This window comes from Perissodus microlepis, chromosome 15, assembly GCF_051167445.1.
Source record: "Perissodus microlepis isolate ML-2025 ecotype Zambia chromosome 15, ASM5116744v1, whole genome shotgun sequence".
Taxonomy (NCBI): Eukaryota; Metazoa; Chordata; class Actinopteri; order Cichliformes; family Cichlidae; genus Perissodus; species Perissodus microlepis.
In genome coordinates, this window is record NC_140475.1 from 24,050,433 (window position 1) to 24,194,611 (window position 144,179).

The 144,179-nt window shown below is 40.9% G+C and overlaps 3 protein-coding genes and 1 pseudogene across 3 annotated transcripts; 1 reads left to right on the top strand and 3 right to left on the bottom strand.

Annotated features, from left to right (window-relative positions):
- Window positions 1–8,892: 8,892 nt before the first annotated feature.
- On the bottom strand, window positions 8,893–14,041 carry LOC146372216 (5-hydroxytryptamine receptor 1B-like). The gene has a single exon (XM_084953132.1). It carries the CDS (start codon window positions 13,659–13,661, stop codon window positions 12,510–12,512), a length of 1,152 nt encoding a protein of 383 aa, XP_084809258.1. The 5' UTR covers window positions 13,662–14,041; the 3' UTR covers window positions 8,893–12,509.
- An 11,937-nt stretch (window positions 14,042–25,978) lies between these two features.
- mei4 (meiosis-specific, MEI4 homolog (S. cerevisiae)) lies at window positions 25,979–107,584 on the top strand. Its single transcript, XM_084953248.1, has 5 exons — window positions 25,979–26,138; window positions 27,157–27,402; window positions 29,249–29,766; window positions 48,435–48,566; window positions 102,961–107,584. Exons 1-5 carry the CDS (start codon window positions 26,111–26,113, stop codon window positions 103,204–103,206), a joined length of 1,170 nt encoding a protein of 389 aa, XP_084809374.1. The 5' UTR covers window positions 25,979–26,110; the 3' UTR covers window positions 103,207–107,584.
- Window positions 55,027–59,359, bottom strand: LOC146372218 (uncharacterized). The gene is made up of 4 exons (XM_084953297.1): window positions 58,792–59,359; window positions 58,513–58,683; window positions 56,358–56,521; window positions 55,027–55,113 (listed from the first exon to the last, which is right to left on the bottom strand). Exons 1-4 carry the CDS (start codon window positions 59,357–59,359, stop codon window positions 55,027–55,029), a joined length of 990 nt encoding a protein of 329 aa, XP_084809423.1.
- LOC146372219 (histone-lysine N-methyltransferase set-1-like) lies at window positions 59,888–62,398 on the bottom strand (annotated as a pseudogene).
- Window positions 107,585–144,179: the final 36,595 nt, after the last annotated feature.

Genomic DNA, 144,179 nt, shown 5'->3' on the forward strand with positions numbered 1-144,179 from the left:
CGACAGTCTCGATCGTTGTGTCCTTGGGCAAGACACTTGACCCGTTACCTACTGGTGGTGGTCAGAGGGCCCGGTGGCGCCAGTGTCCGGCAGCCTCGCCTCTGTCAGTGCGCCCCAGGGTAGCTGTGGCTACAATGTAGCTTGCCATCACCGGTGGGTGACTGGATGTGTGAAGCGCTTTGGGGTCCTTAGGGACTAGTAAAGCTCTATACAAATACAGACCATTTACCATTTTAGTAGATGCACCTAAAGCATAAATTTAAAATTCTTACGTTGCCTTTTTTTAAGTTATTGAGTTCACAAGATTTTCAGAAAACCTGACCTCTGACCTTGATCTTCAAACTCCTCTAAGATTTTTAGTAGATGCATCTATGCTATTAATTTGAAAATCTCAAGTTGCTTCGTTCTCAAGTTATCATGTTCAAAAACTTGGGGTCCCGTGCCCTCTGACGTCCGTCCACCCAGCAAGGTGACGACCAGAGGTGGAAAGAGTACTAAAATAATTTACTCAAGTAAAAGTACTATTACTTTGCTGAAATTTTACTCAAGTACAAGTAAAATTACCTGTCTAAAATGTACTCAAGTAAAAGTAAAAAGTAGCTCATTTAAAATGTACTCAGAGTAAAAGTTACATAGTTACTTTTCTGTCAGCAGGAGGACAGCCGCTTCTGAGTAGTGCAAAAAAAGACAGTGGGATATAAATCTCAAAGTAGTTCTTTTTTAGTGAAAAGAAAAACTTTACAAATTAAAGTGCAGTGGCAGTTAAACTGCAAGTCTATACATGAAAATGGATAATGGTCACCAAACCAATCAACCAAACTGTCAGGTATCACAGTGTTTTCAATACAAAACCATATCATTCTTTCACATGAGAATGTGTTCTAAACTGTCAATAAGAGAACAAGTACTGAACTGAACGGCAGCTGCTTTAAAAATGTTTTTTAATTTTTTAAACTTGGCCCTGCCCTACTGTACCTCTAGATTAAAGTTCCTGTATCCATCCTAGAGTGTTAATCTCTGAACCTCCTGTTAATTTTGAGGAGCAGTTGATTTTCAAAGTTAGTAGAGTTCATCCTTGCTCACTTTGCAGTGAACAGTAGTCCAGCACAGCTAAAGAGACGCTCGAAGGCAGCTGAGGCAGGCAGGCCAGTGTTAAGTTTGAGAGAAAGTTTTTTGACGTCCCTAATAAGACATCAATGCATTACATAGCTACCGCTGGTAAATTATACCAATATACCTCGTGTTTTTTTTTTTTATTGGACAGTAACAGGCTAGTTAACGGGAGGTTGCAAGTGCTAATTAACAAGTAACAGAAGTCAGCTGTCTTTGACTAATCTAAGGTAAGTGAGCGCTCTGTTATTCTTTTGCCTGCAGTGTGAACATATGTGGGTTAAGTAAGAAAGTAGCCGCTTCTGTCTTTAATTTAACTATTTTTTAAAATAAATTATTATTATTAACAAACAGTAAAAACGTAGGTAAACACATTTTCTTTTGGCAATTTACCAACCCAGTAAAAATAATGTAAGTTGCGTGAACAACAACGTGCCCGATTACAGCAAGTTGCTAGTACCAACCAACGTTATCTGTGTTCTTCACAGATGTCTTAACTTAATGTGATTAATTTGAACACAGCCTTTTTGCTACCATAACGGTACGAGTTGTATTTAACTTACCTCTACATGCTTGCGCAGGTTTGATGTGGAATTTTTAAAAGCTGCTAACTCGGTCTCTCTGGGCAAACACAGCTTACACTGCATAATAAAGCTGTTGCCTTTCTTGCACTTGAAGCCGAAATGGTCCCTTAAATACGGCCAGGGGTTCACATCCGTTTCTTCGAGTTCAGGGTCAGCAGAATTCGACGGGGCTTCTTTTTTCACTAGATCCGTAACACCGACGTCAGACTCCATCTTTAACGTGACCTTAGCGCCAATTTGTTCTACTACCCATCATTCCCTGCAGTATTTCCAAAGCGCAATGTTTTTTTGTTTTTTTTTTAATTTACTCAGTAACGGGTGTGATTGAAAACGTAGCGAACTACAATACTTTTTAAAAAATATACTTAAGTAAAAGTAAAATTACAGACTTGAAAAATGACTTTAAAAAGTACAAATACACAAAAAAACTACTCAATTACAGTAACGCAAGTAAATGTAATTCGTTACTTTCCACCTCTGGTGACGACAATCCCTTATCAGCCTTTCATGGCTGAGGGGTCAAAACGTGAGTGAGTGAACAAGGAGAATTTCACAGAACCATTCAAACAAATTCAGGTTGCAATCAAGTTTATAAGTAAACAGGAAAACTCCATTAAGTGGAAGTGTGTGTCTATTACAGGATGTCAAACCTTTAACCTGCGTAATTCCACGTTATCCTTCAGAAACATAGTTTTTAATTCCATGTTTAGTTTGGTTCAATGAGCTGATCAGCTGTGATACCGGCTGAGCAGAAAACACTGACCTTTCTCAACAAGAGCCACGCTCAATTTTTCAGTTAGTTCGGTATCCATACAGCAAACTATAAAGTGACGCAAAGATCATTTTAATCCGTATGAAATTAATTTAGAAATTGTTATTCCAAACTGGGAACTTCTTCTGGAATAATGAGGGATTTTAACAATTGTTTTCTTGTATAGCTGAGATATAATGTACTGAGTGAACTTTCTCAAAATGGCATTGTCTCTTATTTTATTTTTTATTATTTAAATAGAATTTTCGTAATACTAAGGTTCCACATTTCACTGTTGAAGTGGGGCTTTAATCAGTGGGACGCCGCTAGTAAACATGTTGCATGTGTGGGGGTTCCCAGCCAGAGTTGCATGGACTCCACAAACGTAAGGAAATTCTCTGTAGCTCATCTCCCTGTACTAAAAGTTTAAATTTAGTGTATTTTGCTTTACTAAGTATTAGTTCTTAGGGCTAAGGGTCGCCAAAGTTCTTTTGATTACTTTGAACGAGGAAAATAGTAATTAAAACTGCCTTTTATCCATTATACCAACCATTTGTGTACGTTTCACTTGTGCTAAACAGGGATGAAGCGAGGCCTGCTGCTGTGTGTCCACTGATTTTGCTGCTGCAGTTTGTCTTTTGGATCCACATGTTAATGGGTTGTTTTTGTAAAGCCAGTTTTTCAACCAGCCTGTTTGTCATCACAACGCAGTCTACCATTTGATATCTGCTACACTTGCCTTTGTTCATTCTCCCACTCTGTTATCCTGTCACACTTCACCTGTGTCTTATTATCTTCACTCAGCATTTATCACTGGTCTGGTCTTCCTCTTGTTCTTGTTCGATCCCTCCCTCATTTACCACATTTAGTGTTTTTCACCTGTGGTCTTCTGTCGGTATTTGGCTTCACTGTATGAATATTATTACCAGCGTCACAACATGCTCGGTTTGTTTGTTTGGTCCCTGGGTTGTCTCACTATCAGTAAAATGTTTCCAGTAGGAAAGTCATTTTGTGACACGCAAAATTCAGAGACCTTCAGGATGAGAATAATCTATTCACCCTCTTATGTTTATGGGTTGTTTTTGTAGATAAAACCCATAAATTCTGAAAATCCAGTACCAACAATACAAAAGGAAATCACAAAAAATAAAGTAAAACACAGAGGCTGAGTACTGTAAAAATCCAGCTCAATAACATGGATCATAACAAAATATTGAAATAAGTAATGTAGCTCAATAAAATGAAAGAATTCCCAAGAAAGAAAGAGAGTGCAAAGAAAAAATAAAGTCACAAAACACAATAAAACAGAACAAATGGCTCAATAAAATAAAATAAAATAAAATAAAATAACAAAACACCAAATAAACTGAATGTTCATGTGAACAGCGAGAGTGCACTGAAACAAGCTCACCTACAGATATGACTGATGAATATTTTCTGTTTAAATATCTGCCCTCACTGCTTCTGCAGTTTTGTGTGTAATAAATGCCAAAATGTACCTTAGAATACCAGAAAACACTCTGAATCCATTCTTCCATACAAACTGATCAAAGTAATAAAACTATGATTCATTCAAAAGCTGCAGAGCAGAGACTTTTAGACAGAGACAACTTAAAAATGTAGAAATTTGCAGGAAAATGCAACAACATCTGTTTAAATGATCCTTACATTCAGTGTCTGTGGGCGACAGATTGTGTGGTCAGAGCAGCTTCAGGCCCAGGTAAAGATCTGCTGCTGTGATCAGTGAGAGCTGATAAAGACACAGAGGCTGTGTCTAAGCACAGCCGGGTAAAGCTCAGTCACACCCTGAAGCTCAAACTGACCATCGTCTTTGTCCTGAAGATGGACGTTACAGCATCACACATGTGTGGCTCTGTCAGCACAAACAAATTAGTTCCAAATTAAACCTTCCGACAGTGTGAGAAGCAGGTACGGCGCTGTGACATCAGCTCTATGCCTTCATCTACATTCCAGTCGATGTGTTTATTTGGCTCCTGCAGCAGGACACACTTCCAGCAGGGCTCGCGTTGCCATGGTTTAGCCGAGCATCAGACCATGGAAACAGTGTTCAGCGGGCCACGGCGGACTGATCGATTTCAAAGGGAGCCGGCGATATTAATTTCTGACAAGAGGAAAGGATGACATTGGCTCTGGGTTTCTTGGCAGATACCACAAGCTTCTAAATTTGCGTTTTAAAGAGGAAGTGTGGCAACGGTTTATATTTTGTCGCATGTGCGGAGCCAAAACAACAGAGAACGTGTCTGCTAACAAGTACTGTGTGTGTGTATCTGTCAAAGCCTCCTATTCTTTGTGCCACAGAGCTCAATAGTTGTCCAAAAACTGATAATTATGAGGCACACTTGCTCTGGGTGACATGTTCTTCAGAGCTCAGATTCACACAAACAGGTGGAGATTTCAGGAGGACCAAGCAGTTGACATTAGGTGTCTGTTTTCTAGCAATGGGTGTATTTCTAAGAATAATACCTGATGAAAATGATGGTTTTCTATTCTGCTGGGTTGGGGAAACTCTTTAGGAGTCGCCACAGCTGATCTTCTGCCTCCATCTGACTTTAGCATCCTCCTCTGTCACCACATTCATGAACCTCCTCTGTGGTCTTCCTCTTCTCCTCCTGCATGGATGCTCCATCTTCATCATCCTCATTCATCATCATTTTGCCAAATATATCTACTCTCTCTCCTCTGCACATGTCCAAACTGCTTAACCTGAGCCCTCCCCCATTTCTGGTCCTGTCCATGCTGTTCACACTTCAGCTCGGTGACTTTTTGTCAGTGCCACCATCTCCAAACCAAACATGACAGCAGCTTTCACTACCATCTTGTAAATCTTTCCTTTCACCCTTGCTATTATCCTTTTGTCACAAATCAGCCCTGAAACTCGCCTCCACCCACTCCCTCCTTCCTGCACTCTCTTCTTCGCTTCTCTTGTGGACTGTCGTAGCTTTGGTTGACAGTTGAATAAGGACGTCATCAATAACGAAAGGGTGACTGAACCTCACAACATCGATCTGGAGCACACTCAGAGCTAACCAACAGCTAACCCGCTGGTTTTTTTTGCTGATGGCCTCTGACCAAGGAGGTGACATCAGGGTCTCAGACATGTAAAGCTGATCAGGTGGTAGCCTGTGCAGCCTGTTGCTGTACATCGAAAGCCTGTTCTATATCAACAAAGTTTGTGAATGAGTCTCAGTTCGCTTTCTCAGTGATTGATTGTTGTTGCTATGATGATGGTACTAACAAATACACCCACCCACACTCCACACCCTCACAGCGAGGCACAAGTCAACAAGCACGGAAGCACCGTCCAAGGGCGTCCGCAGAGGAAGCACCTCACATGTTGGACATTGCTGTATAGCTGACTGCTGGTCGCTGGTTCCAGGCTTCGGTTGCCTAGGCAACGCTCTAATGTATTTACATCATCCTCATATGTGAATCTGCAGTATCCTCTACGATCACTGGCAGTTGGCTCAATTGCCTGCTTCAAAGTTGAGAAAACATTGACTTATGGAAGTCACTAAATGTCTCTAGTTGTGTCCAAATTCATGGGCTGCATCCTGCTGAGGACCTGGCCTTCGCGGTCTACGTGGGCCAGGTCCTCAGAAGGTCGGGTAGGCCAGAAGTAAACGGCTGTGGAATTGGACAGTCTAGCCTTCTGATTAACGTCACCGCTGTCTCGGTGGAGTTTAATAAACTCAGCTGTCTGCTCCTTGCTATATAAAATATAACAGGACAATGGCGTAAATTCTCGACCATCTCACACTTCTGTTTAATCACTTTTCTGTTTGACGTTTATTCAGCTGTGTGAAAATCACCAGGGGGATTAAAAATGTTTTTTTTAATCTAATCTAATCTAATCTAATCTAATCTAATCTAATAATTTTAATCTCAGCCAAACCGATTTACTCACGAACAAATAAAACACTGAAAAAAGCCAAACAATAACATTGTTAAGTGACATATATATTATGTTTAACCTGAGTGGTGAAAGACCGCAGTGATCTGAAAATGATGTGCCGGGAGTTTGCCGTTCACGGTGGCTTCAATGACCCTCGAGCTCCTGGTTAGCTATCGACCTGGTGGATAACAGACGTCTCTGAAAACGTCGGAGCACTTTTGAAAATATGTGGTGTCTTGATAAACTGAGCAGATATTTGAAGTTTACACAGCTACATTCTCACCTGAAAATATGTTAAAAGTTTATTTTGTGAGCCAGAAAGAGTAATAAGGGTAATATTAAAAAACTTGGTAGCGGCCGCCATTGTTGGAAACTGGAGTTTGGCTGGGCCGCACTATGAATTCTGGGATATGGTGGGCCACGAAGGACACACCCAACCCATCCTTCAAATTTGGGGAAAAGGAGGACGCATTTGTCGGCTGCATTCGGAGGAGTCTACGAATTTGGACAGCCTTCGTCGCGTCACTGTGACGTAATCGGCCTACAAATCCGGCCTCAGGAGGATGCAGCCCATGAATTTGGACACCCCCTCTGACTTCTATTGGTCTCTATTGGTTGTCATGGATACTCTGAAGTATCGCAGAATCTTTTTCAGGAGTGATGGGAAGACAGAGTAGGAGATGGACCAGCAGATTGGTGCAAAAATTGCAGTTATGCGGATCTCCAGTTGGGTGAAGACACAGATGAGTTGCAAAGCGATGCTTTCCATTTACCAGTTAATCTTCATTCCAACCTTCATCCATGGTCATGAGATCTGGGCAGTGAGTGAAAGAGTGAGATACGAGCAATCAAAAGGAGTTTCCTCCATTGAGTTTCTGCACTTCGCCTTAGTGATCAAGGGGGGGATCTTGGAGAGTTGGAGGAGGCTCTGAGTTGAGATAATGGGCCTTAGCATCTAAAGGAGCCAGCTGGGGGGGCTCGGGCCTCCTGGGTAGCTGTTGAAAACAGTCCTGGCGGAAGTGTATGTCTAGCTGAGATGTTACGATTTACGTTTACATCCAAACTTGCTTTTGCGCTGTGTTTTCCAGATATGGCTTGAAAATAGTTCCTCTGTGAAACTGTTCACATTGACACATTGAGATTTTTCTCCTGAGTTGTTGGGTCACGTTTTCTGGAAACAAACACTGCTGCTGAAATTTTCAATATATGGTTTTAACAGGTCTGTCAGAATCAAAAACTTTAAATGATTTAAATTTGGTCATTGTCTCACTCAAGGCCATGTTCTCAGGCATGACTGGACGGCTTACACAGGGCTGCTACATTCAGACCTCTGTTTGGAAGTCGCTTTCTGACCACTTACAATCCTCACTCTGTGATTTCACCACCAACAAAACTCTGTCTTCTGTTTTAAACCAACCCAAATTTTATTTGAAGAATCTTCACAGGTAAGTAGAACCGGTCTTTAGCTCCAACTGAACATCGTCCAGCCGAAGAATAGTTTCTAAGCCTGAAGTTGGAACTGAAAGTGGGACGGACACCAGGAGTTTATGGTTGTTTAACACAGATCAGCTTGTGCACCATGAACTCATCCCCTGGACCGAGACCGTCAGCATCTTAGGGCATAATTCCCCAAAATGCTAATCAAGTTGAAGGAACGCCTTTTTTTCTACACTGGAGGAAATCCAGGGTCCATCACAGAGGCACAAAGTATAAAGTGACATAACAGGTCCTCCATCTAAAGATGACAACAGCACCGAAACAATCCAAAGGTACACAAAAAGATGACATTGAAGGGGAGTTCAGTCAAATTTAAATCAGGAAAGGCTTCTGGTTTTGTTCCTGGAAGTTTTTGACTGCACCTTGTATTCATGAAAAGCCGATATCGTAACTAAAAATGGGCAACTCGCACCAGAATCATCTCCACACACTAACAGGGTGACTTTGACCTTGCGGTGAATTGTTGGGTCATTTTTTACTGCAATATGAACTTAAATATGTTTCTAGTCACTCTGTGGTTTTAAAGTGCACATTTGGTGTTTGTGAGAATAACTGCTGACTTTTAAAACTCTGCACATTACTTAAAATGCAAAAACAGCAATAAACCTATACACTCGCAACACAACGGCCACCTAACTGCTGTTGCGTGACAAAGCCCTTATTATGCCGTATGTATGCTGAGCTGGGTGCATTAACATATAATCCCCACTCACGGTGGAGGATGCAGATTCAGATAAGAAGCATGGAAAAAACAAAAAAGAAGCAGGGCGTGCATTTCATTAGGCAGTCACAGCAGACATTTTCCTCACAGCTTCCACTTTCTTCCCCTGCTGATTAATTAAGTTACGAACTGTTAATGTCGTCACGCAGCACCTCTATCAGCTCACATCTGTCAAATGTTTTATCCTCTCAGAGCAAACTGAAACGCCAACAGATTCTGGCAGATAGAAGAAATGCCAGCGCTCTCTTTGACGCCTCTTTTTAAGGCTCAGAATCATTCAAATCGGAATAAATGAACACAAGTGAGCAAACGGTCATATCCTCATGATGCCATAGACCTTTTTTATTCATTTTTTAAGTTTTCACAACAGCAGCAGTGCTTTTTGTGCTCCATCCGGGCTGGATTTCATCCTGCAGAGCAGAGAGCAGTTACAGTGCATCGCCAATGTGCGCAGAAGCGTTGTACAGCAAAAAGCTAACCTGGATGAAATGCAACTTCCATTGGACTGACGGAGCCACCAGATGAATTTCACACTGAGCTGATCGATACTGTACACAAAGAGGCGACTCGTCACAGAGCTGGATTTGAGCACAATGGCTATCCTACGTCCAGATCGAATCCCAGAGTGGCCGCCGTTCAGTTACAGGAAGAGGTAGGATCTCTTCGAGAGAAACTGCACCGGGATTTTCTATCATTTAAAGTGGATAGACACTTTCACTGTTTCTATTGGGGAATCAAACTCATTAATTTCAGTGTTCATCGGGAACAGCTCAGTGAATTTTCCCTCGTTAAAGGAGACTGATCCTGCTCTTCCTTATCTTCGGAATATAGTCGTTAAATGTGCCGAAGTTTCAAATAACGCAGTAAAAAGTGAGTAAAAATAATCTCTGTCGGCCAAAAGCAACAATTTTAATCCCTCAATTCAATTCAATTCAATTTTATTTATATAGCGCCAAATCACAACAAAAGTCGCCTCAAGGCGCTTCATCAGCTGGCTTCTGCAAGCTAATCTGCCTTTTTTTGGTAGGTGGGTCTTAAAAAGACAAGAACGGGACTATTTAAGGGCCAGTATGAGCTTAATAAGGATTATTTTGAACCAGGATTTATCCAAAGTTACTCTCGTGGAGTCTCAAAATAAAAATATGGGGTTAGGCAGAAGCAGAATAGATCACCTTTATGAGGAGTAGCCATTTAATTTTGATGGAAAAGTTTAATATATATAATATATAGCTTTCTATCTGAGATATATCAATACCATTCTTTCTTTTGTATGTCAGCACTTGCTTAGCCTATCATAGCTTAGCTTAGCGCAAAAGCATAAACCAAGGAGAGAAAGCTAGCCCACGACCTTTCACCTTTAAAGCTTGCATACTCTCTCTAGATTTGAGTAAAAGAGATGTGATGCTAGCTGTTTCTCCTTTGATTTCAATATTTATGCTAAGTTAAGCTAATATTATCACCTCCTGACTTCACATCAAAGTCTGAAGATCTGCTAGATCTCTGTAGCTACAGGGGCGCATACGGACCATTGAGGGTAAGAAAAAAACTAAAAAAAGAGAAAATCTTCTTTTCAAAGACAGAAATGGCAGAATTGTAGATTATAAAGCCGCACATTTGTGAGGAAATTTTTCATTTTAAGTGAAAATTTAGATTTTTGTGAAATTTCTTGGTGAAATTTGTGAATTTTTACAAGGCTAGTACGATATTAGAAACTCACCTTCCTCTCCAAACTGTTTATTTATTTCTACGTGTTATTTCAGACTCTTTAGTGTTGCTGTAGCTGCTCCTGACCTGATAGGAGGGAAAAACTGTCTGACAGCATTGTATGAGTGTGACGATAAATATTTGGATGACTCGTCTTGAGAGTGGCCTTAACCTTTTCCTTTAATCCTAGGGCAGAAATCCAGTAATCATTAAACATTTTCCATAAATTACCTGGATGTGGTTCCAACCTGCTTTCTGGGATTATATATGTTCAGGGCATTGCTGGAAATTTTACAAACACAGGTCAAATTAAGAGTCAAATGCAACTCAGTAAATAATAATTTTAAAAAAAAGTTTTACATTTTATATATTTAATTTTTAAATTGTATTTGCTAATTTATAATAAATAATTTGTTAATTTCAAGTCTACAATATGGTAAAATACTGTAAATCACTTGAATGTCATATGTTGTTGGCCCAAACTGAACAGAATAAGCTTTAAAAACTAACCAGTGTGTAAACTGGGTATAACTGTACAAACAGAACTCCAAGAAATGACACCTAAGACTGTGCAGTTAAGTTCAATCTTAATTTCTTAGACAAGTTCAGCTTCCTGTTATGAAGCGTATATAATGAAGATAAAATAAATCAGATTCACAATCAATTTTCCTTTACTTTTACCCTGCAAAAAAGCCAAAGTTGCCATCACCCTGAACTGTAGTTATTTCAAAATCCACTGTCATTCCAGAGGATTTGAACCATCCTTTCAGCTGTTCCCTTGTTTGCTAATGAGTCACTACATGCTTGATTTGGATGCCCTTCCTGATTGATCCAGGCCTGAGACCATCAGGCAGGGTTTTTATCTCTCCTGCCGGCCTTAAATTAGGCGTTCTCTCCCGCGTTGGGTGAATAACTAGTACACCACACAGCCACAGTCGAGCAGCCCTAACAAAACCAAGCCCATCACCTCACTGCCTCTGCTATGGTCCTGCACATGTGTGGCTTTTTTTTTTTTATCCATAAAATGATTTTTTTACATTTTTTTAGAAGCTGCAAGCAAACAGATTTATTTTTTTAAAAGATGTTTTCCCTTGAAATGTTCTTTTAAGGGATCAGCAGCAGCAGCTACAGCCTGACATTTAACATGTGATTTTGATCAGAATATCGTGACATTTTCCAGCTTTTTAAAAATAAATAAATTTGCACAACTTTTGAGGTGTGGAAGACACAAATGCCAAGAGATGGGAGTCTGCATCAGCAGCCTTTAGAGTCAGATCTGAATTGTTTGAGTCTGATATGAGACGGCACATTAAAGCAAACATCAACACTTAGGAATGCATCTTTAGAGAGCTCTGGTAGATAGGTTGGATTTTACAGTACCGGCTCCTCCCTTTCTCTGAGATTAGCACTATTTTACAGTATGACCAAGCAAAATCCAGCCTCTTTTTTTGACAAATTAATGTAAAAATCACACTGATGCATACAGATTCATACAATTACACTCAGTTCTGAGCCATGGTTAAAGTTGAACATCAGCCACAGCAAGAAAAAGAAACAGAAATACACACACTGGCCACAAGAATAAACCAAATTTGGATCTTTTCCCACAAACTAAAATCATGCCTTTGCCCCCGTTAGGGCCAGGCACAACTGAAGAACTGAACTAAACATGTTGTAGGCACCGGTATTTCCCCTTATTGACAGGAAAATGAAACACAAATCTTATTTTTTGCCCTTCGGGCTCATGGTAGCTTAGTCTTAAGCTGTTTGTGCTTACGAGCCAACTGACGCTGGCTGTCAAACTCTTATGGCAAAGTGAGTCTGTATGCTGCAGCCAAGTGCAGCACATACAGGCGGGTGGTGGCCCCCTGCATGGGGAAGGGGGAGCTTTCTCTGAGTCTTTATAGCAACACAATCACCTGCAAACGAGTCACACGCCTTACACTCGCTGACACCTCTCATCTGCACCAACATCCTCAATAGCAGCACAGGCCGGGAGGCGGGTCCATGTCCACCACCTGCACCACCTATCAGGCAGACGCTCCTTCTGGAGCCACTGTACCATAAAGAAATCTGGCTTTGGGTGATGGCAACTTTAGGAGAAGGGGGGGGGGGGGGGGGTGTCAATGTCGGGTTTGACTGGTATTTTACAGATGGGAGCTTGAAGGAGGTCATGGTGTGTGTGTGTGTGTGTTGGGGGCGGGGTAAAATCATGGCTGGCATCGTCCTTCACGCCCTGAAGCATCTGAACCGTATCAGTTTGTGGAAGGCCTGCTTGAAGTCCTCGTTGGACATGGTGTAAATGATGGGGTTGATTAAGGAGTTGAGGTAACCGAGCCAGGTGAAAATGTCAAATAGCTCCGGGTGGAAGCAGGAATCGCACAGAGGCACTAAAAGAGTGTAAATGAAAAACGGCAGCCAGCAGATGATGTAGGCTCCGAGGATTATTCCCAAAGTTTTGGTCGCCTTCTTCTCCCTGGCGGCCGAGATGCGCTTCTTCTCCAGCAGCGCGTCGGACACAGTGACTTTGACTTGGCTCACGTTCGCGGACGAGGTAGTGTCACAGGAGGAGGAGTCGTTGGTCCCGTAGTTCAGGGACGTGGTGGACGCCACCGAGCCGGGGGAGTTGGTGATCAGGTGCGCAGAGGTGAGTCTCTTCCCCGGCTTGCTGTGCGCCTGCTTCAGGATGCGCTTCCGGGCTTCCACGTATATCCTCCCGTACAGGGCGATGAGCAGCAGCGTGGGGATGTAGAACGCGCCGAAAGTGGAGTAGATGGTGTAAAAAATGTGGTCGGTGTTCACGTTGCAGCTCGTCACCTCCTCCGCCTTCACCTGGCGCCAGAAGAACGGCGGCAGAGAGATGGAGATGGCGATCACCCAGGCGGTGGCGATCATCCCGGCTGCGCGCGCCGGCGTGCGCTTCTTGGAGTACTCCACCGCGTCCGTGATGGCCCAGTAGCGGTCCAGCGCAATTACGCACAGGTGCAGGATGGACGCGGTGCAGCACGTGATATCCGAGGACAGCCAGATGTCGCAGACCACCTGCCCCAGCGTCCACGTCTGGCTCACCGTGTACAGCGCGCTGATGGGCATCACCAGGATTGACACCAGTAGGTCCGTGACCGCCAGCGACGCGATCAGAAAGTTTGCCGGCGTGTGCAGTTTGCGGGACTGGTAAATGGTGGCGATGACGAACGCGTTTGAAAGCGTCGTGGCCAAAGTTATGAGCGCTAAGGTGACGGCCAGACCCGCCTGGAGAGCCACGTTACTGTCCTTGGGCTCCGCTTTCGCCGTGAAATTGGCATGGGTGTCGTTGGTCGAGATGTTTAGCAGCTCTCCGTAGATGGCAGGAGTCGGTTTAAGCTGACTGGCATTCTCCATCCCTCCACCTTCCCCGGTCAGACCCCGCTGTCATCGAGCGCAAAGGAGACCGCTCCGAAGCCCCTCAGATATTCATCCACCGCGCGCGTTTCTCGTCTCCATCTCCAGCACTTATCCGACACATTTCTGCCTCCTCCTCTTCATCCTGTTCGCGTCACCCGCGGCATGTTTAACATAAAAACTCTCTGATCAACTTAAATACCCAACAGCTGAGAATTAGAAGGCTCAGAGGGCGGCCTCTCCATCATTCTCCGGTCATTTTCTCTCATATTGGACTCTTTTTTTTCCAGTATAAAACAAGAAAGCGGGAGTTTCATCCGCGTTCAGCTCTCCTCACAAGTTCAGAGCTGCTCAAGTCTGACTCCAGGTTTTATACTGCCAACGCACCGTACGCCTATCTCTCTCTCTCTCTCCCTCCCCTTCTTTTTTTAAAATCTCAGATGGTTAAAGGACTCTTGCAAATATTTCCCCCCGAAAATGTTCTGTTCTTTTACATCTCAACCAAAGAGTCTGTGAGCAACGAAGACGCAAGAATCAATTTAAAGCATCACATATTTATAGGTTTGGGAGGTATTCAGTTCAACAACAGTTGCCTCAAGGTGCTATATACTTAACACCCTGCAATAATACAAAGTCTGTGCTGAGGACTCAGTTACTACCCAATCAGATACTTTCCTGATTTTTTTTTAAATGGGGGATCAGTATCTGAGTTTATCTGTATGTTACCTGTAAATGAACGAAAAAGCAGCCAATGTCCAAAGAAAACATTGAAAGACCACAAAGTTGAAGAACTGCTACTTATGACCACTTTTTTAAAAAATGACAAGAAAGTCTGGTTCCTTGGAAGCAAACTAAAGAAATGCAGATCCCAAAGAGTTGATTCTGTTCATCTGGACACTGTGTCCAAATGAACAGAATCAACTTTTTGGGCTTTACTTACCTGGATGATTGAGCATGCATCAAGACATAAAGAAATGCAGAGTAGTTGAACCCAAAATATATCTCTGAAGAAGCTGTCTGATTAGAGACTTCTTTTCATGTTGTATTCATGTTAGATGGGTTTTCTTTAGTTTAGGATTTGGTGTATTTGATATCCTCTGCTGTTGTTGTTCCTGCATCATCATTATCATAATAATTCTTCAGTTCAGAGCTGAGATCCAGAGATGACATTTTGGATCCACAGCCAGGAAACTCAGGTGATCTTAATCTAAATGAGTGTAGGCTGAAATAATATAAAGCTTTAAAGTTATATTGTGTGTCAAATCTCATCTCTAAATGTCAGTAGATTGCAGTTAGTCTCAGTTAGCTGCAGAGGTGGGTCAAGTATCCAAAAATTGTAGTAGCATTACTTTAAAATATTATTACTCAAGCAAAAGTGACAAGTAGTCGTCAAAAAAGTTACTCAAGTAAGAGTAAAAAAGTACTTGGCGAAAAGACTACTCAAGTAGTGAGTAACTGTTTGAAATGTCAGATTTATTTTATAAATAAATGCTATCAGACAAACAAAAATTAACAAATATACAAATGTTAGTATTTTCAAAAGGAATATATGTAAAAACATCAACAAAATAAGGCACAATTCTAATTTCCAGATTTCAGTTTTTCACAACATAAAGCTTTTTTCACCAATACCTACAGTAAATAATATAAATATATAAACAGTGCAAACAATTTCCAGTGACAAGACATGCTGTAAACTTTATATTCATTTTTGCTCCAAATGGCACAGCAGCCTCAGAGAAAACATTAGAACGAGGCATCTTCAACATATGTACATACAAGGCAGCTCAATTTACCATAAATTGTATGGGTGTGCATTTATTTCTGCATATTTAGCAAAAATGTGCCATTTCTTCACTCAGTGAGGTGATGGTTAAGCTTCAGCAGCAGTTTGCTCTCAAGGTTCTTTCTGTGAAGCTGTGACTGTTTAGTAGTGAACAGGAGTCCTGCATGACTAAGTAGTCCTTCACAAGCTCCAGATGCAGGAAGAGCAGTATTGATTTTGATCGACAGCTTCTTGATGTGAGGAAAGCCATGCAATAGATCCACACCTCCAGTGAATGGACATGAAAGGTACCTCTCCAGCTCCCCTGCCCCCATGGATCCATCATCTTAGATGGTTAGGCCACTGTTTGTGCTGGCCTCATCCAGCTCTGTGTCTAGGTGATGTCTGATGAAGTGGAGACCTGTGGAAAGATGTATGGTTTTCAAAAGAATTAGGTCTGGTCATTATACTGCTGTATACAATGCCAAGCTGCAGATGTTTGTTTGGAGCCAGCCTCCAAAAGCTGGCCATACACTGTGCGATTTTTGGCCCATTTTGAGCTGATTTTTCAGTCGCGCAACCATTTTGGGGATTGGCCCAAGTTTTGCCTTAATCGTGTGTCATGCATCGTGTAGTATACATGGGGTAACGAAAAGCAGTTAACACCTCACGACCAGCTCCCAATCATCAATCGTATGGTCGCAAGATAATCAAACCTGTTTGAAATCCTGTCGCCCCTCAACGCAGCCTCTCACACTGCGCACGCACAAACACAGAAATGAAAGTGAAAAGGTGCACACGCAGCACGGCAGTGCAGCGTGTGATCTGGACACAAGAGATGGAGGCACAACTTGTAGGATGAGGCAAGCTCATCTGAGTACGTAAGCGTAGAGCTGCCACCCAGGCAAAAGAAAAATAGAGTAATATATAATATCACGTTCATACAATATAAATATTATATTGTACGAACGTGATAATTATATTGTTCAAACGTGAAAGGTATATTGCACGAACATGAAAAGTATATTGTTATGACAATAAACTTTTCACGTTCTAACATGATATAGCTCTATTTTTCTTTTGCCTGGGTGGCAGCTCTACTCTTACGTATCCGAGGCTTTTCAATGTGGCCTCACAAAATTGTGACGACTACAACAACCTCAATTGCAGCTGCCTAGTCAATGTTTTTCATTAGTAATTTAGCAAAGTTGATGGTGGTGTGTCTGTGTGAGTGAGTGAGTGAAAGATACAAAGAGGGAGAGCGAGAGACAGATTTTGTATGATAAGCTTCATGTTATGAACGCACAGTTTGAGCACTCAGGTCGCAGCTAAAAAGATATTTACAGAAAACTTACCGTTTCCTCAGGTTACACGAGTTGAGTTGTTTCACGCTGAAAAGTTGGTTTGTTTTGGCTCTCACTGAAGACACCGATGCTGAAGACATAGCTGTTCTTTTGTACTGCTTTTAAGCAAAACATTCTTTGTATGTGAGGCCAAGGGTGTTCATCCTCTTCAGCTCTAGCGTAGACGACTGGCTCTGCCATGTTTTCATGTGTTTCTTCTTTCCGTGTGTCGCTACTTTGAAATGCTTGGGCCACTCTGCCCGCCACAGTTTCAAACTGGTCATGTGACTGCATGGCCACATCTGATTGGTAAAAAAGTTACCGGAAACTCCACTGGCGGCATGTTATCTAATGTGTTAAACTAATTTTTTTTTTTTAAGTAACGAGTCGAATTTTGCAAATGTACTCAAGTAAAAGTAAAAAGTATCGTGCAAAAAAGGTACTTTAAAAGTAAATTTTTTTCAGAAACTTACTCAAGTTAATGTAACGGAGTAAATATAACTCGTTACTACCCACCTCTGGTTAGCTGCTCTTAGCTTTTGTTAGCTGCTGTTAGGCTCTGCTAGCTGCTCTTAGCTGCTGTTAGCTTTGTTAGCTTCTGTTAGTTGCTGTTAGCTGGTGTTAGTTAAACTGTACTTTGAGTGGCTGTTACATTGTTGGACTTGATGCTTAGTGAATAAACTGTCCTATGATGTGAGAATCTAATCAAACTGTTAAAAGGAAAGTTTGACTTAGGACATTTAAGCCTAACATTCACTGGCGTAATGTTAGCTTATAATAGGATGTTGTTGTTTAGCCGTATCATGTATCTGCTTACAATAACTAATTGCAACAGTATCGGGACTAAATGAGCATGTTTATGCATGTTTGTGTGTTAGAGCTGACTTCAGTTCAGGAGAGGCTTGAGTTGAGGAAGAAAAGGATGACATTTTATAAAGCTCTCCTTCGAGTACAGTATTTTTTTCTGTGAAATAACCTCAAAAAACGACTGACTGCTTGCTCTTGATGAAGGCGGTCGCACTTTTCTCCTCTCCTCCTCCTCCTCTCCCTTAGCTTCCCTGCTTAGCCTCTTATGTCCTTGTCTAGTCTCATGTTTTTTGTATTACTTTTCCCTGGAACACTCTCTCATAGTCTGTTCTCTAAAACCTAAAAGAGGAATTATGGATTTGATCAACTGGTCCCTGAATGCAATTGACACCCTTTTCTCAACGAGAAGTCTGGGCTCGGGTGAGCCTGAGTGCTGAAGATATCTACCTATTCGGAACCATGATAACAGGGTTCTTGCTGATCGGAGCTGGCTTGGCCCTGACTTATCGAAGAATTAAGAAAGCGGAACCGGCTGTTCAAACCCCCACAAGGCTGCCCGCTGGGATTGAAACGATGGGACGAGGCGTGAGTTTCTCAAAATGGCTCATTGAGTGCAGCACGGATAAGATCTTGGAGAAGCTTACGGCTGCCGTGAACACTCAGAATAAGACCTCTGAGTGCAAACTGGATTACATCTTGGAGGGGCTCGCTCGGAATAACACCTCTGAGCGCAAATTGGATCACATCTTGGAGAAGCTCACTGCGGTCGTGAGTTCTCAGAATCGGCTCTTTGAGCACAAGAATGACAACATCACGGAGCGTAAGGTTGATAACATCATGGAGAAGCTCGCGGCTCTCCAACGGGAGATTGAGAGACCAGTGTCGCACTGTTAGAACAGCTTTGAAATTCATATGAGTTGTCGCACTAAAGTAAAAACCACCATCACTTCATGCGGATACCCTTTCGGCGCCAGCTGCGGTCTCAAGGCTGGAGCTGAACAACAACATCCTGATAACGACTGTGTTTAGACTGTTCTTCCCATCCTATGCAAGGCCACCTTAGCCTGGCAGGGCGAAGGACACTGTCTCAGCTGAACTCTGGACACATACACACACACACACACACACACAGACATATATACACATGCAGATGTACACTCATCTCCCCTCCCCCTCCAAACGCCTTCGACGCCTATTCCCCTCCGATGCTGACGGTGGATCAAGGAGACCAGCGCTTATGCTGCAGGCCCGGATGCACTGTCTACACTGGCTGTCTCTCACCCTTTACCCATCCCTGTTGCTTGTCACGTGTTGGTGTATTAAGAGTTTTTTCATGTGCTATGTGCAGAGGTGTTTTTTTTTTCTGTTCTCAAACTGATCTCCCTGTTGGAGCTCAGTCTGGGGGGAGTTATTTTTTTCTCCTTATCTTTCCTCATGTGGTGCATTTTCCATTGTTATACCTCTCTGACCTGTCTTCCCCATGTGATGTTTTTGTGTAATGTATGTATGGTCGGAGGGTAAGATAGCGCCGCCACCGCGTGCAATAGGTCGGCAGCCTTAACATGAAATTTCCCCTTGTGGGACTAATAAAGGTATCTTATCTTATGTGTTTCTTGCTGCTAGTTTTATCTGAAGTCTTCTTGGATGTCTCCACACAAATGTTTGTTTGTTTCATATCCCGGTGTGACCTTGTTAAGGAACATACTGTAAATGCTGCCAGCGCAGACGTCTGCTGTTACTCTCCTCGTCTGTTCTCCTTTCATGTCCATTTGAACACAGGATGGCTGGAGGCGGCAGTAGCAGGTGCTCGGCATCATTGCCGTGATGGATTGTGGTCACTGAGGTCACACGGTTTCGATGCTCTGCAGCCTTCAGGTCCTATCAAGATGAAAATGGAGAGACTCTCTGGCTTCATTCATCATAGAAGCCTAAACTAGCGTGGCAAATGTTTTCTTGGCAGGCCTTCAGTTTACTTCAGATAACAACTGTGTCTGAGTAACACACTGTTTCCAGGCCGCACTGATACTCACTAAGAATCAACTAAATAAACCCCATGCATGAGTGCAGCTAATTCAACATAACTCAGTGGTTTAAAAAAAACAAACAAACCAACCATTTTCACAAGTCATTTTCATCTTCATGGTCATCATATGTTAATTTGTGGTAATTCTGAGTGTTTTTATAACCAGTTTACATGTGTTTTGGGAATTTGGAGTATCTCTATGAATATTTAACATCAGTTTTTGGTACATTTGAGTATTTTTATGATCTTTAAGGCGTGTTTCTAATTATTTTATGTCAATATGTGGTCATTTTATCTATTGCATGAATAGTTTGAGTGTCTCTGTGGATGTTTTACAACAGTTTTTGCTTTAATTATGTTTATGGTGGCTTTAAATCTGTGTGCAGCTATTCTGAATGCCTTTCTGACTATTTTATGTAAATATGTGGTCATTTTCTCTTAATTTGTGAACATTTTGAGTAAATTTATTGGTATTTTACATCTGTTTGTGATTATTATGGGTGTCTTTCTGGTTATTTCAGGCCAATTTGTGGTGTTTTTGTTTGGTGTTTTACACTCACTTGGTGTTGGTTCACTCTGCGGTAGAGTATCATTTCCTGTTCCTCATTTAGCCAGCAGATCATCATTTAGCATGGAAAGTCAGTTTATTGCTCTATTTTAAAAAAGCCCTCTGTAAAGCTAGAACATCTTATTATTCATCACTGATCGAAGGAAATAAGAACAAGCCTAGGATTCTCTTCAAAACTGTAGCCAGACTGACAAAAAGCCAGAGCTCTGTTGAGGCAATCATTCTTTTAACATTAACTTGTAATGACTTCATGAAATTCTTTACAAATAAAATTTTTACCATTACAGAAAAAAAAATACTTGTAACCATCACACAGACATAGCATTATGTACAGCTACTTTCAATGGCATTGTTATTTATGTTGACTCTTTTCCTTCAGTTGATTACTTCCTTCAAATCACCGACATGACTTTAAGACTCCATTCCCACAAGATTGCTCAAAGAAGTCCCACCATTAATTAATGCTTCAGTCTTAAATATAATTAACTTATTTTTAACTCCTGAGCTGCAGTGGTTGGAATCATATCTATCTAATAGACTCCAATTTGTTCATGTAAATGGAGGGTCCTCTTCAGGTTAATTATGGAGTTCCACAGGGTTCAGTTCTAGGACCATTTCTGTTTGCATTATATATGCTTCCCTTAGGCAGTATCATCAGAAGGTAAAGGATACATTTTCACTGCTATGCAGATGACACCCAACTTTATCTATCTATGAAACCAGATTCACACACCAATTAGTTGCACTGCAGGAATGTCTTAAAGCCACAAAGACCTGGATTACCTGTAATTTTCTGCTTCTAAATTTAGATAAAACTGAGGTTATTTTACTTGGCCCTGAAAATGTTAAACCAGATTTTAACTCTGGATGGCATTACCTTGGCCTCCAGTAACACTGTGAGGAACCTTGGAGTTATTTTTGACCAGGATATGTCCTTCAATGCACATATTAAACAAATATGTAAGACTGCTTTCTTTCATTTGTGCAATAGCTCTAAAATTAGAAATATCCTGTCTCAGAGTGGCGTGAAGTGGCTCAGAGTATCTATGGCGACTTTATGTAGTTTTGTCATAATCTTGAGTGTAATGGTGATTTTATATTGTTCTTGCTTATTTTATTTTTTTGTGTTTTATTTTCTTGTTGTTGTTTTTACATCTGTGTGTATTTATTCTAATTGTCTTTGTGGATAATTTATGTCAGTATGTGGTCATTTTGAGTGTCTCTATCATTATTTTACATATCTTTTCGGTAGGTCATTATTAGCACTGTTGCCTGGGTTCGAATCGACCATCTGGCCCTGGTCTTTCTGTGTGGATGTTGCATGTTCTCCCTGTGTCTTCCTGGGAGCCAAGTAACTGTCTTCTAGCTTAAATTACAGGCTATTTTACAGTTTAATAAATGTTCGTATTCAATCAAGGTTTTCGGGTTTAAATGTGGATTTAGGCTGCAGTGTATGTGACAAGTTTTTAAAAACTGATGTTAAAGACGTGTTGCATGTGAATACTTCTAATAAAAAGCTGTAAAGGTCGAGAACGATGAGTTTTTTGGGGGCAAACAAGGAACAAAGGAGCTTCAGCAAACGCTTGGACAGGAAACAGGGTCGACATGTCAAGCAGCCGGTGTTATAAATAACGTCAAACCACCTTAGAGAGACATCAGTAAAAGTTTGCCTTAGTTTAGCTGAAGAATCCTGTGGACACTTCTTTCCCTTCAGCAAACGATGTTCAATTTTTAAGCTCTGAGCTTCCAGCAATATCAATCAGAGCAAGATTTTCAGCATAAATCATTCAGCACACTTCATCTATCTTTCTGTCCACGTCGCGTCCATACTGTGCAGCTCAGCCAGCTGAGTCAATGCAATGCTCCCCTTCCTCCACCCAAACTCCTGCCGACCTTCACCCGTACACCTGCACGTTGCAGACACTCAGAAATGAATTCTTCTGGAAAGGCCTCGGTCTCAGCGGGGGAATGAGGCGTTCAGTGAACCAAAAGGTCCTCTGTAACGAGCTGCTGCTTCTTCACAATGAAGAAAAGCTGGCTGGCTCATTTCAGCAGCAGCAAACATCCATCTCCATCCAGAGTGGAGGCGATTGTGGGATGTAGAGCTGGAGAAAAACAAACACGGCTAAAACTGCTAAGACAATAAAATGTTTCTAAGGACAAGAAACTAATTTCACTTTCTTCAGTTGGGTCCAGGAGAGAGGGCAGATACAGGGCTTGTTGTTGTTGTGTGTCTCTTTGTGGGTGTTGTACTTGATTTTGTAGCTGTTTTGCATGCATATTTTTTCTTCTTTGTGGTAATTTGTCAGTTATCATGACTGTGAATCTGCTGGGTTCACTTTGTGATTATTTTGAATCTGTTTGTGGTCATTTTGCCTCCAGTCGAGGTGGTTTGGGCATCTGATTAGGATGCCTGCTGGGTGTGGCATTTGGGTGTGTCCCATTGGGAGCACATGATGAACATGTGGCTCAGCTGGCTCCTCGGGCTGGAGGTGGTGGCTTGGGAGGACATGTCTGTTTAGACAGCTTGAACCAGGATAAGCGACAGAAAATGGAGAATGTAGGTGAATAATTATTTTTTTTTACATTTAGCATTAAGGTCAAAATAATTCTGCTTGGAGTCTGAAATGATTTCCACACTAATAAAAATGCTGTGACTGCACCTGAGACCGGTGCAGCTGTGTTTCTGCAGATGTGAAGGCAGTGTTTTTGCCATGCTTCTTCAAACTGACTGACATGCCGTTGAGTACACTTCAGCATTTCATTCAGCAAACTTTCAAAAGGTGAGCCATCACTGCATGGAAACGTTGGTAATTTCCAGTGAATTCTTAGCTGAACCAGGAGAAAAAATTACAAGCTGCTTTTTTCCTGCTGAAAACACCGTTTGTAGATTTGATGTTGAACGCAGGAAGCCAGGTTGTAATTGATCCTTAATATCATGCAGATCCAACATGTATATTTGAGTTTTTACCACTGTGGTAGCTTTGCAAGTGAAATACATATAAATATATTTGTGTATACATGACACTGTGCACTCAAAGGCCCAATAAAAATCTTTTAAAACGGGAACATTTTAAACTGTGTCTGTGTCTCTGGTTACCCTTTAGTCTTTTATATTTTTTATCTTTAGTTTTTTATTTAAAAAATATATGTCCCTCACTCCTGCATTTACAGTGTAAGCTTTACTGTGTGTAACTGCCACTGCATGTGAAGGTATAAAAACAAGGTGAATAAAAGTCCTTAAAAATGGTCAAGACAGGTGAAGCCAGAGGAAGACATGAGGAAAAAAGTAAAACAGAACTCTTCAGTTCAACCCGTTTTATCTGTATGCTACCTAAATAATAAATAATCAAAGCAAATTAATGTATGTGTCTAATGTATTTGAATGTTCCTTTACGATATTTTGATTTTTTACATCTTATATATGGGCGTGATCTTCAGCAGACCAAACATATATTAAAACATATATATATATATATTATATATTAATATATATTTTAAAAAATCACATTAAATTAGTATAGTTATTTATTTGGTTTATTCTTTTAACTACTTTTAAAAAACTACCATGGCACATTTTAGCACAAAGAGAAAAGTTTTATGGAGCAGTGTTGCATTAAAATATCTTGTTGATTAAGTTTTGCTTTAATGACCAGTACTTTAAGAAAAATAATAATCACACCTTAAACATCTGGTCTTGAAAGGAAAGAATAACACCTGATATGCAACATCCAAACAAGCTAATTATCCTCTGCAGTAGGTTATGCTTTTATTTTAAAATGTTTGCTTCTACTTTCCACTTTAAAACAGCTATAGATATTTTAAATAACCAGATTAAAAAAACATAAAATTAAAATTAAAAATAACATTTTTAATGCAGTAATTTAAATCTCATAACTTATCTTATATCCTTTTTTCTAATGGCTACCTCTGAGAAGCAGAATCTTCCCGGTAACAGATTTTTAGTGTACCATCTTCTAGTGATGGGATTTCCGGCTCTTTTTAGAGAACCGGCTCTTTCGGTTCGGCTCACTGAAAAGAGCCGGCTCGTTCGGCTCCGAACCGCTCTTCAGGTTGTTTTGTTGCTTTAATTAATTTATTATTAACAATAATATGAAATTATGCACAAAAGGAATTACTAATGTAAAAAAAAAAGTGGTTTCATTTATATATGTTTATACATAAATATATACAGTGGCCCATAGAGACAAAACACATACAAACCCCAAAAAGCATGTACAAACTCCGAAACACATTTCTAGCGTTAACTGAACTTCAAAACAGAGCTACCTAAATCACTTAAATTACACAATTGAAAGCATATGTGTATTGTTTGTGTATTTCTACACAAGCACTTATATATATTCAAATAATTAAAAAAAATGTTCATTTACCTGCTACTACCACACACCAAATCCGGTCGTTGGTACTTGCTGGCTTGTGTAGCCTCTAGGTAACAAAAGCTCAACACCGGGCCTAGCATCCTGGAGCACTTCTGTTGTGTTTTGTACGTGTTTTGGAGTTTTTACTCAGGGTTTGTGCGTGTTTTGAAGTTTGTACGTGCTTTGTCTCTAGGGGCCACCGTAAATATACTTTTATTTATTCACTCCACATAAAATGTAATAAATAAATCATATAATACAAATAGGGCTGTTCGATATAACGATATATATCGGATGACGATATAAAAACATCTATCGTTTCATTTTACGCTATCGTTTGTTTCGTGGTGTCGCAAAATAAACTGTTTACGGCAATATTTTTTCATTATTTTGATGGTCACTGTAGTGGCTTTATTAATTTCCTAAAGTTCTCTCTTTCTCTTATATTTAATATAACCACACTACAGACAGACAAGCGTTTGTTTTTATGCGTTGTCGTTAGCAACAAGGACGGTAAAACCACCGCGTGTCCGCTTGTTCCACATAAACCTTTCACAATAAAGCTCAAGATCCTGTTGAGACTTTTCAAAATAAACTGAATCACGTGAAAGGGTATGCAGAGTGTTTACGGATGAGAAGCAAAAAAGAGCTGTCAGGTGCTAAAAAATAAACCTTAGACTCAAACGTTAGAACAGGCTTTTCCCTGCAGCACGCTGTGTACTAAATACTCACAAAGAAAACGGTGGCTGTTACAACTTGTGTCTAAAAATGTATCGTTTCATGCATCAGTTAAAACACTCGACTCCAGGTACACAACGCCCAGCTGGAAACACTTCACGCAAGTTGAGCTGCCCGAGATTCACAGAATTTACAAAAAATGCTACATTTTTGTGATTTATATCGTTATCGGATGATAGATGTCTTAATATTGGGATATGAGATTTTGGTCATATCGCACAGCCCTAAATACAAAAACCAACTATTTACATTTCAACTTTTAACTATTTAAATTTTCAGCTTTTTCCTTTTAAACAAATTTAAAATGAAACAACACAAAACCTGAAAACCACAACACAATTAAATATAAATTACAATATGAAAACAAAAAGAAGATGCACATTCTCTGTCATATGGGCCTGCATGAATAAACTTTCTGAATCCTTTATCATCCACAGCTGAAAATAGTTGTGGATGATTACTATACCTTTCTAATGTGACGTTGTTGTCCCTGGCTCTCTTTCTCTGTCTCTCCCTCCCGCTCTGTTCCTGTGCTACTGCGAGTGTAACTACTGCCCCTCCCCCCTCTGCTCAGTGCAAAGCACAAGGCTCACATGCAGAGTGAAGCGGAAAAAAAGTGCGAGAGAGAGAGAGAGAGAGAGAGAGTGACAGAAAAAAACAAAAAAAAACCCCACGGCTTGCAATAAGGAGCCGGCTCCCGTCTTTCATGTCTGGCCAGGACACATCACTATCATCTTTCTAGCTGCTGAAGATAGGCTAGCTCTGAAAGTGAAGGACTTTCAGTTAAGTTTATTCGGAAGGTGAGGAGGACAGGCAGCGGCTAATGGAGAAAGAGGATGACTGCGTAACAGGTAAATAGTTATTTGTGTAGTTTGTATATCAGTTTGTTGAAGAGTGCAGAGAAAAATGGTGAACATTAGCAGGACTGTTAGCTGTGCAGCTAGCTAGGTCCATTAGATTTTGTAGTTTGTAGTTTTAACTTCACCTGAAGCAAAGTTTCACTCAGTTTTAGTTCTCCTCTCAGCTAAGCGTGTATGAAAATATAGAAAATAAAAACGGATGGATTCAGACTGGGTGAGCTGTAAAATAAAGTCATGGGTTTATTTCTCTCTAGCCTCTATTAGCTGCCTGTCCAAAAATAGATGCATAATATATTTGGATAAAATTGGGACAAAATGATCACCACCACCACATGCAGCATGAAGGACATAATTTCATTGTATCAGTGAATAAATGCGTTATATATTTTGTATTGTCCTGTGTACTGTCTATTATACTGTGGCTCATTGGATAAGCACTCAGTTAAAATGTGACAGAAGACACTCACTAAACTTAGTTTAGTTAACTTAAACTATAACAATTAAATAAATTAACACCTTCAAATGTGAAAACTAGACTATTAAGAACAGTAAAATTAGCGATAAACAATAAACAGAAAAAAGGAAAAATGTGTAATTTTAATATTTAAGTTCAGTCAGTAAAGAATTTTAATAAAATATAAGAAGTAAAAATACCCCCCCCCCCCCCCCCCCAAAAAAAAATGCATTAAAGGTAAACGGAAAAAAACTCCAATGAGCAAAAAATGTAAATAATATCCAATAAAATTAAACCTGAGAAGTAAAATTAATTAAAGGGAAGGAGAACAAAAGTTAAAGTTTCACTTTTTTATTTTAAGTTAAAACTGAAAGAAAATATAATTAAACCTATTTAAAATATAGATATTATTTAAAAAAAACCCACACATTAAATATGCTTAACCTAATAAAACTATGTTTCTAATAACATTTCTACATTCTACATTCATGCAGTTAGTCAGCCCATCAGTTTTTGGGATGTGGACTTCCTGAAATATTTGCCCCTATCTTTTAGGACTGAGTCGAGCCGAGTGGTTTTCCACGCAGGCTAAAGTGGCGGTGGCGGTGGCTTTGATAAGAAACCGCCCCCCGGGTATGAGCGGCAGGCAGTACGCCGAGGCTCTGGGCTGCAGGCTGAGGAGTCAGGATGAAGGCTGGAAGAAGAAAGCAGAGGAGCTGCAGCGGGAGGTGCTGAGGCTGCGGCAGGAAGCACTGATCGCCACAGCGACGTGCGCCTCAAAGAGCAGCACGCAGGTGGCAGGTAGGCCTTCCTCCAGAGTCAGCTCACTGAAGTCAGAGTGGCTTATTAGTATAATTAATAAAGAGTTTTCAATTTGAATTAAATCCTGTAGAAATGCTGCTTATTTACAGAGTCTACTTCTAAAATTCTATATGGCACATTTATATGCGCTCTCCTTCTTTCCACACTTACTGCCCATCATTCCTCTTTTATGTGGGAGACCTGTAGCTGCCTGCTGGTTCTCGCCAGGCACCATGACAGGTTTAAATGATGATATCATTCATTTCCCATACCTGAATGAATCCTGGTTCCCAGAAGAGGCTCCATCTTTTTGTCATTTAACAGACTGTTGCATAGAAAAACACACAGAGCTGTAAATAGAGCCACCTTTATGACACCTTTTGTTTCAAGGAAAACGTTTGTCCTCCTAAATCTAAACCTCAAGGGCCGTAGGGAGACATTTAGGGCTACCGAGGTGCATCTGCTGTCAGGGTTACGAGGTAAGACGGCTGTAATTCTGAGATCAGAAGCCCACTGATCTGTTTTTAGAGACCTTTAAAACAACAAAGCATCAGGGTTCATCTCAAGGTCAAAAATGAAGTTTTACCTCTGAGAAACTCTTAAACGTACATTTTAAGTAAATACATATTTATGCAAAATTAGACTATCAGTCTGGCCCCTAATGTTTCTTCATTAGATACTATAAACACCATTAACGATAATGTTCTAAAAGTATTTAAAACAGTTTCCCTCTTTAAAAAAAATGAGGTGTTTAGAGGTGTGAGCTCTCGATGTTTTTGAGTGTGAAGAAGAGCACAGGCTGAAACATAAACTCCAGTTTATGAGACGTCGGCACCTTGTAACTTCTAAGGTCGACAGTAAAATTCGGCTGAAGGCAGCTCGGTGACAGCTTGTCCTGATGACGGGGATCATATTGGAAATAAGTGACTGTGATTATCTTCTTCATGGCATAATTACATGATAATTATACTATTTATATTAAACCAAGCCATACATATGCTGCCAGTATTGCCCCACCCACAGGCCGCGATGGCCTCTTGCCCCAAAACCGCTTTATTGATGAGAGTCTCCTGACCTTCATTCGCCTTTTAACTTAAAGCCTCTGAACAGCTTTCTCATCATGTTTTCAGTAGAAGTCATCGAGACAGTTTTTGCAAGGGTTTGACTGTAGTGATATATCTTTTTACTTAATTATTAGTGACATCACAGATACTATGTGGTATCCATGCATCAGCTGCATCCTTTCCATAGATGTGAGATTGTGCTTTAATTTGTCTACACTCTTAATCTCTGTTTTAGTTCATGTTTTTAAACAATGTGTTCATCCATCCATCTTTTTAGCTGCTTTATCTGTGATGTCAGCTTGAATAGGGTTACCAGAGGGATCGAAGGGGCTGTTGTTTGACTTTAGTGTTCAGTGTGTGACTGATTCAGTAAAAGGACTAGACGATACAATCCATGAAAATGTACTGGTTCGAATGGAGAAAGTCTTGAGGGATGGCTGTTATGAGGAAAGGCAGCCCAGAAACTTTACCAGCGAGACACATTGTTGTGTGCCTCAACTTCACAGGGTGTTTTGGTCTTTTACCCAAGCTAATCTGCCATTTTTCTACCTTCCTTGGTTAGGTTTAGGGATTAGAGTTCTGATCTATATTATCATATTAAACTTTGGGACACATCGTCAGTAGTGGACCTTGGATTCATCGGGTGTTTCAGTCATTATCACTAGACAATCTCAGAATTCAAAATACCAAATTAACGCAAACACACACACAAACCCATTGAGGCAGCAGGAAACGAACATGCTGTGCGCTCGATTCATTCTTCTGTGTAATTCTTTTTGCAGACAGCAGCAGGATGGATGACCATTCCCAGGATTTGTTTGGTCCGGGAAGAGTGGAGTTCAGCGAAGAACATCAGCAAGACTGTGACTCAGAGACTCCCGAGCTCTTCCTGCATAAAGCCGAGCCTGCCGCTGCTTCCCCTCCACCGCTGGTTCCCTGCAGTCACCGTGATGAAGCCGCGCTGCATCCTCATGTGCAGTTCATGCAGTCACTGTGTGCCCTGCACCGAGTGGATGGGAACAGCAGAGGAGTGGAAGCTCTGTGGTTCGGGTGTGATGGAGACGTGGGGTCAGTACTCGCTGACACCGTGTGCCAGCTCCTTGACTCTGTGGCGGCCGCCTGCAGGGATTCTTCCACGCTGGAATCACACAACCTCCTCCTGAAGGCCTGCCAGATCGCTGCCCAAGCGATGGACCTCTACTGCTCCCAGCAGCTGCCGTCGGCTGAGCTCGTAAGACGTGTGGAAGAGCCACTGAGGGAGCTGAGCAGGATGCTGCTGCACAGTGATTGGCCCAACGGGGTGAGTACAGGAAAACCTTCCCCGAGGTTAGAGCTGTACAGTTACAGGTTTAAGCTTCTCAGTGCGGGCTGGAGAGGGTTTGCTCTGTTTGAGTCTCCATAATTTACACAGTCGCTTTGTTTACAGAAGCTTTGAGCTATTTTACAGTTTTTGTTTAGTCTGCAATGATCCGCAGATTCAAAGAGATTTTTTCTTTACATTCTTTTGCTTTTGCTCACCAAACCTTTCCCAACTTCCTGGATTTAGTTTTTGGGTGTGTTTGTTTTCATTAACTTGTTGCCTGAAAATGGACATGTCCTCATCGTTTTCTGTTTAGTTTCCGCCTCAGGACAGCCTGTGTGAATGTGTGTGTGAATGGGTGAATGTAGTGTAAAGCGCTTTGGGGTCCTTAGGGACTAAGTAAAGCGCTATACAAATACAGGCCATTTACCATTTGCAGGCCATTTACAACAAACGCTCCCAGTTTGTAGACCAGTTGGACTGTTGTGTGTTGAGCCATTGCTGGCTTTCAGTATGCCAGTCAGTTATGACTGGAGCCAGTCGTATCCTCTTTTCAGCGGCGGTAATCGTGGGTAGTTTGGCTTCAGCCCAGTGCTGTGAGTGTGTATCGTGGGGAGTTTCTTTGTTTCATGCAGCAGAGATCTGCAGAGTAACTGGCAGACAGAGAAGCACAGAAGAATGAATGATGGTGAAAGTCACAGAAAAAACCAGAGTGTCTTTGTTTGGAGACGTTCAAGGGCACCACTGATGTCCTAAACTAAAGTCAGCCTCACACTTCTTTTATGACAACATGGACAAAGTATGTGAAGATTTTCAGAGTTTGGACACCAACATGGAGAAAAGAATACAGCCCCCAAAATGTGCTTACTGTAATCATGTCTCATCAATGTGTTTTTGCACTGCAGTTTTTCTTTTGTGATCTTTTCTGTTTGGGTATTTTGTGTGAAACGTGCTCAAAAACAGGCTCATGCTAACGGTTTCATTCACACAGGGATCATCTCCTTTGTCTTTGTGTCATTTTCTGTCTTTAAACTAAAAGCGGTGCAGACTTTTTTTCTTCTGCACATTTACTTTTCAGGGCTGCACCTCCCTTCAGGTCATTTAGTTTTACACTAACATCACCCAAAAGCCAGCTTCCCAAGAGGCTATTATTATATTTAATTTTTGGGGGGTTTGTGTGAAAATATGTGTCGATTCAGCTGAATGTAGCAGCAGCGGAGAGCTCAGAGGCAAATGTAAAAAATGATCATTAGCCCAGTGAACCACCAACAACCACAGAGTGTGATTAGGGGTGAAAGAGACGCGTCGCTGGGGTGGATTTAAAAGCCGGCTCTGCAAACAGCACAACTGTTTTCAGTCTCTCCAGTTTTTCTTTTGATCAATCCCTCTGTAAAAAACAGAAAAAAGAAAGAAAAGACTCAGTTACAAAGATATAAAACAGAGGAGCAACTCTGAGGCTCTCAGAGAGGCTGCGAGTGGCTGTAGCAACGCAGATATTTGTTGTGCAGAGAGTTAACATGTTGCTGTCTTTGTTTTCATCCTCATGAAACTGGAGCTTTTTCTTTTTTCCACATGAATTCTGAACAGTGTTTGTTCGATGTTGCTCTGCCATAAGTGTACACAGTTCGACATAACCGGTGGCCCGATGTCCAGTTTACGGGACACTAAACCTGGATGCACTACAGTCGACATCAAAACCTTCACATGTAAAAAGATAATATTTCCTCCAACCAAGATGAAGAGAAACATCCAGCCACCACTGCTTTGTGTTATACAGCAAAGTAAATGAAAAGCTTAAGCTCTCTGTATGCAGATGAAGTTTTATTTCTCCAGTCTCTTAATTCCTCATATTTCTTGTAAACTTTGCTGCAGGCCAACAGCAGCTGTCCTCCTCCTTTCTAATAGAAGTGCCTGCAGCCAACAGGGGTGACTGAAAGCTGCAGTTGGTCAGTTATTTGCAGATGTTTATAGATTAATAATAGAAGACTGATAGGATGTGTAGTGGGGGTCACAGGTCAGGTGTATTTTCATTACTGAAAATCCTCGGCTTGGTTTGGATGAGGAACTATGAATTAAAGTGTGAGTAACACTGAAGTGCTGCCAATCAAATGCACTTGATTGATTTATAATCAGTAACTGTGAACCCATACTGTAAAACGGCTGCTGTATGTGCTTACAGCAGTTTGCTGATCTGCAGCATTCAGTTGCCACATCGGATTAGACATCCCAGCAGATTCACCCTGAGGTCAAGCTGTGCAAAACAGCAAAAGACCCAAGAGCTCCATCTGAGACTGTACCGGCCTCAGTCAGCCTGTGGGAGGTTAAAGTTCACGAAAAAGACTGAACAAGTACGGCCTGGTTGGAATGGCAGCCATATCTTTGCTCTAAGCTTCCTGGAGCCATTTAAAAGAAATGCAAATGAAGGGACAATAATATGAAAATAATAAAAACTGTTAATACATCAAACAGATGTAGAGAAAGAGAGAGCATTACAGCACATCTAACCAGCATGTCTGAAGATCCAGAGAAGTCATGTGATTGTAAATGATTTACATTTACAATTTTATTCTGCGCTTTATTTGCATGCCTACAACTTCACATCTCGGAAGCTTGTGTTTTGTTTGCTAACAAGATTTTCTGAGCATTAAAACTGTTAATGCAGTGTCCAGGATTTTCCTGCACTGAGGTTCACGCCAGGGCGCTGACAGGAGTTTGTTTTAGCTGAAACAACAAAAAGTCTTATTTGTACAAGTGTTTCCTGTCAGTACAATCCAGGCTACAATATATGTAGTGTTACCTCAGATGATTTCTTCATGCTGGAAACACATTTTATTTTGAAAGCATCATGTGTGAGCTTGAGCTGGCACTGAGTGTGTTTCCATTACAGTAACCTTGTATAGCAGTGTCGACATCATTACATTGAAACTTCTTTCAAAGCCGGCCGAGTCCATAATGGGGAACGCTGCTTTTAACACATGACACCGTCCTGGCAGGTCCTGGCTGCCGGGAAATGGAGATGAAAGTGAGCTGAGCGGCAAAAAACGAGGTTATCCCGTCTGAACGCTCAGGGAAAAAATTGCTTGTCCAACCAAGATGGCTGCAGGCAATTTCTTCTCGCTGCTTGTCGGGACTTACGCTGAAGAAACAGGAGTTTCCCTGTGAGATATTTAGTGGTTGTCGGTTTAAAGGAAGAGGGTGTGAAATCATTTCAGTTTAACGAGAACTTAAATGTCCCAGCAGAGATGCGCTGCTGTGCAGCCTTACAGGACTGATAATCACAATAATGCAGAGTGAATTCAAACTGAGCAACATCAGCCGGAAGAACGGGGTTTAACTACGACACCAGCACCAGCACTTGATCATTTTAAAAGTATGTGATATATGTAATGGGCACATTTGATCTGTTTAAGCTACACTCGCATTAAAAGAAATTTAGCCTGGAGAGCCTCAAAATTGTAATTCGTATTTATCATTGCTGTTAGTGATTCTTTACAATCTATGAATGTAAACCTGTATAGCCACTACACAAAAAAACATAAACATCAAAAATCAGTAGTTGCACTGAAAGTAGTTGCAGCGACCAACAGGCCACCCGGAGGTTGAGGATTTAACACCTTTGCCTGGCAAACTGTCTCCAAACAATCACTGTCTGAATCGGACCGACTGCAGTCACTCTGAGACATTGGTAAAGGTTTGCAAATAACTGCCGTCTGATGTAGAAATGTAGAGAGTTTGCCAAGAAACTGCAACTACTCAGGGTCAGCCTGCACCGACGAGTACAGCTTATCTCTTTGCATTGGGGGACTGAACTGGCCATATTTCTGTATAAAAGCAAGGCTGCTGAGCTCCTGTTGATTTGCAGTTAGGAGGCCGTCACTCACAGCAGCATGGCCAAGCTGGTGACCACCATGAGGAGGAGGTGCCAGGCGTTTGTGGCTGTGTGCGGTTCTTCCACATGCTACTGATCCCCCTGTTTGCTAAATCAGTAAATTGCTAAATTGCCATTATGTGTCGCTTCTTGACCTTTCAGTCATCCAATCCAATAAGCCCAACCAAACAAAAGTCAACAGCAGAAAAAGCTGTTTGGCACTGAGGGGGAAGATTGAACAAGTTTTTCAAAAAAAAGTACAAATTTCCTTATTTTCTTATGCTGAGATTATATATTTTTGGGTGTTTTCAGTCTTTAAAATAGAACAGTCTGGAGAAAACCGGAAAGCTGGAGTAAAATTGGTGGATAACACAGTAAATGGCTACCTGCTAAACCCAGTGAGGTAGATTGCGGCCCTATTTATGGAGAATTTTCTCTTTCAGATCTGTGAGGTTCTGGCTGTGAATTTTTGCTAATGCAGACAGCAACAGATTTGTGATTTTTCACTGATTTATCACATTTAATGACCGTACTAGCAGAACCAGATTGCATGCAGTGGCCAGCTTGACCCCATTCAGTCAAGAAACTGATAGCTGACTGATTCTGTTATTTTTATGTTTTATCACCATCTTCATGGAGCAAAAGTCACTTTGGAAACGATGTGGTCCCCGTCTTCGAAGCGCCCAATTCACAGGGGGCGAGATTCAAAGTTTATTGCACACAGTTCCAGTAACTTCTCCTCCAACAGTTTTCCCCAGTGTGACTCCAACTCAGAGCAAAAATCCTCTTTGATGGTTCGATTTGACCAATCAGTGATGCATGTGCAATCACTGTTTCTGATGTGCTCCCTCCTCTTTCAGTCTGGGTTTTGATATTTTCTTTTGCAGAATGAAGCAGCGCTCAGCACAGAGGTGTAAAGTTTCTCCTCTGAGTCAGACATGGTTGTACACAGGCAGAGAAATAGCTTTTAAAATGTGATCGTTCTTCTGTAGGTGATGCAGTTCACTGAGCTCAGCTGGGCCCGTTCTTAAAATGCAGCAGCTCCAGGCTGTGGTGCACTCTGGTGCACTGATGCTGCCGAGCCTGGAGAAACTGGTTTTTCTGCCTCTTCTGTTATCGATGCGCTCTGGTGTGGTGGATGAACTATAGAACAAAACAGCAGCTTTGGGACGAAGCCTTTGCATGTTAATTCAGAGCTGTTGGCACTGAAACATCCCAGATACTGCGCACTGCTAACAGTAATACTGTAAAAACATTTTACAATGCTTTAATGTCTAACTCATTAAAGCATTAAAAAGCAGCAGCAGATGATAATTTCTGGAATAACTAGTGCTGTGCAAAAGTTTTGAGCCATCCCTTTAAATTTATCTGGGAAAATGGGAAATGGGTTTAAAGATTTTGTAAAACTCTGAGCAGCTCTCTGTCAGCTCTGTGAGGATCTTCAGGAATCGTTCTCCAGGTTGCTTGAAGGACAATCAAGACTCTTCTTTGGATGCTTCTACGTTTTGTTCTGTTCTCTGTCAGGATGATCTCATGCTGCTTCAGAAATGCTGAGGTCCAGGCTCTGGGAGGCCCATCCATGACTGATATATAAGGTATATGTTATTATAACTGTTTGAATATTTAAAAATCATGCACATCCTTTGTTTTGACTGGGGGTGGCACAGGTTGAGGTTTTTGCTTGGCCATGTTACTTTTTGTAGTTTTCTGCTCTCCTCTTGTTTCCAGTGTTTGCTTTGGTCTGATGAATGAAATGTTGCATTCTCCAAGTTAAGAGTTCGCAGTCTGTCGGTGTTAACAGAAAATAGGGTAATGAAACTTTTCAGCACGACGTTTTCATGAAGTCTGAGCTCTTCGACCTCGTGGTTGGCAGTTGGAGAGGCAGATGCTGTCTGTTTACATGTTTCCTGTCACTCCTGATTAACCTGTAACACGATCGGACTGGAATACGGCTCATCATTAGCTCATCACTGATAAACACAGCTGCTCTGTCATATCAAATGCAAGCATACAAAAACCCCTTTAGCTTGATTTTCCTGGCAGGAGGAGTGTGGACCTGGCTACAGAAACCAGGTGTAACGGCCTTCATTGTTGAGCATGTGAAGCGTTTTCACTTGTTAAAATGGAAAAGACACTGAACCCTGCTGTGTCACATGTTTTATGCCATCCAAACATTCACTTATTTTTAGGTTTTTAAATACTCAGAGGTCCCACTTATTCTACGTATTTGTTATTAAGTAGTTTGCAGAGGAGCACCTTATGAACCGTCTTATTAAATAATTAAGAGCGCTTATATCTGAAGCAAAGTGTGGTCATTCACTGCTCTATCTTTAAACGCGGGGCTCTGGGGTCTCCAGCACACTAAGCATTTTCATTGTGCAGCTGATAGCCTTCTCTCAGCTTCCATTAAAAATTTGCATTCTCTGTAACTTCTTGGGTCAGGACGTTGGAAAGGACTTTGAGGATAGCCGTTTAATGAACTCTTTCTGGTTCTGACGAACACGCCATCGCTCTGCCAGTCAAACTGATTGTCACAGACAGTTCGTATATGGCAGAGGAGGTCAGAGATGAAGGGCAGGGGTAATTATAATACTGGAAACGGCTCCTGACATGATCGAGGAGGAAAAAACGGCAGCTGGGACACGACTGTAAAGCTTTCTGACACCAGACTAATCTATTAAACACGCCGTTCAAGAACAATTTCATATCTGTGAGCAGACGAGATTGTCTGGCAAAGTTCGTGGAGCTTTGAGTAGATTTCAGTGTCTCCCTTTAACTGACAGAGATGAGGGAGAACACTATTGTGCATTATTATGACCTCCCTGCCTATTAAAACTGTTGAAATCATTTAATAAACAAAATCAGTCTTGATCCAGTTTATCGTGAGATGTTTTATACACAAGCAGTCGCTCTGTTTCTGTCAGGAACTTTCGTTTAATTGCAAACACAATTGAACACAAAATAATAAAACTTACTTTTAAATAAATGATTAATCTGCTTGTTATTACCTCATGCAATTGCTTTAAAAAAGAGAGAAGGACTTAAATGTTATATCTTTCAGGATTTTAAACTCAAAGTATTCCTTGTCTTGCCCGGAGTTCTTCTTCGTTTTGCAAATACATAAACCAAATGTGCGGAAATTATAGGTTATATAAAGCGAATAATTTTGGATCCGCTTCCCCACCATAATTTATCTGAAATTAAAGAACCTAGGTGTGATTCACAGTCTCAGCTTTAATTTTAGATTTAAAAACTCGAGCGCTTACAGACATTTTTATACCCAATTTCCTCTTATCGAGGACTAACATGTAGCTGGACAAATTGTCATAATCATTGTTAAAATGCTAATTTGTAATACGCTGTGGAGAGTCTTTTGCATGCGGCTCAGTCTGACCCTTCAGTCATTTGTGATGGTTTGTCAGGATTTATTGTAGCTGTTTTTAGTCTTCGTTTGTTTGTGGGTTGAAATGCTGATAAAATCAGATTAATGAGCAACATAGTCGTACCTCAACCTTCAAAGATTTCTGGATCGACTTTGCTGATTATTTTGGGTCATTGTTGGTCTAATTCATTGTTCCTGAAAGGTTTGGTGTGAGTTAAGGCGGGCCTTGGTATTTTATTATTCTAATATACATCAGCATACAAAAGTAATGAATGAATTATTGGACCATTACTTTGTAGGGACTTATCTAAAATTTTAAAGTGAAATTTTATACATGAAATTTAGTTTTTAAAGGGATCCAATCAAACAGTCCAGCACTTTAAGAACAAGAGCATTCAGAGAGTTAGTACAGCCCTTCCCCTTTAGGGTAAGGGCTCTACTAACACTTACACTAACTTGTACTAGCACTTTGTTTTTATGATGACGTTAGCCTGTTATGGTGTCACTGTCATGCTGAATTGAAAAAATAAAAAGCGTGTTGGACAGCTGTCTTTGTGCCTGTTCATATGATGTATTACTCTATGTGGTTTCTCGACATTTTTTTTTCCAAGGTGAACTTTGGGCGCTAATAATGAAGGTGAAGGTTAGCTTAGTAAACCTAGGTACTTATGTCCCCAAAGATCAGGTGTGTTGTTGGGAAGCTTGAAGATGTTTTTACTGATTTTGACATTTGTTGTGACCTTGACCTGATTTTCGCTAAAATTAAATCAGCTCAAATGGTTATTGGTATCTGCCATCACACCAAATTTTAAAATTATATCTCTCAAACTATGTTTGTTTGTCCGTCTGGCTGTTAGCAGTCTAGCGTCAAACAGAACTGATTGACACGAAGCTAACATGACGACCTTCTGGGAGAAACCCATCCAACTTAACTGAAACCTCCATATTTTCAGTCTTCTCTCTGTGGTAGACTTTGCTATCTTGATAGGTTGAGAGGATCCTGTGATCAGCCACCACTACTGTTCTCTCCTGTAGAGACATCAAGAATTTTTTTATATTTCAGATTAAGTTATTTGGCTCTCATGCCTGTTTCACTTGCACAGAGAGCCACAGTTTTGACTGTTTGCATGTTTATTTAATGAAGAAATGTAAAAGAATTGCCCAAACTTGTTTGAAATGTGCTGTTACAATACATTCAAGGCCCTGAGAAAGACGAGGTTCCATATCCTAAACCCTTTCTCCAATTTGTGTGTGAATGGCATCAAATAAAACAAATCTGCACTTGAATATGCTTCGGTCCAGAGTTCACTCCTTCCACACATCAGTGAGCATCGGGCTGACTGTGTTGCTGGCTCACTGATTATCTTTGGACCACTTTTGGTGGGTACTTCATCACTGGTCCTTGCTGTTGTCGAGATGCTCTGTCTCGGTCATTCAACCATCACAATCTGTGACTTTCTAAAGTCTCAGATCCATTTTCTTTCCATCAGTGAATCAACACCAAGAACTGACTGTTCCCCCGTTGCCCTCATGTATCCCACCCTTTGGCAGTGCCACTGTAACAAGATAATCAGTGTTATTCTCCTCACCTGTCAGTGTGTTTGGTGCTGTGGCTGACAGGTGCCTGTTGTAATATTTAACTTGTTTTTCTCATCTTGCTGTGTGGACATATTCACTCATGCCATCCAGCACAAGTCTTATCAAAATCGACGCTCTAACTCTTCTTTATGTGATGACTTTTTTTCCCCACAAAACAAGAGGTGGTCTTTATACATGAATCAGAGGTCCTGGAAATTAGGTTTTGGAGATGGAAGGCGAGGTTCAGGTGCAGTTTAACACAAGTCCTCTCGCAGTTTTTCTTTGTTGGGGGACAGCTATAAAACAACTGATCATCCAGCATGGAGTGATTTATTCTTTAATCTTTTGTTTTTCTTATTATGACTTGAAATGTTGAATCGAGTGACTCATAAGAAATAGGTTTTAAAAAGTTAAAAACACCATAAAGTGACTTTAATCACTGCTTTTTTAAAACTTTGTATTCCTAGAAATATGGAGTAGTGCAGGGGTCGGCAACCCAGGGCACGCGTGCCACAGCTGGACTGGCCATCAGCCCACCGGGCATTGTGATGGTGATTTTTCGTTTTTATGGGCCGATTGTTTTTTGTTTGTTTGTTTGTTTTGTAATGGTATAAACAATGAAAGGTGGTGGACTGGCCGGATGCTGGTCGATGTGTAAAAATAACTCGGTTGTTTGGTGGTGGCTATGGCGGAGCTTCCACAGAGGCCAGCAGGTGGATGACGGAAAGGGGAGGCAGGAGGAGGAGAGAACTGAACTTCAGGTAAGAAGTAATGACCTGCAGTCTATCTGGGTCAGATATAAACCAAGTTTAGGTGGAGTTTATTTTCATTGTGCTTACTTTTTACAGTCAGTTACAATAACTCTTACTAGCTAGCATGACGGAGTTTCTATACAGCTGGGTGGGTGCTATGATGTTACTGATAGTGAACTTTATTTTATTCATAAGGTTAGTTAGTAGAGTTGCCAACCGTCCTGTAAAAACTGGAATCGTCCCGTATTCAGAGAAAATATTACGCGTTTCGTATTGAGCTGAGAAGGAACACAGTTTGTCCCGTACTTCAGCTAGAATTAAAAAAGACACAAAGCTGGAGTTTTTCTGTGTCTTTACGCTGCACAGCTGCCTCTTCTTCTGTCATTCTCTCCCCCTCCCTCTCCTGTTGCTACTTCAATCATGAAACTGATCAATGATCAGCTGATCGGCTTTTCTCTCTTGTTTGTTTATTGCCCACTTTGCGCCAGAAAGAGAGATGTCGCGTTAAACAACAGCAGCACGTTTAAGCTTGATCAGCTGTTGTTAGAATTTATTTAATATTAATTTCTAGTATTAGCCGTTGTTTGCTGGAGCCAAAGCTGTAAAGCTGCTGGTCATGATATCGGTTTGGATATGTGGTGAGCTGAACAGGTAAAGGACTAACAGGTTTACCTTTTAGGTGAAATGAATGAGTTGAAGGGAAGTTATGAACTGTTTCTGAGAGACAAATAACACCAGGATCATTTTCTACGTAGCTGAAAACTGGTAACTGTGCAGGGGTGGGTCTAGCAAAGTTTTGCCAGGGGGGCAGGTAGGGCATTAACAGGGAGAGGGGGGCACAAAGAAATACTTTTCTTTCTTATTCTCATTTAACCCTTTAAGACCTACCATAGAACCAAGTCCGCCAGAGTTATCTTTATATTTGTACATGCTGTAGTACCATTTTTGGGAGCATTTCAAGTTGCTATACATCAATATAACTGTTATAGCCCAGATTTTGATAATATGTATGCATTAAGTTTATAATAACTACATAAATTGCAAAAAAGTGCAATAAACTACAAAAAATTGTTGTTGTTTTTTTTGTTTTTTACATATATTTCTAGTTAGAGAAATTTAAGTTTTGTTCCTCAAAACTGTAAATACATTAAAGTTGCACAAAATAGTTTCTAACAACAGGAAATTTATTTTGAGTGTCTTCATAGTTTTATTTTTTAGATACACAAATTATTATATACTGCTGGAAAAATGAAAATAGTGCAATTTGAGTTCTAAGCATCCCAGAAACTATTCAGAAAAGTATGAAGTCAAACATGACTTTTAAAAACACCAGTACAGGCTTATAAGGCCCCGATGGTACAAAACTACATTTTCCACGAAAATGACGTCACTTCCAGTTTCGGCCAGGTAATGGTGGACACGCGACAGTTCGCGCTGACATCTATTCCAACATAGGAAGTGTTATAAACAGCTGATCGGATCGGCAAAGCGTGTTTCTGGAATATTATGTTTTTGTTGCTGCAAGTGCTTTTTATGCTGTTTTTGCAAAGCTATATGTAGAAGGAAACCGTGACTTAGGACAAGTTGATGGCATAAGATGTAAGTACAACTCCTCCGGTTTCATGTGCAAAATTATTGTGCTAGCTTACGTGGTTCCAGTTCTACAGGGATTTAAAAAATAGTTACGGAAAATGGAGCGTGCCCGCTCCGACCGGTTTTAAAGGGTTAAAATGTCTAGCTTTTAATAAATAATTATCTGAATCTTACAACCAAAGTTTTTTATCTGATGTAAAATGTATACATATACCAACAAGACCGCGTACATCACTGTCACAACAGCGTTTGTTTTCATTGAAACGCTTTATGGCCTTTCCTATAATACCTGGTGGGCCCGTCTCTAGTCAAAGTGCCGGGCCAATTTTTTGTCCCAGTCCAGCCCCGGGCATGACACACAGTGAATTAATCTGAGAAGGTGCATTAGAAAATAAATGACCTGGCCAGTGATGCACATCGCAAATTAGCTCGCATAGACACATTAGTTGTGCCACTTCTTAATGACGGTATCTTAGCTAACAACCCCAACTACCAGATTAAACTTGTAATTGGCTAAAAATAACTTAGCCTACCGGTGAGAGGGACGTTGCTTGCTGGCAGTTTTTTCAAGCAATGTTGAACGTTCCATATTCAGACACTTCAAAAGCTTCAGGAGCATCAGCACCACGTAAATACACGGATACATCCGGATACTCGAGTCAGAATTCACAATGGGTTTTTGGGACTTTCTTGTGTATGGACCAATGTTTTCTTTTCTGAGCAAACCAGAAAGCTTTAATGAGCAGCTGGATTTGTGTCGCATTAACTGGCTGGACACAGAGGACATCGAAATGCAGCTGATTGAACTGAAAAGCTCGACTCTGTTGGGGTCAAAGTTTGCAGAACTACGAATGCAGCTGGAATCCACAGCTGTGCGTGTTCATGGAGCTTGCATTTTCACCTGCTGGACATCACTACCTGACAAGTTTAACTGTCTTCAGAACATTGCAGAGGCCTTATTGACAGTATTTGGCTCTACATATCTGTGTGAGCAGATTTTCTCTCACATGAAGAGTGTCTTCAGGTCTGAATGCTGGACACTCGGAGACCTGTGTCTCTGAGTGGGAGACCAGAGATCACATTAACATGTGTGTCTCTGTATTAACAAACATGCCATATTGGCCCAGTTTACTTTTCTTATCATTGTTGTGAGGAGACCATAAATAGCATTTGTATTTTCTGTTGTACAGTTCATTTGCTGTTATGGATAAAAAGTCTTTTTTTTGTTTCAAAATAGTTGATAACTATTCGCTGATAGCTGCCAACATCTGCGCACAAATATAATTCTATAAAGTTCTTCTATATAGTGTGTAACTGTTAATATAGAGCGTTATTAAATTTATTGCTAATGCAGTCATATGGCACATTGACTTCTGAGGACATTTTAGATGGCACTCGTCATCAGAAAGGTTGAGTAGTGAATTGTGCTGGAGGAAGCAGCTAAATGTCTGTTATGTAGTGACAGTCAGCGTTGTCAGAATCACAGCAAAGACAGTCGCTACAGCTCAATGCTGAATGTCAGTAATGTCAGTTTTAATAAAAACTATTAACTAAAGTTTAGTTACAGATAATAAGTGCTAAACTGGCAGTTATGAAGTGTTACCTTACAGATCTGCTCATATTCAGGTCATTTGCTTCATGTTTTTACACAGATTATTTTTGTTGTTGCTGCTGTTTATGCAAGTAGTTTTTAAATAGATTAGATACCCCAGTTCACCCTTCAATAACACTCGAAAGGTCCAGTTTTATTTATGTCTGTCTCCTATATCCCAATGGGGAGCTGGCTCCAAAGAAGAGAGGCCTGAAATGTTCTGCCTCCCATTTTACTTTTAAATACTCGAGGAACAACAAGTAAGCCTGCAGTCTGAGAGCAAACAGCTCTGCTGGGTTACTATGAGGTCTTCAAGGTATGATGGGGCCTGATTATTCAAGACTTCGACTTTGGAAAGGGTTTTCAGCATCACTGTGAGACAGGGCGTTTATAATTTTAACATTCTTCTAAAAGTTGGGATCTTCTGACAAACCTACTGAAATCTCGTATTCATTCACATGCTCCAGACTTCTTGGATAAGTTGCTACAGGTTGTGCATGCCTGTGTTTTAGCACTTAACCCCCTTTGTGCTCATTAACTTGATCACTTCTGTCAGTTACAGTCTTCATTAGATGCATTTCAGCATTTTGTTGAGCCGCTCAGTCATTTTGTAGTCGTGCAGAAAGGAATAACAAGAGATTTCACTGTTTGGGTGTTACTAAATTTGAAAACGGAGACCCATGTGACAGCTTTAGACAGTTTTATACCATCATTGTTTGGCCTTTTTCTGAAACCCTGGCTGTGTATTCAAACAGTGAAAACAGCTGAGTAAGAGTCCTCTGCAAGTTTCAGCAAACTGCTTACAGCCTCAGTTTACAGCTGCAGTTTATTCGGTGGTAGGTCCTGCCTTCAGAGCTGCTCAGGTCCTCACGGAGAGCTCTTATTTCTGCCTGCATTTCTCAGACACACCTGGACGAGCTGTTGTGTGCCAAGACGAATGAGATTGGACAAGATGAAGAGCTCACAGGGTGAAATTGCTAGCTCCGGATCCCCGAGCGGCTTCGTTCAAATGTCACTCTCCCTCTGTGCTGAACTGCAGACATATTTCATGCAGTAACCTTTCAAAGGGTGAACAGTTTGGTGTCTGTCTGGCTTCTTATAACTCCACCGCTGCCTCATCTTACCCATGTCATCCTTTTGTCTGCTGGACGAACTTTTATTACCTTCTCGTACCCTGGATCCAGCCAGTGTTTAAACTCTCCTTCATATCACACCATTAATTTTTCTGATGGTGCTGCCTTTCACTCTTACAGTGCCTTCACATATGCAGACAAATCATGAAGCTAGGCTTAAAAAAATAGGCATCTTGCACAGGTTTGTACTCTGTAACATCATCTTTCCAAAGGCATACAAAATAAATGCATTTTTAAAGGATGTGCAGGTAACGCATGAAAGACATGAAATAAGAAGATGTTGCAGTAAATTTAAAGGAAAAAAAAAAACTTCCAACGATCAAACCAAAGACAGTAATCCTCAGTCTGTCTCACAGCTGAACAGAAGGAGAATAACAAACCTTTACAAAGAGTGTGTCATACTGGTTGAAAGGCAAAATTTTTTTTCCAGCAGCAGAAAGGAGATGCAGGCTGGCTTTTTGTCTCTTTCATATAAATAAATAAAGATTTACACCTCTCTGCTGGGCTTCAAACTGCCAGGTCAGTCGTAGGTTAACTGGACGTGGTCCCTGCTCTAAATTGAAGTTTTAATGAAGTCTGAGAGTTGGGTATTTCACCCCTGGTTGCTGTTTTTGGAGCTGCCAGTCGGAACTACATCAGAGGACAGTTTGGATGTGTCGGCTGTAAAACGGCTGACAGTGTGTTTTGGGATCAGTATACTTTTAATATTCTAGTCAAAAAGCCTCTTATGAGCTCCATTAAAACTATTAAAAACACGCCAGTGAGCTGCACTGCTACCCTGAAGAGTCCTGCTGCCACAAATACTCAAGAAAGCGCCAAACACGCCACTGAAAATAGTCCTAAACAAATGCACTGTTTTTGTATGTTTGATGGGTGCAACATCACCTAGCTGCCTGGTTAAAGTACAGACCCCTTTTTTAAAGATAAAGCTTTGTCTTTAAAGAAGTGTTGGAGGTGTGTCACCGAGTGAGGACTTAGTGATCTGCTGGTTTTACCCAACCTAAGAATATTAATCTGACTTTGTTTGTTTGTTGATTGGTTTCTGTTGTGAACCTTTTATTGGGCAGCTTCTGTTTGGTTGGGAGGTCATTTAAGTTCGTAGTGCCAGCCTCAATCAGTGTCGAGTGATTGTTGCCGTCAGGATTCTCGTGTGTTTGAGAATTGCGAATTCTCAGAAGGATTTAAGACTGTGACTGAAGTCTGTTCTAATATTCATGCTGCACAAAGCGAAGGAGACGACAATCATCGAAGGTTCTGCAGAACTTTCAGACAGGAACTAACCTCACAAAACAGATTTCTCACGATGGATTCAGTCGCACATTCAGCCTGCTTTGGCGACCTTTCCAACCACCACAGTATTTAACCACAAAAATCACATAATCTTCACCAAATCAATATTTAATTATCACATATAAGGCACCCGTTTTCCACAGAATCGATCCACCAGCATAATTTTTTTTCCAGTCGACAGGTGAAAGATCATTAAGTAAAAGCTGAAATAATGAAACAAAAATAATCCTACTGGAAATGTGTCAAAGTATATTTAAATTCCCAGACTGGAAGTGCACATTATGCAGAACTGTATACATGGAATTATTGGAGTCGGTGTTAATTACTTTATACACTCCCGGGTAACTTAATCTGTAAAAACCTATTAACTTATGTTAATGAGATGAATCTGCAAAATTAAATTAGTGCTACAGTAGTACAGTACAAAAGACATTTTCCTCTAATATGCACGTTAGTTGAAAACCACAACCGATCAAAATAACCGCACACATGCAAGTAAAGGTAGGTGAACCCCAGCTTCTTTAACAGAATAATGCATAATAATACATGTTTTGTGACTGTATTAGATACACAAGCACTAATTTATCTTTTTGGTTTCACAGACAAGACTCACAGAGTTTAATTGATAATTAGAAAAGTTATTTTCAGCCGGTATTTATTTACGAGAGGTCGCCACAGCGAGGAGCTCCACGTGTTTGATTTGGCAGAAAGGGAACTAACATGAAAAAGTAAAAGTGGAAATGTAACACATACAGCACATACACCACAGGGTTTTCATATAAAGATGTTTTTATGATTTCCACCAATGGAAAACTGACAAGACTGATTCAAAAAAGGAAAAGAAAAATGTTGGAGTTCAGTTTATCCATCCATCTTTGCAAAACTGGAGCCTTGGCAAAGGATGCGCTCTGAGCGTAATCTGGAATTTAAAAACAGCTTTTCTGAGTCGACTGCTTCTACACCTGGGGCATCCAGTTAAAGGAAAACAAGGAAAGAAGCTCTGCTGCGGTTGGATCGAGATCTGAGTGTTTTATCATTGAAGTCAGTGTGTATCAGACTCTGCCAAAACTTATTCTTTTGTATTCATTTTTGGACTTTCCATTGACAAAACTGCATTATTTTACAAAATGGAGCAACTTCTGCTCCAGTTGAGTATTTCCATGTCAGATATTGAGCACGCTGCTATAAATCATGCTCTAAAATATTCTCAAGACTAAAAATATTTGGCTGCTCCTCTGTCATCGGGTGTCGGAGCACTTTCTCAGCTCAGCAGAGCTTTTCGGTGAAATTAGATTTTTTTCCCGACTGGAGTTAAATCAGCAGCTGAAATAATTTAAAAAGTTTGTTAATGAGCTTCGGGCAGTGTTTGTTTGTTCTAAATATGAGGCATCTGGAGGCTGTGGAGCAGCACAGAGGATGTGTTGGTGTGTGGAGGAGTTTCTTTGTGGCACACATAAAAATAAAAGGAAAATCTGAAATAGGTAGGGTCCTGATCTCTTATAAATCCATTCATCATTACTGAGACAAAGTCAAATAATGCAGAAAATAAAAGACGATAAGGGAAGATCTGGGTTAGATATGCTCTATAATCTGTGTCCAACCAACTAACTAATATTAAAAAAGTAAATAAATGTGACATAAAATAAACCTTAAGTACAATTAGGGCTGGGCTATATCATACCGTTCGCGGTAATACCGGTATAATGTTGGGCAACGATAAGAAAATGAAATATCGCGATAGAATATGGCCGCACATGGCGGAAAAAAGCATGGCGGCGAAAGCAGATCATTGAATGAAACGCATGAACCAGAATTGGTTTGTAAAAATGCTGCAACTTCAGTGGTGTGGAACTGGTTTAGCTTTCGTCCGTCAGATACACAACAAAGCACTATTTTTGGTAGAGCATGCTAGCGGGCCGTCGTTATTACCGTGTTTTTTGGAACATATGGCACACTTAAAATCAATCCTTTGATTTTTCTGAAAATCGACAGTGCCCCCTTGATGGATACAAAGCCGCACCGCTTGATGGATTGTCGGAGCATTACGGCTATCGTAGGCAGGAGCCTCGCGGAGTGATACGTACTGTGCTTCAACATAATATTACCGTATTGTGTGTGTATAACCTCATTTTAAGTTTTGTGGATATTATACATGGTTATGCTGAGGATATGCCTTTTGGTTAAACTGTCAGCGAGGAATTTGCATTTGCACTGTTAAATTTTTATATAACTTTAATGCACATAAAAAAAGGCTGCTGTTTAAGTGAAAATACATTGGTGGTTTTCTTTTTTTGCACTAATAAAGTTGTGGAGTTGTAAAGTATTTTGTCTAGTGTCAATTATATCGTCAGTTATATCGTTATTGCAAATTTTCAAATATATATCATGATAAATATTTTTTGGTCATATCGCCCTGCTCTAAGTACAATTACAGCCATTAATATTCAATACTTTAGTGTTTGTCTGAAAGAGGTTTCTCTTTTAAATGAGACTCAATATCACTACTTGTATAAATAAAGGTTAAATAAAAATTATATTAAATTTAAAAAAAAATCACAGATCGTGAAAGTGGTTTCTTCTGGCTCAGGTTGAACCATTAACTGGAGCCATTCGACGTGAACTGTGCTGACCAGTTGTACTGTTATTTGTTTAACACTGATTCAATTCATTGCCAAAAATATTTTAATAGGTAGCTTAATCTGTAATAATATAGCAGGAACATTATTTGTATTTGTAACTGAATTCTGTAGAATAATCAGTAATTTAAGCTCTAAAATAAATAAACAACCTATAATATTTTTTACATTAAACATAACAATATTATTATTCTCTTTTTTATGTCTTTATTTAAAAAACCAAACCCACCTGTAGAGGCAGTGCTGGGTTTATTCAGAAAAGGTCACACTTATTGCATTTTTCGTGACCTGCTGATTAGGATTTATCCTGATTCTGGTTTTCTTTGTTTTGTTACATCAGTGTTTTTTTTTTCATAAAAGTTTGGTGAATTCAAGTCGTTATCGAGTTGCCATTGGTCGTGCCGCTGCTGTGTGACAAACCATCTGTTAAAAAAAAGCTTATTCCAGTCACAGGCTGATATGAGGTGCTGCACAAAGGCCCAGTATCAGATTAAGAAAGCTTATTTTGAACTGGGAAACATTGTTCTACCTTTTCCTCATGTGTCAATAGAAAAAGCTTAATTAATTTCATAAACTAACTAGTTATTGTGTCTGTTGTAAAATGTGAGTGGAGAGAGATCCATGTTAAATGCATCACTAAATGATGTCCACGTTTTAGTTTATTTTACAAAGTTAATGATATCATGATGAACTGTTGATGCTGGACGTGAATCCTGCTGAAACTCTTTTTATGATTAGTTTAGAATCTTGAGAAATAGAATCAGTGTGTTTACAGATTTTATGTTCTGTGTTATTAAGTTCTTAAGTTCTAAGGAAGCATCATCGTGGTGTTTTTCCAAACTCAGCTCGAGCCTGCGGAGAAGCTGATGGAGTACGTGATCGCGCTGGGAAGCAGCCGCATGTCAGCATCTTTGCTCGTTCGTCACATCCTCTCGGAGATCGGCGCCTTGGCCGATCAGCTCTGGCAAGCCTTCCAGGTAAACGCCCGCTGCCTTCCCCACACCTGCTCCTCCTCCTCTTCTCCTGTGTCTTTGTTTTTGGCTCAGTGACAATGCTGATCCCTTTTGTTTCTTTCGCCCTCCGCTGCCCGCTGATAAACTGCAGGTTTATTTTCCCAGTCTCTGCAGCTTTGCAGCTCTTTTTTTAAAAAACCATGTTCAGATCATAAAGCTGTGACTCGTGCTCACTGTTTTTTTATTGTTTTTATTGCTCTTCCCCACAGAAATTTCATTCTCTGTCTCTCTGTCATATATCTATTTTTTATTTGACCTTTTTGCTCCTCAAAGTCTCCCTTTGTACGAGGCTTCAGGCCCAAACAGTTTGCCCTTATCGACTCATTGTCACGGTCGCGTCTGAAAGACCGTAATCAATACCGCTTCCTACAGGTTTCCTGTCCGCCGTATTCAAGTGTTTCTCAGTGGGTTTCACTGACCAGGTGAGAGCTGCGTGTGACCGGCGTTGCTTCCTGTGAAAGGCAGAGGCAGGTGTCCTGCGCAATGGAAATGTGTAAAAATCTAAATTTAAAAAAAAGGATACAGACAATTTTCCCCCTTCACTGCTCCTGCTGAGCTTCCCTCCCACTCAGCAGGGTCGGTCACGCTCACTTGTGCCTGTTTTTCTTCTCGAGAGAGCCGTGAGAGTCAGGCGATGCCAGAAAGAGAAATTTATCCATGCTGCATTTTTTTTTTAGAGCCAAGTTAAAGAGGACAAACAGCTGAACACACTGTTCACTGGAGATATTGACAATGCAAAACAGCCTTGAGCTGCAGTGAAGCCTTTGTCTCCAGCAAACTAGCAGTAATGGGTATCTGTAAGCAAGACTCTGAAGAGGTAGTCCTTCATAAAAGTGCGGCCCTGTTATCATCCTGTGTGCATGCACCAGGCCTGTAATTGCGAACTTGAATTAAGCAGGATGTTAAACCTGTTGCTATGACGGTGTGACATTTCCAAGCACACAGGCAGCCATCAGTGTGTCCATGGAAATGTCTCAGAGACCACCCCTCACCACCCCACAAGCCTTTTGTTCCCCTTTTCTTTCAAGGCTAGAGAGATGGGATTGAGATTGGTATTTGCAGACGGCGGTCCCATATTTGCCTGCAGCTCTCTGTGGTTCAGCCTCTCGGGGGAAGAGCTGTGTGGCTCCCATTATGTAAAAAACTGGAGAGCAGCATTTGAAACACACAATCATGCTCTGCTTCACAGTAAATGATGATGGCTGCCTCTGTTGAACCTTCAATTCTTCAATCACAGCCTTCAGAAGAAAACTATTTCAGCCTGCAGTCCTCAATATGTTTTAAATGCCTTCTCCTAACAAAGTATGCTGTTAAAAACACATAGAATGTATTCGTGGTTTGGGATAGAGCTGGCTGGACTCAAATTAGAGGATGTCTTTGACTCTGGAGTAGTTTTTCTGCCCCAAAATGGACCTTCAGTGAGATTGGTCCACATGAAGAAAAGAAAGTCTGCATCACCTTGCTTACATACACCATCTGTGCATTTTCCCTTTGTTTTAATAAACAAACATTTATTTTAAGCTGTAGCAGATTAAACATTACTTCAGAATAAACAATTTTGACCAAATTCCTGGTGATTTTTCCTTCAGTGGAAGACCACAACCCCTGTTATGGAGCCCAAAAATGTTTATATGGAAGCCTCAGCTTTCTTCATGTCTCACCTATGCTCCTCCATCTTATCAACATGACAGCCTTATAGCTTTAGAAGTTATATGGCCAGAAGTGTAATACCCAAATATACCATTGTGTTTAGTTACGGCAAATGTTCGAGCGATAACACTCAGCTTTGTGGTCCTACTTTTGCTTCATTGCACAAAAAGCAAATGCATACATTTGCCTAAGGAAAAAAGGGAAAAAAGAAAACACTGTGCCAGTTTTTTATATCAGGAAAATGTTTTAAACTCATTATTTGCACTCTGTACAGTTTTATATACAAGGGGAAACTGCTGAGTTGTCCACTTATTTAATGTAAAACCAAATGGAAAGCCTCAGGACAAAGTGAGAAGTGCTTTATGTAAGACTGCTATGTCCAAGTAGGGGATTAGTGAATATATGAGTTCAGACTGATTTTTAAAAATTTCTGCCCTTCACCCCAAGGGTGAAGTGCACAAAAAAACCCCTCAAAGTAAAAGTAAATGACACTCATTGTCAGCATTCATGAGGAATTAAATTCACTTTTAACTTAAGTATCAAGCAGACACCTCAACAACAGCGATTTCAGGTCTATTGGGCTGAAATGTAAGTAGAGTAAAACATAACCCCTTAAACATTTCACCAGAGACTTGCGGGATGTTAAGTAGTGAAAAGAAACATCCAGTGAAAGTTCAGTGAAAACTGTACTATGTCATAGATAAGAAGATTGAAAAGCAGTCACAGGCTCTAGTCCGATTTGTGCATGTAGGTCATTCCCCAACTGTGAGGTTCTTAAAATGCTCCAGCACCTTTAGTTTCCTGAAAATACATACAGTGTATAAATAATCTGATACGCAGAGGTAGAGATCTATGTAAACTTTTGTATAACAAAGCCTAAAGGTCAACGTTCTTGGGTTTCCACTGGTTTTACCCTTAGCTTTGGCTTTTTGGCTTGGGTTTGGAGTAGTTTTAGATCTAGTTTTGGTTTTAGATAAGTTTTTCTCTTTACTTTAGGCTTGGTTTTGAACTTGTGTTTAGACAAGTTTGAGACTTGGTTTTGTTCTAGAGTTTGGGCCTTTTTTTAGACAGGTTTGTTTTGGGTTTGGACTGGTTTTAGATTTTGTTTAGGGTTTGGGAGGGTTTTAGATTTATTTTTGGTTTTGGGCTGGTTTAGATCTATTATGGGTTTGGATTGGTTTTAGACTTTGTTTTAGGTTTGGGCTGGTTTTAGATCTAGTTTGGGCTGGTTTTAGATCTAGTTTTGGGTTTGGACTGGTTTTAAATCTAGTTTTGAACTTAGTTTTGGGTAGTTTAGGGATTTGATTGGTTTAAGACTTGGTTTTGATCTTGGGTTTAGGCTGGTTTTAGACTTTGTTTTGGGTTTGGACTCATTTTAGATCTAGTTTGGGCTGGTTTTAAATCTAGTTTTGGGTTTGCGCTGGTTTTAGGCTTTGTTTTGGGTTTGGGCTGGTTTCAGATCTAGTTTTGGGTTTGGGCTGGTTTTAGATCTAGTTTTGGGTTTGGGCTGGTTTTAGATCTAGTTTTGGGTTTGCGCTGGTTTTAGACTTTGTTTTGGGTTTGCGCTGGTTTTAGATCTAGTTTTAGCAGCAAAAACTAAGAAAAATGATGGAATAGGATAAGATAAAAAGAATAACACACTATACACAATACAGGGAGTGCAGAATTATTAGGCAAATGAGTATTTTGTCCACATCATCCTCTGCATGCATGTTGTCTTACTCCAAGCTGTATAGGCTCGAAAGCCTACTACCAATTAAGCATATTAGGTGATGTGCATCTCTGTAATGAGAAGGGGTGTGGTCTAATGACATCAACACCCTATATCAGGTGTGCATAATTATTAGGCAACATCCTTTCCTTTGGCAAAATGGGTCAAAAGAAGGACTTGACAGGCTCAGAAAAGTCAAAAATAGTGAGATATCTTGCAGAGGGATGCAGCAGTCTCAAAATTGCAAAGCTTCTGAAGCGTGATCATCGAACAATCAAGCGTTTCATTCAAAATAGTCAACAGGGTCGCAAGAATCGTGTGGAAAAACCAAGGCGCAAAATAACTGCCCATGAACTGAGAAAAGTCAAGCGTGCAGCTGCCAAGATGCCACTTGCCACCAGTTTGGCCATATTTCAGAGCTGCAACATCACTGGAGTGCCCAAAAGCACAAGGTGTGCAATACTCAGAGACATGGCCAAGGTAAGAAAGGCTGAAAGACGACCACCACTGAACAAGACACACAAGCTGAAACGTCAAGACTGGGCCAAGAAATATCTCAAGACTGATTTTTCTACGGTTTTATGGACTGATGAAATGAGAGTGAGTCTTGATGGGCCAGATGGATGGGCCCGTGGCTGGATTGGTAAAGGGCAGAGAGCTCCAGTCCGACTCAGACGCCAGCAAGGTGGAGGTGGAGTACTGGTTTGGGCTGGTATCATCAAAGATGAGCTTGTGGGGCCTTTTCGGGTTGAGGATGGAGTCAAGCTCAACTCCCAGTCCTACTGCCAGTTTCTGGAAGACACCTTCTTCAAGCAGTGGTACAGGAAGAAGTCTGCATCCTTCAAGAAAAACATGATTTTCATGCAGGACAATGCTCCATCACACGCGTCCAAGTACTCCACAGCGTGGCTGGCAAGAAAGGGTATAAAAGAAGAAAAACTAATGACATGGCCACCTTGTTCACCTGATCTGAACCCCATTGAGAACCTGTGGTCCATCATCAAATGTGAGATTTACAAGGAGGGAAAACAGTACACCTCTCTGAACAGTGTCTGGGAGGCTGTGGTTGCTGCTGCACGCAATGTTGATGGTGAACAGATCAAAACACTGACAGAATCCATGGATGGCAGGCTTTTGAGTGTCCTTGCAAAGAAAGGTGGCTATATTGGTCGCTGATTTGTTTTTGTTTTGTTTTTGAATGTCAGAAATGTATATTTGTGAATGTGGAGATGTTATATTGGTTTCACTGGTAAAAATAAATAATTGAAATGGGTATATATTTGTTTTTTGTTAAGTTGCCTAATAATTATGCACAGTAATAGTCACCTGCACACACAGATATCCCCCTAAAATAGCTAAAACTAAAAACAAACTAAAAACTACTTCCAAAAACATTCAGCTTTGATATTAATGAGTTTTTTGGGTTCATTGAGAACATGGTTGTTGTTCAATAATAAAATTATTCCTCAAAAATACAACTTGCCTAATAATTCTGCACTCCCTGTAGAATACAATACTATATGCAATAGAATAAAATACTATGTTGTCAGAAAAAAATCTAACATTTTAGAGTTTGGGTCTAGAATGAATGCTTTAACATTTACTTAATTTCTATTGCAGTTTTTAGGTAAAAATAGTTTGACTACATTTTAAAGTGATATAATAGGCTTCTAAAGCCCAAAGAAAAGGTCCAAAGTGCTTCAAATCCTCTTTTAATGACTAACTTTAGTCTTTCAACTAATGAACCAATTCAACACTATACAGCATTAAAATCACTAAAACTTTCTGGCCCATTCCTTAACGGCACCACACATAGCAGCTAATTTCAGCCTGAATGTTTATGTCACTAATACTGACTGCGTAAACTTGGAGTGACATTAAACTACATATTACTTTGCCGGCGACCCGCTGGGACTCTACAAAGACCCTCTAAGAGCTTCTGGTTTGTCATTCGAAAACCACTGAGCTCTGCAGTTACAAGCTGCCCCGTACAGAACTGAGATCTTTCACACTCTCGGCAGGCTGAGTCAACGCCACGAACAGACCCCTGCCTCAGCTCTTTGTCAGCAGCAGCAGACCCCATGAGCAGTGTGGAGTGAAAAGTAGTTCTCAGCATGGAGGATTTATTTTGACAGGAGAACCATCATGACAGTGGCAGAAGTGAGTGGGTGGATTTTATTTGTCTCCTTTCATTTTCAAATGTTTTGATTTTTCTTGCCAACATTAACAGGACCATCAGAGAAAGTTAACACTCCTTCATAATAGCACATCACTGGGTGACAGAAATTTATCACCGACACATTCATTTCAAAACAAAATACCCAGTGGTGTGTCTTTATTTCACCTCACGGTGCCTTTAATAATTAACCTAAGCTAAAGGTTTAATCTAATTCTAAACATACTCTGCACTCTTAAACTAAATGCAGAGAAATATATATTTGCTTTGGTCTTCGTTTTAGACTGGTTTAGGACTTCAGTCTTATCATTGGATTTGTTTTAGACTTATTTTAGTCTTCAGTTCGAGCTTTTCGCTGGTTTTCGAACTTGGATTTGGACTGATTTTTAGACTTGGTTTCAGGAATTTGTTTAGTTTAACTTATTTCTGATGTTGTCTGTGTTCTGTGAACTTTACTTTATTAATGAGCATACAGTTATTAAATAGACCATTTGGAGTAAAAGATAAAAATAAATGTGTAAACTTTTATTACATATATGTAAGTGTGACCAAGTGGTCGGCGGGGCTATAAAAAAAAGTAATAAAATGACAACGCCACCAAGGGGAATTTCACCCCCAGGAAATAAAATCATTTGGGGATAAAATTTTATTAAAAAAACAAAAACAAAACAATGTTTGCACAGGTTCAGGGATGCAAACTGAAGCTGGCCCAAATATTAACAATTTTATTTATTAATATAAAATAAGATAAAACAACAATGACAGCACTGAATGTAGTGTCATCTAAATTACAGTCCCAAATTACAATAAAAATAAAACAAACAACTGGGACTTACCAGCAGCGGTGGACCAAAATGAAAATCATACAAAAAAAACTCCACTACAGTCTATTCACCCAGTGCTGTACAACAAAGGAAGTGTGGAAAATGACCCACCACCTGAGGTCCCACGGCCGCTGGTGGATCCTCAGTTCGCTGAAATAAAAGCACAAGACATACACATTAAAAGGATAAAACATGGTACACCAAATAACAGGCTCTCTATATAATAATAATAAAAATTAAAAAAAAGAATTAAAAGAAAAACTGACATCTTTACTTACACACACACACACACACACACACACACACACGCGCTTAAGTCCCATTTGGGGTCACATTTCTTAACTCCCACCCTTTGGGGACACCACTTTCTGTATGGTTTAGAAGCAAGCTGGCAACTGAATTTTACTCCTCCAAGTCCATAGAAATAAAAAATCACTTGAGATTTTCATTTTAAGCAACATTTGTCTATACAGTATTTTTACCTTCCCATTGGGGACAGGGAATGTTTAATGTCCCCTTTGGGGTCTTCAGCGATACACAGATAAACTATTTTATGCCCCTTTTGGGGACGTTACTTCCATTTGGGGTCTTCAGCAATACACACATACACAAATTATGTTATGCCACTTTTGGGGTCGTTACTTCCATTTGGGGTCTTCAGCAATACACACATAATCAAACAATTTTACTTCAGTTTTGGGGATTTTACTTCATCAAAGTAAGTACAAGGCAATGTTATGATTTAACCATCTAGAAATGTTTTAGTATGCTGCTGCTGCTCAGTGTCACAATGTTAAAAGTCATCTTTTTCTACCCAACCTAACAATATTCATTGCAATTAGGTCTGCTAACTTGACAGAATCCAATGGATTTGCCAGAACTTCAAAGTCAGGTCATTACTTATTATGAAAGAAATCACAACTTATTGTGCCACAGAACCATTTAAATATTCTGCTTCTTTTATTCCTACCGTGTTGTTTTTAGCAATTTACATGCACTTCATGTATACACAGGAACTTGCAGCAACAAAGAAACAACAAAATATCTGCACAATTCATTAAGTGCTTCTACCTGCAAATGTAAAAAACTTTGATTCCAAATACATTTCATACAGTGTGAAGTGGACACAATGAAAACCATGTTAAGAAAAAGATGTCAACTTGAAAAGTTTTGTTTTTTCCTCTCAGAATGAGAAAAGGTTTTAGGCAACAAAATTACACCTGCTTACTGAACCTGAAATTTTTTGAGTGCAACGTCTTCAAAACATCTTCAGAACCATTTTACCAGAGAAACAGGAAATTTTAACTCACTGAAATCACAAACAGCCCTCAGTCCTTTGCACAAGCTTTTTTTTTTTTTAAGGCAGTAATGCGATTTCTAACATAATTTTTTACCCCAGTCCAGTTTCTGTCTTTCAGTGCATAAGGTTCTGCATTGATGCATTGAGTGCAGTCCAGCTTCTGAGGCACCTTGCATGTGTTGATGAAACGCATCATGTGTCTTTCAACTGCACGTACCTCATGATCTTCCCACTTACATTTGGCGTTACCTCGGCTGCCTTTGAAGAAAAGAAAACAGACATCAATACACTGCTTAAAACCTTTTCAATATCAAATGTTTTCCTCCTCTACTCAATGAATAATGTCATGCATTTAATATATATTCTTAGTGCTTATTTGCTGATTATATTGTTTTATGTATAAGAGAGGGCCAGCGTTGAGTGTAAACTAGGTCGCAGGCTGATAGAAAACTGCATGCTTTTGCAGAGCATATGAGCTGCAGGCAGAAAGTGAAACTAAGTAGAGTGTTTGATCGAAACTTAAAGTGTGTGTGACGTCTAGAGGAAGTATATAAATAACCAGACTGCCTGCTGCTGCTTCAGACTTGAGCTGATGTCTGTGTGCTTAGTCTCCATTTTCCGTAAAATGTAAAATTAAAGATCATTTTTTGAGTTAGACCACTTTGAGCCGTTAAAAGAATACAAAGAACTGAATTTAATAATTGGTACCGTGACCCGGATTCTTTTGCGGCTGAGAGGACTAATTTGGACCTTAAGGTCAGTGTTGGGGAGTAACGGAATACATGTACCGCCGTTACGTATTTAAAGTACAAAATATGAGTAACTGTATTCCGTTACAGTTACCGTTTAAAAAGGTGGTATTTAGAATACAGTTACTTTGTTGAAATAAATGGATTACACTGCGGTACTTTCCTGTTTCATATTGTGGTGGGTCAGGACTAATGAGGACTGTTTGGGTTTTGTTTGACAGCTACGTTCTGTTGTTCCAGACGGCAGCGTTACGGTTGCCATGGTTACAGGGCGACGCTCTCTCTGCGACTGTGTTTCCTGGGTGAGAGAGAGCGCCTTTTTGTTTTTGTTGTGCTAAGCTAATAGGCAGAATGCTACAGGTATAACTCTAAAGAATGTAGCCTCATGGGCAGTGTAGTCCGTGTTGCAGGGAGAATGGACTGCCATACCCATTATGTGTCTGTGAGCAAGAGGAGGGAGAAAAAGGTGAGTGGAAAAGTACGAGCTGTCATCGAGCAATAACGGGAGCTGGAAGCATGTAAATAAATGGTAAATGGCCTGCATTTGTATAGCGCTTTACTCAGTCCCTAAGGACCCCAAAGCGCTTTACACTACATTCAGTCATTCACCCATTCACACACACATTCACACACCGGCAATGGCAAGCTACGTTGTAGCCACAGCTGCCCTGGGGCGCACTGACAGAGGCGAGGCTGCCGGACACTGGCGCCACCGGGCCCTCTGACCACCACCAGTTATAATAATAACCACTGCAGCCAAGAAGAGTGCCTGATGAGCCCAGCTGTAAGTACGCTATTAAGACTTGACTGTACACTGTGTTCGTGTTTTCCTCCGAAAACAATAAGTTCCGTTGGAGCAGCCTTTCAACGCCTCTGTCTCTCGCAAGAAAAGTTGACCCACACAACAACGTAAAGCTATTTTTCAGCTACGAGCCGACACGGACCCCGCCGTATTAGTCAGAGGTCCCTTTACTACGGTTCAGAGCCGCAGACCTTCAGTAATAGTAATAAATCACACAGCAATAGTACATTCACGTAGTTGTAAAAAGCATGATAATATATTAAGTAATCCAAAGTATTCAGAATACGTTACTGTCATTGAGTAATGTAACGGAATACGTTACAGAATACATTTTGGGGCATGTATTCTGTAATCTGTAATGGAATACATTTTAAAAGTAACCTTCCCAACACTGCTTAAGGTATGATCTGATATGAGGCGGACAACAGACCGGTCTAAAAAGATTTAAAGGTAGGCACAAGCCTGTTCAAAGTAAAAGCAAAATTGTGCATATTGGATGAATTCTAAATTATTTGTTCGCCAAGTTGATGATCGTCACCGTCAAAAATTTCCTCAGTAGTGGTGAAATTAAACTAAACTTAATCATTTATAACCACATGACCCATCACCTTTTCACTTCATTAATTCACTGAACCATATTTATTTTTCTGTGCCAATGTATAAAGTTTATGTTTATGCCAAAACAAATTGGTCGGTACCGTTTTTCAAGGGAGGACTGAAAGAAGTCCTTGGAGATGAAGACGTCCCTGGCCCTCTGTCTTCACCCTGATCCATTGTCTCATTCTCTGGTGTTTTTGTTGCCTCCAGAGCTGATTGAAGAGGCTCACTCTCATCGCTTGAGTTATCAGAATTTTCCAGATCAACTTTTTCTAAAGGTTAAATGAAAATAAAACACCGCCAGAGCATTTAATAATTAAAATAAATAAATAAATAAATTATTATATTTTAGAGCATCCTAATAAAATTTACACTCTTACCTTCAGGGTCAATTTCAATATCATCAAGTGTTTGGCCTTTATAATGTGAAACAGTTCCATTCTCCAGTGCCAAAAGCAATTTGCTCATCTTAGCAAGCTGAAGTGTTCCCTGAGGCAAGCAGTAATACTGCCTGTGCACACGTATGTCATGACCCAGAAAGTCTGCTAGTTGATCTGCTTCATTTTCTTGAAGATTAAGCACCTGCGACATTGTTGCGATATGTTTTCGGAGCCTTGTTGATGTTAAGATTTCAGGGTGTTTTGCTCCACTCTCCTTTGCAAACATTTGGATACAGTCTCTTCCTCGATAGGCAGATAAAGCTCCTGGTCTAGCAAACATGTAAATGTTCTCTTTGGGGATGCCACAAGATTCACGAGTTTTCACAAGGAGCTCCATTGCAGAGACCATTGATGGTTTTAGGAGAATAGGAACTCCTCTCCCTCGTTTTCCACAGATTTCTACTCTGGTGAAGAAATCGCACATTTTTTTCTCAAGTGAGGTCAGACAAGCAGCCATGTCCATATTGATTTCTGACTTTTTTCTGTCTTTAAAGGTGGACACCTCCATTCTTGATACCTCTCCTTCTCTTCTTCTGTTAAAAATGATCACTTGAGCAAGTGTCACTTTGGCAAGCATTGCATAGCTGTATGGAGTTGGAGTCAACCTCAGCATTCTTTCAGCACCGCTTTTAACAGTCTCCATATGGCGATCCAAGCATTTGACATCATCTGTTAAAGGTAAAATCTATGGTGCATTCCACTTAGACTCCTTCATGGTTGTTGTTGCACCTCTGGTGATCAGTCCCTTCCATCTAAAATTTTTGATAGCCTTAAATTCTCTGGCAAATTGCACAAGGCTTGAGTCTGTCTTCTGAGGACAAATTGTCAGTCTCTACAAGCTCACAGATAATTCCCAGATTGTTGCCAATTTTTAGAGCTAAGGTAGGTTTCTGGAATGTATTTCTTTCAGGACTGTACCCAGCCACCTCTTTCACTGCAGATATCAAATGGTTGAAATTTGCAGGATAAAGCAGTTCCTCTGCTTTTTGAATGGGGGTATTCTTCTGAGCTATAAGCAGCAGAGGTTCATCTTCATCTAGCTTCCTTCAGTGTCTGGAACATAATCAGCATCACTATAGTCTGTGTGATCGGATTCATCAGAAGACGTTTCTGTATATGTCGAGACCTTGGGGGAAAAAATAACATCTCTTTAAGATTTAAGACATGATAGAAGTATTTTTTGTGACAGATTAAAAGTTAGAGCCATTTAAAGATAAATAAAACATGTATATTAAACATTTTCCACCTGTTTTTGTCTTGAGGACCTCTTTTTTGAGAATTCGACGAAGCAATTCTCAGATGCTGGTTGAAGTAATGATGTTGTGGCAACTATAGGAGGAACTGCAGCCTTAAAGGATGGACAAAAATCAAAAACTGAGTTTCTAAAAGTATCATATTATTACAACATATTTTTGATACCTATAACACCAAATAAGGAAATATTAAACTGTAAAAGTAATACTGGTTATAGCATAAAATTCAACACTGGAATCACTGGTTTGAGGATATACATTTGAAAAAAAAAAAATGTCATTTAGAAAATAAGGTTGCATAGGGTATTTTTTTAAGAGGGATATGAAAATTAATATTAAAACAAACCTAAACTGCACAGCAGTGTACTTGTTTAAATTCAAAGACTTGTTACCAATATTTCAGCTACCTTCTGTGCATCTTCCAGAGTTTCCCTGGTCCTCTCCAAGGAGAAATCATGAGAATATTGTAGTGGCTTTGAAGATACAGAAATTCATTATATAGCAGACATATTTAACAATGATAAACAATCTTTGTGTTTTCAATTACACAGTACTTGTATGGACAGAACTTTGTTAAATTAGTTAGGTAATAAATGTATTGCGTGTATAAGAAAAAGCATCATGTAAACAAATGACGGCCTAACAGTAACTGTTATGCTTATTGTAGCAGTTAGCTAAAACCACTAATTTAGCTTAGTTTGCCCTGGGTTCAGCTTTGACAAATATGATCGACTGTTATTATTATTAGGCCTCACACTTACAACTTTTGGGGACGTTTCTAACACAAATACACTCTGCTTTAACCTAAGTGAGGACAGTAAATGGCAAACTGAACTAAGGCTACTCATAAGATACTGATGAGAACATAACACTTACCTGAATGCAGTGTTCAAGATCGCCGGTTTGGTTGCTGATCTCATAGGTAGACTTATCCTGAAAACAGAGACATGACTTCACTTACAACTACAAAAACATCACCAACTACAGTCATCATTAGGCCTCACACTTACAACTTTTGGGGACGGTTCTAACACAAATACACTCTGCTTTAACCCAGTACAGGCTTTAATGCAAGGACAGCGTGATGAGCCAATGCAGCGGCCCCACAGACCACACCCCACCATACCAGTATATTCACTGATATTAAATACTATTATCTTATCGAAATACAAAACATACTTTGTATTTCAACTCAAAAATAAAAACACCATGTTCTGAAGAGGTTTAAGAAAAACTTGAAGAGGTTTAAAATTTAAGCTGTTTTAACAGTACAGTTTATGTGATATCTTTGGGCCAAAATCAAATATAGTTAGACTTATTTGACATCATGTGCAGCAATAGTGCAATGCAATAGTTTACCATCTTGCGCCAAGGCCAGTCAGCTTTCCTGTAGTCATAAGTTATTTCTTCTCCTGGGTCAATGTCACGTAAGGCAAACAGGCAAAGATGTGGCCTTCCTTCAACTTCAACTGTTTTCATCTTACAGCTAGGCCTTCGGTGGTCATCATTCACAAGCCTTCCTAATGACTTGTCTTCAACAGAAGCATCAATGCTTAAAGAAAAAAAAAGTATCAACAGTAGAGTAAATCAACATACTGTGTGGCATGTTACATAAATAATAGATATTTGTAGTAGTGTATTAAGTATAGCATAGATCCAAAATACACTGTAACATGAAATATTGTCTTACCACCAAGAGGTTCCTTTCCATTTGAAATCAAATAAGAACACTTCCACCGTATCATTGAACTTGTTTTTTTCAAGACAAGGATCTGCTTTGCAAAGTTCTCCACGGTATTCAAGAACAAATTCCCCCTGTTTGAAAAACTGAGGCAATTACACCACGACCTTTAAAAGAAGAAAATATTGCTCTAGTTTAAAAAACAAAAAAAAACAAAAACGTTTCCACCAATTGTAAGACATTTTAAAACTTATGAATAAAGTTACTCTTCTTTACACAGCCTATTAAAAAACTATAACATAAACACTTGATAAATGCAAATGACATGAGCAAGGTTATCAGTACTGAATGTCTAATTTGCATACAGGAGCGAAGTGTTACTGTTTATGCGTGCTGTAATTATCAAAATGCACAAATGACACTATACCTTTGCATGGGCTGATGAATTGCTCTGTTAGACCAGTCTTGTCAGTTTTCAGTTTAATATAGTGTTCTGCATCATGTTGAGGATTAACTCTTTTTCTTCTTCTACCTGATGTTTCCATCATAATATCAAATGCAAGATTTCTTTTCTGTAAAAAGAGATTTAAAGACCTAATTATTCCCTGTGTTCACCAACTCCAAATTAAAATACAGTATGCCTTTTCTTAAACGCTTATGATAAAATATAAATATTTGATAAATTATTAAAAATATTTGTTAATTACTAAAGCACACTATCAACTCTCATGATTACATTAAAGATTACACTGAAATTTAATATTTGTACATTACATTTGTTTTTCTGTTTTATTCGATTGACTCAGTAAAGAATGGCAGGAAAGCGGGGCAGAAAGAGAGGGGGAAGACACTGGGCAAAGGACTCGAACTCAGGCTTGTGCCAAGAAAAAAACAAAACAAACTCAGGCTGGTGTCAAGGCCACCGCGAAAACAGCTAACAAATAAATGTCACCACGCTAATGCTGTTCACAAGACAGCAAAAATCAGCGATCTGGAGAAGGTTAGGGTTAGGATAACAAAGATCTCTTTTCCACTTCTTCCATGTACAAGTTATAAACTACCTATTCTTCAGTGACTGGAACGCAAGTGAAGTAAGAGGTGTAACATTGTACAAGACCATTGTTTCATCTGCCTCCATAATGGCATCTCTCACCTTCTCGACAAGTTGTTCTGGATGTGGTGTTCAGAGCTGCCTACCAACAGGTTGAGCATCGAAGCCAGAAAATTTGAGATGTTATAGGTGGCCATGTTGATCATACAGAAAATTGGTCTTAAATGTACACCCTGTTCATATAAACAGTAAGCCATAGAATCAAGAATTACTTACCTGGATGTTTGAGCATGCATCAAGACAGTAATCAACGTATTAACATTATCTGTGCAAAGATGAATACTTCTGAAGTAAAACAGTGAAAAATTACAGCACTTTAAAGGAATAGAAAGCCAGGTATTTGGCATATTTTGGCACCTTTTGTGAGTTGAAATTTCTTAGGTATTGAACAGAAATGATTTAACTTTATTTACATACCTAAAAAGGTTTCCCTTTAAATTCAGAGGGGCTGTAACTTCGGCTTCTATTGTCCGATTTGTGTTGATTGACATCTCTTTTTAATTGTTTGAGCTAATAAAATCACAGTAATATGGCCACGTTCACGTCAGTCCCACCAATCAGAAGTTGCAAGGCCAAAAAAAATGCGTGACCTCGCCATGGTCCAATCAAATGTCTGTAACTGGGCAGAAAATGATAATTATTTTTAAAAATAGTAAACAGCTCCAAGGCATTGTGGGAGAAGGAAACATTCTGTAGTCCCATATAGATGTTTAAACATTGGAAACAACAAGCAAAGTCCGATTATAACGTTACTAATTATTGATCATAAAAATATTGTGGTCCGATTTTGCGGCTGGTTCGTTGATTTTTGGTCAGAGTGTGACGAAGCTTGCAGTTCTGGAATCTGTAAGAGCTTTCTTTTCAAAACCATGTATTGTTTGTTTGGTTAGCTGAGGCTCCGTGCTGATGAGGCTCCACTGTGTTTGTTTACTGACATTTCATGAAATGGTGTAACTGCTTTTGTGTTTGTTTGGTGGTTGTAGAAATGGTAGAAATGGATAATATGAGCGTTTAGCTGAGATTCACAGGTCTCTATGGATACCATGTATGCCAGGACTTAATATTAGTGAGCTTGTCTTGCAGCCGATTAAACGGGATCTAACTCCTTTTTGCCCCCAGTACCAGGGCTCAAAAGGTAGTTCCAGAACAGTGTCAGCCTTCTTTATGTATGTTGAACTTTTTTAATCCCTGGCTCTAATGCTGCTACTCTATCAGATCATGGCAGAAGAGACGACTCTCTACAATTTACATTGGCTTCTTCTGTGATTAAATGACAGATTAAAACAGATATGTATGGGAACATATGAGTAAATCAGTGTTGTTGAAGAAAGAACAATTCTTATTTTTTTATTTTATATTTCACTTGCTGGCACAACTGCTGTAAGAAGACTCTTAAGAGATGTGCTATCAGGAAGCGGCTGCAGTCTTTATACTTAAAATGGCAGCACAGAAGGATTTGAAAGAGAGGACTTGTAAGTGTGTATCCTTGTAATCTTAACATAGATTAGCATTATAGTGGCTCTTTTTATCAATACAGATATAAAGAGCCACATATTCATCATGACTCAAGTGTTTGTGATCAAGGAAAAAAGATTTCAGAATATGTTAGGAGATATTGGATGGTAATGATTTCTATTGATATACTGATCTTTGTTGAAATTGCAGATTTCCAGTTGCATATGATTGATTTGATTTGTGGATTTGATTGATTCAATTCAATGTTATTTATACAGCAACAATAGGCAAGGCAAGTTTATTTATATAACACAATTCAACAACAAGGTGATTCAAAGTGCTTTACAGAGACATTAAAAAACAAAAACAGCATGATTTAAAATTTAATAAAAAACACTAGATAAAATCAGTAGTTAAAATATAAGTTTTGAAATTTAAGCTTAAAAGTGTGGATTTGGTGCTTTATTCAAATGCAGCTGAGAATAGGTGAGTCTTCAACCTGGATTTAAATAAACTGAGTGTTTCAGCTGATCTGAGGCTTTCTGGGAGTTTGTTCTAGATATAAGGAGCATAAAAGCTGAATGCAGCTTCTCTGTGTCTGGTTCTGACTCTGGGAACTGATAAAAAACCGGATCCAGATGACCTGAGGGATCTGGAAGGTTCATACTGGGTCAGGAGGTCAATAGACTAATAAACTCCAATTTGTTCACATAAATGGAGAGTTGTCTTCACACACTGAGGTTAATTATGGAGTTCCATAGGGTTCAGTGCTAGGACCAATTCTGTTTACATTATACATGCTTCCCTTGGGCAGTATCATCAGAAGGCATAGCATACATTTTCACTGCTATGCAGATGAAACCCAACTTTATCTATCCATGAAGCCAGATAACACACACCAATTAGTTAAACTGCAGGAATGTCTTAAAGACATAAAGACCTGGATGGCCTCAAACTTTCTGCTTCTTAATTCAGATCAAACTAAGGTTATTGTATTCGGCCCTGAAAATCTTAGAAATATGGTATCTAACCAGATTCTTACTCTGGATGGCATTACCTTGGCCTCCAGTAACACTGTGAGGAACCTTGGAGTCATTTTTGACCAGAATATGTCTTTCAATGTACATATTAAACAAATATGTAAGACTGCTTTCTTCCATCTGTGCAACATCTCTAAAGTTAGAAATATCCTGTCTCTGTTAGGATGCCTGGGTCGTTGACCCAGGGTTTTGAGTTTATTATATTATTTATCATTTCTAGTCTTTGGTTTCTTTGAGTTCTGTCTTATGGTTTATGTCTCTGTGTTCTCTAGTTGCTGTCTCCCCTGTCAGCTGTATTCCCTTGTCAAGTTTGCGTCTCTGTGTTATGTTTCCTGTTTTACTTTGAAAGTCTGTCTCATGTAAATGCGTCTGGTTTTGCTTCCTTTGTCTTGTTAGGCCTGATTTGCCCCAGCTGTGTTTCCCTCCTGTTACCCATTCCCTGATTGCTCCCTCTGTGTATTTAAGCCCTGTGTTTCTCTGTGTTGCGATCTACCCTTATGCCATGCTGTGTGTTCTGTCAGTCGTCCCGGGTACGTTTGTTTTGCTATATCCAGTTATGTTACATTTGAGTTTAGCATTAAAGCTGTTTTGAGTCCAAGTTTTGCCTCCGAGTGTCTGCACCTCGGGTCCTTTTCCTGCCTGCACAAAGCCATTTCATAACAGTCTCAGAGTGACGCTGAAAAACTAGTTCATGCATTTATTACTTCCAGGCTGGACTACTGTAATTCATTATTATCAGGATGTCCAAAAAACTCACTGAAAAGCCTTCAGCTAATCCAAAATGCTGCAGCAAGAGTACTGACAGGGACTAGAAAGAGAGAGCATATTTCTCCTGTTTTGGCTTCCCTTCATTGGCTTCCTGTTAAATCCAGAGTTCAAAATCCTGCTCCTCACATACAAGTTCTTAAATAATCAGGACCCATCTTATCTTAATGACCTTATAATACTAGATCACCCCATTAGAGCAATTTGCTCTCACACTGCAGGCTTGTTTTTCGTAGAGTATTTAAAAGTAGAATGGGAGGCAGAGCCTTCAGTTTTCAGGCCCCTCTTCTGTGGAACCAGCTTCCAGTTTGGATTCAGGAGAATGACACTATCTCTACTTTCAAGATTAGGCTTAAAACTTTCCTTTTTGCTAAAGCATATAGTTAGGGCTGGACCAGGTGACCCTGAATCCTCCCTTAGTTATGCTGCAATAGACGTAGGCTGCTGGGGGATTCCAATGATGCATTGACTATTTCTTCTTCAGTCACCTTCTTCACTCACTATGTGCTAATAGGTCTCTCTGCATTGAATCATACTTGTTTTAATTTCTGGCTCTCTTCCACAACATGTCTTTATCCTGTCTTCCTTCTCTCAATGCGTCACAGCAGATGGCCCCACCCCTCCCCGAGTCTGGTTCTGCTGGAAGTTTCTTCCTGTTAAAAGGGAGTTTTCCCTTCCCACTGTCAAAGTGCTTGCTCATAGGGGTCATGTTTTTTTTTTCTCTCTGAATGTATTATTGTAGGGTCTACCTAACAAAATAAAGTGGCTTGAGGTGACTGTTGCTGTGATTTGGCGCTATATAGATAAAATTGAATATAAAACAAAGTGGATGAGCAACTATGTCATTTTGCAGTAAGGTCAGTTTTTGTGGAGAAATTTCTGTTTCAAATCTGAGACTCTTGCTGAACTCTAAATCCAAGTAGTTAATGTGAATTTTTTTTGTACTTAAATAGATGCATGTCGACATGCAGAGATGCATGTCGAGATGCATCTCGACATGTACCTCGAGACACACATTGATATACACTATATTAACCCGGATTCTTTTGTCCCCGTGATAGAACCGAGAAAACGGACTCAGTGTGTTAAAACATTTATATTTCTTTTTATTCAATCATCTTCCGGAAGAGAGAGACCCCTGCACAGCTCAAACACCAGTTGCAGGAGCTCCAACATTTTTAGCTCAACCTGTGTCTTATATGGTGTTAGTTCTGTACTTCAGACATCAAACAGTTTCAAACATTGCTTATATGGAAAGTTCCTCTTTTCTGTGTCTTATCTATTAATATGCCTGTGCACTAAAACGTCCCGTTTTTTTAGTCTGGCTGAGCACTTAGTTTGTGAGTTAAAAGTGGCCTTGCTCTACAAGCCTTCATTATTAGAGTACAAAACAATAATAGGAAAATAAGAATAAGTATATTGATTTCATGACAACTAAACTTTGTGGTGCCCGAATTTATGGACCTGCTTGATTTTTGTTTAAACAATTATTGCACACTTTGTAAATCCAGTAAACTTCTTTTCACTGTCTCCTATATGATATATTTAACTGACATTTTTATTGTAACAACCAACGATTTATAAAGGAAAATAATGGCTATTAACAAAGTTGCCCAAACTTTTGCATCCCACTGTATTAGTATATTTTGTCATTAGTATAATATGAAATAAATTCTACATGTGTCAAGTCGTGTGCCAACATTTGCTGTGTAGTAGAACTGAGACATTAGTCATTACAAAAATTTATTTTAAATAATATTAAAATTCTCAAACAGGAAAAACATTAAACATAAGTATTTAAAGAGAGACAGGAATAAAAGGACCCAGCTGCTCTCCAGAGCAGGAACAAGGCTGAGGAGGAAGTGCTCCATTAGAGACTGGCGTGGCCTCTTCAGGGACACTAGGATGGCCAGCTCCACCGCCGATGGACCATCCTGGGACCCGTCCCTCATCTGCCTCGGAGCGGTCCTCCTCTGTGGGCCTGTAAAACAAAACACAAAGAAATGAGAAGGCTGCTACTAGATTTTCATTTTCAACATTGAGAGAAAAAAAACAAACAAAAAAAAACACCCACACAGGATCAGATTGGTTGTAGATATTTAGTAAAGGTTCTCACAAGGGAATCCCACAGAGTAAAATGCTATCATACATACCTGTGGGTGCAGCAGCAGGAGCTCAGGGACTGGGGAGCCAGGAGAAGCAACAGGGGATGCTCTGCTGCAGAATCAGTTGGTTCTATCAATACAGTATTAAATGTTAACAGGTTGAATATAATAATCATAGAGTATACAGTACTCCCTCATTTATTGCAGCAGGGGTTATAACTAGCCCCTCACCACGCACATGAACATTACTCACAAGTTGATTCTGACAGTGCAAACCTTTGTAGATTGCAAAACATTATGCCGCGTTTTGTCTTCATCTGCCTGCCACGTTCGTGCGCCTTTTTCCCTCGCGGTGCAGGTGTCTATTTCCAAACGAGGGTCATAGTTATGGGTGTTTTTGTGCTGTTTTTTTTTTTTCTATTGGACGTGATGGTTATCAAAACCAAACATGATAAATTTGGCAAGCGCAGGAGACACAGCACAGAAGAGATTTGTCAATCAGGCTGCAGAATGCAATGCTGTACGGTGCAGTAAAAAAATCAGCGAAAAAGCGAGGCAGTGACGGATGAGCGGGACCACTGTGTGCTGTTTATTAATAAACAAAATATATTCCTATATGACAACATGCATAAAAGCAGAACAGTATTTGTACATCAGTGGGAAAATAGCAGTGGCTTGCTAGCTTTTGTGTGGCTTCCCTGGGTCAGTGAAAACTTTCAAAAGAGAAATGAATGAACTTACTAGGTTGCCAGCTTCACATATCTTCCTCCAAGCTCGGTCCTTTATATTCCTGTCTCGGTACAGAAAGCAGCTGGTGTCGTACAGCTCCGGGTTGTTTGCTATGGCGTTGATTAGCCTTTCCTCCATATTGAATGAAGGACTTTGGCTGGATCTGACTCCTTTGACCTAGGTCAGAGCCACATCACCAGGCTTCTGATTGGTTGTCGCGGCGCAATTTGACGCTGGAGTTCAGATTTTTCCAACTCGAGCGGTTGACGCGATACGCGTGTATGCACAGCAACACAAAAACTGACGTGCGTGGTTTTTTTCGCGAGTCAAACGCACCAGATGCGATACACTGACATGCATTTCACACATTTTTTTCGCGACACAAATCTGCTTCCGAATTTTCGTGGGACCTGCAATCGTGTGTCATCGTGCTTTTTCCATTGACTTTACATGTAAACCTGACGCTCTGGCCGCCTCTATCGCGTTCGGTGTGAACACACCGTTAGGTTTTATGCCCCAGTTTTATACTTGGCTTTGGAGTTGACGTCACGCTGCAATGCATTGTGAGACCGCACCACCATTTTAGTATGCCATGAATCAAAACAAACACACTGTGTTGGAAGGAAGATTGCTATGAACCACACTTAAAAGCAGCTCAAAAAAAAAAAAAAAAAAAAAAAAAAAAAAGGGACGTATAAAGACAGATGCAAAGAGATGGTACTTGCCTGATATATTCTCGTACCTTGTCTGTGGAGTCAGCGCATAAGTTGGTTCGCGCATACACGGCGAACCAATTTCGCAGCTATAAATCTCTGGAGGCGCACATCCAATTCACCAAGGATTGGGTACAAGATTTGGCTATTTTTAAGCCTTCACGTTGTGAATTCGTCGTCATCCAAACAAAGGTAAGGGCTCTCTGTCCTGGTCACTGTGTCCTTGGGCAAGACACTTTACCTTACCGCCTACTGGTGTTGGCCAGAGGGGCCGATGGTGCGATATGGCAGCCTAGCTTCTGTCAGTCTGCCCCAGGGCAGCTGCGGCTACAACTGTAGCTGGCCTCCACGAGTGTGTGAATGTGAGAGTGCATGAATAGTGGAATTGTAAAGCGCTTTGGGTGCCTTGAAAAGCACTATATAAAGGAGCGGTCATACACACACACAAAAATCCAAGAAATGTCACTTATGGGGACAGGGGAGATTTTTGGATTAAAATATGTTTTAGAGCATGCTGAACATTGTTAGAGGTAAATCTAATTGGGGACAGTGGTTTTGGTCCCCAAAGGGAGAGGTGTCCCCAATTGACTGGTGTGTAAGCTGATAGCACACACACGCACACGGTGCTAGTTACGATTGTACGTAGCCCTGCAGTGCAGAGGAGCCCTGAAACAGCAGCTTAAAAATCAGGCGATTGGTCACTGAGAGGGTGCGGCAGCAATCGAACCCTACAAACAAAAGGGCAAATATAACGGCTTACCCCAAGACCGGAGGCGCTATACTGCACGGTGGACGCAATTCAAACGCTTCTCCCCACCACGGCTGGAGGAAAGAAAAGAGAAACGGCCACACTACAACGAGCCGCAGAAATATTACTACTAGTTTCACTACTTACCTGTAGCAGTCACACGATCCGATCATCTCGGTAAATTAACCTATAACAATAGGCCAGCATTTACTGTGTTGCGCCAGAAGCTCGGGAGGAATGAACCAACAAAAAAACGGCTTCCCTTTATACAGACAGACACCACCCTGTAATCAATATGCAGGTGGGTTCCTAATTAGCCCAATCACATGATACAAGGAGCGAGTGCAGCGGAAAGAGAGAGAAGGTGAAGCAAGCAAGCAAACAACCAAGAGAGAGAGACACGCGCAACCCATCCGGCCACATAAGTATAAAAGTACATCCAGTTCTCAGCTGGAGATACTGCAGTTTTTTGGCTGACCTTCATCTTTAAACTAATCAGATCAGATTCAGTCCCACGCGGGCTTAAAGTGACTAAAACTTTGCAACACATTCTCACTCCCAAAGCGTAATATTTTACGCTAGGTGACAAATCGTCAACATATTACGCTTCTGGGCATCCAACACGTCCCTAAATTATGAAATCGGAAAAATGAGGAAACATGAGAACCGTTTGGAATCAATCTACACATGTTTGTTCATTTTACTTAAATCGCTTTGGAAAACACTATTTAATGTCATTATAGTGCTGGTTAAGGTTAGGGATCAGGTTAGGGTTAGGGGTGGAATACATGGCTGGAATGTGTATTACCGCGGGACCGTAATTCTATTGGATTTAACCCATAACCCGGCTCGTAGCATAAGAACGCTGAAGGTCACCTTTCGCGTTCCTCAGGAACGCCTTGGGAATAAGAACGGGCTGAACTTTATGGCAGATGAGTTTGGAGTACATTTAGTTTTTGACTGGCTTTAAACGTGGTTTGGTGGTTTGGTGGTTTGGACATATTTTGGTGTATGTTTTACTCTCTGTTTTGGAATTGCATGGAGATTTATTGTCTTCATGTAATGCCTGAACGATGTAAATAACTCGCAAAAATAACATGTTTTTCATCCGATCAGCAGGTCAGTTTATTTATTGTGTCTGTGATTTGTCATGTCATTCAGTTGATTTTCTGTCTAACAGCATCTAATAATGTTCGTAATCATTTATTCCTGTGGGAGATCTGTGACACCGGACAAGCTAAATATGCATATAAACAACGTTAAACTCTGGATTGCATTGACAAACACGCTGCTGCCCTGTAGCAAACGATCATAGAGCTGTGTGCGTCATGAGTTATCCATCAAATAGTGAGTTGCTATGCATTTCTGTCTACTCTTGATAAAAAACACTGATTACATTAATCAGAGCTAAGCATTAGTCATACGAGCAGCACATTGAAATTTACAGGAAACCTTTGGGAGCTGGAGTGATGAGAAACCTTGGTTTGAAACCTTGTTTGGTTTGAGCGCGCCTCTCTCTGGGTTTGTGATTTTGCCTTGAAAAATGAAGAAAATAAATGCAGCTTTCTGTTGGCATTCATTCTGCTGTATTTCCCTAGAAATGAAATACATCATTGAGAGCTAAACTGAGGTTCTCAGGCGGTGAGCAAGAGGATGTTGGATTTCCACAGTTTTATTCAGTGGCTGCAGACCTACCAGATCGTTTTAGAACGACGCTGATAGGCTGGTTAATTGAACAGTTGATTGTTTAATTAGTAATTTCTTTCCATTGAACGGACAAACTTAATATTTGGAATGCCTCTCTCTCCTGTGCTTCAGTAAACTGAAACTTTTTAGATTATTTCAAGACCTTTCACCTTTCACCTTGTGTTTTGATGATTTTCTTTTCCCCTTTGGTTGTTTCTTTAAGTTTAACAAATCATTTGTCGCAGTTTTCTTTCTCTTTAATAATGGTGGTTTTATTGTTGGCCTTTTTCTGCAGTGCTTCACTCACGTCCAGAACATTTATTGCAAAGGTTTGCCGATTGATTTTTGTGTAATAGACCAGTGTACCGCCTTCAGCTAAAGGCAAGGATGTAAATGTTGCTGTCGAAGACGTAAGCCATGATAAACAAGTCAAACTATAAACTCCCACATGCCGACTTTTGTTGGTGGTTATTGAAGAAAGGCTTGAACTGGGTGCTCAGGTGGTGCATTAAGAGCGTTTCCTCTTGGAGACGAGAGCTGAAACTTTGTAACTTTACAGAAAAAGACTTAAAGGCAGAATTTGAGTCCCACGCTGTGTTCCCACAGGTTACTCAGACATCCAGGTGCTGTGCACTCTATTTTTAGTGTCTGTCAGTGAGTGATTTATGTGGGCATTGAGATTCAGTTAACCCTTCACTCCTGCTGATAACAGAAGCAGATGGCTTTCCAGTCCTCTCTGCAGGACCACCCCCCGGACAGGAAGCAGTTCATCTACCCGAACGAAAACTTGACTTTAAGCATTTCTTTTGCAAACCTCAACACAGATTCCCGACATTTAGCTTTACTGAGGAAACATCGAGATTTTTTAAATCTCACTATAAAGTCATTAGGTTTTTTATTGTTACTTTTGAAGAGGCAGGTTTTCCCTTTTCGAAGTCTTTTTAGAGTTCAGACCCCACTTTTGTCATTAAGTAGATTTTAAAACAGTATCTTTATTCTTGTTTTCATAAATATTAATAGAAATGAGCAAAATTGGACAAAACCCAGAAACTAAACAAAACCCATCAAAAATAAAAAAGATAATTTATGTTTGTTTTCCATCCATCCATTTGGAGCCTATCCCAGCTGTCTTATGGCGAGAGACAGTCTACACCCTGGACAAGTTGCCAGTCCGCCGCAGGGCTAACACATAGACACAGACAACCATTCGCACTCATATCTATGGGCAATTTAGAGTTTCCAATTAACCTATCCCCACTAACTGCATGTCTTTGGACTGTGGGAGGAAGCCGGAAGTACACGGGGGAAAAAAAGGCAAACACTGTGCTCATGTTTGTTTTTTTTAATCATAATTTTGTCCTTCTTGAAAGAAACCAGAGAGCACTGGCATTCAGGTTTACGAACGCGTAACAAGTGTTCGGAATAACATGTTGGTTCCATATCTTAAATTGAAACTGTGTTATGCTCAGTTGCCATTTAAAGTGCGCTGTACCAGTAACTGTTGATACATGGTAACATTTTTTAATTAATAAATGAAGAGGAAGCTTCATTTGGTTGGCTGTGTGTACGGATACTTTTAACGCAGTAATTAATTGAAGCGGTCAGGTCATCGGCACACTTTTTCTCCAGCTGGTGGTTCAGAGAGCAGATTGTTCCCATCTGTCCAGGGACTCTCCGCTGACTCAGGCCTTCTTTTTCCAGAGGTGGAGAGGACAGGCGATGATGGCTGAAGGGCGTGGTGTCAGGTTCACACATCATCAACCTTATTTCCTTGTTGTCATTCGTGCCGTCTAGTCAAGAGACCTGAACCTTTTGCTATGAGCCAGTCTGGAAGCACATTCAAGCGAGAATTAAAATGGATACCAGCACAGGGATGTTATTTGTTGGTTTTTCAGTGCCTGAATGACACTATTGTGAACTGTGTTATTACAGTTTATATGTCAGTATGTCAGCAGTTAAACTGGTTTTAATAAGTCAGCATTCAATACTGGGTGCAAAAACAGATACAAATTTATAATTTAAGATATATGTATTATTTGTGATATATTAATTCAAAAATGTTCTTTAAAAACATTCTGAAAGGTAGAAATGTCTTCCACACTATGAATGCCTGGATCCAGATTAGTTTGAGATATGTTCATATTATAAATATATAAACTGAACGAGCAGCCTAACTGACAGACCCAACAAACGATTTAGTCCCACAGTTTGATTAGATTAATCATAATGAACAGATTTGTCTTCTTCAGGCCGAAGCTTGTAATAATGTTTTTGTTGGAAAATGGAGCACCGAAACATGCAGTTCCACAAATGTCCACTAGGGGCTCCAACAGAGAGTTGGTTCTCATTGCGTGCATTACTAAAATGTCCAGGAATAAACTGTTTTGCTGTCTGTTAGGTATAGTTTCCATATTCCTAACAGCAGTCCAGGCAGCTGGTGAGCATTAAACTCTATTAAGGCTTTAAAGTTTGAATCCTTAGGGGTGTGGTCTCTTGGACTGACAGGTGGATGGTGAGAGAGGTGCTAGGCTTATCTGCCATCGTCTGCCGTGCAGCTAATCGTCACACTGTCCGTGACACCTGAGTTCCAGTTTTAGTGAGTAATATTCTAGGATTTAAAGTTGGACGTTACTCAGAAATGATTAATTGGGATCTGTGTCGCTGCCTTGCAGCTTACTCACTAACCTAGCCAGAGTTAGCTCTGATAACTTAGCTGATAACTTAGCAGTCCTCCCTCTTGTCCAAAGATTGTATTAAAAAACCAACATGGCTGTGGCAGAAGTGCTAACACGGTAGAGTCCTAACCCCACTGACTTAACTAAAGATGGGTAGCTGTGGCTGTCTTTGGATTTTCATATATGTCGCTTTTACCCTTCTGATCCTAGTTGAAGGAGAGATCCTAATCTTCAAACGCCTGTTTGAAGACTGTTGGCAGTGTCATCCTTTTTTTCTTCTGTTTTTGTTTAGTGGAGGTTTGCAACCTGCTTATAGCTGCATTAGCACCACCCTCTGATGGTTGTAGCACATTACGTCCTACCAGGAGCTTTAAAATGCACACTGACCCGCTGGAGGTCAAGAATTCATCATAAACCTGAATTACAATGTTGATAATCAGATAATGTGAGTCTGTGATTAGGCTCTGTGTTAATGTGTAGGTAGACTTGATGATTGTACTAAAGCAAAGCAGACACTAGCATGTAAACTTCCATATGATGACACTGAGGTGCAAGGTGATAAAACTGCACATAACTCAAATTCAGAGCTGTCACAACTGAAGAATTTTTTTATTTTTTCACATGCATGGCTTCAAGGACACGAGTTCTCAGTGAGTAGTGAGGAGGGCGAGAGGATGAGGGGCTGCGGCACTGTGTAGGCGGGCGTTCCTGTCTGACATATGCCCTCAGAGATGCTCCAGCCCAGTGCCGCTGTCCTTGGAGCGACGCAGCATACAGATAAGCCGCACCATCTGGACGCTTCGTTGTTCTGTCAGAGGTCTGTGACACTCGGTGGCAGCCCCTTAGGACAAAGCACGCAGAGATCCGCCAAACCTCTGGGCAGTGTAAATGCCACTCTGATGCCATTACTATGCACCCTCAGTGGTTGCTGTCCCGGCGTCTGCCTTTTATGCAAAGTGTCGGTGGATACTTCATCCTTTTCTTTTTCTTTTTTTTAAACTGATAGTGCAGAAGATTTTTAGGAGGGTGAAAACAGACAAAAGAACCAAATCTCAGCTGCTGAACAAGCTGAAAACTAGACGACAAATAAATGTCTTTACGGTGGAAATGGGCCCAAATCAGGCAAAACTCTATAAACTAGCACTGAAACTGCACACACAACACAAGAAGATGTAAAACTCGGTCAACAGACCGACGTGAGCAAGTTAATTAATAAGATAAAAATGAGAAACAACAGAAAAAAAGAAACAACAGTCACCGGCAAACACAAACAGAAAGTCAACAAGAGGATGCTAAACACTTATTAAAACTACAGAAGACACAGAAAATGATTACAATCAAGAGTAGAACTTTAAAAATGTAAAAATCAAAAGTTAAAACCAGTGAACAATCAACATTAATCCAGTAAAAATTATTACAGGGTAAAAACAAAATAACTGAGGCAAGGTTAGAAACCGGACTGCTGACGGCAGGCAGTGGCGTTACGCAGAAGCTAAAGGTGATAAATGTGCTTTTTTGAGATTCAGCAGTTTAACAGAGTAAATGCAGGATGAGTTTTTGGTTTCCTGAAGCTTTTAGGAAAAGTCTTAGATGATTAAAAATCAGTTTTAAGTAAGCTGCTTTCTGATTAGATTATTTATGTATGAGATGTAAGAACAGAGTTGTGAGAACAGACCCATAAAAATGGCCCCCCTTTGTTTGAAGGTACTTAATATTCCTTCAGGTCAATTTTAATCTCCAGGATGTGGAGGAAATGGCAGGAAATAAATCTTTGGTGTGGTAAAAGCGTTTTCAGCGTGATGTGACGTCACCGCTGCAGTTCTGTTGGTGCCTCTGAATCTTCTCCCTCAAGCCTCAGGACATCATGGTTGGTCTCACATTCTCAGTCTCACCCTGGGGACAAATTCACAGTGCATGATCCGGTGAATCCTCCCGGTTACCTGAGGTGCTGCCTCCGGGCTTGGAACGTGCGGACTCTTCAGCTGCAGTGCCAGCTCTTAAAGGACGATCCTTAAATATAAATAATTCAGGTCAGTTTGAAACAAGTTTGGGGTCTGCAGTGAAGTCAGAAATAAAAAAAAGCTGTGGACATACCTGAGAAGATGGTGGTTTGGACTCGGTAAATGGTGGAAAATAAAGAGCATGACAGTTTGCCAGTGAGCACAAAGTGACGAGGAAGAGAGAAAAAACACAAACGGACACATCTTAGGAGCTGAAGGCAGAACCGGCTTTTTTTCTAAAGGCTCCAGAGACAAATATCTGGCTCTGGATGCTAAACGTCTGCCTTTCTTCACTTCCTGCCTGCGTCCGTCTGCTGCTTTGTGCCGGGCAGGTGGTGTTTGGTGACTTTACTGCAGCTCCTTTTGATGAAAACAACTGCCCGCTGCTGCCACCAAACACAAACCATGAGCTGGAAGAGATCAGCATCCAACGTTTGATGAGGTTCTCTGTGGTTTGTGAAGCAAATGACTGCTTTCGCTTTATATGAAGTTGTGGTAGTCTGCTCTGACACAGCGGTGCTTTCAACTAAATGTCATCATTTTAAAGCAGAGAGAAAATTCATTGATTTCAAGACGTTTGCACGTTCAGCAGCAGCTGGAAAACCTGCTTTCTGTATGCTTTTGAACACACAAACCATAACATCAAGTCTTCCAATCTTTCTCCAATGTGAATATTTCTTACCAAGCTCTTTGTGACATAAATAACATCAAAGACAGGAAGCTGGAATTAACGGGTAAACTTCAGCATCTCTAAATGATTCTAAGTTTGGATTTGGGGGTCAGGTAAGTTTTTAGACATCTGATGGCTGTGTGGCTGGCAGGTTAGGGACCCACATGCTCACGATTCAGGAAACCAAGAGTCTACTCAAAACACAGATTTAATGGTGGTAATTCAAAATACAGAGAAAGCCAAATTCTCAGGGAATCCAGGGCAAGAAAACAAAACAATGAGGGATGGTGCGACAAAGGACAAAAGGAGACTCTGACAATATGTTGTCAGAGTCTCCTTACACACCAGGTAATGAAACAGGTGATATGATGAAACATAGCTGACACTAATTGGGATTATGAGACAAAGGCAGAGAAACCTAAGAAGGAGATGACTGTGGAGATTAGACTAACTCCACACAGGACACCCTGAAGGACAAAAAAACTAAGACCAGAACAGAAAGGAACACAAAAGGAATAAACTCAATACTATTTACCCAAGTATCACAGAGACCTCCACAAGATAAAGGTAAAACATAAACGTACAGCCTGTGATGCAAAAGGAGCAAAACTCAAACACAAATGATCCTCAAAACTAAAACAGAATCACAACTGTTCACAGAAACCCCAAACTGTGGGTCCAAAGCCTAGGCGGTGACACCGGCACTGTTGGGCCTCAGCTGTGTGTTGCATCTAATCTTCAAATATCAGGACTTTCAAATACTCAGTCCTCTATTTTTCTCCAGAGCCGCCTGATGCTTGTTGGTGATCTCTGACTCAGAAAAATGTGGCTTTAATGGGATTGTGGTTTCAGTTTGAGTGGCAGAGGTGTTCTGAAGGAGAAAGTCTCAAGGAGAGATGAGAGGTGAACTGATGAAATCTCCAAAAAGCGTTCAGCCTCTGTAGGTGTGACGGTGAGAACTGAAATCCTTGACTCGGTTAAGTCCTGATAAAAGTGATCGTTGGTAAATCAGCTGTTAAAACCCATCATTTGAAGACAATATGATGGGCTGCTGTATTGAGGGATTGAGTAAATTTTCCCACAAATGTCTCTTCATACAGAAGATTCACACTGAGGTTTAAGGACATCACACTGAGATGGTGATGAGAGAGTCAGTTTGATAAGAATCGAGCAAAAAGGACCTTTCTGTGTGTGATGTTGAATCTCATCTCCACACAAAAGGGAAAAATATGAATCTTATGCTCACAAGCGAAGTGTGCAGCGTGCAGTTCTGTCAGTTATACTCTGAAAACGTGGATGAACATTAAAAAGTGAATTATAAAAAGCCCCAGTCTCAGCTGGAGTTTCTGCAGCAAGCTTTGTCAGGACTTCTCGGCTTCCTTATTTATTCTCACTCACCAGCTCCGCTCTGTTCCTCGCAGGGACAGAAAACCAATAAAACACCTTAACGGGAAAACAAATGATGACATCAATGCTAGAGGCGGCGCTAAAGTTGGTGAATGCGGCCATGTTGAGTTGAGTCAGCAGTACGTTGAAAAGCGGTCGAGGACACGGAAGGCATTGTCAGGTGCTGACAAGGCTGAAAAAGGCAGATCAGCAGGTCCAAATTAAACGTTTTATTTCCGGTACCAAAAATAAGAAATTAACTTTTAGTTTTAATTAAGTTTCCTGTCTGACACAGACAATAAGCTTCACCCAAATCTATGGTTTTGTGAATGAAAGAACGCATGAATTTACCCACTTCATGATTTGAGGCATGTACCGTATTTTCTGGACTACAAAGCGCACCTGAATATTAGCCGCACAAGCTAAAATCAGGGGAAAATCCTGTTTTGTACATACATTAGCCGCACCTGACTAAAAGCCGCAGGTGTTTCAATGTTGACTTATCATATGTAAGAGAATATGCACGGAGAATATGCAAGGGAATTGTCAGGAAAGAGATGGCTGTTTGGAGACACATCCCTTTTATTAATATTTTGAAAACAAGTTAGGGGTACATATTTGCATAACTTTTTAGGTATATGTACAAGTACCGGTAATTACAAGTACAAAACATGTACTGTGCTTCATAAATGAGTAACAAATGTAGTACATAACAATAACCTACAGCACACCAGAAAAATAGATTCGGACTACCTTTTAGGCTCAGGTGCAGTGACACGGCTTTAACAAGAAGAAAAGTCAGTCATTCACCACCATCTTTCTCTTCTTCCTGCGCTCTAAAACCACCAAAGTCCTCTTCTCCAGTGTCGGAAACGAACAAGCTCAGGATAGCTACGTCATCCACTCTCCGCTTCTCTCCTTCTCTCCTTCACTTTCAAAACCAAACAAATCCTTGTTGTCAGTGTCAGAGTCGAACACCCTCAGAAGGGCCGTGGCGGTGTCCTCCTCTCCATCATGCAGCAGTCCAGCCCTTCGAAATCCGTTGGTGATCGTGGATGTTTTCACACTTTTCCACGCTGTCAGAATCCACTGGTGGAGTTGGGCATAACTTGCTTTTCGCAAGTTTATCACTGCTCGTCATCCACGCCTCCCACTGAACGCGTAGCGCTACTTTGAAGTTTGTTTTTCACGCTACTTCGTACGGCACTACGTTGCCTGGCGGAAGGACATGTGACCAACATACCACTCTTGAACCCCGATACTGTGTGTCTGATCACATGCCCTTCCGCCAGGCAACGTAGTGCCGTACAACAGCGGAACAAACAAAACAAATCCTCTTACGATATCACAAAAATCATGGACAATCCTTAGAAAAGCCGCACCTGACTAAAAGCCGCAGGGTTCAAAGCTTGTGCAAAAAGTAGCGGCTTATAGCCCGACAATTACGGTACTCTGTTGGAGCCCACCTCCAGTGGACGTTAGAGGAGCTGCAGTTTTTTAGCATCTCCTTTCAATAAATTTAATGACTTAAAGGATTACCCACAGTCATCCATAGCTGTTACGGTAATACACTTGAAGATGCAACATCGTTAATCTAGCAGCATGCATGAGTTTGGCTGAATCTGTCCGATCAGGTTCTCGTCATGTCATGTGCTGCAGTGCTTTGCTTCTTGTTGTCTTCTCTGCCTCTCCAGCTTTTTGTTTTCACGGTTTACGTGCAGCATACCTTTAAGATTTGGCCTAATGGTCACACAATGTCCCAGACACCAAGAAAAGAATCACTCAGATTTTAGTGGTGACATTTAGTTCAGGATCAGAATACTTATATCGAGTTGCCCAAACCATGCAGCTACATATTAATGACTAACCCGGTGCTCAGATGTTCTTCGACTGAAGTTTGTTCCGTTTATGGTGCCTTCTTCCTGCTGTGTGATGGAGTTTGCCCAGCGAGGCCATCGAGGACCCCCGGCATGAACTTTTAGTCTTCTCACCAACATTTATTGATGAAACCATCTTAACGTTGCACTCTTATGACTAAAACTCAGGTTTTACATTGGTCACTCCTCAGTTGGCCTTATACTGAATGACCACATGGCCAGCCCATCCCTGCTGGTGCTCCATTGGTAGATGTGTATGTTGGATATTTACAGTTGGTTGTTTTGTCCACTAGAAATATTTTCTACTAAAGCATCAGTGCTATTTAAAGTATGTCTGTACTCCAACCCACCTCTGGCGCTGGTGCCCTACCCTCAATTTTAAATGCATTTAGACACTGAGGGTTTTCGGGAGGAGCCGTGCTGCTCTCTGAGAGGAAGCTAGTACCATGCTCTCCTGAGTTTTAAATGCACTTTAGAACAGCACACAACAACATTACATATGAGCGGGCGTAGGGAGGTTTGAGGTCTTCACTCACCCTGGTTCTGTTAGCCGTCAGGGTTGGGGGGCTGGGAGGAGGTGCTGGCCGTCAGACTGGGGTCTGGGATGCGGGGCCTCCCTGCTACTGCAGATAAGGAGGTGGTCCGCTTGCCTCCACCCCAGAGAGAAGGGTTACATCTCCTGGGTCTAGGTGCGGCTTGCCCCTCTGGGGGCGGGGGTACCTGGACCTGGGATATAGAGTATGTTTGGGGAGTGCGACTGTCTGTGCAGTGTCTATTTGTGTCTGTCTACACGTTGGGTGAGTGCCGAGTATTTGGTTGTGCATATGGGGGTGGGAATGCACGTCTGTGTCCGCGTGTGCCTGTTTGTCTGTGTCTATATGTCAGGTTGGGTCTTAGACTCAACCTCTCGGGGTACATCTCAGGCCCTCTAAAGTACGGAGGCCTATCTCCCCTCACCACACTCCCTGCCGGTGGCTGATGCCCTCAGACGTTGGTGTGTTGGTGGTCCTTGTCGTCTGGGGCTGGGCGCTCATGCATGTACCGGCTCACTCCTGGTGGCCGATTGGCGGGGCCGGGCGCCTGTGGCCCGGCTGGGCTCCTTCCGGGGGGTGGGATGCCCTCAGGCCTCTGGCCTCTGGGCCTGAAGCTCGGTCCTCTCTGGCACAGCTGGCTGCCGGCAGAGCCCGCGGGCACGCCACTGCAACCCCCTCTGGCCTCTGCTCCGTAGCTGCGGGGTGACCTCTCGTTTGGGGCTCTACTCAGCTCTTCCCAGGAGGGTGGCACGGTTCCCCCCCCCTTTGGTGGTCCTCCTCGGGTCCTTGTACTCTGGGGCCTCTGGATATCTGGGGCCTGGATCTCCTACATACCTGCTTCATACCCTGGTGGACGGGGCTATGGCTCCCCACACTCCCTAGCAGATCGTTACATGGAGAAACCTTTGGAATACAAGCATGCTGATCCACACAGGTGTGCACACAGGTGTACACACGGGTGTTCACAGACGCGGACTACACCTTTCTTGGCTGCTGCCTCAAAGCACATTGTGCGCTGTCTATCTTGCGTGCTGCACAATATCGTTTATTATTTAGTATCTACTGTTATCTACTGCTAGCTAGTTTATTGTGATGGTGCTGTTTTTATTATGTTGCTCTTTGTTGTTTGCTTTCTCTTCTGTTTTTTTTCTCCATACAGGTGATCCAGGCGTTTTGTTTGTTTGTTTGTTTGTTTTTTCCTTTCTTCCCCCCCTTCTCACCGTCTTTTCTCCCCTTTGGTTTTCTTTCTCTCCCTCTCTTTCTTTCATTCTTTCTCCCTGTCCTATCCCCCAGTCACGTCTGTCCCGTTTGTAGCAACCAAAAATAAAATAAATACATAATTATAATAAAGGTCAATCAAATGGACCAATATGGCAAGGACATGATGATCCACTTGGTAAAATAAATCCGCTTGGCATCTTTCTTGGCCTTAAGACAACAATTCTGATGGCTAAAGATCCAAACGGGACACAAAAAAAATAAAAAAATAAAAAATAAAGTATGTCTGGAAGCTGTCTCGATGATCCTGATGAAGGCTACAGGCTGAAATGTGCTGGTCCAGAGGTAAAGTTGTTCTTCCAGATGTTACTCGAACTTCAGCCTAGTCAGAGGTTTGGTCTTCTCCATGCACCTCAGAAGCACTGCCAGTTGTGCCGGAAACCACAAAGCTCTGAATCTGGGGCCCTGACCAAGTTGGTGAGCAAGACACTGAATGGAAACTACTCTTGCATCCTTCGTACCATCCTGTTTCCTGGAGGAGCTACATCACTAGCATGCAGCTCTGCAAAAGCCCACTGAAGATCTCGAGCATCATCTGAAATTGCTGTCTCATTCCTGCTGGCATGTCATTTTGTTAAGAGGAAATAGGGAGCCAGGCACCAAGAGGAGGTGTGAAACTGACTGAAGAAGATGTTGGATTGCAGAATGAAGACCAGCGGGATCTGGAAAATGATGATGATGATGATTATGATGTGTGTAACACAGCAGGTCTGTTATTTTCTTTAAAGTCAAAGATGGAAACCACACAGAAGAATTAATGTCATTTTTATACTTTTCTTCCTTTTCTGGGGAGTTTTCTTTTTCCTTTGCATCCTTTGTCTTGAAGCTCTGGTGGCATCTGTGGCGACGGCTTAATTAATTAGCATTCTTGGGCTCTCGGGCTGTCTGTTGTCTTTATCTCTATTTGTCGTCTTCCTCCCACAGTGCCCGCCTGTCTCAGCTGTCACTTAAATAATCAATTGGATCCACTTTTCTGCTTAGTCTTTAGTATCACATGTGTCAGGCGACTCGGGATGGATAACCACATCGAGGAGCTGCAGTGACTCTAATGAATTGGCAAAGACAGGATGGGAAATGTATGGTTTCATCGCCTTTATGGCCTTCATGTGACATGATGAGTTAATATAAGCAGAAAAGACAGAGGAGATATTCCTCTTTCCCTTCATTGACTCTTTTTTTTTAGTGCTCAAAAGCATTATTTAGTGTCTTACTGTCAGTTAATTGTTCCCCACATAAATGCAAGCTGCAGCATTTTCATGTAAAGCTACCAGCTCCTCACAGTCGTAACGTCTTTGGCATTTTAAGTTGAGCTACTGTCTGACTGGCCTACATATCTGCTGAGAAGCAACATCCTGACACTGTGGTGTGTCTGCATAGCAGCTCAACTTTGGCTGTCACTGCTGGAGAAAATATAAAATTAATTGAGCCAATATTTAGACCGATCTCCGGTACTGCCAAGTACATTTAAAGAGCAGAAATTTGGCAGACAAAAGCCAGTTTTCGCCAAAACTTTCTGGACTATAATCCAAATTATGACTGAGCTCACATAGAGAGAGACTGTCTGCCAGTTTATTTCCAAAATCCACTGATGTGTCTAACTTTAGCGACCTTAGAAGTACATAATGTAGGCAAAGGAGAGAAAAAACTAACCAAGGTTGTGTTAAGGGTGTTAGCAGTGGTGTAGCGGTAGTAAAATAGTTTTTTTTATTCTTGGAAAGTGGTGCTAAAGTTTCATAAAGGAACCTTAGCAGATCTGTTCGAACGAAAAGAGCAATCAGGACAATTTTTTTATTGGAGAGGCAATAAATAACACACAAGTTCATATTCAGTGAGAGCAAACTCTTACTGCAGAGCCCCCCTTTTCTACCTAAGGGGTTTTCTTGGTAGTCCATAGTGTGCTACCAGTGCAGAACTACGCATACTTGCAGTTAAGCCCAGCTATTTTCACTCTACTCCTTTATAACTCTGGCCTAAATCAGAACCAGATTGAATCATTAATCTGATGACGGAGATAAATGAGGTTGAGAGGCCTCCTAAAACTGCAGATATTTCATCTGCTTTCAGCATAGGTTTAGAGATCTGTTTAGAGTTAGAGACCACTGGTGGCTGGTTTTCCGCCTAAACAGCCTGATGATGGACATCCTCTCTGTGCGGTGAGGTGGGCTCTGTCCGTCCACCGGTGCATGTGTGACATCTGAAGAATGGTCAGATTAAACAGGATGAGGCGAATAAACTGACGGACAGTTAGCTGCAGATCAAAGCTGTCCTCTGTCCTCACAGCACACCGGCCTCATTAGAGGAATGTTCAGAGCAGCTGATCAAAGTCACTTTAGAAAAGTAAACCTGGGAGCCTCTGAGGGGTTACTTTACTACTCACAAGCTCCAAGTCACAAGCATGAGGTCATACAAAACAGGCTTTTAACATTCTGCCCATCCATTTACAAAAGGGGAAAGATTACTGCCTGAATCTTAATTTTAGAATTTCTAAGATGATTATTTCTCATAAAAAGCATTCACCATTTCAGTTTTTTGTCCTGAGCACACCAAAAACTGCATTTCCTCTAATGCTTCTATAAACTCGTGCTAAAACTTCACAGCAGAGGTAAACATGTTTACAGCCTGATACTAAAACTGTTTGGCATTTATTGCTACATAACAGCTGTGTGGGGGATTCATTTATTAATAACTCATCCATTTGGTTACAGTGAAGGTTTAAAGGTAGGGGTGTAGAGGCCAAGTTCCAGTTTAATGAACAAGTCATTAAACTGGAGCTTTTGACTGTGTGTTTGCTGCTGCTGACATTTGGAGCATTTTAATTATTTTTTTCCAAAAAGTCTGTGTCATTCAGCTGTTTCTCTAATGGTGCTCCTGTTCTGCGAACACCAGCATTTTAACCTGCAGCCAGCGATTGTGTTGGTCCTGTTCAGTTTTGGTGTTGGTGGTGTCGTGGCACACGAAGCAGCTCGGTACCTGCTGCAGGTTCTGCGTGATGTCACCAGCTCTCCCCTGATCTCGTCAAAAACAAATCTAAACTGACCAGCCGCAGTCCGAGGCTGTGAAGTAAAGTTTACCTGCAGATGGAAAGACTGAAGTGCTGAAGCTTTGGCAGTGATGCCGTTACAGAACTTTCTTGACCTTGTTGGCCTATGTTTGTTAAGTTTGGGCCGTTAACATTAAAACCAGTGGTTTATGAACCACTTCATTTGTATGTTAAACTGAAAGTGAGCTCCAATAAAATGTGTCACTGCTAGGGCTGCCACGATTAGTCGACTAGTCACGATTACGTCGACTATCAAAATCAGCGACGACTGATTTAATAGTCGACGCGTCGTTTGAAGCTTTGTAAGATCACAAAAGACGCAGGAATAAGTAGTAGGATTTAAGAGTGTAATAACGGACTGAAACAGAAGATGGCAGCACTGCATGTACAAGGATGCCAGCTGCCGTTAAACCGCGAAGAAAAAGAAGTAGCTCTGTCCCAGAATTCATAGCGCGGCCCAGCTCAGTTTCCAACAATGACAGCAGCTAGTTAGTTTTAATATTACTCTTATTATTCTTTCTGGGTCACAAAATAAACGTTTAACATATTTTCAGGCGAGAATGTAGCTGTGTAAACCTCAAATATCTGCTCAGTTTATCAAGACACCACATATTTTCAAAAGCGCCCCGACGTTTTCGGAACCGTCTGTTACCCACTAGCTCGATAGCTAGCCGGGGCAAGGCTCACTAGAGCCCGTGAGAACACCGGACTCCCGGCAAATCGTTTTCAAACCCACCGCTGTCTTTCGCTACTCAGGTTAAATATATATAAGTCACTTAGATAACTTAAAAATGTTATTGTTTGACTTTTTTTAGTATTTTATTTGTTCCTGAGTAAATCGGTTTGGCTGAGATTAAAGTTATAGTTTTTACACAGCTGAATAAACGTCAAGCAGACAACTGATTATCAGAAGTGTGAGATGCTGGAGAATATACTCCGGCGTCCCGTTATATTTTAGATAGCAAGGAGTTTATTAAACTTAACCGAAACAATCTGCAAATTTCATTAAAATTTAATAAACTATCATCTTGTCTTTATTTTTAGTTAGCACATACCTTAAACACTTAAAGCTGTAAGCTAATGATAGTTATATAAGAGCAGATGCATGCTGGTGCAATAAGCTGTACGTTTTACGTCCAATGGATGCATGATCTGATTAGTCGACTAATCGCAAAAATAATCGGTGACTAGTCAACTATCAAAATAATCGTTTGTGGCAGCCCTAGTCACTGCACAGGAGAGCTGTGAACAAGTAACTGCAGCAAAGGCAGTTTAGTTAAATGTGTAATAAACAGACTTTACAACAGTCCTTTAACCTGAGCTGATGCATCATGTGTCTGAACATTAATATTCTGGATTATTTCTGACCTTCAGAGGCTTCAGAGACAGGGAGGCAAACAGAAGGAGGAAAAAAGAGTAAAGCTTATTTGTCAGTTCTGGCATTTCTACTCTATCAAGTCTTTCCAAGTGGGTAAATACTGTGGTTTGGTCTATGGGGGAACGCCGCTGTCAGATCTGCCACCTCCACTCGACAAATCACCCAACCCAGTGGAACTTTTTAGGTTTCTAATCATGAAAAACTCACAGAAAATGAGGATACAGTCCCTGTGTGTGTGTGTGTGTGTGTGTGTGTGTGTGTGTGTGTGTGTGTGTGTGTGTGTGTGTGTGTGTGTGTGTTTGTGTGTGTGTGTGTGTGTGTGTTAGAGAGAAACCTGTGTTCTTCCACCTCCCCGGGCAGCCGAGATGTCAAGATATGAGCCAAGAGAACGCCGACTAGGATGAGATTGTATCGACTTTCTGTCAGTTGAATCAGTGGATTTTCAGTGGACCACCCTGAACCAGACGGTTAGGGGGGAAGGAAAATAAAACACGGGTAGGAGAGGCTCCTGAACAGACAAAGAGAGGAAAAAGGAAGCCGTCAGTTTCGGGGAGTTGTTTCCTCCTCTGTTTGTGCGGCAAGCAGAGAGTGGTCATGTTCACGTCAGTGCAGAACCAACAGGAATAATCTGTGTTCTTCACCTTAGGTCCAGGTAAACAGAGTCAACAAAACATAAAATTTAAGATTATTATGGTTTTATTTATGTGGAAATAATATTTCTGAAAGCATAACAGATGCTTTTTGACACATGTAGACATTCAGAGATCAAAAAGTCTGCCACTGCTGAACTCTGTCAAATAGTTCTCAGTGAACAGTGTCATTTGAATTTACAGTATAAACAGCAGCTAATAAATGCAGTGAGTCAGCCTGAAAGAGCAGCGCAACAATGTAAAACTGATCATGCTTTAAGAAAGGAAGCAATTCTTCACATCCAAACACGTCTGGAGTATTTTCTAATTATTGCAGTTTTAGTTTGTTTTGACTTTGACTTAGTTTGTTATTAATTCAGTTTAGTCTCATTTAGTTTCCAGAGTGAGTTTTGATTGTTTTGCTTAAGTTTTTATTAGTTTTAGTGTTAGTTTAATGCCAGAGGGAAATCAGCATAAAAACACAGAATCTTCTGAAAGACTCTCCAAAGGCTCAATAAACAGGCCCATCTAAGCTTCATCTGCAAACTGTGATAACCAGTTCTCTCCAAGTTAATGGATACTGAAGCTAGGGCTTAGCTGTAGTTTTAATTTAGTTTTCAGAGTCAAAAAAATCATTTCACATAGTTTTGTTTTCCAGTGTCAAGCTTTTATTTTTTATTTTAGTGATCTAGAATAACCTTGCAATCCCAAATTTCAAATCAGAGTTCCCTTAAAAGGAAAAAGAAACCAGATTTTAAAATCTACTATTGTATCTTAAAATTTGACATAGATATAAACACTCCACCAACACTGAGACTGACAGCGATGCGGTTATCATTAAACTCAACAGGAAGTTAAACTGATCTCAACTCTGAGCAATTAAAATCGACTGTCGTTGGAGCTAACGCGTGACATGCCAAGCTACCTGTAACTCCCAGTGGAGCAGGAGCCCAGAGAGAGAACTCATCCCACTGGAGGGTGTGAAGTGATTATCATCAGTTACTCTAGTTTCTCAGTGAAAGCTCGTGTTCTTCCAGGCTTTACTGTTCTGGAATGAAAAAGTGACTAAAAGCCGACAGCACGTTCAGATCGAGACAAACTGAGTCACAACGATGTAAAATACCCAGTTTAGTTCCAAATCTAAAGCTCTTATGCCTTCTGTGATTTCTAACATATGAAATAAATGTAATGAGTGATGAAAACGACAGACGCGAGACACGTGGGTTAACCTTAATTAAAGTACTCAAAGTTTCTCATGTAAGGTAAATGGTGCCTTTCGTTTGTGCGTTTTAGAAGGAGAATATACTTGTTTACACCAAAAGAAATCATGGTTTTACTGGGCTCAGCCGGCCGTCGTTGTGGGTCTTGCTCTGTGTACGGTGCTGCTGTGCAGGCTGACTGACTGACAGAGTTGTTGTGAGTGTGGGCTGAGAGGCTGAAGCTTCTCACTCTCACTGTGGGCTTTCCCCTCCACTCGGGTGACAGATGAGTCCGTCCTTGATCTGTAAATTACTGCCCTTCATGCTGGCGGCCGAGCACAGCTTCATTATGTGCCTCTCCCTCTGCCGCTCTGCCTCTGATTCCCACTCCTCCTCCTTTAAAAAAAAAAAAAAGACTTTTTCTCTCTGTTTGGCTTTCTGGACCAATTTCTGTGAACCACCTTCCCTCGGCTTTTCCATGTGGTTTCCTGTGTGTCTGCACCTGCATAGTTATAAAAAAGAGCATATAAAAAACTGAGTAAACTCTGGAGTCTACATCAGAATTGCAAACAGACGTACAGTGATGAGTCACTGAAGGCTCAAAGCTAATTAGCACCATTTATCTGCTTTAAAGGAGTTTTTCATGTCCTTTATGTCTTTAAGACATTCCTGCAGTTTAACTAATTGGTGTGTGTTATCTGGCTTCATGGACAGATAGAGCTGGGTGTCATCGGCATAGCAGTGAAAATGTATGCTATGTCTTCTAATGATGCTGCCTAAGGGAAGCATGTATAATGTAAACAGAATTGGTCCTAGCACTGAACCCTGTGGAACTCCATAATTAACCTCAGTGTGTGAAGAGGACTCTCCATTTACATGCACAAATTGGAGTCTATTAGATAGATATGATACAAACCACTGCAGTGCAGTACCTGTAATACCTACAGCATGTTCTAATCGCTCTAATAGGATATTATGGTCAACAGTATCGAACGCTGCACTGAGGTCTAGCAGGACAAGCACAGAGATGAGTCCACTGTCAGAGGCCATAAGAAGATCATTTGTAACCTTCACTAAAGCTGTTTCTGTGCTGTGATGAGCTCTGAAACCTGACTGAAACTCTTCAAATAAACCATTCCTCTGCAGATGATCTGTTAGCTGTTTGACAACTACTCTTTCAAGGATTTTTGATATGAAAGGAAGGTTGGAGATTGGCCTATAATTAGCTAAGACTGCTGGGTCTAGAGATGGCTTTTTGAGTAAAGGTTTAACTACAGCCAGCTTGAAGGCCTGTGGTACATAGCCGACCATTAGAGATAGGTTGATCATATTTAAGATCGAAGAATTAATTAATGGCAGGACTTCTTTGAGCAGTTTTGTAGGAATGGGGTCTAAAAGACACGTTGATGGTTTGGAGGAAGTAATTATTGAAGTTAACTCAGAAAGATCAATTGGAGAAAAAGAGTCTAACTTAACATCAATGGTACTAAGAGTAGCTGTAGATAATATTACATCTGTGGGATGATTACTGGTAATTTTTTCTCTAATGATAAAAATTTTATTTGTGAAGAAGTTCATGAAGTCATTACTAGTTAACGTTAAAGGGATGGTTGGCTCAACAGAGCTCTGACTGTTTGTCAGCCTGGCTACAGTGCTGAAGAGAAACCTGGGGTTGTTCTTATTTTCTTCAATCAGTGATGAATAGTAAGCTGTTCTGGCTTTGCGGAGGGCTTTCTTATAAAGCAGCAAACTATTTCTCCAGGCTAAATGGTGATCCTCTAAATTTGTGACACGCCATTTCCTCTCCAGATTACGAGTCATCTGCTTTAGGGTACGTGTTTGAGAATTATACCACGGAGTCAGGTACTTCTGATTAGAGACCTTAGTTTTCACTGGAGCTACAGTATCCAGAGTCGTACGTAGTGAGGAGGTGAAATTATTAACAAGATAATCAACCTCTGTTGGGGTAGCGTTCAGATAGCTGCTCTGCTCTGTGTTGGTACAGGGCATTGAAGATGATAACAGTGGGTGGATTATATTCTTAAACTTAGTTACAGCGCTTTCAGAAAGACATCTACTTTGATAAAATCTACTCTCCACCGCTGTGTAATCAATTATTGTAAATGTAAATGTTATCAGGAAATGATCAGACAGGAGAGGGTTTTCAGGAAACACTGTTAAATGTTCAGTTTCTATGCCATATGTTAAAACAAGATCTAGAGTGTGATTAAAGTGGTGGGTGGGTTCTTTTACATTTTGAGAGAAGCCGATTGAGTCTAATAACAGACTAAATGCCATGTTGAGGCTGTCATTTTTAGCATCTACATGGATGTTAAAATCACCCACAATAATTATTTTATTTGAGCTCAGAACTAAATTAGATATAAAGTCTGAGAAATCAGACAGAAACTCTGTGTAAGGCCCAGGTGGACGATAGATGATAACAAGTAAGACTGGTTTCTGAGTTTCACAGCTGGGGTGGACAATGTTAAGCATCAGGCTTTCAAATGAATTAAAAGTCTGTCTTGGTCTTTCATTAATTAATAGGCTGGTGTGAAAAATTGCTGCCACACCGCCCCCTCGGCCTGTGCTTCGAGGTTTCTGGTAGTTAGAATGACTCGGGGGTGTTGATTCATTTAAACTAACATAATCATCCTGCTGCAACCAGGTTTCTGTAAGGCAGAGTAAATCAATTTGTTGATCAATTATTAAGTCATGTACTAACAGAGACTTGGAGGAGAGAGACCTAATATTTAATAATCCACATTTCACTGTTTTACTCTTTGGTTCAGATGTGGATACTGTACTGTTCTTTCTTTGTAATTGTTTATGTTTAAGTTGTTTGTTGCTGGTTTTTAGTTTGTTTTTTGTCTTTTTGGAAGCTGACACAGTCTCTATGGAGATGGGTTTTTGGGGGGGTAGCAGGAGGAGAAAAGCTGCAGAGAGGCGTGTAAGACTGCAACTCTGCTTCCTGGTCCCAACTCTGGATAGTCATATTTTGGGGGGTTTAATAAATTTGTCCATGTTTCTAGAAATGAGAGCTGCTCCATCCAAAGTGGGATGGATGCCGTCTCTCCTAACAAGACCAGGTTTCCTCCAGAAGGTTTGCCAATTATCTATGAAGCCCACATTCTTGTTTTCTTCTACTGGAGAAACTCTGATTAACACCTCGGCATGACCGTCCCTCCATCACCATTAACAGTGTGTGTTGCTACGGTCCAGTTGTGGTGTTACGAGCTCCGAGTCTAATCAAATGGACGATTAAATACCTTTCAGGATGCTGTGCTTTAATCTCAGGGCAGCTGATGCTATCTGGGTCATGGTGCTTCAGACTGCCTCGCTGCATACAGATCTAAAAGGGTTGCCAAGTGCAGGTCCTCCACCTCCACCCATCCACCTCAGTGCAAATTGCCCCGCATATTTCCAAATCCCCGAAGTGGTAATTAACAGGTTCACCCAGCCTGTTAGCCAATGACCCGCCACGACCCCGCTTGGATGAATGATGGAGGAAATGGGTGAATGAATGGAGATTTCGACCCGCTGATGACAGGGTTAGAAATCACCAAAGCTGTTACAACTTTTCCTGAGGGACACAGTAATGTATGTCCCAGTCTAATGGACTCTGGCTCATAACGTAGATATTTTAGTCTGGATCGATGTGATGGACTGCTAGCACGGTTAAAGAATATGTTTTTTATGGAACTGTAAAAACATAGACTTGCTTGTGTTTTGATAATTTAATCAGGTACTCTAAGGCCCACAAGTTTTTAATGCCTTTATAACTGAACTGCACTTCACCGTCATGAACACCTGAAATATATCAAGAGGTAACTGCAGAGTCAGAAGCACAAACTCCTTTCTCCTCCTTTCTCCAGGTAAGTCTCCTTACCTGCTGCTTTTAAACATGTCAGGAGCTGTAGTACAGTTAAGTCCATATTCAAATCGAAACTCACAACAATGACACAACACCACACAACACCTCTGATCACATGCTATAAATGTATTATTTCCTGTGGAGTTACTGAATAACATTAAAATGAAACTAAAATCTGGGTGCTGAGCTCCTGCTGCACAGAGTAAACATGAACTGATTCTAATTGTGGTCTTTTATGAGGACACGTCTCTGTAACATCTCAACTTCCTGCACTCCTCCAGAAAATTGCCTCAAACTCAATTTTGCCAGCCTTCAAAGCTAGCACTTGCCTGGACCTCGGCCTCAGACTCAGGTCGCTGTGAAAATGTTTAGGTTCATTGTGACCTCGTGGTTTGGCCTGGATTAATAATCTGTACCTGGCATGGAGGGATAGGGCAGTTTATCAGGATTATTCAAAGGCATCAGCTTGTCTCATCACTGTCAGCCTGCAGAGGAGGAGTGCTAACGACCCGACACTCAGCCCATCATGTTGTCTCCAGCTTTGCGTTTACAGCAGGAAACATGCAGTTATCCTCTGCTGTCTGCTGGTTTCTCCTGTATGCCAGCTCTGTGGTTCTGTGAATAACCACGTTTACAGTGAGTTTATAATGATTGCTGCTGCTGCCTTCCTGCCTATACCAGGATCTGGCAACTTCTAAAGCTACTTTTGAGCCTATAATAGACACAGCCTGTTAAGTATAAATGATCCTATCATATCCCTCCTGGGTGTAAATAATGCAAATCTGCTGCCATATGTGCAGTTTAGTTCAGCTGAATGCAGCATTCAGCCCTCAGACCTGTAAGCACCATTAAATGAAAATTAAAACGTTAACTAATCAACACAATCAGTTCATCACTGTAAAGAGAACTGCAGGAAGAGGAGGTCCGCTCTTCAGGGAGGGACCTGAAGCTTGTGTGGCCAGAAACACAAACTTTATTATTTTTCATGCAGCAGAAGCTTTTTTATTATTATTATTATTGTTATTGTAGTTCTGTCAGTTGCTGAATGAACACAAAAAGAGAAACTCTGCAAATAAGTTTGTTTCTGCTTGGTCCACTGAATTTCTCGTTCCCTTCAGCTGCTGTCTGTTCTTTTGCTGGTCGCACAATTTTAATTGGAGTAGGGCTGCCACAAACGATTATTTTGATAGTCGACTAGTCACCGATTATTTTTGCGATTAGTCGACTAATCAGATCATCATCCATTGGACGTAAAACGTACAGCTTATTGCACCAGCAGCATCTGCTCTTATATAACTATCATTAGCTTACAGCTTTAAGTGTTTAAGGTATGTGCTAACTAAAAATAAAGACAAGATGATAGTTTGTTACATTTTAATGAAATTTGCAGATTGTTTCGGTGAAGTTTAATAAACTCCTTGCTATCTAAAATATAACAGGACACCGCAGTAAATTCTCGAGAATCTCACACTTCTGATAATCAGCTGTCTGCTTGATGTTTATTCAGCTGTGTAAAAACTATAACTTTAATTTCAGCCAAACCGATTTACTCAGGAACAAATAAAATATTTTAAAAAAGCCAAACAATAACATTTTTAAGTTATCTAAGTGACTTGTATATCATGTTTAACCTGAGTAGCGAAAGACAGCGGTGGGTTTGAAAACGATTTGCCAGGAGTCCGGTGTTCTCACGGCTCTAGTTAGCCTTGAACCCCGGCTAGCTATCGTGCTAGCGGGTAACAGACGTCTCCGAAAACGTCGGAGCGCTTTTGAAAATATGTGGTGTCTTGATAAACTGAGCAGATATTTGAGGTTTACACAGTTACATTCTCGCCTGAAAATATGTTAAACGTTTATTTTGTGACCCAGAAAGAATAATAAGAGTAATATTAAAACTAACTAGCTGCTGTCATTGTTGGAAACTGAGCTGGGCTGCGCTATGAATTCTGGGACAGAGCTACTTCTTCTTCGAGGTTTAACGGCAGCTGGCATCCTTGTACATGCAGTGCTGCCATGTTCTGTTTCAGTCCGTTATTACACTCTTAAATCCTACTACTTATTCCTGCGTCTTTTGGGATCTTGCAAAGCTTCAAACGACGCGTCGACTATTAAATTAGTCGTCGACGATTTTGATAGTCGACGTAATCGTGACTAGTCGACTAATCGTGGCAGCCCTAAACTGGAGATTTATTTGGTTTTGTTTACTCATTAAAATCATCTGGTGGATTGTAAAAGAGGAGAAGTATTACCCGAGGGAGATTTTAATCTCTCAGACCCACAGAGAGGATCAGAAGCACCCACTGATGGAGGGGTCTCAGCTCATTAGAAAGTCTCTTTAACATCTCCTTTCCTTTGTTTGGAGACGACCTGAGAAAGAGTGCAGTAGATGAGATGCTGCTCGTCTCTGCGTGCGGACGCTCTTAACCACTTTTTCTTCAGAAAGCTTGTTTTCCCTCTGGTCGGACTGTAGTTCTGTAGTCACAGCAGAGTTCACGCTGACTTTTTTTGCAGCACATTAAAGGAGGAGTTAGCTGTGCTGTTGAGCGGGGGAAATGGAAGAGTGATTATTTAAAGTCTGTGGTGATTTGTACCTCGTGTTTTTGGGGCAGATACTCCGAGATGAGGGAGAGAAAATGGTTTGATTGGTTTGGTGTGCATTGTACTCGTACTTTGGATTGGAGGAGGAGGACTGGTTCAGGTATTTGCCTTTAAGCAGTCTGCTGAAAAGTCACAGATGTATTTGAATGTTACAGAAGCTTACAGTACAGTACCTCATGCTTCTAATATCTGATCACTAAGAAGTGAAGCCAGCGTGGAAGCACCAAAAGCTGCAGTTCCTCTAATGTCCACTAGAGGCTGGTAGTCAGTCCTCAATAACGCCTGGGTTAAAATGTCTTTATAGCAGAAATTAACACGTTTACAGCCTGAAAATATACTCCCATCAGCTCGGGTGAAAGACGGGACAAAATGAAGGTTTCTGAAGAGAATCGTGAGCTTTCCTTTGTGAGCTTTCTCCTGCAAGATTCACACAAATGCCATAAAACACAGGCTGAATTAACTGAAGACTTACAAGTTAATTATGACACAAAGCCATACAAGCTCAGATTTCACACATTCATTTCGCTTTCACACGCTTTAACACGAAGTTTCATGATTTTACTCGCTTTCCTCCAAGCTTCCTCTCTCTGTTTTTCTGTATTGTAAAACAAAATTTAACAGCAACGACGAAACCTGCCCTCCATTTCTTACTGTTGGTGGCATCGTGAAAATCCAGTCTGTGGAAGTATCTCAGCAAACACGGAGTGAAGCTGATTTTATTCCCAAAGTTTTTTATTTGTAGTCCCACAGAAGCAGATTCACATATATTCACCTTTCCTGCCACCAGTTTGTGTCTTTGCAGAGACTTTAATGTAAACATGGTGGACAGTTGTTCAATAATTCTGTGACCTCTAACTGAAACTAACATGGCAGCAGCCGCAAAGCTAATGCTGAGGCTCCTTTAACCAGTGGGTGGATGCAGAAAGCTGGATGCAGCTTCAGATTCTGAAAAATGAAGCCTTTCAGTGCTTTAAACTGGTATTCTTTTTAATGGCCAGCAGGGGGCGATTCTTGTAGTTGCAGAAACGGCCCTAGGTGCTTTTGCTCTGTGACCTCAGCAAACACTTTCCTGATGAGTTTCTTGGCTCACTGAATGAAGCCTGAAGTTGATTTTGTTGTTTTGTAAAATACAGCCTGTGACTAAAGAAACATTAAACTCCCTGAAAAATGAGTTTTATTGGAGTAAATGTAGAAACTTTGGGAGGTTGTTGATTTTCTTAATCAGATTTGATCAGAGGAGGCCCAGCAGGTCCTCTGAGAGTATTTCTGTCTCCTGCAGTGGAGCTCGAGCCCCCGTTATGTTTCTATATGCTCCTCACAGATGCTCCATCACCGCTCCCTCTGGATCCTCGTTCCAGTTATCGATTTCTGCCGTTCATTGAATCTCGCTTCACAGCTTCATAAATTTCGTGGGCATGTGAGTGTTTGACAGGTTGGAGATTAAAATGGAATATCTCACCAACCTCACGGGCATAAAGCCGCTCGACCTCCTTGACGCTGCTCTGTTGTTGTCAAATGAAAGTCGCGGCATAGTCTCCTTTACAGAGGTTTAAATCTGCTGGACGCACAGGTCTGCAGACAATAAACCATTCAGGTTGCACATATTTCAAAGGTAAAAGCTGGGTTTCCTATTATTGTTTTCCTCTTATCAACAGTCCAAAACCCACAAATGAGATTGTGACTTACCTGAAGGAGGACCCAGAGACCATGAATTCCCTGTCGGTTTGTTCGAATTGATTGGTTTTGTGTCACCTGCAGTATTTCTCTTAGGCTGATGGGTTTCACTGATATTGATGAGTCATAATATAAGAGCCATTAAATTATTGACTTTGTTTTTTTGGTGACCTTATTAGAACTGAAATGTTTCCCCATTAAATGTTTCCCCAGTTCCTCAATAAGTTGACTGATTGAACTCGCGAACAGTTTAACAGCCCCTCTGTGTGTCCTCTGGCCTGTTTGTCATGTTAGATTTCTATCAATTAAACCGCAAGTCGGTTAGTTGAACCAGTGATGGGTAGTAATGAAAATAACTGGACTTCATCAACAGTGATTAGGTCTGGTTGTTTTTAGGCCTGTGCTAATTACAAGAGAGTAAATGGCCTGTATTTGTATAGCGCTTTTCTAGTCCCTAAGGACCCCAAAGCGCTTTACACAACCAGTCATCCACTCATTCACACACACATTCACACACTGGTGATGGCAAGCTACATTGTAGCCACAGCCACCCTGGAGCGCACTGACAGAGGCGAACATAGATAGGTCATATCTTTCTCAGTGAAGGTAATAACAGAACTACAGTCAGCAGCTTCATGTGAAGCCTGAAGTGTGATTTACATTTTGCATATTAAAACATTCAAACATTCAAAGTCCTTTAGTTGAGCGTTAAAAAGAAAACAAAAAAATTTATAGCACAAAAACTATGTAGTGATCATTTTTGAATCGTACGTATTTATATTTCACATTAATACTCAAATAAAACAGAATACTTTTTGTAAATTCTTTGTCACAAAAATGAAGAAAATGCTATTTTCACTTTTATGCTTGACTTAGCAAATATCACAAGCTGTGCCACAAAAACAAAAGTATCAGTTGACGGTCTAACCCGAATAGAATAGAACAGATTTCTACTACTCTAATTTTAACTGATTAATTCACAGGCACCGTTATATATGTGTCCAAACTTTTTATCATAACATTTTTATGCAAACTGGAGAAAATGACCCGAGTGTATGTCTGAGGGTAAATGCACCGATGTATGTAGCCTTAAGACTGAACTGAAAATCTGAAATCAGACGCTGAATGTGTCCGATATCAAATAGCAGTTAACCAAGCAGCATGTAAGCCTGAGCTCTGCTCTCATCCACAGCTGCTGTATTTCACTCAGGCGTTGGATCTGCTGGCCGAGCTGATGCACTAATAGTCTTTAATGCTCTGACTCTCCTGGTGTTGTTAGTAGGGCTGGGTATCGTCACTGATTTCTAGAATTGATTCGATTCCGATTTACAAGGTCCTGAATCGATTCGATCCACGATTCGATTCGATTCTATTCGATTTGAATCTGGGAAATTTTGCCTCAGACAGTCAGAAATATTATAATTCAGATCCATACATTTACATATTTTTGTATCTATAAAAAGGAAGCTGACACTTTCCAGACTTTTATCAAAGGTGTAAGCATCACAGCAGATGCCTTTGTGTCAAAGTAGCTGAAGATAAAACACAGAAAAACATGAAGGTGATTTTCCTGGCCTGGGATTTTATAAAAATATTCTGCAGTACATCAAAAACGAAAGAAAACCATTAATCAACATATGAACATTACCTCTGAAGTTACAGCGGTTTTATTAGAGACACGGCTAAGCATTTTGCATTTTGTATAATTTTAAAAAGTTTAAATTTGTTCAGAAGCCGGCAGAAATTAGGTTTTCTTTACGGAAGTAAGTAAAAGGAAAAAATAACAGCGGCCGACATCGCTGTAAATAATGGTAGACTTGTGCATAACAAGCAAGCGAATAATGCAGATAGACGGGAAACTGTTCTTGAAGTACAGAGAGAGAGAGAGCTGTGCATAAAGTGTGATTTTATTGTGGTGGAAGCAAAACAGCAAAAGTCAGAGGGAGTCCATGACGATGTTTATGTGAAGCTCAGTTTGGATCTTCTTTTGCTGCTGGCTCGGTCAATATTGTTTGGAGAGAGATAAAACTAACAGCTTCAGAATCAGCGCAAAAAGGAAGTAAACACAAAGCGCGGACCCGCCGAAACATCCGTATCAGCGAGCTGTCGGCTTTCAGCCCCGACCGTGTCCGTGCCGTCGGGTGAGAAAGGCGACATCTCACTGATTCTGATCCTGGGTCCGTGCTTTGTGTTTACGTCTTTGTGCAGAAGCCGTGTACCTGCTCTCATTTACTGTTTTAAATGTTTGGTGGTTGTCAAAATTTTGTGACGTTTCACCCGAGATTCTGGAATTTTGGGCAAAATACATTTATATATAAAAAAAATCGATTCAGGATTTTAATGAATCGATATCACGTTATCCAAGCCAGAATTGATTTTAATCGATGAATTGATTATTAAAACCCACCCCTAGTTGTTAGTATGCTCCAAACACAGACGTTTGCATTCAGTGATTAGCTACCAGTGCTGGTCCACTCTCACTAATCAAACGCCGCATTTAGATGAAACAATAACAGAACGTTCTCACTCGAGGGGTGTAACACAACAAAGGGTTGGCTCATCTGCAGGTAATGAGCAGGACTTTTTAGGTTTGAATACAAATAACAGAGAGCTCCATGTATTTCTGTCAGGTTTTCCACTTTGCTGCTCAGGAGGCAGACAGTAGTTGTGCGAGCTGCTTTTTTTCCCCCCACGATCAAATATTAATTTCACAGCTGAATGTCTAATTTTTTTTAACTGATTATATAATCAAATTATGAAACACTGGTTGACAGCCCTCCTGAGATCAGTGCAGAGCTTTGGTTGTTTTTCTGGTATAAAGCGAGAGGTTCTTTTAAAAATTAATCATGATATTCTCTCTGCACTTATCCCTCTGTGTGAACCGCTTTCATTCCCTTGTCTCAGCTTCACCACTTGGTCGGTTTGTTGGTTTTAAACGGATGGTAGACCAAAGCCGGTCGGCGGCACAACGACGTGAAAGAGGAAGGACTCAGAGATGATTGAGTCGCCTCTCTAGCAAAGACCTGCGAAGCCTCCTCTCTGCCTTCACGCCTGTGTTCACCACATCAGATGAAACCGTCTCCATCTTGCTGACAGCCGCTGACGGCCGATTGTGCGAATATCTGCGGCCTCTTCGTGTTCCACCAAATATAACCACATGCTGTGAGTATGTGTACACCATAAATTCACGGTTCAGACGCAGAGCTAAGGGGACTGTAACCTGCTGTCACGCTCACACTGACTGACATGCCTCTAAATAAACAGCACAGTTACATAAGCATGAGCTTTGCATGTGTGTGGTGCAGTCTGGAAACAGCACAGCACATATTGAAATATCATTATGTGTGAGCGCTCCAACGAGCTATAAAAATTAAACATTTCCAGCTTTGTATTGTTACTCTTGGATTCTATTAGAGTAGCTTTGCATGATTTACGTATCATAATAAGCATCCTTTATCTCACTCTGAGCCTCGGTGGAGCTCGCAGCCCTACTGGTGTCTCCTGGTGTCTCCTTCACACCCCCGTGATTGTGCCGGGACACTTGGCAAACCTTCTTCAGGTGACACGTATGGATGAGCTGGACTTCCTGTGCTAACATGAAGCTGAACAGGCTGAAGGTGACATAGAGGACATTAAGAAAAATCAGTGAAGAAAATGCAGCGGTCTGTGACCACCACCTGCAGAAGTGAGGGTTGGTTTGTTGTTCCCTCTCCTGTTCATCTGTTTTCACGTCAGTTTGGATGAAAGCAGCTGAAATGGATTAACAGTGGTTTGATATCCCTGATTTTGTGTTGTACTGAGACGATCGAGTGTTCCCTGAATCTGTTTTTTAACAGTGTCTTATGGGTTGTAATTCAGCTTCAGCTGGCTTTTTTGGGAGCTCTTTTGTTACCATGAAACATGTCGTACATCTATAGTTACATTAAACGACCAGTGGGTGGCAGGGTGTGGAGGTGACACATCGGTGTCCAATGTAGTGGTTTATGTGCAAGTATACCATTAACACTGACACAAATACAAGAGAACAGTCTTTGCGTGAAAGGGTTAATACATTTAAATTCTTAAGTTTTTGGATTTTAACTGATTTTTGTAGCTTTGCCTTTGTACAACACCACAGTAGATTTTAAATTAGTCAAGAATTTTTTGGCTTTAATTCAAGGAGTTCAACAAAAGTTTTTCATGAACTCTTCAGGAATTACTGACATTTTTATAACTATACAAGTTAAAGGTTAGTTAAAGTGCTGTAGCTGCTTGGGTTTAAATGTGTTGGTGGAACGATTAAATGTACCTGCAGGTGTTTCTGGAGCTCTGACCTCAGAAATATGATGCAGTGATTGAGCAACTCATCACGACTAATATCATCTTATTTGGTGATGGTGACATTGGCTTTTTCCTTTCTCCAGTCAGACTATCAGAGGCATTTTTAATTCAGTGAGTTCAGGTAATGAACAACAACAAAAACACAGTTCTGGTATTCTGCGTGAGCGGAAGTTAAAATACACCCAGGATCCCAAAAACGTTGGGACGCTTTGGAAAATATAAATATTTATTCACAGTACAACGCACAAAGCATCAGATGCTTACACTGAGAAACAGTTGAAGTCACTTTAAATTTGATGGCATCTGTGTTCAGTGATTTCTGGAAGTGTTCCTGATCCGTGGTCTCCACAGAATCAGCGCTTCCAGAGGACCAGAGATCCCAATAATCTGATTTAGATTTTTACAGTTGTTACAGTGGAAGATGACATATTTGAAGTGTTCACAATTTCACATTTCCCTGAAATATTTCAGTAATTTATTGACAGTTTATTTGTTTTTGGTGAATCTGTGTGTCTCTCAGTGTTTCGTCTCTTTGTGTCAGCAGAGGAGAAGCTGGAGAGCTTTCAGGAAGAAAAACATGAATCGTGATTTTAAAAAATGGCGGCTGGCCTGATGCTGATGGGGTCGGGCCTGTGTGTGTGTGTGTGTGTGTGTGTGTGTGTGTGTGTGTGTGTGCGCGCATGCGTGTGTGTGTGTGTGTGTGCGCGCGCGCGTGTGTGTGTGTGTATGTGTGTGTAGGGTTAAGAGGGTGTTGTTGTCGCATCCTGTCGGTTCTCTGAAGGTTTTTGCCAGGAGGAATACCTGACAGCCATCTGGCGCTTGTTTTTCTTTGTGACATCCCTCACACACCAACTTTTACATGCAAACAACACACACACACACACTCTCTCTCTCACTGGGATGTAGTCGGGATGAGATGCAGCAGCTTCTGCTGGTTTGAATAATTACGTTTTGATTTGAGCTGTTGTGTGTTGTATTTCCTTTCACTCAGTTTGTGCTCTGAAAACAGTCGGATCTCGTGTTTCTCGTCTTTCATCTGCAGGTAAATAACTCGTGGCACGAGTATTTGTTGTTTCATCATCTAAAAGCCCATCGTCTCAGGGATTACCCCAGTGCTCCAGTTCTTTCAATAATCATTTGGGCTCCTGCAGATCCTTCAAGTCTTCAAAGTCAATGATCTCAGTTTGAAAATAAGCCCTTAATTGGCACTAAAATATTTCAAATTACTTTTTTGTTTTTGTTTTTTGTTTTTTTTAAAGTCTCCTTAAAAACGAGGATGAGTTGTGACAGCTCGTCTCACTGTTGTCATGTCTGAGACCTGCCAGCGCCTTACACAGACCTTCATCACATGAGACCAGTTTGGAAACACCCCCCCCCCCCCCCCCCCCCCCCCGCTTAAAAAGATCAACAACACAACATTATCTCCTCCTGCTTGTTCTTCATGCCCTCCTTCTCCTTCCTCTTCATCATCCTCTTCTGTCTTCTCATCCTTGTCTTTCCTCTTGCCCCTCTTCTTGTCCTTGTTCATCTTTTTGCCGCGTTTCTCCCCTCATGTTGATGAGATTTGTATCGCTGTAACAGTGAGTGGAACAAGTATTCTTTGTTTTGTGCTGAATTCTGACCTTAAACCTCACACAGGAAACTGGTTCTTTCATAGATTCGAGTTTTGGTTAAACTAATTTTCCTTTACAGGGGCGTGACGGCTCGGTGCTTGACACGTTTCCCGTCGACCGGTACCAGAAGTCATGCTACCTGTTCACCGTCCTGGAGGAGCTCCTGCAGAAACCCGAGGTGGCGCACAGGGTCGAGATGGGCCCGGAACAGTTGGAATTCCTGAGCCATGTGGAGCAGCAAGTCTTCCTCCTGTCCGATGAGTTTCCGTTATTTTCCATCCGAATGTGGGGGATACGAGGTCTCCTCACCCCTCTGAGCAGATAGGATATTTCTGGAAACATTATTCATTTCTCTTAATGCAAAAAATCTGACAAAAAAAACCCCAAACATTAAATAAATGTATCCCTTTGAGTGCTTTATTTTCAGATATCTCATTTCTTTGTGCCACAGCGGGCACACACTGTAGTTTCTTAACCAAAACACATCATTTATTTGCCACAAATACCTAAGGCGTCAGATGGTGCAGCAGACAGAGCTCCAGCACACCCTATTATTGTAAAAAAAGACCCCAACCCTCCCATACACAGAAGTCTCACAGACATATTAAAAAATTAAAAACAAATAGCAAGTATTTTTCTCTATTTACAGCCTTAATTTGATCTATTTGTAATGAATTTATCTGCGTTAGCTCCTGTGTCAGGAGATAATATATTTTCCTTCTATCACTTTAGATAAAACCACCAAAAATGTGTGAAATGTTTTTACTTGAGTGCGTATTTTTTTAAGCGTCTTTATTCTGCTAAGTGGTACAAAAACATTAACTGTCTCAGTATTTCATTATGAGCTCTGTGGGGATTCGCTGGACTTTAAAGTGTTTGTCTTTGGATGAATGACACTGAAACATAATTGAAATGATTCACGGTGAGCGCTAATAGGATTGATTTCCCCGTGAAGCCGACACAGACCCGCTTTATTTCTGTGAATAATGACTGGAGCTCTTGACCTTTGATATATGAGCTTTTGGTGTTTAACAGAGTCAGAGCAGGTCTGTGAAACTTATTAGCTGTTGGAAGGTAAGTGTTTAAACTTTGATCTGATAATTTGATCCATCCATTTAATTCATGCATTTCTTAACGCAGGTATAAAATGAATCCATTAAAAATCTGACATGGAATAGATGAAACGTTCTGGAGGTCTTTAAACTCCTCTACAGGTTTAGGCCACGCTGTTAACATTTGGTTAAAGACTATGAATGACTCATGATGAATGGTACCATTTATTATTAAATGCCATGTACAGCAGGTCCCTGTGGGTTTGCTGTCTTCCACGTCATGGCAGCCTTAGATTAGGCCCATGTGACCCTGATAGGATGGTCAACACCTCAAGATGACAACCCCACTAGAGGTTCATTATCTCGAACTCCTCATCAGCTTTGATAACTAAAGAAGCCTTTCAGATGAAAGGTGAAGCATTCATGCATCCATCCATCCATTTGTTTTGATTCTTTCTGTCCGGGTCCTCATTAACTGCCCCTCCCATCCTTTAGGAAAAAAGAACTTCACTTGTTTGGGAGCCTATATGAGCTGATATCGTTCCAAGATGGCAGCCCCTCACTCTCTCTCCTCCCAGAAAGCTGGTGCCTTTCTGGCGCCCCACTTAGGTCATCTTTCTGCTTTGGTTTGTAGTTATTTCTAATTTCAGTCACGTGTTGGTTATAGGTTAGCACGTAGTTTTCTTTTGTCCTTCTTTTCCTCAGTTTATACTTAACAAAGAAATCTGCTTTATGTCCTTAGCGAGCCGGGCATAACATATCTCTGTGCAGGCTGAAAACATCTTCATGAACCTAAAAAGAAGTTTGCACCAACTTGAGTTTTTAAGACTTACAGAATATCTAATAAATACATTTTAACTAATGAGAAAAGTTTTTCTTTCTGAAACAAAGACATTACGTGGCTGATCACTTAAAACAAACCATTTGTAGGCAGTGAATAGGAGCTGTTTTGTTTTCTGGTTTTATTTTGGCCAGTTAACCTCAAACTGCAATCAAGCTTCAGTTTTTGTTTCCTGCAGGTTAATAGTCCATCTGGATAATAAAACAGAGGGATCTTATTTCCCAGAATGCATTGGATAATGATCAAATAATGGTTAGTCTTTTATGAGCTTCAAGTTTTCCTTTCCTCCGTCATCCACAAAGGGAATTGATGTGTTTGACGGCTTACAAACATCAGCTTCGGCGTTAAATCCACCATGTTAGTTGTTTTGGTGCCAGAAGTGATCACAACTACCAAACTGTGTCCATACGCTATAGCTGATAATTAGTGCTAACTAAGTTTTCTTATTCACTAAAATTGGAGCACAATCTTTGATGATTGTAACAGTCACGGCCCTAATGATGCAAAGTTTAAGGCTATGTTATTAAAAAAATCACTGCCTCTGATTAACAGGCAAACTATACATAGAAACTAGTAACAGGTTGTTGTTGTTTTTTATCAGGCTGTAAACAAGTTTATTTCTATGGTAAGACTGGATCTTAACATGTGTGCCTGTTGGGACTCAGGCACTGTTAGAGACCCTAGTGGACATCAGAGGAACTGCATTTTTTGGGACTTAAGTAATGGCTTAGTTTTTCTGATTTTAATTTGCAGTCAAAAATAAATAAAAATAGAACTCACTGCTGGTTATGACAGTGCAATTATTGTAAATGTTACGGCTGATGAAAATTATTCGACTTTTACATCCACTCATCTCTCTCTCTGAATTTTAGGAAGGGAAAAATGTAGAGGGACTAAAACAAGGTTTTAAAAAGTCAGAGGAGACGTGCTCTATTATGTGGAGTGTAAATGACTCCCTGACTGTCTCTGGTATTGGATTCTTCTAACGGAGGCTGTATCTGCGTCAGCATCCTAATGATGTGGGCTGCCATCGTTCGGTTTCTAACTCCCTCCTCGGGAAGCCGAGAGGCTCCATCAGCAGCGCTGCTCTCTCGCCTGCTGTTCATTCGGCGTGTGAAATAATAATTTGGGCACGAGCGCGGCTAAATAAGCTTCCTGGTACGTCATCGATACCATCGCTCCTATTGTGTTTGCTGCAGGCTTCTGGCCCTCTCCGTCTGTGATCTCCTCATCTTTCATATCCTGTTGAGAACAGCAAAGCAGGCATAGGACTTGCATTAGAAAAAATAAAATTGGGTCGCTCATACGTGCGCTGCTGGTTAATGTGCCTCTGTGGAGAGGTGGATACGTCTCTTCCTGTTGGGGGTGTTTGACGGGCGCAGGCATGGCAGATTGGGTCATCAGCTGAGTACCCCAGTGAGAGGCACTGCCAATGATGGATGATGGGAAAATGACTTCATAACATGAGAAGTTCAGAGGCTGGTCCTGGTTTATATGTGTTTAGCATATAGAGCCTGAATCATTTGTTCTTCTTTTTACATGTCTGCACTTTCTAAATCTAAATTGCCCCTGTTGTGATGTGGTTCCTCTTGCATGCTTCCAGCAAAGGTTCAAAGTTAGTAATTGGACAAACGTTAGTTTCATCTTCTTTCCTTTGACGTTATCTAAGCTCTATATTAGCAGGCCATTCGAATCATAGAGGAGTTGTTTGGTTCAGGCTCTGTTTGGTCTTTCGACTGGATAATGTCTGTAAACATTAGTGTCACTGCCTCCGCTGAAGTTCCTGAAATCTGCATTCTATTTAATGGCGACCAGGGGGCGATACCTGTGTTTGAAAAATGACATCTGCGTGTATTGAGATTTCTCACACGACATGAATTAAGGGTTGTGTGCCATATTGGATGCGATGCAAACGCTGGCTGAGGAGACATTTATTCTGGTTGGCAGTAGTTGTTGGAGGTTTCTGGCTCTTGCTGGGTGAAATCAGTTCCCAAGAAGGCATGTTGGCGTTGTTAGAAGATTGCCTGGTTTTTCATTATTATCTGCAAATGGTTGCTAACAACTCGAGAAAGTGCAAGGCAAACTTTTTCAAAGGCAAAACTTTTAGTTTCCGTGTTTGTGGACGAGTCTATCGCTTCCATTCAATCTATGACTGCAGCGGTATGCTAACAGCCAAAACAGTCGGAAATACACATTGGTCCCCCAATGACCACTGGTTGCCAGGTGGTTGCAGATCAGTCTTTAGGCCTGTGTGACTGGGGCTCTAGGCCTGTGTCACTGGAGCCTACACTAGCCTACCTTGCTTCTCACACACTGAAAATGGCAAACAGGTCCAAGTTACGTAGTTGGTGGTCACATATCTGCAAAACCTCAGGAGAAGACTGTGGAGGCAGAATAAAATGCCAAATAAACAGGTGCCTGGATAACAAAAGGCTTCTTCAGTTCTGACACCTGATGGGGATTCCCAATATTTTTTAACCACCTCAAATGTCGTCCTGAGAGACAATGCTCCCGCCTCCCATCGTGTGAGTCATGAAGATCACATGAGTCAGTGTGTGAGTGGGAAATATAGTCTGGTTACAGCAGTAAATATGTTTAGTTTTCGTGCGTGGCAGAAGAAATGTTTTCTTATACTTCCTCTGAAGGAGCAGTGGTACTTTAGACAGCAGACCAAACCTCTCTGAGGAATATAAGTGATGTATTGTTTTTCACTTATCATTAATTCAACAACTTTGACTGCCTGTATTATTATTATTATTATTATTATTATTATCATCATTATTATTATTTACAGTGATGTATTGAGGGAAAATAAGGGACGTTAAGCCCTGTGATTTCCACCGAGCGGTGGGGGAGGCAGTGCAACCCTATAACCATAATGAAGACTCCAAACTGAAGACTCAAAGAGATGCATTGCAGCCTCACAAGGCTGTTTGTGTGATTTGACCTGCTAGGTTTTTACATTTAATGGATGTAAGTACAAACTTGATTTAAGTTTGTACTGCTGAAGTTGTACGGGGTATCCTCTTCGGTGTGGAGAAGTGAAAACCATTAGAGGCAGGTTTTTGGTCATTTCATGGCGTTTGTTGGGTCGAAAAGCTGCACCCTCAAGTGTGTTTATACTTATTTATTTGCGAGCTGTTGTGACGGAGATGAATCTAGTTTGTGGCAGTTGCTGGACGGGCTGACCGTGAAATACTGAAGGGATGATGAAAAGCACCGAGAGCTTGAAGTTCGGCCGCAAGAGCATAAATCAGCGAGGCTGTGAGGCGGCTTAGTGTGGAAAGCCCCGCAGAAACTGTGAGCAGGTTGTGTAAATAATGCATCACTAAGCTTTATCCACACTCTCCCATCAGGATTGGATGATTTATGAGCTCTGACTTCTTCAATCTACACAACCCTGATTGATCTGAAGCTAATTTTCCATATGTTCTGTCACTGCTGTTATAGATAAGGAAAATATTTAAAACCATCTAGTGGTGTAAAGGTCAGAAATGTGAAGTTGGAGGTTTCTGAGCTTTCTACAGATTTATTAAATTCAGCACATGCTTCATCAAATCTGTATTTGAAAGGATAACAAAAATGGAGTTAAGCAGCAGAACAAGTGAAGAGAGAAAAGACAGCATGGAGGCTAACATGAGGATCACCATAAATACAGAGAGAATTGAATTTGTGAGAGAACTGATTCAAAGAAACATGCATCCGAATCCTCTGAGCAAGAGAAGAGGATTAAGCCTTTACGTGTCGGCACATTTTGGATTCAAAGGAGGTTTAAAGGGAGTCAAATGGGAGGTATAAAGACTTTTTCTTTATATCCGTGAGGGCTGGGGCTGGGGGGTTGATCCATTTAGACTGATAAAGATGACTTCTTGAGTTGTTGTGACCTTGACTGATCCGGGAGCTGATTGAACTTCCAGATGCTCAGTCTGTGGCTTTATATGACAGATGATTCAGAAATCAACTGTAACTGCAGCGAATCATTTTATTACCAGAGAGTAATTGGCACACCAAATTGGGACCTTGAAAGGATATTAATAACTGGGCTGGAAGGTGCTCGTTGAACTGATGGGATGCCAAATAAGCTTGTTAGTCTCTCTCTGCGTGAGAAGACAGATAAATGTGATTTATCTGGTAAAAAACAAAGTGCTTGCTTTCTTACATTGATTTATGATTTATAAACATTAAAAATTGGGCACACAGTGGCCTGGACACCAGATATTTGAAGACTTGGAAAAGTAACGCTCTTTCCGTGTGGACATGAAGCTCAGGATCAGGACTTTTTCACAGCCAGTTATCCAAACCATACAGCAGCATATTAATGAATGATCTCATGTTGTGGATGGATCATGTAAGGCAGCGGTCTCCAACCTTTTTTGCGCCGCGGACCGGTTTATGCCCGACAATATTTTCATGGACCGGCCTTTAAGGTGTCGCGGATAAATACAACAAAATAAAACTAGTACCGGTACCGAAAAAAAGAAAATTTATTCATAACACACGTGAAAAGACCAAGGAAAACCGAGTAAACGATAAAAACGATAACAAAATAACGCTGAAAACCGATAAAAACCCTGAAAACTATACATTTCACACCCGAGTCTCAACTCTCGCGGCCCGGTACCAAACGACTCACGGACCGGTACCGGTCCGAGGCCCGGGGGTTGGGGACCGCTGATCTAAGGTGTTCTTCTGGCTGAGGTTTGGTCTGTTCTTCTTCTTCCCATCGTATGATGCCGTTTGTCTTTGCCCATCGATGACCCTCATCAAAATTATAAGAAAAGGTCTGTGACCTCATTGCGCAGACTGTCCTGGGCAATGACAGTCTGCGCAAAACTGAAAATTTGTGTTACCTGACACAATTTCAGAGACTTTAATTTAAATTTCCTACAGTGAATCCACTGCAAGAGTCACACATTTCTGTTGTGGATAGTGGAAAAACAGGAACTTTCTGTCATTTGTTTATCTATTACTCATTTACTTTCTTTGTAGTATGAATGTCCATGGGAAGGGTCTTTATCAGTAAGGAAAACCTATGAAGTCTCAGATCTATGCCCTCCTTCATATTTTCCAAAACTGTCCAGAGGGCCAGATTGTCGGAACAATAATGGCCCCTAGCCCTTATGTTTGACAACGCTGGTTTGGAAGCTCCAAAGACTAGAACTCATCACCTGCACTAACTTTCACTGTTGTTCTGTCAGGTTTGTCACTTGTTTTTTAACCTTTTACTTTCCTTCTTGCAACATAGCATTTTGTTTTCATTAAATCACCTGAATCTTATCTGCTCTGTTTGAGAATGCACACTGACATTGAGAAATGAAACTAACGTGTATGGAAGTAAGAGCAGTAAAGACTTTTACACTGAGCTGAAATCTGAATACGTTGATTAAATACTTTTTGTGTTATTTATCTTGGTCCCTGTGTATTGTTTCACTAACAGAGTACAGTTCAATACATTTTATATATACAGTGGCTTGCAAAAGTATTTGGCCCCCTTGAACTTTCCCACATTTTGTCACATTACAGCCACAAACACGTAGGCGATCGTGGCTCAAAGAGTTGGCAGTTCGTCTTGTAACTGGAAGGTTGCCGGTTCGAGCCCCGGCTCGGACAGTCTCGGTCGTTGTGTCCTTGGGCAAGACACTTCACCTACCGCCTACTGGTGATGGCCAGAGGGGCCGATGGCGCGATATGGCAGCCTCGCTTCTGTCAGTCTGCCCCAGGGCGGCTGTGGCTACAACTGTAGCTTGCCTCCACCAGGTGTGTGAATGTGAGAGTGAATGAATAGTGGAATTGTACAGTGCTTTGAGGGCCCTGAAAAGCGCTATATAACTGCAATCCATTATTATAAACATGAATCAATTTTATTGGAATTACACGTGAAAGACCAATACAAAGTGGTGTACACGTGAGAAGTGGAACGAAAATCATACATGATTCCAAACATTTTTTACAAATAAATAACTGCAAAGTGGGGTGTGCGTAATTATTCAGCCCCCTGAGTCAATACTTTGTAGAACCACCTTTTGCTGCAATTACAGCTGCCAGTCTTTTAGGGTATGTCTCTACCAGCTTTGCACATCTAGAGACTGAAATTCTTGCCCATTCTTCTTTGCAAAACAGCTCCAGCTCAGTCAGATTAGATGGACAGTGTTTGTGAACAGCAGTTTTCAGATCTTGCCACAGATTCTCGATTGGATTTAGATCTGGACTTTGACTGGGCCATTCTAACACATGGATATGTTTTGTTTTAAACCATTCCATTGTTGCCCTGGCTTTATGTTTAGGGTCGTTGTCCTGCTGGAAGGTGAACCTCCGCCCCAGTCTCAAGTCTTGCAGACTCCAAGAGGTTTTCTTCCAAGATTGCCCTGTATTTGGCTCCATCCATCTTTCCATCAACTCTGACCAGCTTCCCTGTCCCTGCTGAAGAGAAGCACCCCCAGAGCATGATGCTGCCACCACCATATTTGACAGTGGGGATGGTGTGTTCAGAGTGATGTGCAGTCTTAGTTTTCCGCCACACATAGCGTTTTGCATTTTGGCCAAAAAGTTCCATTTTGTTCTCATCTGACCAGAGCACCTTCTTCCACATGTTTGCTGTGTCCCCCACATGGCTTGTGGCAAACTGCAAACGGGACTTCTTATGGTTTTCTGTTAACAATGGCTTTCTTCTTGCCACTCTTCCATAAAAGGGCAACTTTGTGCAGCGCACGACTAATAGTTGTCCTATGGACAGATTCTCCCACCTGAGCTGTAGATCTCTGCAGCTCGTCCAGAGTCACCATGGGCCTCTTGGCTGCATTTCTGATCAGCGCTCTCCTTGTTCGGCCTGTGGGTTTAGGTGGACGGCCTTGTCTTGGTAGGTTTACAGTTGTGCCATACTCCTTCCATTTCTGAATGATCGCTTGAACAGTGCTCCGTGGGATGTTCAAGGCTTGGGAAATCTTTTTGTAGCCTAAGCCTGCTTTACATTTCTCAATAACTTTATCCCTGACCTGTCTGGTGTCTAAATCCAATCGAGAATCTGTGGCAAGATCTGAAAACTGCTGTTCACAAACACTGTCCATCTAATCTGACTGAGCTGGAGCTGTTTTGCAAAGACGAATGGGCAAGGATTTCAGTCTGTAGATGTGCAAAGCTGGTAGAGACATACCCTAAAAGACTGGCAGCTGTAATTGCAGCAAAAGGTGGTTCTACAAAGTATTGACTCAGGGGGCTGAATAATTACGCACACCCCACTTTGCAGTTATTTATTTGTAAAAAATGTTTGGAATCATGTATGATTTTCGTTCCACTTCTCACGTGTAAACCACTTTGTATTGGTCTTTCACGTGGAATTCCAATAAAATTGATTCATGTTTGTGGCTGTAATGTGACAAAATGTGGAAAAGTTCAAGGGGGCCTAATACTTTTGCAAGCCACTGTAAGTATTATTTATTTGTTACCCTTGTTTTATATTCATTTACATTGAGTCAGAGATGATGTTGCTTTTCCCTGTTTCTTCCTCAGCTTATAACACTGGTACTCTTTCATTTTCACACAAAATACGGATCAGTATCCCAAAATACTACGAAGTTTAGAGATGAATATAAAACGTACATTGGATCAAGTACATTTAATGACTGCAGTCATTAAATGTACTTGATCCAATGTACGTTTTATGTATTAAAAAACATCAAAAAACCTCCCCAAGATTAAAAAAAACAGTATTCAACAAAATGTAAATAGACAAAGCTGCTGGGACTTTTTGTCTAAAATCTAACACTGTGTTGATGAGATTTCAGCTTTGAAGATGGGACCAGTTGTGCAACCACTCAGAGCAATTTTGATGTGTTAAGACTTTGATAAAATAGTAATAAATTTGCAATTGAATGGAGTCAGGTTAGAATCACATGCAATCGATTTGTGATATATTTGTGCATGTAAATGGAGAGTCCTCTTCACACACTGAGGTTAATTATGGAGTTCCACAGGGTTCAGTGCTAGGACCAATTCTGTTTACATTATACATGCTTCCCTTAGGCAGCATCATTAGAAGACATAGCATACATTTTCACTGCTATGCAGATGACACCCAGCTCTATCTGTCCATGAAGCCAGATAACACACACCAATTAGTTAAACTGCAGGAATGTCTTAAAGACATAAAGACCTGGATGGCCGCTAACTTTCTGCTTCTTAATTCAGATAAAACTGAGGTTATTGTACTCGGCCCTGAAAATCTTAGAAATATGGTATCTAACCAGATTCATACTCTGGATGGCATTACCTTGGCCTCCAGTAACGCTGTGAGGAACCTTGGAGTCATTTTTGACCAGGACATGTCCTTCAACGCACATATTAAACAAATATGTAAGACTGCTTTCTTCCATTTGCGCAACATCTCTAAAATTAGAAATATCCTGTCTCAGAGTGACGCTGAAAAACTAGTTCATGCATTTATTACTTCCAGGCTGGACTACTGTAATTCATTATTATTAGGATGTCCAAAAAACTCACTGAAAAGCCTTCAGCTAATCCAAAATGCTGCAGCAAGAGTACTGACAGGGACTAGAAGGAGAGAGCATATTTCTCCTGTTTTGGCTTCCCTTCATTGGCTTCCTGTTAAATCCAGAATTGAATTCAAAATCCTGCTCCTCACATACAAGGTCTTAAATAATCAGGCCCCATCTTATCTTAATGACCTTGTAGTACCATATCACCCTATTAGAGCACTTCGCTCTCGCTCTGCAGGCCTACTTGTTGTTCCTAGAGTATTTAAAAGTAGAATGGGAGGCAGAGCCTTCAGTTTTCAGGCCCCTCTTCTGTGGAACCAGCTTCCAGTTTGGATTCGGGAGACAGAAACTATCTCTACTTTTAAGATTAGGCTTAAAACTTTCCTTTTTGCTAAAGCATATAGTTAGGGCTGGACCAGGTGACCCTGAATCCTCCCTTAGTTATGCTGCAATAGACGTAGGCTGCCGGGGGATTCCCAAGATGCATTGAGTTTTTCCTTTCCAGTCACCTTTCTCACTCACTATGTATTAATAGACCTCTCTGCATTGAATCATATCTGTTATTAACCTCTGTCTCTCTTCCACAGCATGTCTTTTATCCTGTCTTCCTTCTCTCACCCCAACCGGTCGCAGCAGATGGCCGCCCCTCCCTGAGCCTGGTTCTGCCGGAGGTTTCTTCCTGTTAAAAGGGAGTTTTTCCTTCCCACTGTCGCCAAAGTGCTTGCTCATAGGGGGTCATATGATTGTTGGGTTTTTCTCTGTATCTATGAAGCGCCTTGAGGCGACTTTTGTTGTGATTTGGCGCTATATAAATAAAATTGAATTGAATTGAATTGAATTGATAAAAAGTCAATTAAATGTGAGAAGTTGGTGACAATCACAAATTTGTTGCTGTCTAGATGCACAGAAATTCCTATTAACCACTTTGATTCAAAATCCAGCCCGAGCTTCCTAAATGTGAAATAGATGTTCAGAAATTCGTCCACAAATTTTTGTGTTACAGCAAACTTGGCAACCTCGCTTTTATATAAGGAGACTCCAGCCCAATGGTGACCAGGCGAGTCGAATCCCTTATTGCAGAAAAACAGCAGTAATCTAAAAACATTGAGAGAGTGACTGCAGTCAGTCCAAAGCAGGCCACAATAGGAAAAAAGGTTAGAGATTGGTTGGCTCCCACCTTGTGTTTTGGAGTCGAAAATAGTCACTCAAAGCGTTCAACCACTGGGGAACCAGCTACTCACTGCAACTTCTTACTATGTGTAAACCGCTGCACCCTGGTGATGAACGTTTTAAATTCTGCAGGTTGTAATAACAGAAAGTGTCTTAAGTCCAGCAGACGTGTTCAGCTGTATCCGTGTAGAGCCAGTGTCCCTGTAGCCTTCTGCTTCCCCCTAATAACCTGCTGTCAAGTCAGTGCAAACATAGTGACTGCCTCCTCTTATTCCCATGGTTGCTCTGTGGGAACACAGTCAGGCTGATGAATGTAATGTGCTTTAGCAAGCTGTAAATTCAGGATGACTCTGCTCATTCATCTTAATTTTACAGGTTTTTGCATCACTGGAATATTGCAGAACAATTTCCACCCCGGTCACGTTCGGTTTGTGTCTCAGCTTATCAGTGGAAATACACAGGGGGAAGAGATGATGTCAATCAATCTCAGTATATTAACGCACACACTGTCGAGCAAATACCAGCCAGGGAAAGTGCTCACATTTCTCATTTCTTTTGTTTATCATGATGTGACCGAGTCATGTTGGGAAAGGAAATCTCATTTTCACTGTCATAGTTTTGTCATCTCAGCGGCTCATTTTAGAAATGGCTCACCTTTTGCTACCTTTTTTCATGTATTAAACATTTTATTGCCAATGTGTGAGTTTATTGTAACTTAATTTAAAAAATGAGATCTTCTCTAGCTCTCTTGCTTGCTTCAAACCTTTTGGTGGAGCGACAAAATCAATGCTCTCTCCCGAACGCCTCACTGCCTCTCTTCTGCTCCTGGATTAAAAGGCAGCCATATTAACTACGTTAGCTTAGAACTCGTGATCAAATGACCAACAGTATAAACACCGAGTCAGACTCCAAACACCGATTCATCATAAGCTCCATAGTAGAGCCTAACATAAGCACCAACACGACCTCCACAGCAGGACATCAGTCTTCCTTCTGCCAATTGTTAGCTAACAGCGTGTCTACTGACATAACAAAACATGGTATTCACCTAATGATCTGGAATCTTATCAGTCAATTTTCCAATAAGCTAAAGTTGGCGCATTCTTTCAGAGTAGCCTAAATTAGAGCCAACTAGCTAACCTTAGCAGTGTTAAGTAAAAGTAATTAAATAACCAGTACAAAGGATGTATGTAGCTTCTTCTATCTAAAAATAAAGCTAATAGTGCTTTAAATAACAACAAAGCACAGCAGGACAGGTTTATCACGGTTTTGGCCAATGCTAGCTTTCACATGAACAGAATGAAAACCTGCTGGAGGTGTCTATAGCATCAGCAGTTTACTAAGGTTACACAGAGGTCATTTGATTAAATGTTAACAATTGCAGATCATATTTGTTCATGAACATACAAAAACACAAGAGGTTTTCCGTGTTAAATCTGTGTTAGAATAAAAAAAAGGAAAATGGCTGAAGCTTTGTGCCTCTGAATCTGATTTAGACGTCTGAATCCATCCTCTCTGGTAAATGGAGGATTTTATCTTTAATTTAGGCTAATTTGACAGCCAGCATCTGTCCTCCAGGGCGTCCTGCTGGCTAGCTCTCAGTCTTTCCAGAGGCTGATTGTGACCATCAGTACCAGGTGCTGTCCGCTCCTCATTAATGACACTCATTTATCAGGAGCACAAGCAGTAATGGATGCATACTGTCAATAACGCAGTCAGCAGGAAGTGTTGCTTGTGATGCCAGTCCCACCGCCACAGCGGCTGAGTGCATGTTTGTTAAAAAGCTTCCCCCACCCGGAGACCTCATCTCCAGTCCGGAAGTTTTCAAGTAAGACCTGCAAGTAGATCATTGATTCGAAAAGCCAGCTGAATGTTTTCATTCATCTTAGTTCCACTCTGCGCCTGAACCTAATTTAGACCCGATAAATGGATCTCAGCTTCATATTTCTGGGGACTTTCGTGGTCTATTTAGAATAAAGGGCCACCCTGGTGAAAAAATACCTCAGATTTCCCAGAAAAGAGGGGAAAAACATTAATGAACATTGGGGAAACATTTGGGGAAATTTCTGAGGACCATTAATCCAAGACATTTCTCTTCATCAGGTGTCATCAGTCAGGAGATGATGGACTTCATCCACCTTAAAGTGTGTCAAAATGTTCTTACCTTGCCAAATCTGGTTTTAGGAAAACCCGGTGGTCTGGTGAAAAACATGCCACCTTTGCATTGGAAAACGAGAAGTTGTGAGTGACAGCCTCATGTCAGTAATACCATAACCCTGTGTGTCATGCACCACCTCCAAAGTACATAACATTATTTCAAACCCACGGAATGATAACGACCCGCTAATGCATAGATAAAAACCTCTTGCGTGGCACAGACTCTCCTCTTTCAGGCTGTTGAAGCTCTGAATCATTCTCTCTGAGTTTGTCATCTGCGGCATTTCTAATTCTTGGATGGTTGACAGACTTTCTTTCTGCTTCTTTTCTGCGGGACATTTATGTGGGGAGTTTAAAAAGCTGTTTACAGTTTTCACTAATTAATTTCCTCCATGGAAAAAAAAGCATATTATGAGAGCCTACAGAAACTCCTGCAGGTGAAAATTAACCACCTGAATACCTCAGAACTATACTGATGTCCCCTATTTCACTCAGGAGAATAGGGGACATTGTTCTCACCACTACAAAAATACTTCTTTTTTTTTTTCAGTGTGATTTACCTGCTAAAAACTCTCAAGATTAACACCTGTGCTGTTGTCTTCTTGGTTCAACAATGTAGCTAGTCCAATTGTACATGTTTTTGCAGATTAAAGTTCTGTTTGATTGTGAGTCCATTGGAGCCAGAAGACCAGGCATAACGTGCAGGTGGGAACTTTATACTTCCTACATTGGGTTTTCTTTTGTTTTCTCTTCCTTTATACCTTCACTCACTGGTTGGATATTGGCACTAAAATCTAAGTCAGGAGTGACAGATGTCTCAATAATGCCATAATCAGGTGTGTCAAGCTCCGCCTCCAGAGGAAACCTTGTGTATGAATAAGCCACTCTAGCACCTCAGACTGGAAGTACACATTTGCTGACGTGAAATTTGCGCCTGGTAATGCAAACGGAGGCAAATCCACATTTCATGACTTGAAATATTTTAACATTGGTTAAAAAAATAAAATAGGATTGTTTTGTCTCGCCTCATGAAAACCTATTAGCTAGGATTTCCTGATACCACCAGTCAGAAAGAGGAGGACCTGTCCAACTTTTCTTTCAGATGAAAGCCAGAGAGGAAATCATAAGACTTCATGGTAAGTTCTTAAAATCAGTTTCTGTAACATGATTCCAGGTGTCGATTGAACACGAGGTGAAACTTTGTGTTTTTAGTGCAACTGCGCAAGCATTTGGTGTTCCTCAGGGCTCGATCCCGGGTCCTTCTACAAAATGCTGATACACTTAGATTCTTGAATATTAGCTGCTGGGTTTTTTTCACTTGAAATTAACACTTTATAAAAGAAATTAAATGCAACAACAATGAATATATTGTTTATACTTTTATTTATAAATCTACACTGAACTGAATCCTTTGTCATTATCTCTTGCACTTCTGTACAGTAAGGAATAAAATAACCGTTTCTCCTAAACAGTCTTTTTAATATTAACTGTATCATCAGCTCATTGTTTTTAAATTATGACACAATAAATGTGTCATTCGATATAGAGTCATTCAAAGCTCCCATCTGATCCCCTCAGAATCAGCGATTTTTTTGTATATTAATGACCCTTGATCTATAGTTTGATACTATAAAAATCTTTGACCTTTACGAGTGGGCTAGATTTTGCACACTGGTGTCATGGGCTATACCCCAGTGTCAGAAAACTGTACCAGTTTCTTGTCTGTAACATGTGGTACCCTCTGGCTGTATCACCACGAAGGATAGATGGCTACTCAGAACAAGTGAGAACGTATGACAGGTGTCCTTTTTTACCTAAATTTGATGCCAGGATCATCTAGTTCTGTCTCAAAATAATTTACTGGTGTAGGCGCTGTAGCTGTATGGCTGTGAAATGCAGAAACAACATTAGTGTTCACATTTTCTATACTTTTTTTTCTGTACTTGTTTTGACATGTCCTACAAAAGGCTCCAGGCTATTAAAATTAGAAATAAAGCACCAAACACAGTGTGTATTTGCAGTGCAGGGCAGCTGGATTGGTAGGATGATGAAATGAATTTGAAAATCCTGCCAGACTGAATCTGTTTTGCAGAATGAAATTACTTGTAGCTTTCCTGCAGCATAAGAAGAGTGTTTGCTTTTCCTTGTAAACAGTGTTGGCTCATATGTGAGTAAGCAGAAGCAGCAGCAGAGGATTATTATGCAGTGGCGTAAAATATCTATAAATGCCAGAATCTGATTTTAATTCATTCCTTCTTACACGGCAGCCAGATCGTTTTAAAGCTAATATATTTCCTTAATCAGACTGTATAAAATAAACAGTATAGCTGTCTTATTTTTATTTTGAACACACAAAAAATCCACCTTAAGTAATTTTCTTCTTTTTTATTATGTCATTTACAGGTTAAAAGTGACCCTAAATGAACTGTCAAACCTCTTAGAGAGCCTTCCCTTTGAAGCAGAAGGACTTTTTAGCAGCTGCTGATCAGTCACTAAGTTACTTCACCACAGAATGACCATGATTAGATTTTTTTTCTCCAAGCATGTCAGGTACTGCTAAAGTTCAGTTTCAATTTATCTAGGCTACTTTTGGCCTTTGCTGTGTGTTTCGACCCCTGTGGGAACAACTTAATAAGTCGTGAGAGCTAAGTCAACGGGAAGGACCCTCATTTTCTTGTGTTACTGGCCGGTTTGATCTGACTTCTGTCAGAGTCTACTTAATTCACTCTAGAGTGAAGTTTTCATTGCTTCCCTCTTGCCATGCAGCCCTCTAAAATATTCAACAAATAGCGAGCTGAACTCCAGCAGCAGCGGGAGCTTGGGTGTCTTCGCATTGCCTCCGGTTGTCAGAGTGCAGCTGAGCGTGCATCCTTCCAAACAATCCCTTATTTTCTGTCTTGTGCCATCCTTTATTGATCACCTTCTTTATACCTTTTGTCATGTCAGATACACATGGATTTGTGAGAGTAGTCAGAAGGCAGTGATTGGTGAAAGCTGGTGAGAGCCGGGGTCCACTGGTGTTAGAAGATTAGAAAAACTGGGGCCATGACAGGAAGCAGTCAACTTTGTCACAGTGTGCTTTAAGAAGATACTGAACTTTTGCTCCTTTATAGTTTATGGTTCTTTAAGATAACTGGCTCAGCTTTATATATAAAACACAAATTTCTGTCATTTCTCAACACAGTTAGTTAACCTTTACAAAACTTTGCTCAGACAGGTGCAACGGCATTTGTTGGGGGGTTATTATTTTTTAGCGTTGAGATGATGTTTATGATGCCAGAGGCCAAGGCATTCAGGGACTTTGCCTAGTTTAAATTTGGCAATAAAGTTTTAATTGCAGTAAGTTTCTTGCTTTATTTCCATCCATGCATATAATATTGATATTCCTGCAGGGTTGCCTAGACTGATAGAGATGTGTTTCTAAGATGTGCTCACTGGTCATTCTGGAACTTCCAAAGATAGAAAAGGGTTGTCAGAAATATGATTGACACAATAAAAAGGTCTTGGTTTTTATGTATTTGAGAGATATAAGTTTGTCTGAAGATCCTCCTCTGTATTTCTGTGTGTGTTTGTGTAAAGGCTGATAATCTTGGAAACTTCATCTATCGAGCCTCGGACCAGCTCCGTTTAGTTCTACCCTTTCGTACCTGTCCCTCTGCATTCCTCAGTGGATCTCTGCTACCTTGTCACAATGGTAAACTTTGAATTATAACGTCAGGGAAAGGCGGTGAACTTGCAGGTAGGCAAGCCGATGTGTGGTGAGCTAAAATTGTGGTGTTCTCGTTGACAGTGTCAATCTTGTAAAGGTCGCAGCCGAAATCCAGGAGTTCATCACCAGTAAAGCTCCTTCCTATAGAAGTCGAGTTAGTTGGACACAGAAGAGATCTGCTCTCTTTGAAAGAAGTTTAAGTTGTCATAATGAGAATCATTTGAAAACCTTTTGGTAAGGACGGCAATTCTCTGCTCTGTAGTTAGCATACTGTTAAGTGATTCTTGCTGTCATTGTAAGGAAAATGTGCACATGAAGTTGACAGGTTTGGATAAACCTTCATTCATAGCTACAACCATGTTGGCCAGTATTTGGTTTGTACCAGCTCTTTGATTGTTTAAGCCTGGTACGATTAATTCTCTCGTGATTGTGATTTTACAGATCTCGTCATCTATCTACGGACTGACCAAACAGCAGTTTCTAGGTCGAAGGAAACAGGGATGGTCTCAGTCTAGAGACATTTTGTTCATTATTTTGGATAGTTCAGACTAATAATGGGGAGAATGTCAGGCTGACTTTAGAACCAAAACAAAGAAAAACAATAATGCACGACAAAAGTCAAGCAAAAAAGAGGTGGTGAGAAAGATGAGGCAAGGTATTGGAGGTAATAAAGAAGACAATAAAGCTGCGGCGGCAGTGTGCAAACACAATACAGTGTGATTACAAAATTAATCTGTTAATTGATTTCTTCAAATAATACACTAAGCACTGCACTGATGCTAGACACACGCTGCTTTACAAACCAGTCATTTTGAAGTAGATATAGGTAAGTCATGTAGAATAATTTAGTCCTTGGGTGTACGTGATATGTGAACAGAAACTAACTGCACCAAATATTATGCATTTGTAATAAAATACAAGCCTTGGTTTGGGCTGTCAGGTGTGAAAAGGCTGTAAATCATGCAAAGTGTTGTCATCTGGCCTCAGCCATCAGCAGGAGAGCTGAATTGAAATGTAACTCAAGTAGTTCATGTGACATTTTGAAAGATCATATGTCAAACTGTCAGAGAGCTTTAAATGGAGTACTACAGGGACTTTTATTTCTGTCAAATGTCATTTAAGCACTTTCATTTCAGTTATTGACTGACTCATTAGGCTCTTCTCTTGTTGTGGTATTGAGCTGCTGTTCAGTCTCTATAAAGTTTTTGTCACACTTTAAGTTCTCCTGGTTTGTTCATCTGCACAAGCATAAAACTATTTGAATGGGGAAATTCCATCCTATCCAAGCACAGTTTCACAACATTACAACTTCAAACCAGTGGAGAACCTCTCCTGTCCTCACAAGCACCAGCTAAAAAAACATCCATCCCTTTTCTTACGGAGAAAATCTCAGCTGTCACCAAGTATGTTAGTTCTGCCATCGTAGCTCATAGTCTCTTTTTTTTCTCTGATCACCTGTGGACCCAGTGGACCAACAGATTCAAACACAGGACTTTTTGCTGTTGGACGACGGCGCTAACCACCGCACCACTATGCCATCCGCAGAACACGACTTGCTGACATGTTTCTCATTTCAGCTGTCAATTGGTGATGGCAGCTAAGAGTTGAAGGAGACTGTTCGATAGTCCCTTTGGTGTCTTGTGGAGAAAACCCAGAAAGGTCTGCAGAAACCATCTCATGTACCATAGGAACACCTCAAGATCCCTCAGAAGCAAAGAGAGAGAAGCGTCTACACTGAAAAAAGGGATTGGCCATCTCTTGAATTTATGTAAGCATCTTACGTATATTCAAAACAATTGCCTCATGCTTTAAAGTTAAGTGTAACTATATAGTGTAGAAAGTACATGATATGCAGAGAGGGTATGTTAAATTGTTCATATCATGTTTGAGCAAAGTAAGTCAATAATATGGCGATGTTAAATCTCACATGATTTCATCTCGCGCGCTTCGGATCGTGGTTTGAGGTAGGTATCCATCTCAGTCAAGTCGAGCAGTCGCCTCTACTTTTTTCGGTGTGGTTGTTACATTTACATAAGTCTAACTTGTAATTTGAACAAAATAATTTAATGTTTCTATGGTGAACATAATTAAATCATGTAGGATCTGTAAGTTGAGATGACATGATACACTGTAGTATCATGTCATCTTGCAAAAGGGCTTGCAACACGGCGCCTGCGGCTTGGCCGCTGTTGCTGCTCCGTGTTTTTGTCGACTGCTTCAGTATATTGTTTTTTATCTTGTCATCTCATCTGTGATATATCATGAAGGTCTAATTGCTACTCGGATCTACAGTTCACATACATTGTTGAGTATCAAAATATGTATGGAAAAAACTTTTGACAGCTGGCAGAGCTACCACCAGGCTTTCCCTCCGCCGTTTGTCTGCCCTCCTCCCTCTCCCGACTACCGGTACCTGTTCTTAGCTCCAAACAATAACCCAGGAGCAAAAACAAGGTTAAGGAGATCGTCTAGAAGGGGCTGTAGGTCTGGTGTCCAGGCTAAAAGGAAACGCGCCCGACAGAGGGGATTTCTTCCGCTCCATGGTAGAGAACGTCTCCGGTATTTGGTACCGGTTCCCCTCCAGGACGCGGATAAGGCCGATCGGTTACCACCTACCCGGTTTTTCATCACGGGCGAACAGAACGATTACCTGGATCGGTGTCTTGTCTGGAGATACGGGATGTTTTCACTTTGGCCTATCATTCTACAAGACCACAGTTCCACAGCTAGAGGTACCGGGAGACTACGTCCTCTTTCCAGGTGTCTGCTGTCAATTCCCCGTCAATCAGCTGTTGATGACGTCAGCCTGTCGCCTCCGCTTCAGATCGCTCTCCTGAACGCTCGCTCCATAGCCAACAAATCATTTGTACTGAATGACTTTTTTAGCAGTAATAGTCTGGACTTCATGTTTCTCACGGAATCTTGGCAGCGGGAGAATGAATTTATCCACCTTAATGAGCTCTGCCCGGTTGGCTGTCGCTTCATCGGGACTCCGCGTTTGGACTGTCGTGGTGGTGGTCTGGTCACTGTTCACCGAGACAATTTCGCTTGCAGGACTATGGACTCTGAGTTTTTCCCTTCCTTTGAGTCACAACTTCTTAAGGTTGGTTCTTCAGATATATTTTATTGTGTTTTAATTTACCGCCCTCCCGGCCCCGCTGGTGTTTTTATTAAAGATTTTACGGACTTTTTATCTTCCATTATTAAACTGGAGAAAGTCTTAATGATTGGGGATTTCAACCTCCACGTGGATGATCTTAGCTGTAGCATGGCCTCTGACTTTTTATCCATTACAGACTCCTTTAGTTTTATTCAGCATGTCTCTGGACCCACCCATGTTAAAGGCCACACCTTGGACCTTGTGTTTTCTCTTGGCTTAGACATAACTAATGTCTGTGTTAAAGACGTACAAGTGAGTGACCATTCCTGTGTTACTTTTAGTCTTAGCTTCCCACTGTACGCACCACCTTCTAATCTCATGTTCCATAAGCGGTTCATAAATCAGGATGTTGCTTTGAAGTTTTCTAATATGTTGGACCCTCATGTGATCAGTGGCCGCACTGATGCTGATGTTGCTACACAGTGTTTTAATAATCACTGCTTGGAGATTTTAAATTCAGTGGCACCTATGAAATCTGTCATTGCTGCCCCAAAAAGAGCTCATCCGTGGATAAATGATGATGTAAGGAAGGTCAAAAGAATCTGTAGAAAAGTAGAACCTCTGGAAATCAACCAAACTCGAAGTTCACAGGCTCCACCTTAGGGAACTTTGGGTTTCCTTACATGAAACCATAAAAACAGCCAGATCAGGATATTTTTCTCAGTTAATATCATCAAGCAAGAGAAATTCCAAGGTACTGTTTGACTCCATAAACTCTATTGTTTCCCCCGTGGTCCACCGAGTACCTGTGACATCTATATCTGAGAGTGATGAGTTTCTGAATTTCTTTGTGGATAAAGTTGATCATGTCCGTATGAGCATTGGTTCTTCAATACCATCTGTTTGTGTCTCTGGGCCACCTCCCCCTCATTTACTGTCAGTGTTTAACCCAATGACCATACATGACCTTTCACTCCTGCTGGATAAAATGAAAATTACCACTTGTGCAAATGACATTCTACCTGCTGGGCTGTTTAAAAATGCTCTCTCTGTCATTGGCCCCTCTATTGTAGAGATATGCAATGCCTCTCTTTTAACAGGTGTGGTCCCTACGTTCTGTAAGCATGCTGCTGTTGAGCCAATATTAAAAAAGAGCAGTTTGGATCCAACTCAGCTTAAGAATTATAGGCCTATCTCTAAACTTCCATTATTATCGAAAATTCTGGAAAAAGTAGTTGCAGATCAACTTACCACTTTTTTAGAAAAACATGAAATTTATGACAAATTTCAGTCAGGTTTCCGTAAAAGTCATTCAACAGAAACCGCATTACTTAAAGTCTCTAGTGACATTATGATGTCAGCTGACTCCAGAGCATCCTCAGTCATGGTTTTGTTGGACTTGACATCTGCCTTTGACACCATTGACCATACCATCCTGATTAACAGGCTCCGGGACGTAGTCGGTGTGTCCGGTCTGGCTTTGAAGTGGTTTCAGTCATACCTCTCCAACAGATCTTTTAGTGTTTTTGCGAATTGTTTATGTCACATTCTAAAGATCTGACATGTGGGGTACCGCAGGGTTCAGTTCTGGGTCCTATTCTTTTTCTTTTGTACATGTTACCTCTAGGACTTATAATTAGGCAGTTCCCTGAGGTGTCTTATCACTTCTATGCTGATGATATTCAGCTCTATTGCTCTTTTAAGCCGATGGAAGTCCATAAACTGTCCTCTTTAATTAAATGTTTAGCTTCCATTGAGCAGTGGCTTGGTGACAACTACTTACAGTTGAACTCTGAGAAGTCAGAAACATTAATTATTGCCCCCGACAACCAGATATCTCTAATCAAACAGCATCTTGGTTCTCTTGGCTCATCTGTTCACCTGAGCCTCAGGTACCTTGGTGTGATGTTTGATTCTGCCATGTCCCTAGAACAACACTCTCGCCAGTTAATTAGGAACTGCCTTTTTCAGCTAAGAAACATCTCCAAACTGCGAACTTTGCTGTCTAAATCTGAGTTAGAAATGGTTATTCATGCTTTTATTTCTTCTCGCTTAGATTATTGTAACAGCCTTTTTCTTTGTTTGAGCAAAAGGAATCTTGACCGTCTCCAGTTAGTCCAGAATGCTGCTGCAAGGCTTTTAACTAAGACACGAAAAAGAGAGCACATTACACCAGTGTTACGTTCATTACACTGGCTTCCAGTACATTTCAGAATTCATTTTAAAATCTTGGTACTGACTTTTAAAGCTTTGAATTGTGATGCCCCTGCTTACATTTCTGATCTTTTAGAACCCCACGCTCCCTCTCGCAGCCTGAGATCTTCTAATCAAAGGCTGTTGGTAGTCCCTCGAACATATTTTAAAACCAGAGGTGATAGATCTTTTAGAGCGGTGGCCCCCAGGTTGTGGAATGCTCTCCCTCCATCATTACGTTGCCTTGATTGTATTTATTCTTTTAAAAAGCAACTTAAGACTCATTTATTTAGATTGGCTTTTAATTAGATTTGTGCTGTGTGTTTTATTATTAATGTATTTTATGTATTTCTGTTTTATATTACTGTGAAGCACTTTGTGGTTTTTATCCTGTGAAAAGTGCTATATAAATAAATTGATTTGATTTGATTTGTAGTAAGAGTGGTTAGTTGCTGGACTCATGAAATTTACAAGATCGCATGAGATTTCAAACTGCAGGAAAATCACTGGACTTATAAAAGGCAGACAACCTGTCAAGGACAAAAACATACAGAAAATTCAGCATCAAGCCTTCAAACCACAGCTTTTCTACTTCTGTTAACCCTGGGTTGGTGGCGTGGTGGTTGGTTCAATAGATCCAAGTAGTATTGGCGTAAAAGTTATTGTATAGTGTTGGAATAAAATGAAAAAATTGTGGGGATTAAAATATTCCAAGAGCTCAATTTACTTCATCTGAATATGTTTCAGTCACGTTTCATCAACACAAAATGCACAGGCTTATTGAATATGAATAAGTTGTGTTGATTTAACTACGTTGTTTAAGTTTCTGTCAAAGCAAAACAATTGTGTGCAACCAATGTCCACTATTGAATTAAGTAAATCCAACATGCTCTTTTTTTCAGTGTAGTGTTGTCTTACATGGTCTCTCACCATAGATTGCATTTAAAAGATGCTAGCTTCTAAACATACAGGGTGACTCGTCTGGGTGCAAAAAAGAAATCTGGTTTTAAAGCACCAACAAACAGGTGACATCACGGCCACCATCCCTGCATATATTCAACCACTTAACCTCTGGTTGATTAAAGGATTCGACTGGCGTGCTAAAAAAGATCATTGCAAACTTTGCTACTCTCACAAATCCATGTGTATGTGTATTCATATATACAAAGGTGCCTTTATTGGTGGCAAAAATAATGTCTTTTCACAAAATCTACTTTTTAGAGAAGCATGAGTTTTCTCTGATAGCTGCTTCATGATGTCAATACCAAATATTCTTTTTTTTATTACACTCTCGCTGATTAAATGAACGAGTCTCTACACGTAGAGCTGACTTTATTCATACTTCACATAGGTGTCTGTTTGGAGTAACTGCTAAATATGATCCTGTAGAAGTTAATTTTCTAGTCTTCTGCACATCGTGATCCTTCGACTCTGTTCTGCAAAGTGGAAGAGAATAAATATGAGGCTGAGATCTGTAAAGCTCAGTTAATCACTCTGTACGGATAACTAATGAATTAGGAATTCCCTGCCAGGCTGAATCCACCTTTCAGACTGAAATGACAAAAAATTACTCAGATGAAACGCATGAAGCTTGTTTCTGTCGTGCTGCAAACAATGCAGAGCTTAATATGATCAGACTTCTTGCTCATACCTGCCTCATGTCGCTATGATTCATCTGTCAGTAGCAACACGATCAGCATCCACATTATTAGATTTAAATGTTTGTTTCAGGGGGTTTTTTTTAACCTTCTTCAGTCACATTTTAAAAGATGAAGCTTTGGTAAAAATCCCAGGATCCTCCAAGTATTCCTCATATCATCATATAAGGAAAAGGAGGACACTAACAGCATGAGGTCAACTTCTTTTCTTATTTCACAGATTTTAGTGTCACATGTTGTAGCTGCAGCTCGATAAGTAATAAACTCTGAAAAGGTAAAGAACAATATCTGTCAGAAGTACCTCACACTGTCGATACAAGCTGCCGGTAGCTATTGATTTAGAGTACCAACAACTTAATCTTTTATTTTCAGGTGAGGCATATAGCAGTTACCAAGGTCAGCAGCAGCGCAGTCTGACTCAGCAGAGGATGAAACTTTGTCTCTGGCTGCTCGTTTGACCTTTATTTTTACAGAGGAGATGTTGCTGAGCTGGCACGATTTTCCTCGAAGCATCTCTCTGGCAGATACAGCCCCGGTCCTCCGTGGGACACTGAGGCAGGTCCAGCGATTCTGCTTTAGATTAAAGATGCTGTGATGTTTGTCTGGGCCATAGACTGTGTATACAAGACTGCACATTTTAAAGCCTCTGTGTCACCACTGGGAATTTCGAGCATGAAAAAGACCATGTTTGGATAAGATGGAGTGAGAAGTTTTCAGTTAACTCTAGCTAGTTTGCTTCAAAAGATGCATCATTTCCAGTAGCCGCTGCTAGGAACATTATGTACATCCAAACATCTTTTTGTAATGACTTGAACAATTTGAATTATGAAGCATAACTTAATATTGTTAGTGCTGACATTGCTGCTGCAGTGAACACGGTCAGAAACGGTTGTGTGTCCCTAGTGACGTACCTGCTTTTTGGTAAGTCACTACGGAACTTACTGATACGCAATATATTACAAGTAAGCGCCCCCTAGTGTTCAAACATGTAATAATGCAAAAACAGGGAGTAAGTGGCTCTTATAGCACCCATCGATTCCAACACACGGAAACTGATATCTGCTAATTTGTGCTTAATACAGAAACATACTCATTGAAACTGGAGTACAAACTTCCTGGACTTGTACTACCTTTTCAATTCAGGGACTTCCTGCGTTCATCAGCTGAGAAACTAGGCCACCACTGCTTTTGTGACCGGCGTTAGTTCATAGCTTAGCACTTAGCACTGCTTCTTCAGGGGTTATCAGCATTCACTACATCCAGTAACCTTGTCTGTAGTCTTTGCCTTTCCCCCTGCCTGGTAGCTCCATCTTCAGCATCCTTTGTCCAGTATATCCATTATCCCTCCTCTGCACATGTCCAAACCATCTCTTTTGCCTCTATAACCAGAGATCCTCGTTTCGTAGTGTTTTCAGCACATCCTTTGTGCTACCGACCTTCCAAAATAACCCAATACATGAAACATGCAGTAATGCAAGACCTAGAAAAGAATCACTACAGCTACTTTCACTTTCTCCCATATTTGCAAGGGGTCACCACAGCAGGTAGCTCTGCACGTTTGATTTAGCAGATTTTTAAACTGGATGCTGTCAGCGGTGACACCATGCTGACGTAAGATTCAGGAAGTAGCTTTACACTTCAGAAATATGATGGACCTTTACATTTACTCTCATCACTAATCGATTTTAATGGAAAAAATGCTTCTGCTAACATTTACAACCATCACCTGTCCACATGAAGCTCAAAACCATAGAAATTCAACATGAGTGGTCCTCTCTGACTTCCAGGCTTCACTGCTTCACTTCACTGCTTTCCTGTTGCTCCTCAGACTGAAGGAAGACATGGACTTTGCAGTCAAGCTATACTTTGAGGGAAAGAGGAGTAAACAATGTATAATTAAAGGGATTTGCATTGCGTTAGTATTCCCCAACACTGTCTGCAGTGACCCTGGAGGCTGATGGAGCAACAACAGTGTTCACAGATACATAAATTAGACTTGCAGAGCTAAAACAGCTGCTTGGGAGAGCGCCGCAAGAATGTGTTTGAGAGCCCTGTGACACAGAGCGGGCGTGTTGCTGCTGGGGGGGGGGCCTCAGAGATCACGAAATCACTCAACGAGATTGGCAATTGCACCAAAGCTCATTTATTTGGTTTATGAATGTTTATTTCATTTTTTTACATTTAGTTTTTCACATTTTAACAAAATATCTTCAGGGAATCCTTTTATAATTACACTCAGTCCAGATTGGTTTGTTTAAATACTTTCTTTTTAATCAAAGGAACCTTTCAATGTAGCCCTGCTTTGCATTTATATGGAAGCCAGAGGTATGTATTAATTACACGTAGGTGTTATTTTATTGTGAACTGTCAAAAATCAGGACACATAAGCAGGATGTCTGTGGACCCACAAGGAAATTCTGACCTTCAGATATTTTAATTTCCCTCAGTTTGATGAATTTTTTATACTTTGACAACCAGTTTTGGCAAACTGCTATCCAATCTAGCTCGTTATACTCTTAAAGATATTTGAAGTTGTGTGAGAGTTTGCTTAACTTAACATTTGTTTTGTGCGCTTTGGGAAATGCATGGATGAGGTATGGGGTCTGTTGTTGTTGGCTATTTAATTCCCTGTACGTTTGCATTGCTGCAGATAAGTTTGACCTGTTCCTGGTGTGTGTTGGACTCTGCCATGGCTGTCCTGATTCTGTTTGTAACTTTTATTGACAGAATTTGTAGGCACAGCCAGGAGGAGGGTGTCTGGTTCAACAGCCTTAGGGTCAAATTCCAATCTATGCAGATGATGTGGTTCTGTTGGCTTCATCAAGCAAAGACCTCCAGCTTGCACTAGAATAGTTTGCAGCAGAGTTTGAAGTGGCTGGAATGAGAATTAGCACCTTCAGGTCTTAAGCTATGGCTCTTTGCTGGAAAAACGGTGGACCAGGAATGCCTTAATTGGAGATACAGTGTCCTGGGGTCTGGTTAATAAGTGGGAAAAGAGTGGAGCAGGAGATTGACCAATGGATTGGTTCTGCAGTGATGCAGATACTGTACCAGCCTGTGGTGGTGAAGAGAGAGCTGAGCGTCAAAGCAAAGCTATGGATTAACATGTCGACCTTGAGCTGCAGGCAGTAACCAAAAAACGTGAGATTTTGGAAACAAGTAGTGGAAATGAGTTTCCTTTGTAGGGTAAATGATTCACAGTAGAGCAGATTCTCTTGCTCAGAAGGATTCAGAGGATGTGGTTAAAGCATCTGTCCTGTCTGGACACAGCAGAAGCATCCTAGTGAAGCTGAAGCAGTTTACGTTCAGCTGGAAGGAAACCCAGAACACACTGGACAGATTATGTCTCTTGGATGGCTTGGGAAGACCTTGTCCACACAGAAGGGTTGAATAAAGGGAGGTCTTGGTGTTGCTTAATTAGCTGTAGAAAATCATTAGATTTAACTGACATTTGTATCTTTTGTGGACATTTGAACTTTTATTGGAATACACTACAGTGACTTTCTGTAGAATATTTGTCTGCAGTGGTCACAGATATTTATTCTGAACTTTTGTCATTATTGTCCCTACCGAGTCAACACACATACAGGTACTTACTCTTCTATTCTGTTTTTGTTTTCTTGGTTCCGGAGGTGAGAATCAGACTGGAACAAATTGACAGTCCTGTTTGATGTCAGGATGTTTTTATTTTATCAAAATAAGATTGTACTTGTCTAAAAGCATAATTTATGCCCATAATTTTGGGGTCAAAAACACTTTTTGTTGAGAAAAACAACACATTTCATTTCTAAGGCATGGCATATCCTCTGTTTTTCTTCACATTTTTATTGAGGACAAATCTATGATGTTTACATCCTCAAAGTTGCTGACATTTCCAAAACCTTAGTAGCAGTGAGTGATAAGTGTCAACTGTAGCAAGCTAACACGGCACATAAACCAGGAAGAAACAGCAGGGAGTTCAATCTGAGTTTGTCCCAGATCGTTAGCCTCAAGCTGTTATGTCACTGGACTAATATCCTGCCGCTTCCCGTTCTGCAGGGCAATTAACTCGGGCGGTAAACAGTGAATAACTGATTGTGTTTGTACTGAGCTCCTTTGTTCTGGAGGTGCAGGTGTGAACCTTATTAAAGTAATGAAGGCTATAGCATTGCAGCATCAGCAAAAATCATGTGAGCGGTAAAGATGATGAAGGTTCGTTGAGTCGTTTCTTGGGCGTGTACTGTGAAGGTCACTGTAGTCGTAACGCAGACTCACTCTCTCATGACTTCTCTGACATGTTTAGGTGATGAACACATGCAGAGGAGATACACTCATTGTCTGGACTAGTTTTAAGTATATTTTGCACATAAAAACTTATACTTACAGTCCTGTAGTGGGGTATTAACCTGCCTAACCACAGCACCAGTCTTAATTACTTTGGGAGAGAGAGAGACAGGAGAGGTCAAAGCTCCAGCAAGGATTGCTTGGTAGAGTGTAGAACAACTTTATTGGTAGGCTCGCTCATAATCAATGTGATGGGTTTCTGACCTTTTCAGGTTGTGTTCCTCTCCTCTGGGCAGATTAGAAGTCAGTGAAGTTGTGCCAAAAAGCTCCGTGCTTCCAAAGACAGAGAGACTGGACATGTTTCCCTGAGATTTTAAATTCTGCTTTTTGTGAAGAGTGTCTTCTTTTAGCTGATTTGGCAGTGCTGTTTGAATAGTGTAACAGTCACTTTAATTCTAACCTAGAGGCTCTTGGATCTGTCCATAAAAATAAAAACCTTTCCTTCTCGGCCATGTTCAGTCCTTTTCTGATAACTTACAGTTGTCTTTATGATTTCACCACAGATATCAAAATAATTTTGTATTACCAGCCATTCTGGTGGTAACAGCTGGGTTTGCAATGATGACCAAGTTTGCAGTTTCCAACCCTGAAGGCAGCAAATCAGGCATCTTTCCTTCAAACCAGGAGGATGCTCATCTTTATTCCAACATTTACAGGGCTGTGCGGCGTGAATTTGTCCCTCAGGGTGACAAACGATAGTCAAATAAAACATCATTCACCTTTAGAGCTATTCTATAGACCTGTTCAATGATAAACACAAGATATATCAGAAGCTGATTTGCCGTCTGCTGGAGCAAGTTCTGCTCCATCAGTTTGGACCCTTCGGCAGCCGGTAGTGATTTCCACCTTTAAGAGGCAGTATGAACACCTGTGGCATCCGAGCTCTCAGACAGCCAAAGCCTCATGGCCACAGATACACTTCCTTTTTCCTCAGTGATCGTGTTTCAGATCAGCTCCTCGGTTATAATGAATCTGTCCTCTCACTGCAGGTCTTCGGGCGTTTTCAGGCTCACCACAGAATCCATCATTCTTTGACATTTGTTGGCGAACAAGCTGCCAGCTAATTGAGACGTTTGTGTAACAGCACTTCTCTGAGAATTGGTCAACACCTCCTGGAGTGAAGGCCCATTAGCACACAAACACTGCCTGCCAATGTTTGTCTGAACCATACAAATCATCTCAGGTTTGTTTTCATTCCCTGTGAATAAAAACATGATAAGTGAATCATCTGTCAGACTCTGTCAGTGTCAGTCGGGAAGGTTTCCTTCAAACCACTAATCATTATTGTAGTCCATCCATTTTCTGATCTGTTTAGGGGCTGGAGCCTACCCCAGCTGGCTTTGGCTGACATATTATGGCAATTTTCATAGTAAATATACGCAGATCAGGCATAACATTATGATGATTATTATGTCAGCCCCACTTTTGCTGTCAAAACAGCCCTGAACCCATTGAGGCATTGACTCCACTAGACCCCTGAAGGTGTGCTGTGGTATCTGACACCAAGACATGAGCAACAAATCCTTCAAGTCATTCAAGTTGTAAGGTTTGTCCAGAACATCCCACAGAGGCTCCACTGGATTCAGATTTGGGGAATTTAGAGGTCAAGCCAACACTTAAAACTGGTTGTTGTACTCCTCAAACCATTCCTCAACCATTTCTGCTTTGTGGCAGGCGCATTACCCTACTGAAAGAGGCCACAGCCATCAGGGAGCCATTTCCACTAAAGGGCGTACATGGCCTGCAACAATGTTTAGGTAGGTGATAAGTGTCAAAGTTGCATCCCTATAGATGGCAGGACCCGAGATTTCCTGGCAGAACATTGCCCAGAGCATCGCATCGTCTCCGCCAACATCTCCACCTCTTGCACCATGCATCTTGGTGCCAGGTATTCCCCAGGTAATCACCCAATGATTCATGTGATTGATTAGACCAGCACACCTCTCCCATTGCTTTGTGGTCCAGTTCGGAGGCTCAGGTGTCCATTGTTGGCACTTTCGGTGGTGGATGGCGTGAGCATGAGCTCGCTGACTGGTCTCCAGGTCTGCAGCCCCGTATACAACAAACTGTGGTGCTCTGTGTGTTTGGACATGAACTTTTTCAGCAGTTTGAGCGACAGCAGCTCGTCTGTTGAATCAGACCAGATGGACCAGCCTTCCCTCCCCATGTACATCAGTGAGCCTTGACCGCCCTGTCGCTGGTTCAGCACTATTCCTTGCTTGGACCACTTTGATCAACACTGACGCCTGTAGACCGAGAACACAGCTGCAGGTTTGGAGATGCTCGTATAACAACAGCAACCATGCCAGTTAAGTTTTCTCTAGCTCGCTGCTACTGTAGAAGTAAATGCTAATGACATGAAGATTTATAACTAAGTGATTTACTGTGTTTTTCTTTCTTTTAGCATGTGGATAGCCCTTTACACCGTATTTGATGTGGTAATAACTGTATAATTTTCGTGTTTTGGAGGCGTACACAATTTCCACTGTTTTTCTTAGATGTAACATGAGGAAAAGTACATTTGGAGTGCAAAATGTCCTTTTTTTTAATTATCAGGCTCAGAGAATTCAAACAAAGATGGTAAACTTTTATTGTGAAATATCCCCACCATTGAGCTAGCTTTATCACAAATCACATTCTCATCAGGAGGAGAAAAAAAAAAAAACGCACTAATTGCAGTTTTGATATTTTGAAGTCTTGACAGGTCTCTATGTCTGGCTCCATTGATTTACCCATCAGTCAAAGTCAGGATCTCGCCCACCGCCTCCAGACTTCCCCTCAAAGCACAGAGTTGTTCCCCGACTCCGGTTTTCTTGTTTGTTAAGAAAGTGGCACTTGAGAACCTGCTGACAGCGGCCAGCAGCTGCCTGAGAACGAGCGCCAACAAATGTTTTGATTATGGAGATGCTTCGACCCTGTCCTCCATCATGCTATTATCGGTTTACCCCCGTCACATCCACCGTACTGACTCCAGCTACCACTAATATATCCCAGACCTCCCCATGTTCCACTCCTGGAGTTAATCAGCATTATTATTGTTTGATCCCATCAGTGTACATTAATACTGAATACAGGGTTATCCAAAGCGCCAACCTCCACCCTCCTCCACCTGTCTGCTAGGCTTCACCTCAGCTAATTGGAGACTCTGAACTGGACCTCTGGACTGTGTTTGTTGAGTCTGTGTCTTTTGGAGCATTTTTAATGCAGATTTCTAACTAATAATGTGACTGTTTTCTGTCACAGACAATCTCAGGGGTTCCTGTAGTAGGAAAATGTTCATGTTTAGTCTATGGCAGGGGTCAGCAACCTTTAACACCCAACGAGCCATTTGGACCCGGTTTCCACGCAAACGAAAACATTGGGAGACGCAAATCCTTTTTGACATCTAAAATGAAGATAACACTGTATATATTGTTTTTTACCTTTATGCTTTGTGTGAACAACTAAGGTGTGTTGCTTATGAAATCCATGAAGTGCTACAGAGAAAATTACATTTTATTTATGTAATTAACACATTTTGAACGTAAAGAAATATAACAAAAGGAAAGACACCCAGCTGAACTAAAATGATCCCTGTAGCAAACAAAAACTGTTGTGAGCCGCCACCCTTATATCACCTTTGGGCTTTTGGAGCCTTGACCTGACTTTTAAAAAATAATTGGAAAAAAAGCACTATGCTGCTAAAGAACAGAAAAATAGATATTTGCAAAATTCTGCCTAAATATGTATTTTACTTGGTTAACGTGCGTGGCGGGGCGTGGTCTGCAGCGCAGCTGCAGGGGAGGCGGACGCACCTGAGCGGCACCCACAATCACGCCTTGCCACCTGAACGTCTGTGCTCTCTCTGCTGTTGTGTTGGTATGTGTCGGGCTGTGGGCTGCAAAGCTACAGCCGGCTGTATGCGTACAGCAACCGTGTGTGAAAAGTGGTCAATAAAGAGATGCTGAAAAGCATGTTCATGCAAACATTGTGAGGTCTGCCGTGATATGTTTACAATGGGACCTCTGCTCCTGAGCCTCTGCGCACAGCGTCTGCAAATCGGGGCTGTACGAAGTCACTTTCATCTTTACGTAGGACTGTAAGCTGTCGTCTGTGAGGCGTGAGCGGTGTTTGTTTTTAACATAGTTCATGGTGGAGAACAGCTGCTGACATAATGTGGATCCGAAGATCCATAAGTGGCCTACCTGGGGTTGAAAGTTTCGATAAATGCACGGTGTTTCAGCGGATATACCGGCTTCCACGAGTGTGACGCTTATTTTGAGCGATGAAAAAATAATAGAATATAATTTTATTTTTATATTTCAATATCACAATAATCTTCCAATTTAGAACTACAAGTTAAAAAAGAACTAACATAAATAAAATACACTTCAGCTAAATACTTCTAATTTATTTTCCCAAACCACGCGGAGCCGCAGTATAACGACTAAAGAGCCGCAGGTTGCCGACCCCTGGTCTATGGTCTACCTTACAATATAAAGCACCTTGAAGCGACTGCTGTTCTGATTTGGCGCTGTATAAATAGAATTGAATAGAACTGAATTGAATGTTTTTGGCCTCAGCTTGAAATGCTTCACCAGGGTGGTGCATGCTTATTTAATTATTGTTTTTAGTTAAATATATTTAAAGTTTATGGGGAAAGAGATCAATAAATGTGACTTAAATTAAGAGAGTACATTTACTGACCAATGTACTGGAGATTATGGTTTTTGCCATAAGCAAGCAGCCTTACACTGAACCACCAAGCATTTCACACTCGTAAAAATAGTGTTTTTCTGAGTTACATCACTTCACTTTTCAAGGTTAAGAACTGAATAACTCATTAGAAACATTAATAGAAGGCCAGCAAGCACTCTTCCAGTCACACCATTAAAGCCGACAACAAATCACAATCTCATTTTCAGTAAAACGAGACATCTTTGACTTCTTTTGACATGACTGTACAACACTAACAATACCCAATGCACACTGTGCATGCATGCATATCACTGTACATATGCACAATTACCTGTGCTCTGTTACAGTGAACTGTCATGTAATGTTGCTGCTTTGGTATTTTTTTGTGAATTTATTAATTCTTTAATCATAAATTTACAATTTTTTCTGATAAATTTGACAGTGTTTTATCACAAATTTGCCAATTTTCTTATTTTAAATTTCATGTAAATTTCCAGATTTAAATTTCTGAAATTTTCAGTTTTCAGGTTTTCTTGTAAAATTTTTGGGTTTTAAATAAACCTGTCATCTTTTTCTTAATTAATCAATTCATTTGGCCCCATTTTTTCCAGCCACCTTCAATTTAAAAAAACAAACCCCAAAGTGACCCTAGTTCAATGTTATACTGTTTTTCTTCATGTTTTTCACACCCTTTTCCTATATGACTGTTAACTAGGTCGTAAATTGCTTCCATAAAGGTCTAAAAAAAAAAGGGCCTTTAACAGTCTGCACTTTAACCCCACTTATACCCGTCACATTATTCCGACCAGCCTTTAATTTAGCCCTCTGATTGTCAGTGGGTGGGTTAAAGTTTTCCCTCAAACAGGGTAAAATAATTCATAGATGTTGCATTAAAATACTGGGGAGTGTTTCCAGGTTCTCCTGTCCAATCACTGTTTGTGACAGCAGCACGGTTTAGTCCTTTTAATTTTTTCCTTCCCTCTATAAATCCAGCATCTCTGACAAAAACCATGGCAACGTGGGCGTTATTACGGAGCGCTGAGGGATTTTCGGAGCAGCAGATTGTCGGGCTGAAGCCACATACACCACACACTCATGAAATGCAAGTTAATAACGTTTACCGACAGTTTTGGTTGTAACATCGATGCAGACCCAAGCTCATGTCTGCTCTAACCAAAGATAGCGAGTAGCTTTCTGTGGGGCTCTCATCATCACCTGTTACCTCTTTTCATTTTTGAGAGCACCCTCAGTTACTCACAGAAATATCAAGTATTTTTTATTCTCTTCAGTAATTGAAAATCTGAGTTTGCAGGCAGATTCAGATTGTTTTTAAAATTAAGTGTCTGTGAGCTTCAACAGTTCAACAGTTATTATTCTCTGGGCATAAATATTAAGAACTATTCTGCTTACATTATTCACATGATGCGGTCAGTGAATGTGTGAGTACATTTGAATAAAACTGCATTATGAAACAATTTAAACTAGTTTGCATTATTTCACTTCCATTAACATGTCAGTTTACTTCATTTGCATTGATTTTCTTGCTTTTCTGTCCATTCATTTCATATATATGTAATCAAGTAACACAATATATTGCCATATACTGTAGTAAACGGTAGTACTGTAATGTGTTTTACTTCCAGTTTTAGTTTGAGAGCCTCAGACTGGATGGGCAGAAGCTGAGACCTCTTTAAAGGCTCAGATAGCTTTGACATTTAGCGCTCGTTTGTCTCTGGTTTGGTTTCCTCTGGTGATGCTTTGCCATAAAATGCTGCAGTACTTGTTTTGCAAACATCCCTCATCCACATTTTCTCCCACTAAGACCAAATCTCTGGTTTTACGTGCTGCTATTCCTATTTTTCCTCTGTAGAATTGCTAACATATATACGATCAGCAGTCTGTTTTTCCGATCACATCTCCAGTATCTATTAACCTTCATCATTAATGGTCTTTACATGATCATATAACAGAAGGAAACGCATCAAATTCTCACCTTTCAGAAACTGAAACCATTATTTTGTTTATTTAGTTAAAGAATATTGTACAAAATGCCGACTGACACATGGTTGAAGCTTTAATCGAATAAAATCACAGTTTTTAAATAAATCTTTCCCACAGTTGTGATGATGAAGTGTCTCCTTAGCCAAGAGGACTGAATGAATTATTATTGGCAGCTTTTGTTCGAGGGCACGAACAGATGAACAATGCCACATCGAAGCTGCACAGCCTGGGATCTGCAGAGGGATTCTGTGCGGCATCAGAATCACACTGTTTGCTGTCTCGGCTGCTGGGTGGTGGTCTCCATGCATGCAGTTCAGCTCATTACAGCAGGGCTGTTTAATGTGACTAACATGAATAATGAGGGATGGAAAAGTCATCTGACACACAGATGCGCCTCCTGGGGGAAAAGAAGCTGCCAGGCCGGAGCCTCTTCCGGACAGCGAGGGATGAAAGCCGGCGAGTGGAGCGCACGGAGCAGAAGTGCAAATGTGCAGATGTTCCTTTATCAGGATGGGAAAGAAGCTTTTTCCTTTTTTGACAGGAATGCTGAGATTTAATCCCGGTGGAAAGTGAATAAAAATGTGGAGAAATGAGATGACTGCTTGGGCCACGATGGGAACAGTTCAGTTTGATGTTTGACCAGGTGAGGAGTCAGATCAGTCATGGGATTCATAATGTTATTGATAACTAAAATGACAAATACACACAGCAGCAGGTTTAATAAAGAACTTCAGAACGAAAGCTGCTGAGCATGAAATGGAAGGAAAAGTATGTCGAAAAGTGATAAAATGAAAGACAAACACGGGCCCGCAGGTCAAATCCAGCCTCTTGACATCAGTTGAATCTTCACTGGTTTTAACATGAAAGCAAGAGATGGGCAGTAATGCGTTACTGTAATCCGATTACTTTTTAAAGTAACAAGTAAGGGATTACTATTACAAAAAAATAATTAGATTACCGATACTTTCCCATAGGCACGCTGCGTTACTAAACTGTGATTTTGTTTGTGAGAGTGTCTCATGACAATGACGTACAACCATGCAGCGTCCGTGGCAGCAACAGTCGTGTGTAGATCAACAATGGATAATATGGAGTGCGGGAGAGAGTACCACCATGCAGCATTTAAAGCGTGGAAGTACTGACATTACTTTGAGTTTGATTCCGTAAAAATTGACAAAAACATTAGCATCCGCTGTTCACTCTGTGTGGGAGGATAACTTCTTTTTACAGCAAAAAATTCAACTTCAAATCTGAGCGAGCACTGACCACGCTGCCACGGGAATGTGAAATTCACAGAGAATCTCCCAGGTCCCCAAACTGAGATGACCACTGTGGCACCAGGCAAACCTCCGCCTGCTCCACTCCTGCAAAACAGGTGATAATAGATTTAAGAGCGACAGGACTTAGTGCCGCTGAATCTTTGATTTTATTTATTTTTTCTGTGTTTTACTTGAATCTAATTGAAAGAGTGAGTGTAAACACAAAACATTATTTTATTGTATATGCTGGAATATGCAGAAAATAGGTTTAAATGTTAAACACATTTCTTAAAGTCAAAGACTGTTGCATATAATTACATTTTTGCTTGAGGCAATGTGCATAAAGTTAAAAGAATAAAACTAATAAAACAAGTTTTAAAAAGAGAAAAAATAGAAAAAAGTTGGGCTGAAAGGTGTATTACTTTATTACATATTCAGGTTGTGTATCATTTTTTTAAAAAAGTAACTAAGTCATAAAGTAACTAACTACTTTTGAAAATAAGTAATCAGTAAACTAACTGGATTTCTTTCTTGGAGAATTAATCAGTAATTAGTCACTAATTACTACTTTCATCTGCTGTGGGAACTCGAGCAAACCCTGCCCTGAGACACAGTCCGACCGCTCTGTAAATCAGTTTGATTCTGTATGGACCTGCATGCATCTCCACCACAGGTGTGTGTGGGCGTTTGTGTGTTTGTGGCAGAAAAGAGGGACACAAATGGAAAGCAACACAGTCACAAAGCGTGAATGCCGCTGAGGGTTCTTTGGAGGTGGAGGACCTTTCCCCCTCCAGGATCCTCTGAAGTAGATTTCAGTGTGGTGAAGGACCATCTGTAGCCATTAGCGAGCCATGTGAGGGTCTGAAAGGAAGGAAGGAGATCAGCCTAGCGGTGCTTCAATTGCCATCGGAAACACAAATGTGGGCCTACATTTAAAAATACTCCTGGGTATGAGAAGTCTCCATCAGCATATATTAGAAAATGAATGCAGCTTCACAGACTCCCCCCACCTCTGAGTAACGGTCTTTATTTCATGCATGTTTCATAATACAGGATATTATCAGCAGAACTTATAGGATAGGATCCGTGTTCTGCTTCTGTGGGATAAAATCCTTGGATTGGATTGGATCCAAATTCAAGTTCAACAAGCAGATTCTCAAATGATCGAACTGAATCACTGAAAACAAACAACGAAAATAATTTGTTTTTGGTTCAGGCTGTGCTGAAAAATAAAGGCAGTCATACCAAATATTCACTTTCAAGTTTTTTAGAATAGTACAAACTTTTCACATTTCGCATTTTACTGACAAAGATATAAAGAGGTGAAGGGTGACTCCAGACTTTTGCACAGTACTGTGGTTGAACTCCATCTGTCTTCCACAGTCGGTTCCAGTAAATCGCGACATCCCGTCTGAGTTTGGTGCTGAACAACTACCTACACTTCTATCACAGAAGAGCTGTCAGGAACACAGTGAACACATCTTAATTAGGATGCAGTGGAGTCAGTGATGAGTTACACTCGGAGAAACTCGGTTTCATCATACGGTTTCATCACTCATGACTGAATGCTGTGTCTCCTTTTCAATTCAAAAGCAGAGGCAGGAGACAGAAAAAGTGTCTTCATTTCTCAGGTAACTCTGTGTGTGTGTGTGTGTGTGTGTGTGTGTGTGTGTGTGTGTGTGTGTGTGTGTGTGTGTGTGTCAGAGCCAACAAGGCCACTGTAGTATTTCCCTTTGGAAAATCTCAGTTTTCAATTACAGATTTGGATGAAAGGCTCCCCGAAGCTACATCATGTTTTTTTTTAATCATGTTCATTGACTCGCAGGTAATTGGAACAAATTATCCAAAATGAGATTTACCCCGTCTGGAAATAGGGAGGTGGGAATTGTAACGCAGGAGAATTGAGTCTGAATTAGACAGATTTGTGTTTTTTAATTTTACCTGCTGTAGCTACAGGAGGACAAAAGTGGGTTTTCAGTTTCTATGACTCCACAGGCTGACATGATGACTTTAAGTGGACCTATAATGACTTTTAGCTATTTATATTTATAGTAATTAAAATTTTAAATGAGGTCAGTTTAATCCCTTCAAACTATTCAAACTGCTCCAAACACTCACTTTGAGGCTGTTTTTTCTTACTCCTGGATCAATATGATATCATAGAGAGAGGATACCCCTCAGCTACAGAAGCCCCTCCCATCTTCCATTTAAACACTTTGTTTACAAGACGTAGCAAATCAGAAGAAAGTTGGATTTAAAGGGAGAGGTGCTAAAATGTCTTAGCTCAGTGAATGAGATGATGGACTAAGGTGCTGTAGTGGATAAAGAAGGATTATTTTGAACTGTTAGTCATACAAAGCTACTGTAAGGCTACTATCGTCCAAAACAAAGAAATAACACTGAAGTGATTAGAACAGACGAAATATTAGCACCAGTTGAGGGGGCTGGAAAATCTTTAAAAGGATAAGGCCAACACGTCTTCAGTTCATTTTTTCTGCCAAGATATGTGGCTGGGATGGTTGGTTAGGACTTCACTTGTGATGGCTGAGGGGTGTTGTTTCTTGCTGTAAATATGGCAATGTTTGGTTTGATGAATGTATTTCCTGTAAAAGGAAGTTGGGTTGTGTGGTTTATTACTTGCAGCCTGCGTGGCGTCACATTTAGGAGGAGAATAGAGTTTGAGTAAAGGCAGCAGTTACAGGTGTGTGCAGGTTCATTGTGCAACAGGTCAGCAGGTCAGATGAAGCTGGGATAGATGTATACTCAAATTTCTGATGTCCATGATTGAAATGGCTTGTATGGTAGTTGGCAGCAAATTCCAACCTGCCTAAATTTATTTTAAAGGCCTGTAACTCAATTTTCATCATATGAAGGTAGAAAAGTGCATGTCCTCATTAGATATGCTAAAATTATTGCTGATTTTGAGGAGGCCAGATGGGCACTTTCTCTAAAGTTCTGGCTGCATGTCCCTAATGTCAGTAATTCTGCTTTTGTTTTATTGGTGTGTCTGACAGCAACTTGTTTACCTGTGGCGCATCCATCTGGACTGCCGTGTGCTGCAGACCCTTATTGAGTCCGTTACAGCCTAGCAGTCTGGACAGCCTGTCAGCGGCCAGGCAGGAATGATTTCAGCTGGGACTGATTGACACAAATACCCAGTGAGCTCCTGCGAAAGGAGACTGTGATACAGCCAGCAGTCAGGAAATTGCAGTCAGTCAGAGCATCGCTTCAGAGCTGATCCTAATGAGCGCAGGATTGTCACGACTGCACAGAGTTGCCACCTTCTGCTGGAGGACTCACCCTGCTGTCAGCAGCCAGTAAAGCAGACGGGAGGTAAGTCTCAAAGGAACGGGGGCAAGGGGGGTGGGAATAAGTACAAAACAGGCTGTTTTCTTTAAGGTTGCTTGTAATTATTCCGCCTTATTTCTAATTAGTTTCAAAGCTTGTTTGGTGGCTTTATTTAGGTTTGCAGCTTATTAAAAAGCCTGTTAATCAATCGAAAATGGTTTTGGTGTAATTTAGGAGAACGTCTGGGCGTCTTACGCCGTCTTCTATGGTCTTCTACAGTGGACAGCTCTCTGGGGTCTCCTACATACCCCGGATGTTTGGTAGTCCAAAGCTATGAGTTTGGGGCTTGTCCACTTCCTGTCCCCTGTTGTCTTCTTGTCATCTCCATGAGTTAGCTCAGGAGGATTAAATGTGACTCCAGAGTGAGATGTCAGGGGTTTAAGTTACCTCACCATCCTTTGGTTTCTGGACTGCTGCTTTGAAGCCACCATACTTGGATGAGAGGGTAGACGTTGCAGAGTTTTGAGCTAACGCTAGTTCTGGCTAGCAAGAAAGGTGCACTTGGATGAATCATCCAGGCTGGAGTGGGTGGAGATGAGTATCAGGGATGATGTGTGACAGGTGAATAGCAGCAAGAGTGAAAGGGAAGGTTTATAAGATGGTAATGAGACCTGGTCTTATGTTTTGTTTGAAAATTGTGGCACTGACACAAAGACGGGAGGCCGAGCTCAAGATGGTAAGATCTTTGTTGAGAGTGAGCAGGATTGGACATGAGTCCATCAGACGGACAGCTCAGGACCAAGAGTCTGGAGAAAAGGTTAGAGAGGTGAGGCTGAGATGGTGTGGATGTGTGCAGAGGAGGGAGAGTGGGGGTGCTGGATGAAGCGTAATGAAGATGGAGCTGCCAGGCAGGATGAAGAGAAGAAGACTTTAGAGAAGATTCATGGATGTAGTGAAGGAGGACATGCAGGGGGTTGGAGTGACAAAAGAAAATGCTAAAAACAGAGTGAGATTCAGACGATTGGACCCCTGAAGGGAGCAGCTAAAAGAAATACAATGAATAGAAGAGTAAAACCAACCAGATAATGCAGACTTTAAGTATTAATCCAACACAATAAGTGAGATATATGAAAATGCAACTCCTGTTCAGGTGTTATGAAGGAGAGTTTGGCTTTCTGTTGTAAATCTGGACATTTTAACAAGGGGACTGAGTCACTGTGAGAGTACATGTTACTTACTGCTGGTTCCTGCTGGCCTTACAGTCAGGCCTCTGTTACTGCCGCAGAGTTCAAGGGTTAATCAATAAATCCATCCATCCATCCATCATCCATCCATCCATCATCCATCCATCCATCCATCATTCATCCATCCATCCAAC

What these genes read in the sequence shown, in the direction of transcription:
- LOC146372216 (XM_084953132.1), bottom strand. Translation starts at nt 13,661, where the DNA reads ATGGAGAATGCCAGTCAGCTTAAACCGACTCCTGCCATCTACGGAGAG.
- mei4 (XM_084953248.1), top strand. Translation starts at nt 26,111, where the DNA reads ATGGAGAAAGAGGATGACTGCGTAACAG. An exon ending in AGAGGATGACTGCGTAACAG is followed by an intron (nt 26,139 to 27,156) that starts GTAAATAGTTAT and finishes CCTATCTTTTAG; the next exon opens with GACTGAGTCGAGCCGAGTGG. An exon ending in GAGCAGCACGCAGGTGGCAG is followed by an intron (nt 27,403 to 29,248) that starts GTAGGCCTTCCT and finishes TTCTTTTTGCAG; the next exon opens with ACAGCAGCAGGATGGATGAC.
- LOC146372218 (XM_084953297.1), bottom strand. Translation starts at nt 59,359, where the DNA reads ATGGAGGTGTCCACCTTTAAAGACAGAAAAAAGTCAGAAATCAATATG. An exon ending in TATTGAAATTGACCCTGAAG is followed by an intron (nt 58,684 to 58,791) that starts GTAAGAGTGTAA and finishes TTTAACCTTTAG; the next exon opens with AAAAAGTTGATCTGGAAAAT. An exon ending in CAGTCCTCCCTTGAAAAACG is followed by an intron (nt 56,522 to 58,512) that starts GTACCGACCAAT and finishes TTTTCTTCAAAG; the next exon opens with GCAGCCGAGGTAACGCCAAA.